Here is a 144,179-nt window from a genome sequence, read left to right on the forward strand (position 1 = left end):
TCATCGCCAGGCGTTTAAACATACGTACAGAGAAATGTTACTTAAGAATAAACTGTTTTAAATTAGATTAGCTGGCCGGTGTGGCCGAGCGGTTCTAGGCGCTTCAGTCTGGAACCGCGCGACCGCTGCGGTCGCAGGTTCGAATCCTGGCTCGAGCATGGATATGTGTGATGTCCTTAGGTCTAAGTAGTTGTAAGTTCTAGGGGACTGATGACCCCAGGTGTTAAGTCGCATATTGCTCAGAGCCATTTGAATCATTTTTGAACTAGATTAACCTAGAACTTTTTGTCCATTGTTTGTTACCGTAGTGGCTGGTGTGGCATTTGGGGGGAGGGGGGCAGTGGATGGGCAGAAATCGATGTCAGTGATGTCTTCTGTTGTTTTTTTCCTTGTGGTTGATTATGTATGATACCACAGCCTGCATAGGATCCAGACAGTTCGAAACGCGTTTATTATGTTAGGTTAAACATAAAACAAAAAATAAAAAAGTGTCTGGTAGCAGAAATTACAAATAAGTAACTATCCCACACAGCCACGCTTCACAAACGTAGCCATTATGGCCGAAAATAATAAAAATATATATTGTTTGAGATGGGACCCTCCAGCGACATCCTGTAGGCCAGTAGAAACGTACATCTGCATACATACTCCGGAAGCCACAGTACGGTGCGGAGTGGAGGATTCCTTGTACTCTTACTATCATTCCCTTTCCTGTTCCAACAGCAAATGCAGCGATGGAAAAAAAGCTGTGTATGTTCCCACGTACGAGCCATAATCTTGTCATCACAGTCATTACGTGAAACGCACGTTGGTAACAGTACCCCAGTACTGCAGCCATCTGCAAATACCGGTACTCTAAATTTTCTCAGCAGTCTTTCGTGAAAAGAACGTCGCGTTCCCTCCAGAGTTTCCCATTTGACTTCACGAAGCATCTCCGTAATGCTCGCCTGTTGATCGAACCTGCCGGTAACAAATTTAGCTGTTCGCATTCGCTGACTTCCTTTAACCTAACCTGCTGAGTGTGCTAACCTCGATCAGTACTCAGGAATGGTTCACACTAGTGTTGCATTCACAGTCTCCTTTGCAGAGTACCTACTACTCCTTATGTGCTCGTTCCAAAAATGGTTCAAATGGCTCTGAGCGCTATGGGACTTAACATCTATGGTCATCAGTCCCCTAGAACTTAGAACTACTTAAACCTAACTAACCTAAGGACAGCACACAACACCCAGCCATCACGAGGCAGAGAAAATCCCTGACCCCGCCGGGAATCGAACCCGGGAACCCGGGCGTGGGAAGCGAGAACGCTACCGCACGACCACGAGATGCGGGCATGCTCGTTCCATTTGTCACGTTAAGCCGTTGAACGTTGAGCGTTGAGCGTGCCGAGTTTCTGACGTCATAGCGTGGAATTGCACGCTCGGGAGTCTTTCCAAACGTGCAGAACAATTTCTAGCATGTCAGATATTATGAGCGTGCGTCTGAGCGTTGACCAATGAGATGGCACAGCCCCACCTACGTCACAAGCACCCCGTCTCCCTTCAGTACAGAGTTGTGAGGCGTCATATTAGCATTCATTTCAAGCCTTTTCTGAGCACCAGCAAATTGAGAATCACTGGAAAACCCGTTGTTAACTGTGTGATTCGTTCCAATAAAATGAGAAACTTCACATTCGTGGCAAAAGCATTATTTTAACTTGTGTATTTTGAGAGTAGGCTTTTTGAGGGCAGCGACACACTGAAGGTCGACCGAAAACGTATTGTTCTTGGTACAACTTATTATAATTAAATTTCAATTAGTAACATATCTACGATTAATGTTTTCAGCAAGTGCTAACATAATATGATTAGATGAAACGCGTGTGGTGTAGGTTTAGCGTAATGAGTAGAGGCGCTGACCTATGTAGAGTAGTTTGTTGGGGCAGTCGTTCGCGTCTTGACCTTACAAATTTTTTTTTTCCTAACATTCGCGTTTTTATTAGGTTGGTTGGTTGGTTGGTTGTTGTGGGGAAGGAGACCAGACAGCGTGGTCATCGGTCTCATCGGATTAGGGAAGGATGGGAAGGACGTCAGCCGTGCCCTTTCAGAGGAACCATCCCGGCATTTGCCTGGAGTGATTTAGGGAAATCACGGAAAACCTAAAGATATTTTGCTCCTTTTTGTTTTACGCCTCGTAATTTACATGTTACAAAGATTCTGCTACTGCGTAGGAACAGTGTTCAAGTAAGACTCACCTTCGGGTTTTACTAAAGTGTGGGAATGATGAAATAATGTTTATCTTACGCGGAGAAGTATTCCAAATTTGTGATGCAATGTTTGTAATGGAACTTTTATAAGCCTGTGTCCTATTGATTGGACTTTTCGTGGACGATGGAGGAAATGTGTGTTTTAATAGAGCTATCGTGGGAATTTTACGCGCACTTGTTGAGTATACACTGTGAGGACGAACTAGAAGCATCCCTCAACTGCCGCTGGAATGCGTTGCGATCGCGTATACCACATTGGGACCCACGTACCGTATGCACACGTCGCATCGTTTCTGAACGTTCAGCAGCACGTTGAACTTGGCACGCTCAACGTTAACGTTCGACAGCACGGTCCGTATGCCGACGGCTTTACGCGTGACTGTGTGAAGGAGCACACTACCTATGCTGCATCCGAACATTACGGGTTCGTTTTTCCTCGTCATCTGCATTAACTAACATTTTTTTACATTTAGAGATGTGCCATTCATCACACCAACTAGAAATTTGTATCCTCCAACGATTACTCAAGAAAGACGCCTTTCCGTATAGTAGTGCAGCGTCATCGCAGACTGCTGCTCACCTTATCCGGCAGACCTTTTATGCATTTAGAGAATCAGTGCTGCGCTGTCGCATCTCACTGGCGCAGTAGCTAGCGTGAACAGAAGAAGGCACTCACTTCCGGAGAAAGGAAAAATAAAGCTAAGGAAATGTCTGCATCTTGCATAGAAATTGCGACAGTCTAGCGTGGCATGAAGAGGCGGCCGGTTTGAGCTGAACGCTAATCTGTCGTCGTTACGAGATGAGGACATTTTTGGGAACCATCAGTCACGTTGGTGTCACCGTGTGGAAACAGCTGAAAGTATTCGTCATCGCGCGACCGTTCAGAGGTGCAGGCAAATCCGAGAGTAGGAGGCAGAGGGTAGTTGCCACGCGCGAAGGGAGGGGGAAGGAAAGGGGGCGGGGTGGGATGTTAAAAAAGGGACGCCGTCAAATCCATCAAGCAGCGGCTGCGGCTGCGGCGTCCCAGATGGATGGGCGCTCTGGAGGAGCACGCCACACCACACACACATTCAATTTACGGCATTAATAATTTCGGCCATCAAAGTGTGATGGCTGCAGCCGGCCCCTCGGCGCCATATTGCCGGAAATTACTGTCAGTCGCGACTCGAGTTATGGGCGCGCCGTATTCCTTGATAGAATTAAGCAGCCCACACTCGCGGGCGGCAGAATGGGCGGCGGTGAGGGGCGTCGGTTCCGAATTTTAGCTGAAATCAATAGCGGCGCCGCCAGCGACGTGTCCGATATCTCTAATGACGCCTGCGGAGGCGAGCGTTCGCGACGCGTCATCTCTGCGAGGCGGCGAGCCGGGCGTTAATATTTACGTGGCAGTTCCCGTGATTACGCTCAAATATTTCGGAGTATCGCCGCCAATTGACGGCGGGCCATTACTCCCAATCACGCAGCTCTTGCCCCCGCCGGGCCCCGCGGTGGACGCTCCGCCAGCCGAGCGCGCTTGACGGGCACCTCTCCGCAGCCGCGACAGCGATCCACTTCCCGTTAATAGCTTCGATTTATCCTGAGTGCTCTCTCTCTCTCTCTCTCTCTCTCTCTCTCTCTCTCTCTCTCTCTCTCTGTGTGTGTGTGTGTGTGTGTGTGTGTGTGTGTGTGTCTGTGCGGCCGCGCGCGCCCAGAAGAGGTGGAGATGCGTATGCCTTCGTTCAAGCGGCGAGAGGAAGAAAACAAGGACGACATGGAAAACAGAGAAACCAGAGATGGGCCATTTACGAGCATGGTTTGATAAGTCTGCCATAAAGAAATTACTATGTTTCGTTTCCTAAACATAGACCGAGCGAGGTGGCGCAGCGGCTAGCACACTGGACTCGCATTCGGCAGGACGACGGTTCAATCCCGCGTCCGGCCATCCTGATTTACGCTTTCCGTGATTTCCCTAAATCGCTCCAGGCAAATACCGGGATGGTTCCTGTGAAAGGGCACGACCGACTTCCTTCCCCGTCCTTCCCCAAACAACCCACCTTCCCTAAACATAATTTTATTTGGGTAGGACATTTGACTGTTATACATAAAAACGAAAAGGGTGAGCCGGCCACTGTAGCCGAGCGGTTCTAGGCGCTCCAGTCCGGAACCGCGCGACTGCTACGGTCGCAGGTTCGAATCCTGCCTCGCGCATTGTTGTGTGTGATGTCCTTAGGTTAGTTAGGTTTAAGTAGTTCTAAGGGACTGATGACCTCAGATGTTAAGTCCCATAGTGCTCAGAGCCATTTTTTTGAAAAGGGTGAGTAGAAGACAATGAAACAGACAAATAACCCGGATAAACATAGGTCCGGAAACCAATGCTTTTCCCGATAAGGCGCATGCTCAAGTGCATGCCGACGCTACAGCACTATTAATGTCTAAGAGGCACATAAGAGCAGATTTTTCGTTGACGTTTGCGCAAGTGTGGGTGGTGATAGGTTCATAGGTAAGCATCTTGAAACTGGTCGACTTACAGGTCATGTGTGCCTTCGTGTCCTGCAACACTGCGAATTCATTTATTTCTATGATCGTCCTTACCGTGAAAGGTAGAGTACGTGGTGCAAACATGACGATTCATTGGCACACCCTCCTGTGGCTGTTCGGGAATGCGGAGGACGAATTTTCGATAACAAGTGAAGCGTTCGAGGCTCACCAATGCCGTGCCGTCCAGGATCCATGACTTGAACACGTTTTTTTTGTTTCTTTTTTTTTCCTTGTGTCTGTAGATATTTCAAAGCTTTGACGTATTCCAGATTCGTCGCTAATGCCAAATTCCGGGAACACATTGTGGACGGTTGCCAATGCATTCGGGACACGCCAGGGATTTTTGAACGTGAATGGGCATCGAAGAGCAGACTTGCTGAAGCCTACCTTCAGATGAATGACGGCCATTTGGAACACTTGTCCTCATGTGCATATCAGCAGTCTGGATCTTCGGGAACTCTATTATCAAATGTGCAGGTACTCCTTCGTAACACGTCGTATCGGGGGGATCATTGGTTTCTGCGTCTATGTTTATAGGCATTGTTTGCTACTTTCATAGCCCTATATTCACTCTTATGGTCTGAATCTACGACGGCTGAAACTATAATAGTAGCAGCTACTTACTTACTACTTACACAAAGCAGATACATGTTTGCAGCTTAGAGAGAGAAGTTGCGACATTTTCTTCTACAGCCACCTATCATTTTGCAGGACAATACTCGAGCGCATATGGTACAAGTTGTGACTGATTTGTTCGATCGATGAAGTTGGAAAAGGCCGAACCACCCACAACACTCCCCCAGATTAAGGAAGCATTTCGTGGCATTCGCTTTGGAACTCTTCCGTCGGGCAGCAGACAGCTTCACTCGAACTGTCAACGCAACTGGCAACTGGTATACACAATACTGGTGGCTACTTAGGACAGTAAAACCTTGAAACATGTATTTATTTTCTGTAATCTGTAAATAAATAGTTGCAACTATTTAAGTTCCAATGCTCGTATAACAGTCGAACAGCCTGCATAAGCGTTCCGGTTTTGGTGGGTGTTGGCATTGAAGGTAAAATCTGGGTAATACATTTCTCCACAAATAACAGACTAGGCCGCCACTTGGCTCACGGAACCCCGCTCCCCTTTAAAACAAAACGTGCTGGCATGTTTGAACAAAAAATGGTTCAAATGGCTCTGAGCACTATGGTACTTAACTGCTGAGGTCATCAGTCCCCTAGAACTCAGAACTACTGAAACCTAACTAACCGAAGAACATCACACACATCCATTCCCGAGGCAGGATTTGAAACTGCGACCGCAGAGGTCGCGCGGTTCCAGACTGTGGCGCCTAGAACCGCTCGCCCACCTCGGCCGGCATGTGTAAACAACATTGTAACAGTTGCTCTGCTCTCTACATATGAAAAATAGGAAGAGCTTCCCTCATAGGCACAAAGAGCACATCGTTGCTTTTAGTCTTGACCACTGTGACAAATCCAGAATAATTAGCCATATGTAGCTGGACTGACACACACAGTGACGTTCGCAACAACGAAAAATAAGGCAGGAAAACTTTGTCTGTCAGAACAGCTAGAAATATTGTTGCACAGAGAAAAATTTTCTGAAGACATGTTGAATAAACAGACTGAGTCCAAGAGTCACATTAGAAAAAAAAAAAAAAAAAAAAAAAAACGAAAATTTATTTTTCCTGAAGAAATCATAATGTAACAAACAACCATTTTACAACATAGACTAATATGTTGTATTTCCAGGAAAAAATTCGTTTTGTAAACGATTTTGTATCGATAAAAATGTGACATCGTTGATCACCATGGGACCAGCAACATCTATAAATGTACAAAAATGCAGTATTTTTACATTAAGATACCCTTTGACTTGTTAAATTTTGGAGAACGTGCTGTAAAACTAAAGACGTTTGTGTACATTAAATATGTTTGCGCATACTGTACCTGAAGAAATTAGAAACTTAATACAAACAGTGGTAGCTCTCTTTTCTGTTTCAGTTTTGTTAAAAATTAGTAACTGGTAGTAATCAGCTTCTAATATGGCCATGTACATTTAACAGCTCCAGTGGTAACCTATTTAAAACAGTGATGTAAAACGTATATCAGTCACCAGAAGCTAATCGTGATTAGTGATTGAAGGCGGTTTGTTCTATTACCGCTTTTGCGAAAGTAATACAGTCGCAGTAACACAACAATGTAACCACTGGACAAAATAAGACAAAATTTTCTAGGAGATTAAACCGTGTCAATTGTCCTCTTCAATTTTCTTCTCAAAATCTTCATGGTCCGCTTTGAATAAAATGCATCAAGTAGTACGGAACAAAATCTCCCTTGCCGACTTCGCTATGCGGATGACACATTTGTTGTATGGCCACACGGCTACATAGATTCCACGTTCATTCGAAGTTCAACTTTACCTTGGAGAGCGGTGTTGACCAAGTGTTCCTTGATGTGTTCAAAAAAATGGTTCAAATGGCTCTGAGCACTATGGGACTTAACATCTGTGGTCATTAGTCCCCTAGAACTTAGAACTACTTAAACCTAACTAACCTAAGTGTGGTGTCACCGCCAGACATCACACTTGCTAGGTGGTAGCCTTTAAATCGGCCGCGGTCCGTTAGTATACGTCGGACCCGCGTGTCGCCACTATCAGTGATTGCAAACCGAGCGCCGCCACACGGCAGGTCTAGAGAGACTTCCTAGCACTCGCCCCAGTTGTACAGCCGACTTTGCTAGCGATGGTTCACTGACGAATTACGCTCTCATTTGCCGAGACGATAGTTAGCATAGCCTACAGCTACGTCATTTGCTACGACCTAGCAAGGCGCCATTATCAATTGCTATTTATCTTGTGATGCATGTACCGTCAGACCGATGTTCACCAATTATGGATTAAAGTTAAGTATTCCAGAAGCTACGTACCTTTTTTTGCTAGTCTCTATTCCTTTAACTGTTCCAGACCTCACGCCAGCCTGCGTGAGCTTAAACGCGTGCCTTTCGGCTTCCTCTCATAGTGGCTTCGCTGTCTTGCCAAGTCACAACACTAAGGACATCACACACATCCATGCCAGAGGCAGGATTCGAATCTGCGACCGTAGCGGTCTCGCGGTTCCAGACTGAAGCGCCTAGAACCGCACGGCCACACCGGCCGGCCCTTGATGTGTTGCTCAGTAGAAGTCCTGACACTACTGTGGACACACACTACACGGGAAGAGTACAACACAAACAGATATTTAGACGTCGTTTCCCACCACCACCACCACCACCACCACCACCTAGCCCAGAAGCAAGAAGCGCTGAACACATTGTCTTCTCGTTATAATAACATGTTGGAGACAGATTTCTTAACGAGAAACAATGATGGGCATCACCTTTCACACAGATATGGGCTGCAAATACTTCTGTATGATAACTAAAACAAGAAGAGGAAGGAACATCCTTTTGACTCTGTAATCGTATCTTTCGTTAGCAGAGAAACCAACAGCACATACAAATTTTTTCAGAACGCTTGTATAATGCTTACATTTTTCAGTTAGTAGAAAATGACACGTGGTCGTGGTGGTTTGGCGGATAGGCGACAGACTCGGGCCAGGGAGTACCGCGTCCAGTCTCGGGTTGGGGTGGGAGTTTTTCCTCGTTCCACTCCCGTCAGGGCGGCCACAGATCCGCTCAGCCTGCTGTCAACCTGAGTACGGGCGAGCCTTGCCCTGCGTTTGAAAGACGGCCGGCGGAACGGGCTCGCCAGCCATCCTCTCCCTCCTAGAGTTGAGGCGAGTGTCCCGTCTCACTCATTTACAAATGCTTTATACTTAACCCTGCTAGGAAAACTTCTAATTTTCAAAGGCGATTTTTTAAAGGATTACACTACATTGCTTTATGAAATTGATGCCTGTCCACTGAGCATGAAATACTATACAAGTATGAGGAAAATAAAAGAGAGAGACCCTGTATCGTCTGCTATAGAAATATGGCGTGCCCTTAAGTACAGCACTGCGATCGCAGACGTCAGTGGTACGTCAAGCTCATTTACTGAAAAGGCGTCAAACGAAGTCGAATCTTACGCCGCTTCGCTTCAAATGCCGCAGTACTAACACATGTCTGAGTTCCGACGCTCAAGCAGCATTACGCACTGGTTAAGGCGCTGGAATTAGATTCGCAGGGAGGAGAGTTCAAATTTCTCCCCAAGACTGCAGATCTAGGTTTCCTACGGTTCCTGTGAATCAATTAAGACGAATATTTGGATGGTACCTTTGAAACAGATACGATCGACTTCCTACCATATCGTCTTCCAAACAGATCACGTGCTCCTAATCTGAACACGCCGTTGACAACTCGTTTAACGCTAATGCTCCTTCACGAGGTCCAAGCGATCAGGGTAGTGAGTTTCCCAAGTCGTAACACTCTGCTCGTACAGGGGAAGCTGCCACGACTGGGATGTTTATCTCGTATCAGTTGTTTTTGTATTTATAATGTCTATTATAAGGAGCAGCTGCAGACAGAATAAGCCAGAAGCAGAATAGTCATCGTAGGCTACAGGGACAGTTTACCTTTATAGTAGCAGTGTCACCAGCAAACGTCCTCCCGCGTCGCCGGGCGGAATAGCCGGTCGGCCTGAGGCTCCCCCTGTCGGAGGTTGGAGCCATCCTTCGGGCCTGGGTGTGTGTGTGTTGTCCTTAGCGTAAGTTAGTTTAAGCTAGATTAAGTAGTGGGTAAGCCTAGGGACCGATGACCTGGGCAGTTTGGTCCCATGGGAACTTACCACAAATTTCCTGCCGTGTCCGCCAGAAGATACCGTGCACAGCCATACTACACCACCGAGCGAGATGGCGCAGTCGATGGCACACTGGATTCGCATTCGGGAGAGCGACGGTTCAAACCTACGTCCGGCCATACTGTTTAGGTTTCCCGTATTTTCCCTAAATCGCTTCAGGCAATTGCCGGGATGGTTCCTTCGGAAGGGCAGGGCCGCTTTCCTTTCCCATTTTTCCCCAATCCGATCGGACCGATGAACTCACTGTTTGGTCCCCTCCACCGATCCAACCAACATGCTACACCGAGAGGGCGTCGCACGACGAGGCAAGCCTCCAGGGAGGCTCAACATAGATAGACCTAAGCTCAGGCGCCGCAGAGGGCACACGCAACGCAGACCATGTCATCCTTCCACACAAATAGTTCCCAAGGAATATCTATTGTCTAAACACGGGTCTAACTGGACGCATGGTTCCACACTGTGAGACGGTTAGCTGGACAGGATCAGCACCTTGCCTCAAAACAGAATTAGGACTCCTCTACAATTGCCACCCACAAGAGCCCAACTTGACGTTCTAGTAGTGGTGTTAGTTATCCTTCATTGCATTCGTGAGGAGACCAGTGTTCACAGATTTATTAATGCAAGTGAACACTTATCATTTCCACGCCTCTTCCTTCACACTCGTGTTACGTGACTGTGTCACTGCCTTTAATAAATTGGAGTAAATTGTCGTTAATCTGTGTTACCATCATTTGTGTTGTAGATTGGCTGAACCCGTTTAGGCCTCTGACGAACAAGGATATATACACTCCTGGAAATGGAAAAAAGAACACATTGACACCGGTGTGTCAGACCCACCATACTTGCTCCGGACACTGCGAGAGGGCTGTACAAGCAATGATCACACGCACGGCACAGCGGACACACCAGGAACCGCGGTGTTGGCCGTCGAATGGCGCTAGCTGCGCAGCATTTGTGCACCGCCGCCGTCAGTGTCAGCCAGTTTGCCGTGGCATACGGAGCTCCATCGCAGTCTTTAACACTGGTAGCATGCCGCGACAGCGTGGACGTGAACCGTATGTGCAGTTGACGGACTTTGAGCGAGGGCGTATAGGGGGCATGCGGGAGGCCGAGTGGACGTACCGCCGAATTGCTCAACACGTGGGGCGTGAGGTCTCCACAGTACATCGATGTTGTCGCCAGTGGTCGGCGGAAGGTGCACGTGCCCGTCGACCTGGGACCGGACCGCAGCGACGCACGGATGCACGCCAAGACCGTAGGATCCTACGCAGTGCCGTAGGGGACCGCACCGCCACTTCCCAGCAAATTAGGGACACTGTTGCTCCTGGGGTATCGGCGAGGACCATTCGCAACCGTCTCCATGAAGCTGGGCTACGGTCCCGCACACCGTTAGGCCGTCTTCAGTTCACGCCCCAACATCGTGCAGCCCGCCTCCAGTGGTGTCGCGACAGGCGTGAATGGAGGGACGAATGGAGACGTGTCGTCTTCAGCGATGAGAGTCGCTTCTGCCTTGGTGCCAATGATGGTCGTATGCGTGTTTGGCGCCGTGCAGGTGAGCGCCACAATCAGGACTGCGTACGACCGAGGCACACAGGGCCAACACCCGGCATCATGGTGTGGGGAGCGATCTCCTACACTGGCCGTACACCACTGGTGATCGTCGAGGGGACACTGAATAGTGCACGGTACATCCAAACCGTCATCGAACCCATCGTTCTACCATTCCTAGACCGGCAAGGGAACTTGCTGTTCGTCCGCATGTATCCCGTGCCACCCAACGTGCTCTAGAAGGTGTAAGTCAACTACCCTGGCCAGCAAGATCTCCGGATCTGCCCCCATTGAGCATGTTTGGGACTGGATGAAGCGTCGTCTCACGCGGTCTGCACGTCCAGCACGAACGCTGGTCCAACTGAGGCGCCAGGTGGAAATGGCATGGCAAGCCGTTCCACAGGACTACATCCAGCATCTCTACGATCGTCTCCATGGGAGAATAGCAGCCTGCATTGCTGCGAAAGGTGGATATACACTGTACTAGTGCCGACATTGTGGATGCTCTGTTGCCTGTGTCTATGTGCCTGTGGTTCTGTCAGTGTGATCATGTGATGTATCTGACCCCAGGAATGTGTCAATAAAGTTTCCCCTTCCTGGGTCAATGAATTCATGGTGTTCTTATTTCAATTCCCAGGAGTGTAGATTGGCTAAACCCGTTTAGGCCTCTGACGAAGAAGTATGTATAGTTACCGCATACAAGCAGGCCACCTCAATATCAGCAACTGGTTTCGGTCGTACGGGATTCTCTTCCTGCCACCTATTTATATCTGGCGCTAGATAAATTTGGTGAATGCAACATATATGAAGAACAGACAACGAGAAAACAAAAGCTGTAATGATGATAGACTAATTGATGTAGCAAAAAGGTATAGAAGGCTTTCACAGAACTCACCAGCACTGGCTGTTCACCTGGGCAGAGCACACTGGCCTGTTGTAGAGTCAGGCAGTTGTCAGACAAACGCCAGCATGGTTGCCAGTGGGGCGGATGCAGTCCCAGTAGCAGTATCTGAGAAGCAATTTCCAGTTACGGCTATTGCCTTCACACCAAGGGGATCCTTAGGAAAACCAGTTGCATATATCCTCTTTTGTGTAGCGTCCAGAAATGGATAAAAAAGTTCCTTTCTGACATGAAATCAAAACTACTCACTCACTGGAATCAACTAACTCATTCTCATGACTCACCAACCTCCATTCAATTACTAAAATCAGTGAAAGATGCATGCCTTCCCTTTTTAATGCTACATCAATGTACCTGCACTTTCACGTATTTATAAAGAATCTAGGAAGAGGAAAATTAATTTTCCAATACTTTCCTGAAACGTGCCACATTTCTTCTTCAATAAAAAAAAAACAAAATTCTGGATAACTGTTCAGGATATTACAAAAATAACTCATATTTGTTAGTTTTTCATAATTTTATACAAAACAAAAGTAACATAAAAACCGAAATACTGTTGATATTAAGTTTGTACTTCCTCATAGTATCTGCAGTTCTCTTTCACAATCAATATAACAGTACACGTCTACTTTAACAATGCTGCAGGTCCTGCATCATGGCTTACTTAGAGCTGACTAATGGTATCATTGAACATCTTACAAGCTGAACAATTCCCACCCTTTGGGGCGGTAATCGATTGCTGATTGCTCTTTCTTTTAATTTCTTTGTGTTTCAGAAAGTTTTCTCAAGGCAAAAGGACTCATATTGAAAAGTGTAACTACTCTTTAGAGCTCATCAACAGTTTTCTATGATGTTGCTTAATGCAAGCTAAAGAATGTGCGAAACATGGGCTATATGCAAAATTCAAAAGCATAGCAGGTCACTTCACATTTGGTGTATTGCCTGTTGTTATAAAAGTGATTTCAAACTCTAAAATATATTTGGTTCCAACAGCCTTTACTCAATAGGAAAACTTTACTGCCATGTCTTCCTTCCGATTGAATTAACTCTGGAATGTAAGAGCCGATTCAGTGAAGAGCCAACAGCACTGCAAGTGGAATCAGTGGGTGAGCCAAGAATGTAAAGAGCAGAGTGAGTCATAAGTTGTGTCATCCCCTTTCCACCTGAAATAGGTAGCCGTCAAACAGTGGCGCAATAGCTCTCAGATATCAACAAAATAAAAGGCATTCTGGGCTCGACGAAGGATACAATTGACAGTTTCATGCCACCGCAGTTTCTGAAATCGGGTGCGAATATGGTTCAAAATGGTTCAAATGGCTCTGAGCACTAAGGTACTTAACACCTATGGTCATCAGTCCCCTAGAACTTAGAACTACTTAAACCTAACTAACCTAAGGACATCACACAACACCCAGACATCACGAGGCAGAGAAAATCCCTGACCCCGCCGGGAATCGAACCCGGGAACCCGGGCGTGGGAAGCGAGAACGCTACCGCACGACCACGAGCTGCGGACTGCGAATATGGACTGGTGTATGTAGGTGAGACAGGGAGTCCAATAAGCACGAGAGATATATCCGTCTCAAACAATACAACAAATCAGTGGTGGCAGAACATCAGGAACTGTGCAGGATGAAGATTGAATTTCGAGAGGCCCGATGCTGGCGAAACAGCCATTTAGTTTGAGGAGGAAGATTAGGGAGGCTGTAGAAATAGCCAAGCGACTCCCTGTGTATTGGCTGCCAGCAGTGACAGCTTTGCGAAAGGACAGCTCTCTCTGACAGGGGAACCTCCCCGTCGCACCCACCTCAGATTTAGTTATAAGTTGGCACAGAGCATAGGCCTTGAATAACTGAAATCAATCGAGAAAACAGGAAGAAGTTGTGTGGAACTATGAAAAAAATAAGCAAAATATACAAACTGAGTAGTCCATGCGCAAGATAGGCAACATCAAGGATAATATGTGCTCAGGAGCGCCGTGGTCCTGTGGTTTGCGTATCTGCGGATCGAGAGGTCCATGGTTCAAGTCTTCCCTAGAGTGAAAACTTTACTTTCTTTATTTTCGCAAAGTTATGATTTGTCCGTTTGTTCATTGACGTCTCTGTTCACTGTAATAAGTTTAGTGTCCGCGTTTTGCGACCGCACCGCAAAACCGTGCAATTAGTAGACGAAAGGACGTGCCTCTCCAATGGGAACCGAAAACATTTGATCGCAAGGTCATAGGTCAACCGATTCCTCCACAGGAAAACATGTCTGATATATTCTGTAGGACAATGGTGACAGCATGTTGGAGGCTGCAGTACCTATGGTTCCTTTGTATGCTAATGATTTTTGCATTTATTTTTATTTTACAATGGACGTTGCTGAAATAAACTGCAGGGAGCAATACACCAAGTGGAGTCTTGGGCGCTCACTCATGCCTTCCATTTTTCAGCTGTGAAGACCTGCGTTCTGCAGTTCTGTCGTTGCTGTAAAGTCTATCGTCGTCAGAATCTGTGGCTTGATGGCCAGTCCCTCAATATGGTGGTCTCTCCTCGCTTTTTTGGGACTTACCTTTGATGCCTGAATGACATGGCTTTCCCGTCCTAAACTAAAGTGGACATGAAACTTCCTGGCAGATTAAAACTGTGTGCCGGACCGAGAGTCGAACTCGGGACCTTTGCCTTTCGCGGGCAAGTGCTCTACGAACTGAGCTACCCAAGCACGACTCACGCCCCGTCCTCACATCTTTAATTCCGCCAGTACCTCGTCTCCTACCTTCCAAACTTCACAGGAGCTGTCTTGCGAACCAAAGTAGACATGTTGGTCGCACTTCAGTGCTCTTCAATGCCTCAGCAGCACCAGCTGTGGCGTGGACCACTCTACTCTGATGCAGCTCTACAAATCTTTGGTCCCGTTCCATCTAGATTACAGATGTCTTGCATACTGTGTTTCACCGTTGTGGTTTCAGTGCCAACAACAGTTGATCACTTACGTGACGTGCATCTGCTGCTCCCTGGAGCACCTGAACTACCGTCTCCTCTTTCCAGTTATGGATATCCCCTTTTTCTGCTGAAAAAACTGCGGGAGATAAAGGGGACCACGAATTTGTACTCACAAGGACTCCAACGTCCTTCACTGGCTCCATATCGACCGTACTGGACTGACTCACGGTCATATCCTCCGTCACAAGGATCTGGCCCTACAGCGGACTCTTAATCTTCCTGACTCACTACCCCTGGTGTTAGCAGACGATGCCTCTGTGGCTGACCTCATTTCACGGTACTCGTGCTGGGGATTTTTACCACTCCTTCGAAGGGGAGGTGCCTAAGCCTTGACGGCCCATTGAGGGTTGGTAGAACGACGTGCCGTCTCCCTTGCCCCGAATGTGCAGCGACCATCTAGGCTTGATGGCTTGCCTCAGCCCCCACCCTACCTATTTTTTGCTCTTCTTCCCGCTTCTCACAATTCCTATTTGACCTGATGTTCTTCCTCTGTCTTATTGTGTTTCTCTTACCCTTTCGGTGCTTCTAGTCTTTTCTGGATACTATTGGGTGGGGTGTCAGGTCCGTGGTGGTGATTGTGTCTCCCATCGCAATTTTTGCCTCTGGGAGCCTCTATCTTCAGTAGACCTTGGAGTTTTCATTCCTTGGGTTTCGAGCACTACGCCCTCCTTAGTTGTGTGCTTCTGTTGACTTGCCAGTTCCAGGTAGAAGTGACTGATAATCTCATAGTCTGGTCCCTTTAATCATTAACTCAACCAATCAATCGACCACTCTCTAAAGATAAAAATCGCTCGACTTAGTGTACTAGTGTGAGAGCGAATTATGTATTTAGACAGTGTCTTTGAAAATCGAGCGATTTTGTAAACAGCTGTTGAAAGACATTTCTTGTCTGTATACACGATTTTGGGAGAAAATCGCTGAACTTTCGACTCACGTTTGAAATGAGAGACATGAGACAACTCCCCGACCAAGTTGCCTGACATTTTTTAGTGTGGACGTGTTGGAGGACATGACCTCCAGGTATTCTCTTTGTGCCGTGGGAAACGCTATTTTTGTTATTGTTAAAAATCACTTACGTAGATGTGGCCAACGGAGAAATTGTTGCAACCGATTTAAGATTTCCACGTGGCATCACGTTTGTGAGAATTTAGTAACACCAAATATAAAAATTGGAACAAGAAGAAATCGGTTATCGCTGAGCTGGCCAGAAAATACGAAATGTAAGTTATATGACGTTGAAAAGATCCACACTCTGCAAACACGTTTCCGCAGGAGCATAAAAAAAATAATCAGGTGAAAAAGAGTGGGGCATCTGCAGTGAAAAATGTTCAGTTTGCGTACGCCCACGTGTTACGTCTACTGCAAGTTTCAGAATCAAGAGGCAAAAGAAAAACTGACTGTGACGGGGAAAGGAACAGAGCGCCTGTCAGAACCGTGAACACAACACTTACGCGTGAGCCTTACTAAAGCCTGAACTTGCGACCTCGCATTCAAGGGGCTCCTTGTGTGTGATTCGGTAAAAGTGTCACATTGCTGTGAGCGGGAAGATGTTTTTCTTTGATATTTTACACAGGAAAATAAGTTTGTTTATTGCTTTAATATCTCAGGTCTTGTCTGGGAATTATGAATTACATTGTATAATCCAGATGACTGGTGTTTATTGGTACACCGCTCTAAACGCAGTCTGAAGTGCGTCCTATTACGTAATGGAAATGTGTGCGCAGTTGCTCCACTTGCTGGTTGGTACTGTGTATTTATGAGAGAAGACTTGAAGACTGTGATTAACTCACTATAATACCGGGAGAACCACCGAAAAGTATGCGTCGACCTCAAAATGGTTAATTTTCTGTTATGCCAACATAGATCATGTACGAAGTATTCCTGCTTTCTTTACTTGTGGGACAGTCGTGCACGAGACATGCACTGGGGACACGAGGAACGGCCCGTACGTGAGACTGCAAGACGGCGCGGCGCTTGTCGTCAGTGCTGCAGTTGTCAACCGAGAATAAGTAATTTTCCCTTCACTTAGTATGCAACTGGGTTTGATTGAACAGCTAGACTGGAACTATTAGAAAAAAACCGACCTCAGATTTGAAATCAGCACCCTTACATTAGGTATGAATGATTGCGCATAGCAGTGCAACAAAGATGTTGTTGATCAGCGTAGTTTAGTAAACGACATATTGCTATGTATCCCCTCCATAAGGAGTAAGGAAATTTCGAATTTCATGCAAGTTTGTTGTGACTTTCGGGGTAGGTTTTAGAGATCGATAGAAGTACAGTTCTCATCCATTTCCTTCGTCCCGTACCACACAATCAAGTTTCCATCTGTATTATATGAATAAACATACCATCTGGAGTGTAATTACTTCTGGAGGTAAATTCCAGATTATACAATGGCTTCTGTTTTTTCTGGAGCTAGAGGTATCAGTTTTAGTAGTACTCTAAATTTTGATGAAATAATGCCAAGAACATTTCCAATTATCCGTCATGCTCTACACAGTCTGTAGCTGCAAACTCTTTCTGATAGCGATGATCCTGGCTTGTGACGTGGGTATTGTTTCTTTGTGTAAGTAGATAATGCGAACGTGGCATTTGCCACAAAAATGAAACCAACTGGACAAGTTTTTCCCGGTAACATTTTGCAAGCTGGCTTATCTAGAGACTGTTCTTCGAGCTTCTTGTAGAGTGGGGTGTGCTTGAATATATCACCACTCGAAATCCGCCCTTGGCATCAGATGTCAGCATATATCGAGTTGTAGTCACTGTCTGGAACTCCAAATAGCGCAATGCTGACTGTGCCATTGTAATTAAAAAAAACAAGCTCCCACCATGCTCAGGAGCCAATATTTGTGTGTGTTTACCATCGAAACGGCCCAAGCAATGAGGGAAACAGGTGAGCAACAGCTCTCTAAGCATTTTCTGTTTTTGGCAGCTGTAACTAAAACTAAATATCATTAGTTAGTGCATATAGACAATATTATGAAAGTAGTGTGAACTGTCTGTTCAGTGTGTATGTCTCTGACGATCGCCGGCCGGTGTGGCCGTGCGGTTAAAGGCGCTTCAGTCTGGAACCGCGTGACCGCTACGGTCGCAGGTTCGAATCCTGCCTCGGGCATGGATGGGTGTGATGTCCTTAGGTTAGTTAGGTTTAAGTAGTTCTACGTTCTAGGGGACTGGTGACCACAGCAGTTAAGTCCCATAGTGCTCAGAGCCATTTGAACCATTTTTTTCTCTGACGATCATGTTAGATTAGTGAACAATAGCCGTAGATAATGATAATTTCTATTTTCAGGATAGGTGTAACAAAGAGCATGAAAAAATCTTGAAGACGAGGAACCACAAGTAGTTGCGGGTGGCGCACCCCTGGTTAAAACGACAATTCTCTCCAAACGTTTGAAAAAAAAGGCTCTCCCCTGTCCAGGAAGCAGTATGCTCTATGAAATCACTTGCCTTATTCAGAGACTTGTAGGCATTGTTTGATGAATTAACAGCACATAAACTGGGGAAGAGCAAACGATCAAAACCGGAGGTATCTCTTGCTCAGCATAACTTACACAGCGCTGCAATTACTTTGGAAATGGGGCTGTGTGCTGGGCCAGTTCCAAGCATACTTTCCACAGCAACACCCTCTACCTCCACGATTAGCGATCACAAGAGCTCACTGCAGTTATGCTTCCTGAATGAAATCATCAGGACAGTATTTCCTCTGAGAATATTTGTATCTACCTAATGACCTGACTCAATACTCATAAAGATTTTGTAAGCCTTTTTTTTACACTTTATTAATTTATAATTAATTATGTATTTTTGGTGCCATAAATAAATTTCAGTTTTCTTTCCAGCGCGTTTCACGCTCCATTTATATGTTATTCGTAACTATAAATGTTTATCAGTAATTAGTTTATGATTATTAATATGTATCTTCAGGAATCCTTTCAGAAACCGTATCATGGCTTTGCACACTTCACGGACATTCTGTAATACACTTGCTTCGAGAGCCTAAATGTGTACGTTAGACTGTTGAAAGATTCTCTGCTTGCCAGATAACGCTGTGTCGGAGAAGGTGGAGCAATTCCTCTAAATTTATTTTATCGCCTCCAAGCTGTAGCAGTTCTTCAGAGTCTCTTGGTGTCAATCGGGTGGAGTTTTGGAAACACATACTGTCTTCTGCGTTCGAAGCCGAGAGTACATTACAGCCGAAACGAAGCCCCTCCGTGGACAGTTCACGTTTCCACCAAAGTGTGCCGGGCGCGGTGGCCGTGCGGTTCTGGCGCTGCAGTCCGGAACCGCGGGACTGCTACGGTCGCAGGTTCGAATCCTGCCCCGGGCATGGGTGTGTGTGATGTCCTTAGGTTAGTTAGGTTTAAGTAGTTCTAAGTTCTAGGGGACTTATGACCTAAGATGTTGAGTCCCATAGTGCTCAGAGCCATTTGAACCATTTGAACCCATAGTGCTCAGAGCCATTTGAATCATTTGAAGCACCAAAGTGTCGTCTTTCGATTTCTTTGACAACCCATTATTATCACTGCACAACCGCCATCCCAACACGGTAAGCCAAAACTAGCAAGAATCGAGAAGCAAGGCATTCAAAGGCGTTCGGTTGTGTACACGCGACAAAGTCTCTAGACTGTCTATATGTAGTGAGCAGTCACAACATTACCACGCATGTTCACCTTTCGCACAGATAACACCGGCGACATCTGCACACACAAGTCATATAAATCCCGGGGACAGAGTTGACGAGTTCTGACGGCACGTTGAGTCACATACCAGATGTGTTAAGATCTGGCGATTTTTTTTTTTGGGGGGGGGGGGGGGGGCAGCACATAAATTGTAACTCACCAGTGTGTTCCTCGAACCACTAAATCACACTCCTGGTCTTGTATCATGCCACATTATCTTGTTGAAAAATGCCGCTGCCTTCGGGAATCATGATGGTCATGAAGGGGTGTACGTTGTTTGCAGCCACGTACTATACTCCCGCTATGGCGCCATGCGCGATCTCCACTGGGCCTGTGTACGCCCACGTGACTGTTCCCCAGAGCGTAATGCAGCCGCACAGGTGCCAAGCAGCTGTTCCCCTGGAAGATGACGAATTCGCGCCGTCCCATCGGCACGGGGATTCATCAGACCATGCAACGCTCTGCCACTGCACCGAAGTCAAGTGCCGATGTTCACATGCCCATTCCAGTCCTAGTTGCCGATGTCGTGTAGCACATCCATGGGTCGTCGGCTGCGGCGGCCATTCGTTAGGAGTGTTCGGTGCACTCTGCGTTCAGACACGCTTGTTCCCTGCCCAGCATTAATGTCTGGTTTTGGTTCTGCCACGGTTCGCCACCTGTTCTGTTTTACCAGTCAGCTCAGCCTACGATGTCCGACATCCGTAATGAGGGGTAGCAGCCCAACCAGATTCGATTCATACTGCGCATAATAAAAGCTCATGGCCAGAGGTGTAATGTGGCAAAGCACCAAGATGCACTTCTCAGCCGTTGTCGAGAAAATCGACAGTTAAAAGAAACCGTTGCGGTGAAATAATCTCTACGGCTAATCCAGAATGAGATTTTCACTCTGCAGCTTTTCCACAGCGTCGTGGCGCAGCGGTAAGGGCTCGGCTTTGTAATCCGAAGGTCGCCGGATCGAATCTCGCACCATGCAGTTTTTTTTTAGTATTTGTTTTTTGTAATTCATATATATATATATATATATATATATATATATATATATATATATATATATATAATTTCCCGGCAATCAGTTGCAACAATTATACATATAATAAGTTGTTGAAAGTCGTTTGTCGTGGAAAAACTGGCGACTTCGAACATCATTATGTTTTCCGCAAACAAAGTTGTATTTCACAAATGTTATTGTCTTCATAATGTTAACCAGGTATAGTTAACGAACGACGTAGAAACGATATTCCGAAACGAGTACGTATAGTGTAAGTCAAACGGTCGAATTAGAATAGAGACCCCACGAACACAAATTCGCTGTGACAGGTATGAAATATAAACTCCGTTACTCGCTCGTTACACTTGAAGGACAGATGTTGAATGGGTCGAAACGAGCCGCCGCATAACAGCGTAGTTGCCTGCTAACTTCGAAAGAAGATAGATGCGGTCCCTAGCGCAACTTATAAGATCGTCGAAAATCAGTGCGGACGGGAAAGCTTTGGTACACCCTGTTAAAAAAACGGAAAAATGGAGGCGGTACAATTGGAGAGCGATCCGCCTTCACCAACATGCATAAGCAATTCATTAATAGTTTTATATATATATATATATATATATATATATATATACATATATGAATTACAAAACACTAATAATAAAAGAAATTGCATGGCGCGAGATTCGATCCGGCGACCTTCAGATTACAAACCCGAGCGCTTACCGCTGCGCCACGACGCTGTAGAAAACAATCAATCGTAGAGAGTATTTCACCGCAACGGTTTCTTTTAACTGTCGATTTTCTCGACAACGGCTGAGAAGTGCATCTTGGTGCTTTGCCACATTACACCTCTGGCCATGAGCTTTTATCATGCGCAGTATGAATCGAATATGAATTTCACAATTGGCGGCCTCCCCTTGTCAGATAGATATCACCCCTACCCCATTCTAAGCACTACGTGCACCGTGCGTGTGTCTGGCTAGCAGTCAGTTCGAGGCCGGGTGTCGCTGCTATCGCCTTGACTGGTTCATATCGATAGCAGGTCGCTGGTCATAGTGTTCTCGCTGATCAGTGTATATTGTCTCGCTACGTGTCTATAGAAGCGGACCTTCCTAAGTTAATTATGCGAACAGTACAGGCTGCGTCGCAGCGGGCTTCTGGTAACTGCCGCCTTGTGAGCTCGTGTTGATATTTGTAGGGAGTGGGAGAGTTCTTCCGCAGAGGAGGGGGGCGGCGACGAGAGGTGCGCCGCGACGGCTAATTACGTCGCGACGAGCGGCGGCGGCGTCGGGGGGCGGCCGCGGCGGGCAATTAGGCCGTGCTGCGCGGCCCGCCGTCCGCCGTCCGGCGCCGTCAAAGAGCGCGTCGCGACGCCGCCCCCGCCCCGGCTTCGTTACGGCGCCGCTAACGAGGCGCGCTGATCCCGCACCGCCTAATGAACCTGCCGCCGCCGCCGCCGCCGCCGCCGCCGCCCCCCGCGTGCCGCCCCCAGCGCCACCGTCAGCCTCCGCCCGAGACACCAGACAGCCACACGCGGCAGCCACCCAGACAGGACCAGCTTCCGGCCCCGGCCACTGGCTGCGCCGCGCCGCCTTCTGCCGGTCTCGCGATCGAGCGGAATCCTACGGCTGGACCCCAACTCCGGAGGTTCTTCGTGAATTACTTCTGAGCATTTCGGTGTACGGCACTCCTGGTGACCAAAGGCTCGGTACGGAGTAGTAAGAAATCACCTAATATTTGGTACGTAGTACATCCGCAGCTGAAAGGCGAGATAACTAACTTAGGAATATCAACTTCAATTAGACTAATATTTATTCGAACTACGACCGGTTTCGATATTTTAAAATCCCATCCGCAAGATGTACGAAACTGTAACGTACAAAAGAGGGGAGGAAGAAACATAATGCAAATAAAACCAAAAGAGCAGATTTCCGAATTAAGGGTATATAGAGTACAGAGTGAAAATGTCATTCTGGAAACATTCTCAAGGGTGTGGCTAAGCCATGTCTCCGCAATATCCTTTCTTTCAGGAGTGCTAGTTCTGCATGGTCCGCAGGAGAGCTTTTGTAAAGTTTGGAAGGTAGGAGACGAGATACTGGCAGAAGTAAAGCTGTGAGTACCGGGCGTGAGTCGTGCTTCGGTAGCTCAGATGGTAGAGCACTTGCCAGCGAAAGGCAAAGGTGCCGAGTTCGAGTCTCGGTCGGGCACACAGTTTTAATCTGCCAGGAAGTTTCATAAGGGTACATAGTTTTTGTGTTTGGTAGGAAACAATATGCGGTCCGACCGGTCAGTGCAAGAGCTCCAGTCATTCAATTTCGGCGGTCCTAGAACAGATAAAAAAGGGGAGGGGCCAATAAACAAACTGACGAAAAATGTAAGTTACAGGTGGGTGGGACAAAGTAACCGCAAGCCGCGAACGAACACAGTGCTCACACAGTCCGCCGCCGGGCAGCCGCACGGTAGCAACGCTAGCCAGTACTGTGCGGAGGGCCACGCCAGAGGTCTGGGTGCGCGGTTCATGTTCTGTTACGTCCTACAGCGCTCGGACCAGTCAGCCCAGATTTTCTGTATCATCGCTGATGACGTCAGTTTATTTCCTTGTACACCTTTGGCGCCAGCACCGCTCCGCACTTCCAGACCGCTTCCGTTTACTTTGTCCAATCCACCTGTATGTTAGAGTTTTCGTCAGTTTCTTTATTGGCCCCTCACCTTTTTTATTTTTTCTAGTTCCGCCAACATGCGGTGGTTGAAATTCTAGCACTGACTGGCCCGACTGCATGTCGTGTGTCACCAAATACAATAAGTAAGTCGTCCTACTTCGGAAGTTTGCTCTTTCGGTTTTAAACATATTTTACCCTGGCAGGAGTGGCCGTGCGGTTTAAGAAGTTCTACGTTCTAGGCGACTGATGACCTCAGAAGTTGAGTCGCGTAATGCTCAGAGCCATTTGAACCACATATTTTGCATTAAATTTCTTCCCTCGTCTCCTTCGTGTGTTACAGTTTCATGCACCTGAACACGGAATTTTAAAATCCCGAAACCGGTTGTGGTGTGAATAAATATTGGTACAACTGGAGCGGATCTCCCTGAATTAATTACAATTATATACTAGCTAACTACGAGAAGCGGCGAAATCCCTAAGCAGTAACGCTACAGTGCACGAAATTAGAATGTCTTTGTTATCCATTTTATACCATCTTCTATCATGCTTATTAAAACCTTCCGCGCTATTATCCTGTGGTCCACAAATTTCTTACTGAAACCCAACGTTTCGCCCACATTTGCGGTCTTCAAGGGTTTCTGGCTTCTTCGAAGGTCGATGGACACTCTGGGGATCGCTAATGAGTGAAGTAAAACTGAAGTAAAATTGCGTTACCGAGTTCTACCACGCAAGGGTGCGACGTCGTGTGTTTTGAAGCCTCGAGCTCAATTCGCCTTTGTCAGTTCCTGTCGTCCACTGCTGCTGCCACTTCAGGGTGGAAGACTGCTACAGGTATTCTTCGGCGCTGCAATCCAGGTCCCACTCAGGGCCGTTTACTAATTTGTGTCGCCTCTGCATAGCCTTTCACACCATCCGCTTGTGGCTGCCAGTACCTGAGTCTTTTGAAATCGAATCCGGTGGTCTCCTGGCTCCAAACCATATCCGCGACAGCTGATCTGTCTGCTGTCCTTGTGTTCTTCCAGTCATTTTTCGGCCATCTTTTGCTAGCACCGACGAACACATCTCTACAACTACACAGTATCCTGTAAATTACTGCTTCTTCCAGCACTCTGCGAGCATCCTTGACCCAATGAACGACAGGAAAACTCTGAACTTCGCAGACGCCTGCACGTCGTAATGATATTTTCGTGGCTATCTTACCGCTCTTTTTTTTACCTCAGCGGACAAATATTCATTCTTCAGCAGCACATGAGACATTTCAAATCCCGATCGAGTAGCTCAGGTTCACGGGTGTTTTTGGGTCTCTCCGCTAAAGTTATCTAATGAAGTCCCAGCTTCACACTTGCCACACGATTAAAGAAACGGGAAGAACATCGATCACGAACTAGAGTAACTTTTAGACGATATTGACTGCATTGTATATACACATATGGGTCCGAAACAGTAGAGGAAGTGGTATACGCCTTTTCATTCCCTCTAATGGCAACTGTCAAGTGGTTGCACTTCCACCTGAAAGCTCCATTTACTGGGTGTTAGGAAATTCCCGTTACAAACCTCTAGAAATTGTGGAGGGAAGTAAGTACATATTATTTTGAACAGGAAATCATGTCCGGAAACGTCACCCAACGACGCTATAGAGCGTCAGTGTTAAATGTGTGCGTATACAAGGTGACTCCGTGTTGAAGCTTTCACGGGAAGTGGAGCGGAATGACTGCATCAATTTGTGGTAACGATCCCTGCACTGGAAACGAACGAGTCAAAATTTATTAGCGAAAACCGTTATGACGCCTCTGACAGTGGAATACGTATACCAGTACTGTTGTTGCTAAGACTGTACGGTAGGCAACTTTCAGAGTTGGTAGTAAGGACCAAAACAAGAAGCTTGAATTCTGTTTGTCAGGGCAAATTATGTGGGTCAGAAATGACATAATAAAGACAAGCAAAGACATTGTGCGTTCAGTGTGACTCAGCAGTATAAGTAGGTTCAGTTGTATTAAAGAATTCAAGTAAAAACGTACAAGTTTCACGGCCTCAGTTATTTCAGTTTAAGTAAAAATTTATTTAATTGAAGAAGTTTCAAGGTCATTAGTCGGCCGAATCGTTAGGTACACCTCTCCAGGCTGTTCTGTGCGAGCTCTTCATCTCTGCATAACTACAGATATACACATCCATTTTAGGCTACTCAGCACAGTCGGGCCTCGACCCTTACAGTTCCCTATATTACCGAAAACCCGTTCCTTGATAGCTCGGGATGTGTTCTAGTAAGTGATCCCCCTTTTTACTCTGATTGTGCAGTAAAAGTGTGCTCTGCCCCACTCTGTTCACTACCTCTTCATTCGTTATCCTACCTTCTTGTAGTGTTGTACACTGAGGGCGTCCCGTACTGTAGGGCTTGGACACGTTTCCTGTCTGCTGGAATCGTTGCCATAATCCTGAGATCACACTTTGAGCACACGGAAGGCCCGTGCTACGACCTGCTGTGCTTGACCAGCCTCCAGTCGCCCTAGTATTCTACCCCTCATAAGGTCATAAATATATGTTCTTTGAGCCATTTTAAACACACAGTTACCATTAGCACGTCTGAAAACGTCTGCACACTTACTCGCTGCACCGTACTCTGACCTGCACCAACACACCTCTGCATATGTAGACTGCTGCCAGCGCCACCGTGCGACGACCACAGGTCAAATGGACCGGATGGTCATACCCCGGGGTTATTTAAACCCGCAAACTGCCCGCCAGAGCGTTGTTTCACCATGTATCAGCATTATCCTTAATTATATTAGAACAAATAAGCTCTCGGCCACAAATATTACGTCAAAATTGACCAGGTTTCGACGCTACTATGAGCGTCGTCTTCAGAATTAAACTAACTGTTCTAAAACATAATTGGTATATAAGACATTAATAAACTAAAGTGTGTACTGACTGGAAAGAGACGCAGTACTTACAAGTCACATTCTAAAAAAATCTAAGCCGGAAAGGCGACATCATGAAAAGTTGTAAATAAGATAAGATGGCGAGCCGGTAAGGGCTGCTCGTACCTGAGTGAACACGGGTTAATTTATAAGCATGAGTGTGTATTCGGCTTTAAAATTTTATCTTTTTGAGGAAAACTTTTGTTACTACAGCGAGTCTGCATTTTATATCCCATTTGCTTTCTATCATCGCTGGTGATTTTGCTACCCAAATAGTAAAACTGGTATACTACTGGAAGTGTGTCGTTTGCTCATTTAATTCCGTTTTCATCACGTCATTTAATTCCACTACTGCCCATCACCCGTATTTTACTTTTGTCGATATTCACCCTACACTGGTGTGCAAGACTTAAGGTCCAAAATAACTTTCGCATGCGCTGAGTGTCACAATAATATTGAGTGGCGAGTTTACCGTGTACAAAAATTTGGAGGTCAGTAGTCCGTTGTAACATTATGCCTCCTCACACCGTAGTACATGGACCACCAAAACGATCTACATCTACATGGATACTCTTAAAATCACATTTAAGTGCTTGTCACAGGGTTCATCGAACCACAGTTCTCTGTTATCTCGTATAGCGCGCGGAAAGAACGATCACACACATCTTTCCGTACGAGCTCTGCTTCCCCTTATTTTATCATGGTGATCGTTTCTCCCTATGTAGGTCGGTGTCAACAAAAGACTTTCGCATTCGGAGGAAAAAGATGGTGATTGGAATTTCGTGAGGGGATTCCTCTCCAACGAAAAATGCATTTTTTTTAATGATGTCCACCCCAAATCCAGTATCATTTCACTGACAATCTCTCCCCTATTTCGCGATAATACAAAACGTGCTGCCCTTCTTTGAACTTTTTCGATGTACTCCGTCAGTCGTATCTGGTAGGGATCGCACACTGCGCAGCAGTATTCTAAATGAAGACGGACAAGTGTAGGCGTTCTCCTTCGTAGATCTGTTACATTTCCTAAGTGTCCTGCCAGTAAAACGCAGTCTTTGGTTGGCCTTCCCCACAACATTTTCTATCAGTTCCTTCCAATTTAAGTTGTTCGTAATTGTAATACCTAGGTATTTAGCTGAATTTAAGGCTTTTAGATTAGACTGAATTATCGTGTAACCGAAGTTTGAGTTCTTTTTAGCACTCATATGGATGACCTCACACTTTTCGTTATTTAGGGTCAATTGGCAATTTTCGCACCATATATATATCTTTTCAAAATCGTTTTTCAATTTGTTTTGATCTTCTGATAGCTTTAGTAGTCGATATATGACAGCGTCATCTGCAAACAACCTAAGACGGCTGCTCAGATTGTCTCGCAAATCGTTTGTATAGATAAGGAACTTCCGTTTTACTTCATGACTTTCCGTCAGTTACTACGATCTGTGACCTCTCTGACAGAAAATCACAAATCCAGTCCCATAACTGAGACGATATTCCGTAGGCACGCAATTTCACTACAAGCCGCTTGTGCGGTACAGTGTCAAAAGTCTCCCGGAAATCCAGAAATACGCAATGAATTTGAAATCACTTGTCGATAGCACTCAACATTTCGCGCGTGTAAAGAGTTAGTTGTGCTTCACAACAACGGTGTTTTCTATTCGTTTTCTACAGTGTTGGACGTACCCTGTTATTCTGAGAGGTGAGAAAATGTAATGCACCCAGCAACATTGTCGGAAATTATCGGTTTGGTAGTCAAGGCATGGTGTGGGGAGGTATAATGTTGCACAGATGTACTGACCTCCAAACCACTGAACACGATAGACTCACTCAACGGTGTTACTGTGGCACTCTACTGTTTCTCCATGTGCGTCTTTCCAGTGGTGCATTCGGACCTGACTTCATTTTATGGATTCCACTGCGCGACCGGATCGAATAGCGTGGGTGGAGGAGGTCGTGGAACAATAGCATATTCCAGGAATGGAGTGGCCAGCCCGTTCTCCCGACTTCGGTGCCCTCGAGCACGCTTCGGGTGCACTGGGGAACGGTATTGCCAGGACGTCCAGATGCACTAACAGCCACCCAGAAGTTGTGGGTTTCGCTGGTGGAGTAATGGAACGCCCTACCGCAAGAACTGCTTACCAACCTTGTGACGAGCACTGAAGCACCTTGCAGAGCATGTACGCCGTCTGTGGTGATGACACGCCCTATTTTGAACCATATCGCGCCTTCCGTAATGAACAAGGCACTATCGTTAAGTCGCGGCGACTTCAGTTTAATTATTGTCTCAGAATAAAGAAACCACTTCTGTTGGTCTCGTTGCGTATTTGTTTAAGTTGCCTTTTGTAGTGCAGCGTAGTATAGTGTCCTGTACTGTACCGTAAGAGGGCTTTCTGTGTGTGGTCCTCCGCGAGTGTAGCCGTGCGGTCTTAGGCGTCTTGCCACGGTTCGCGCGGCTCCCCCCTCCGAGGTTCGAGTCCTCCATTGTGCATGGGTGAGTGTGTTGTACTTAGCGTAAGTTAGTTTAAGTTACATTAACTTACATTAAGTAGTGTGTAATAGGGACCGGTGATCTCAGCAGTTTGGTCCCATAGAACTTACCACAAATTCCCAGATATATGTGGTCCAAGTTTCATTGGCCTATGTTTCTTGGCAGTGGCTCATGATGCAAAAGTTACTTTGGTCCTTACGATTTGCACACCAATGTGTAACCTGTATTCAAGACTATATCGATTCCATCTCAATGCTCACGGAACTATAACCTCGACACAATTAGATTTTTGTATCTATTAACAACTGGAAAATCTTTTGTTTTTCTTTTCTTTTTGTTTTTTTTCGGCACTCTTTTTTGAGACTCCCGTAAAATGCGCAGCTAGTAGGCACACGAAGTGCAGTCACACACTTTTTATTACCATCTCAAGGGAAAAAAAGGTTATATGATTTATTATTTGTTTGTTGTGCAGGAGCATGTTTGCAGTCGTGGTGCACGCTAAAATCCCTCGTCACAGTACGGTAGCAAACCGCTAAACGAGCCAAAAAGACAGCGCAGTGTTCGAGAAGTGGAGTATCTCACGGTAGTCCACTTTGTGTATTTAACGGGAAGCACCGCCGCAAAGATTCCGTGCTGAGGTGGTGGAAGTGTACAGAAACAAAACACAGTGGTCAGGGGCCGTAAAAACATCCACTGTCGTCAGACAAGTGTGAATGACGAACAGAGAAGTGGCAGACCGCGTCTTTGTGTAGCAGGTAGAAGCGGGCCGGCTGGTGCCCCAGCACCGGTGTATCTCAGTCGGAACGGTAACGGAAGCCTGAGGAGTTGTACACACTGCTACACAAAGTCGAGAGATTTTTGTATCTAGACGTTCTCTATAGACAATTGAACGATTTTGTGTGTAGACAACTGAGAAACATTTCTTGTCTGTTAACACGCTGTTGCAACAAAATCGCAGAAGTTTTGAGCCCTGTTCGAAATGGGAGACATGAGAGAATTCGTAGACAGAGTTGAACAACACTTCGTAGGGTGGAGGTGTTGGTTGGTCTCCAGTTATTCTCTTTGCGCCGTGGAAAACGCTTCGTCGGATTTTTATTAGTTTCTTTTTTAACATGACGTATCAAGATTTAGGCAACGCACAAAGTGTTTCGGCTGACTGAAGCTTTTCACGCGGCATCATGTTTAAGTGAAATTTCTAATTCCGAATATAAAAACCGCAACAAGAAAAGGTTGGTTGTTAAAGAGCTGGTCAAGAAAGTACTGTCAGTGAGTGATGGGGAAAGCACGCTGTCTTCCATTGCCAAAGATGAAAGTAAATTACTTCCGAAACGATGCCCCTCCGCAAACTATTAAAATTACCATTATTGCCACTGCACAAGGCGCGATCCCACCAAGTTCAGCGATGTTTAGCAAGTGACAGGGAACAAGGCAGTCTGGTGTGTGAAATGCCTGGGCTAGCAGGACAGAGCGGATTAGGTAGTGGACAGGGGCCAAAATAGCTGCTCTCAGTTGCTCTCAACATACAAACTTTATTTATAATAATGGCTCTGAGCACTAAGGGACTTAACGTCTGAGGTCATCAGTCCCCTAGAACTTAGAACTACTTAAACCTAACTAACCTAAGGACATCACACACATCCATGCCCGAGGCAGGATTCGAACCTACGACCGTAGCAGCACCGCGGTTCCGGACTTAAGCACCTAGAACCGCTCGGCCACAGCGGCCGCCCTTTATTTATGAACGTACAACATTACAACAAGGATGCAAAACACCCAAAACTTTAATCGACCTCCTTTGCTAATACCGGCTGAAGGCCACACTCAAAATCCAAGACACAAGGCCTAAGCAAGAAATTGAAATACAAGGTTCTTCTGGACGTTTCACCCAAAAATATTTTCTAAATCTTCAATCTAAACAGGCTGTTGGCCTTAGCAATTTAATTTTAATGAAACTTGGCTGGAAGCCGCATATCAATCGATAAGAAGTGTTTCAGTCAAAAGGCAGGACCCCTTAAATTACAACATTTCATGCGAAATTCGGCTGAAGGCCCCATACAAAAGCATAAGAATCTCATGCCTTAAGGGCAAAACAAGAACAATTAAGAGATATTAATACTCGGATGAAGGCCACATATCAACAAAATATGTTTAACGGTTTAAGGCCTAGAAAAAGTGTTTCAATTTAAATCGTAAAAGGCTTTATCTTATAACGCCTCATGTAAAAATCGGCTGAAGGCCGCATATAAAAGAATAACAATGTTATGCCTTAAGGGCAACACAAGAACATTACTTTAAGAGATATTGATACTCGGCTGAAGGCCACACATCAACCAAATAACTAAAACCGAAACAGGGAAATTACTATTTAACACACATGGAACGGCGCTCAGAAGTTTCCAAGGGTCACATGGGGTTGTAACACTAACACCCGTGTAGGTGAGACAGACAGCCTGCCCAACGATTTCTTAATCTGACGACAACCCAACCAACAGACACCCGACCGAACAATCAACAAGATTAGTTCGGCTCCATCCAACCAGCAAAACGACGACAAGATTTCAATACAACGACACACAGAATATTGGCGCACACAACGACCAACAACACCTCAGCTGCGCTGGACAGCAAAAACACGACGAGGAAAACACTGCCGAAAATTACCTCAACGACCAGGGCAGGTAACCGGAACGTCGACGGCCACAAGGCATAAAATACCGCTGGTCAAATTCAATAACAGGGAACAAATTAAGTTAAGTTTAAACTCCACAGGAAGACAGCTGGAATCTCAGCCAAGTTGAATACACACACGTTGTTGCTCGCGGGAACGTGCCAAAAGCGACAACCAGGATCAAGCGAGGAAATGTAAACAGTTGAGGCTCGATATTAGGTTAAGTGAGGACTCAACTTTCATGTCCAAGATCGGTGGGCGACGAACTTCGTAGCACCCGCAAGCAGCACCTCACACTCCAACGCCGGCCGGTGTGGCCGTGCGGTTCTATGCGCTTCAGTCTGGAATCGCGAGACCGCTACGGTCGCAGGTTCGAATCCTGCCTCGCGCATGGATGTGTATGATGTCCTTAGGTTAGTTAGGTTTAAGTAGTTCTAAGTTCTAGGGGACTGATGACCTCAGCTGTTAAGCCCATAGTGCTCAGAGCCATTTGAACCATTTCACACTCCAACCGGGCGTGCACACCGCCAGCAGCCCCGGCCAGAGTACGCGCCACGGAGACTTCCTCGCTGCTCCACGCCAACCGACCGACTGCCCAGGCCCGGAAGCGGACGAAGGATCAAATACACGTCGGCCGATGAGACGACCGACCGAACGACCAACCAATGGTCGTTCCCACTCCAGTCTCCTTCCGCCGGACAGTTCAAGTGTGTCGCCAGCGGTCGGCGAGAACTGGCTGTCCGCGCCTCACCGGCGCTCCATCCCCAACCTCACTGCCGCTGCGTACCGACTGCACTGCTGGTCCGTCTCCAACAGACTGCCAGACACATGACGACCCGGAAATACTATCGGTCGCTCCAGAGGTGGTACGACAGTGCACTTATCGATACGCGCTGCTGCTGCCGCTCACGGGCAAGTAAGGCAGGAAGTTAGTGACGCCAGTAAATGGAATAAGAAAATTAGGTGACAGTAACGTAATAGAAGATGACAAACCATAAATGGCATGAACACGAGCCGTGCACGAGAGAAAGTACCTCGAGTGTATGTACCTTGTCTAGCTACAGGTCAGTAGACAGTAGTGTCTCTACAATGCGTACTGATAGTCGTCCGGTTTTGTACGCGAGTACCTTGAAGGAAGGAGTACATGACGCCAGCTGCCGGCTCCCCATTCTCTGACCAGCCTCGGTGCCTGCTGCCTGTCCTTCCCCCGGCGCTGGCCAGTTGCTCACCAGCCACCGGGGCCGGCGCCGCGCGCTCCTGCTTTCCAGACAGCCGGACAGTGCCTGGCAGCCAGCAGGTGCGGCCCCCCGCCTGTAGGCTGATCCGCCGCCTGCTCATTACGGAGCCGTGCTGCCGCGCCGCGCTCAAGAAGAAGAGCAGAGCCCCAGAAGCCGCGCCCGGCAGTGCTGTGCCGTGCAGGCAATTAGGGCGCGGCTGCAGGCGGCCTGGCGGCCGGGCAGCGCCGCTAACGAGGCGCCGATTGGGCGCGCGTAATGAGCCGGCCGCCAATTACACGCCGGCGCCGCTCGCCGGCCTCGCAGCCAGACTTAGTGGCCAGGCCAGACACTGTGCCGCCCGGTCCTCGCCCGCCACGTACACGCGCCCCAGGAGACGCTCCAGCCGCGAACCACCTCACGGCCGCGTCTTCACCTCCACACACACCAGCCAACAGCAAACGCCACTAGCATAAGCTTCGAGGTCGGCTCACACTGGATCGGTAACTTAGTCAAATGGCGACCGATCTACGAGGACCAGTATGAAAGTAATCCCTTAACCTTTCCTCCTTCATTGAGCCAGTATAGCAGTAATCACGAACTTGTCACACTTCTGCAAACCACGTTCCATACCCCATTCTAGTAACAGTGTACTGTATAAACAGATGACAGCACTGTACGAGGTTAGAAAATACTAGACGCGTACGTACGCGAAAGACAAGGTGTCATCATCTCGGACAATTTAAAAATTTAGTCAACAGTCAGATCAAAAATGGAATTATTTGACCATGGCAAGAGTCTCTTGGCCGAGCGGTCTAAGGCGCTGGAGTCCTGGACTGTGCGGCTGGTTAGCATAATTTAGGTTAAGTAGTGTGTAAGACTGATGACATTGGCAGTTAAGTCCCATAAGTTTTAAAAAAAAAAGTGTTGCTCCCCCGCCCCCCCCCCCCCCCCCCCCGAAGTACATGACAACTAACAGGGTATTTGGAGAAGGTAGCTCCAGTTTAAAGTGGCAGCCATTCGTCATTTAGGCCAGTGGTTCCCAACAGGTGTTCCGCGGACCCCCAGGGGTCCGCGAGCTATGCCAGAGGGGTCCGCAACATGCTTTTAGAATTAAAAAAAATATTAAATATATTTCGTATTACAGCAATTTTTTTTGTTTTGGCCGCTTCCTGCATGAGCAGAGCTTTAGCGAACGCTAACTTCTGACTCTTAATTTGGCTTTTTTAGGCACTTCATACTGTGATATGACAAGGTACCAATCATGAGGGGGGTCCTCGAGAAAATTTTGTTGGGAACCCCTGATTTAGGCTAACAGCCAGCACACAGAGAAGGCGCCGAGACACTGATGAGAGGGCAATATTCCCTAATGAACTACAACAGAATTAATCTAACGTTAAGGCAGTAACATGTAGATTGCATTCTCCCAAAGAGAGAGTCCTACCAGGCAATACAGCAGCGATGTTTGTTGTGGAAAACTTCTTAGTGGATTAAACCAGATAGCATAGAGTTCACACGGAAAGGTCGTGGGCAACCAAATCAGTTATGACGGATATAACAGAAGCCGTTATCCGCAGAGAGGGCGATCACTAATCAGCTGGAGTACGGAAGAGTCTCCGTACAGTGGCGGCGCCGCCGTAGCAGCAGATGTACAGATTCTTCAGCCACGAGGGGCCGGTGGAAGGACTCTGGAGCACATAACAACTGCGACATAAGTAGTTATTGTTCATTTCCTGGAAATGTATTCAACTGACACTGTCTGTCTCTGTCTCAAAGACTAATACCTCAGCATTTCAGTAAATGACAGTACCAGGTTATGACGACTCGTCTCCCGTACTCCAAAGCCTATAGTAATACTAAAACAGGCCCAGGGGCAGTAACTAGCCCAACGCGTGTGACTAACAGCACATGTCTCCATTCATTTCGATAGCTGCCTGACTGTATGGTAAGGGTAGTAGATCTGACCCCTCACCTACTCTAATTCATAATTTTACTTGTATCTATCAGCTCAATAAAAGTGTTGAAACTTCCTGGCAGATTAAAACAGTGTGCACACTGAGACTCGAACTCGGGACCTTTGCCTTTCGCGGACAAGTGCTCTACTATCTGAGCTACCCAAGCACGACTCACGTCCCGTTCAAAAATGGTTCAAATGGCTCTGACCACTATGGGACTCAACTTCTAAGGTCATCAGTCCCCTAGAACTTAGAACTACTTAAACCTAACTAACCTAAGGACATCACAAACATCCATGCCCGAGGCAGGAGTCGAACCTGCGACCGTAGCAGTCGCGCGGTTCCAGACTGTAGCGCCTAGAACCACTCGGCCATCACGTCCCGTCCTCACAGCTTTACTTCCCCCAGTATCTCGTCTCAATAAAAGTGTTACAGGAAAATAATGACTTACAACTTCTGCAGAATCTATCTGCAACATTACTTCTTTATAGTGGACAATATTGACATTAACAAAGTCCCACTCAACCAAAGAGAGTCTTTCTCACCCTTATCTCTGATCTCAAGGACGAAGCCTATTTCAGAAAAGCACCTCGATCTCACCAACGTCCTCATTGCTCCACGCTGATAATACCGACTCTATACTAGTGAAAGGCACCACCTGTGCCGGGACGACACTCTAGAAAGTCTCAGTAAGGTGTATGGACCTGGTACGGTAGACAATTGCTTCGTCGCTGAAGAGAAGCTGGAGGACGACCACAGTTGGCTGAGAGAACACCTAACCGTCAGCCAGCGGGTGCAGGACTTCACACCACATCCAGTGTCTCGACCAAATTACCCGTGACGACCTCCGGGTAACAACCGGTGAATTGTGTCCACAGTTATCCATTGGTAAAGGAGGTGTGATGCCCATTGTTGAAAAACTCGGCTGCTCCCAGATTTGTGCACTCTGGGTACCAAAAATGTTGACCGACCAGAGTATGGAACCAAACAAAACAATAGCATCGATTCTGTAGCAGGGGTAGGAGTTTTTGGTGAAAACTGTGGCTGGAGACGTCGTTTGTATTCAAGAGATAGGCGAGGGAATGGCATCATTAACATCGCCGACAAACAAATAATCCAGAACAGTGCGTTCTGCTTCCAAGGTTATGGCGAAAATCTTTTTGTGAGGCAGATGATATGATTCTGGTTTATCTTGTGGTAATCGGGTGCAAACTAAACTCCATAAAACAGTGAAATCCCTCGAAAAGTTCAAAGCATATCTTCAGTGAGTTCGGCCATTGAAAGTTAATGCGGCTGTTCTTTCGCATGACAATGCAAGACCACACATCAGTCAGTTCACCAATAAACTGGCAAGGAAGGCTGGCACCATCCACCACACAGCCCTGACCTTGCGCCATCAGACTCCTATCTGCTGGGCCACAGAAAGGAGTGCATCTGCTACGTAACTTTGAAGGTACGGAGACCTGAAAAACTTCTGGGCGCCAGTCGTCGAGGAAGCAGGTGTATGTCTTCTAACCAAAAGGATACACATGCTATTATTTCGAGGTGGAAAACAACTGTGGACAGTGATAGTTCAAAATGTTCAAATGTGTGTGAAATCTTATGGGACTTAACTGCTAAGGTCATCAGTCCCTAAGCTTGCACACTAGTTAACCTAAATTATCCTAAGGACACACACACCCATTCCCGAGGGAGGACTCTAACCTCCGCCGGGAACAGCCGCACAGTCCATGACTGCAGCGCCTAAGACCGCTCGGCTAATCCCGCGCGGCGACAGTGATAGTGACAATACTTAAAAGTGACGTGTCAATCATGAATGTTTCAGCTGTTACCTTTCTCGTAAAATAAAATGTTTAGCAATATGATGATTACTTTCTGATTGATCCTGCTAGCAATAAACGTCTTTGGACGACTTCGCTTGTACGAGGGCAGTTCAATAAGTAATGCAACACACTTTTTTTCTCGGCCAATTTTGGTTGAAAAAACCGGAAATTTCTTGTGGAATATTTTCAAACATTCCCGCTTCGTCTCGTATAGTTTCATTGACTTCCGACAGGTGGCAGCGCTGTACGGAGCTGTTAAAATGGCGTCTGTAACGGATGTGCGTTGCAAACAACGGGCAGTGATCGAGTTTCTTTTGGCGGAAAACCAGGGCATCTCAGATATTCATAGGCGCTTGCAGAATGTCGACGGTGATCTGGCAGTGGACAAAAGCACGGTGAGTCGTTGGGCAAAGCGTGTGTCATCATCGCCGCAAGGTCAAGCAAGGCTGTCTGATCTCCCGCGTGCGGGCCGGCCGTGCACAGCTGTGACTCCTGCAATGGCGGAGCGTGTTAACACACTCGTTCGAGATGATCGACGGATCACCATCAAACAACTCAGTGCTCAACTTGACATCTCTGTTGGTAGTGCTGTCACAATTGTTCACCAGTTGGGATATTCAAAGGTTTGTTCCCGCTGGGTCCCTCGTTGTCTAACCGAACACCACAAAGAGCAAAGGAGAACCATCTGTGCGGAATTGCTTGCTCGTCATGTGGCTGAGGGTGACAATTTCTTATCAAAGATTGTTACAGGCGATGAAACATGGGTTCATCACTTCGAACCTGAAACAAAACGGCAATCAATGGAGTGGCGCCAGCCGGGCGAAGTGGCCGTGCGGTTAAAGGCGCTGCAGTCTGAAACCGCAAGACCGCTACGGTCGCAGGTTCGAATCCCGCCTCGGGCATGGATGTTGGTGATGTCCTTAGGTTAGTTAGGTTTAACTAGTTCTAAGTTCTAGGGGACTAATGACCTCAGCAGTTGAGTTCCATAGTGCTCAGAGCCATTTAAACCATTTTTTTTTTTTGAGTGGCGCCACACCCACTCCCCTACCAAGAAAAAGTTTAAAGCCATACCCTCAGCAGGTAAAGTCATGGTTACAGTCTTCTGGGACGCTGAAGGGGTTATTCTGTTCGATGTCCTTCCCCATGGTCAAACGATCAACTCTGAAGTGTATTGTGCTACTCTTCATAAATTGAAGAAACGACTTCAGCGTGTTCGTAGGCACAAAAATCTGAACGAACTTCTCCTTCTTCATGACAACGCAAGACCTCACACAAGTTTTCGCACCCGAGAGGAGCTCACAAAACTTCAGTGGACTGTTCTTCCTCATGCACCCTACAGCCCCGATCTCGCACCGTCGGATTTCCATATGTTTGGCCCAATGAAGGACACAATCCGTGGGAGGCACTACGCGGATGATGAAGTTATTGATGCAGTACGACGTTGGCTCCGACATCGACCAGTGGAATGGTACCGTGCAGGCATACAGGCCCTCATTTCAAGGTGGCGTAAGGCCGTAGCATTGAATGGAGATTACGTTGAAAAATAGTGTTGTGTCGCTAAAAGATTGGGGAATAACCTGGTGTATTTCAATGCTGAATAAAACAACCCCTGTTTCAGAAAAAATGTGTTGCATTACTTATTGAACTGCCCTCGTAAAATAGTTTAGCGAGCACGAATTGGACACCAGCCGTGCGAATAGGTCTCCGCTCATCAACTCCACTGTGGACAGCGTCCCTTTAGCAGACCAATGTCTCTTCGTTTAGCTCTCTCTGTCTTGTGAATCGGCAACATTGTTGGATGGAGTGCTGATACGACGGTCCAGTTTCTTACTGCATGCACACAACAGGAGTCCTCACCGCATGTGAAATGCCAGCAGAACAAAAATAAAGCAGCAAAGGCAAACAGAATTGCTCAGCTGCGAAAGGCGATGAGAGTTGCGCGGTTATTAACATTGAGTTAAAACCACCAGGTTAAGAATAGTAGCAGTTTTCTTCCCTACATGAAGGAGGTGTCTCACCATTCTTAAATGTTTCATCTCATAATAACAACACAGTTACAGTTTTATACAGCTGTTTCATTTCACAGATGACCACAGGAAATGTTATGCCTGAATTCAAGCTCTTATCCCAAGAAAACAATGTTTTTTTTAATTGAAGACCAGCAAATGCCATACTGCATTAACGATTATAGTGCGCCTGGGAGAGGCACGCGATACAAGCCAGCCGGCCGCGGTGGTCTAGCGGCTCTAGGCGCTCAGTCCGGAACCGCGCGACTGCTACGGTCGCAGGTTCGAATCCTGCCTCGGGCATGGATGTGTGTGATGTCCTTAGGTCAGTTAGGTTTAAGTAGTTCTAAGTTCTAGGGGACTGATGACCACAGATGTTCAGTCCCATAGTGCTCAGAGCCATTTGAACCATTTTTTTTTTTTTTTTACAAGCCATCTCCGTAGGATACAAGTTAAGGACGATCCAGAGGGAACGTTACAAATAGTCGCTCCTATTCACATCGTTTTTGGCATGTTAAAAATACAGTAGAGAACTAGAAGACTTTAATATCTGTTATACTACATGGAAAAAATAACGACCGAACTTTAGTTTGCCTTTTGTCTCAGGCAAAGATTGTCTTATGAGGTAATAAACGATCTGACGCCATTGAAATATCGACCATTCTGAATATAAATGAAGTCCACTGATTGTCGTAGCTAACGTAAAATCAACTTTCGAGATATTTCCGTATTACTGTACTTCATGAAGCATATTACATTCACTCATTGTCGTGATTGATGTTTACTGCATCAGTAATTGTTCAAAGCCGGCCGCGGTGGCCGAGCGGTTCTAGGCGCTTCAGTCCGGAACCGCGCGACTGCTACGGTCGCCGGTTCGAATCCTGCCTCGGGCATGGATCTGTGTGATGTCCTTAAGTTAGTTAGGTTTAAGTAGTTCTAAGTTCTAGGGGACTGATGACCTCAGATGTTAAGTTCCATAATGCTCAAAAAAATAAATAAATAAATAAATAAATAAATAAATTGTTCAAATGGCTGGATGTATAGTTTCACTGACCGGAAGCAGTAAAACTGTCAACACAGACAGATGCACACGCTCATTTCGGTGTTCCAGCATCGAGTCAGCGCTGCGGACGAATCCGTATGACACGTTACGACGATATAGAGATGCTGTACTAGCTACATTGTTAGAAAGCGGTAGGTATTTTAAATGCTCCTTATGTTCAGTTATCAGTACCTTTTCCTGATGTAATCGATACACGCACAGTTGAATGAATCCGTTGAAATGAGGTCTCTCATGATGAAGCACTACGAGTGTAATTGAGAAAGGGAAAATCGAAGTACAGCATTCGAAATAAACTGGAATGTAGTACAAAATTTTTTTTATTTAATTATAATCGATAATTACGAAATATTGTAGCCAAACCATCGACATCAGTCCATAGTGTCCATCTTCAGGTCTGATTAAATCATAAGAGGCGTTGCATCACACCAATCTGATTAAGCCATAGTGGCATCGACAAAGGACAGTAGGAAATAAGTGATCTGACACCTTTCATATATCGAACCGTGTAAAAAGGAATATGTTTTGACGATGCCATTTTGTCTGAGTCATAGCAGAATGCTCCAAGACTTCTTATGTTTGAGTGTCCGCCTCGATAGCTGAGTGGTCAGTGCGGCCTTGTAAGGGGACCGGGTTCGATTGCCGCCTAAGCCGGAGATTTTCTCCGCTCGAAGACTGGGTGCTACATTGTCTTCATTATCACACCATTGTCATCGACACGGAAGTCGCCGAAGGGACGTCAACTAAAGATTTGAACGAGGCGACTTGTCTACCCGACGGGAGGCCCTAACCACACGACATTTCATGTTCCAATAAGATCTAAAGATGGTTATTATGACCTAAATCGGTCATTCTTGCAATTCGCAAGAAAATGGTTTACTTCCTAAATCACTGTATTTATTAGAAGATGTATCGCTCCTTGTAATACTACACTTTTGTTTTTTGAACCGTTACGTACCCCTCCCCTCTCTGTATGCAAGATTGCTAAGATACGGCTGATTGTTGGGGTAGTTCCTGGTTACCATATTTTGTGCCCATGTCGTGGGTTGAATTCCAGGCATCCCCGGGCTCCTTGGTACAGTGAGGGAAAGGGCGTTAACGTCGGCGGCCCCCTTGGTGCTATTCGAGGGGAGCAGGCTGCGTGACGCCTCTGCCTTTATCCATAACGACACAAACCCAACGCTGCACTGCACAAGCGCTCGTCAGAATCACCCGCACGACATGGATACCCGCGTGACATTTCATAACAGGTCGAAGTAAGAGGCTGTCCAGGACAGAGATGGGGAACTTTCACATCTGCCGACAACGTTCATTTCTTGAGTATCGGACTGACTGAAGAATTTACACTATTTATTCGGATTCATAATTACAAAGCAATATGTAGAGTACCACAACAGGTTTTTTCCGTCAGATGAGAAACATTGATTTTCAATTTCTTTTGATCTCGTACTTAAGAGATCACAGTTCCTTACTTGCCAAAACGTATGGCGTCGTGGTCAAAATGCTTGTTCCGAAGACGAGAATTGTCACTTAGCTTAACTCCTTGTCCGACTATCTAAACTTTGGTTTCCTGTACTTCACTAAGTCATATACTGCAAATATGGTAACGGTTCCCCTGAAAAGTCCACGGCAGATTCCGATCCCATTGTCCCACCCAAGATTGTGGTGAGCTCGCCGTGAGCTGGACGTTGACCTGTAACCTCGGTTGTAACTTTGCTATTATCTGTCATTTCCGACAATCGCTAGGGAATGCAGCCATACCTGTGTTATTTGTTCCTGTAAGTAGGAAGAACTTGTGCGTCTTCGAAGACGACACTCAGCACCATACATATTGTGGCATTCAGGTAACACAGGGAAACAGAAATTAACAACTGCAGAAGACATCGTGCCATCGTGTCACCGCCTCTAGTCTTGATGACGTTGTGAGTTCAGTGAAGAATAGACTTCACTAGTTCCTTTAGCTTTTTCATATCGCCTGGAAGCCATTCATCAACGATTAGGCCCCGAAGAGCCACGTATTCCGGGGATGCTGACTGCTGTGTTTCAACAGCTGTTCCACGTGGTCCCAGACATTACCTATGGGATTAATATCGGGTGACTTAGCGGAGCAGTGGAGGTCCGTAGGATGGTAGGGTGCCCAAGTGTTAGTCAAACCAGGAACGCATGGGTATCGCTCTGTGAACATACTGTTGTCGTCTTCAAAGACGATAGTGCCCACAGCATTCTCATCATGAAGATGTAGGAGAAAGGACAACACTTCGCACGGAAAATGTTGAAATAAACAGCCTGGTCGACGTTCACAGTAACCTAATTGATTGCGGCCCAACTCATGGTACGAAAAGTACCCCGAAATCGTCACAATACCGACATACGCTCTCCGTACATAACAGGTTAGATGCCTCTTTGGACAGTGGGCGCACTCGAAACCTTTCATCATTTGAAAAGAGGCAAAATGGCGACTCGCCGGACCACAGTGCACGGCTTCAGTCTGCCACAGTCCATTTTCTGTGTTGTTTTGCCTACTGAAGAGGTACAGCTGTAGGTGGCGCTGTGGGCAGAGGCGTGTTGCTAGGTACCCGACTCCAGATGTGGACTGAATGCAGCATCCTTCGGAATGACCACTCAGAAACTGGCTGAGATGGACCTTTGTTGACTGACGTTAGCGGTGCCTAATGGTTTTGATACTGGTTGACATAGACAAGGCGAGACCCTCGACTGTGGTCGCTGTCGGTTAGGATGTTGCCACGACCACTGCTCTTGCGCCATGTTGCGCGGTTGTGAGTGTTGCATTGTTCCTTGTAGACACGTAGGACCGTCCGTGTTGCTACAGCAGAAAATCGGGCAGCTTCATTCACGGAGTGGTTATGAGCATGGCCAAACGCGATAGCTACTTCCTGCCACTCACGCATCCACAATCAGCAAGCTTGCTGCGCCAGTATCATAAAACCGAATGCCGTATACGAACCACTTCACTATCAAACGTGACGTGATGGCCTAGTACCAACTCTACACCAGCTAAGAGGTGAAAACGATCTCTGTGTTCTGTTGAAGGGGACTGAGTTATACACTCCGTGATCTAAAGTATCGCCAAACACATAAGTTTTTCAAATTAGATGCATTGTGCTGCTACCTACTGCCAGTTTGTACCAGCGACCTCAGTAGTCATTAGAAATCGTGAGAGAACAGAATGGGGCGCTCTGCGGAACTCACGCACTTCGAACGTGGTCAGGTGATTGGGTATCACTTGTGTAATACGTCTTTCGCGAGATTTCCACACTCCTAAACATACATTCCTAGGTCCACTGTTTCCGATGTGATAGTGAAGTGGAAACGTGAAGGGACACGTACAGCACAAAAGTGTACAGGCTGACCTCGTCTGTTGAGTGACAGAAACCGCCGACAGTTGAAGAGGGTCGCAACGTGCAATAGGCAGACATCTATCCGGACGATCACCCAGGAAATCCAAACCGCACCAGGATCCACTGCAAATACTATGACAGCTAGGCGGGAAGTGAGAAAACTTGGATTTCATGGTCGAGCGGCTGTTCATAAGCCACACATCACGCCGATAAATGCCAAACGACGCCTCGCTTGGTGTAACGAGCGTAGGCATTGGACCATTGAACAGTGGAAAAAGGTTGTGTGGAGTGACGAATCACGGTACGCGGAGATCCGACGGCAAGGTTTGGGTATGGCGAATGCGCGGTGAACGTCATCTGCCAGCGTGTGTACTGCCAAGAGTGAAATTAGGAGGCGGTAGTGTTATGGTATGGTCGATGTTTTAAGCACCTTCATGCTTCCCACTGTTGAAGAGCAATTAGTGAGTGGCTACTGCATCTTTCAACACGTTGAGCACCTGTCCATAATGCACAGCCTGTGGCGGAGTGCTTACACGACAGTAACATCCCTGTAATGGACTAGCCTGCACAGAGTCCTTACCTGAATCCTGTAGAACACCTTTGGGATGTTTCGGAACGCCGACTTCGCGCCAGACCTTACCGACCGACATCGATACTTCTTCTCAGTGCAGCACTCCGTGAAGAATGTGCTGCCATTCCCCAGCACCTGACTGAACGTATGCCTGCGAGAGTGGAAGCTGCCATCAAGGCTACGGTTAGGCCAACACCATACTGAATTGGAGCATTACCGACGCAGGGCGTCAGGAACTTGTAAGTCATGTTCAGCCAGGTGTCCGGATACGTTTGATCACATAGCGTATCTTGCCCTCTGAGTTTGGACAAAATCGCAATGTAGCTTTTCCTGAGGAGGGCACGACCTCTGAATGGCTCATCTAGTTATTGCGCGTCCATTTGTCCTGGGTGGTCATAACACTGCGTGTGTGCAGTCGGCGTGTAGGTGCTAACTGTGGCGCCCGTTGCCGCGGCAGGCCGGCTGCCTGGGGTCTCACCTGCCGTGCCCTGCGCTCCGCCGCGCCGCGCCGCCCCATGCCGCCGTCTTTTGCGGCTCTGCAGCGAGTCGCGCAGCTCCCGGAAGCGGCGCTCGCCCCTGCCCGTGGCGCATTGTTGCTGCTCTGCCCTCGGCCAGTTCATTAGCGGCGCAGCCCTAATGACGCGGTGCCGACGACCCGCGGCTGGCAACCGGGCCCCGCCGTCTTACATCCGGCCTCCTTTTGTCTCACACTGTCTGAGAGTCAAATTCTCTCCGCTTGTCACATACTTTCCTTAGGGCTGAGGTGGGACATACCCTGACAGTAAGAAAACGCGGCTTTCACTGGAGGGAAAGATAACTGACTTATATGTCAAGCTAAAATACAGAGTCAGATTTGGTGGGAGCAGCAATTAGGCAAGGATGTTACCTTTCGCCTCTTTGACATCTACACGGAAGAGATCAGAGGAGAGTCCACGGATAAAATGAAAGCAATGTGTGTGCGAGACAAAAAGTTGAAGTATATTTAGCAGTCTTTTCGAAAACGTGGTGGAATTGGTGGGTTGCAAGAAGGCGCTGAATGAAGTAGTGTAAAATATAAACAGAAAATGCGAAAAATATTAATGAAAATAAGAAAAAGACAAAAATGTTATCCTGGGAGCAAATAGAGAGAGGAGAAGGCCAAAATCACAATTGACGGACAACTAGAGCAACTTGCAAAATGCAAATACTTGGTAAGTACAAGGGAGGGCATAAAATGTGACCCAAAAGTAAGATCCAGAGTAGTGATAGCTAAGGGAAGGTACAACAAAACTAATATATTGCTACGTGGGTCACTGAGTGAAATCTCTAAGAAAAAACTGGCCATGACCATAGTTTAATACGACGTGGCGACGTGGACACTGCGGGAAAGACGTGAAACGAAGGCTAGAGGCACTGCAAACGTGGGTTTTTTGGAAACTAGAAGCCGTGCGTGGGAAAGACAAAGTGATGAACCAGGAGGTGCTGGAAAGTGTTGGGGAGAAAAGAAACGTCTCAGACATCATAAGGAAAAGGAAAAAAATCGATTAGGGCACAAGCTGAGATGCAAGTTCTTACTGCAGCAGAGTATTGAAGGGACGGAAAAGTGAAAGGGAGGGATGGGAATAAAAAGACACGAACTAATGGACAATGCGAGGGAGGAAAGCGATAACTACGTGGAACTGGAGAGCAAAGTGCAATTTTGCTGGAGATGGCGACGTACCACGCCTGGACCAACCGCAGGTGATGATAAACGCTGGCGACGATGATATACACTACGGTTTCGACACAGGCCTGCTCTCTGAGTTGCAGATGAATGGAACTCGCTCCCCACACGCACTAATCAGCTGAAACCCAAGTTCATCCTTACGTACGGAGAGCTGCAGGTACCGCGCCCTGAGAGACGCCATGTCCCTTCACTCGCGGGAAGCCTTTCAGGTAGCCTCTCATCTTCCTGTATTACACAAAAGAGTGCTTATGGAACCAGTGGAAAAACGCTCCTATCGGAGCGCTAAGAAGCTAATACGTTCCTGTTTAAAAGATTCTGACTGGAAAGTGTGGCACCAGCTGCCTTAATCTGCCTTCCTCAGAACATTTAAAATTTGTCCTAAAAACTTTAATATGCCAATATATTCGTGCTCTATTTAACATGCAGCTCACAGCTTACTCCCACAAGCTCCTGTATCTGTAGATCGCTCACACACACACTGGTTCATCGCTGTAAGTCGCTCACACCCATACAATACCCACATGTCCATTCTCACTCACTCATTCAGCCCAACTTACTGTCATTACCTCTTCGTGTCTTTCTGTCACTGTCTCCTGTCTTCCACACGTAGTCTCCTTCGTTCTGTCCTACTACTACTGTCTCCTCTCATAGTCACTGTCTCCCTCCTACTCCCTTTTACTGCTACTATTGCCGGCAGGTGCGTCTGAGCGGTTCTAGGCGCTTCAGTCTGGAACCGCGCGACCGCTACGGTCGTAGGTTCGAATCCTGCCTCGGGCGTGGATGTGTGTGATGTCCTTGGGCTAGTTAGGTTTAAGTAGTTCTAAATTCTAGGGGACTGATGCCCTCACAAGTTAAGTCCCATAGTGCTCAGAGCCATTTGAACCATTTGAATTTCAACTGCTACTATTCATCCTTCCCGCTGCTGTTGCCTCTTCTCACTGTCACCATTTCTCTCTTCCTCGTTGTCGTTGTCATACATCCCATTATCACTGGCTCTTACTCCCTTCCGCTTTGTATTTATTGTCTCAGGATAAGAAAGCGTGAATATGTTCTCAAGCCAAAAGTCTTGGGAAAATTTTTAAAGGTGCTGAGGAAGGTAAAATGATGCGGCTCGTACCCCACTTTTCAGTCTGTCTTTAAATTTAAAACGGGAGCATATTAGCCTCTGTTGGTGCATTTTTCCACTGGTTCCCTTCTTTTCCCTGCTAGAGCACGGCATGTCGGTCATATGAAAAGAATTTAGGTGTCAGTAAAATTCTGATAGTTTACGTATGTGAAATTGACGTAACGCAAAACTAATTTTTCACCTCAGACTGGATTACATGTGCACAAAGATTCTGCATTGATTCAGTTCTGAAGCATGTGGTTCTCAGAACCTTTCTGATGATAACGCAGATACTTCACAGCATTTTTCTCCATGCTACGTCACTTTATAAAGTACGTTTCTACCTCACATCGGAATCTACGCTCGTAATGTACGTGTACAAGTAACTTTGAACCTCTGTAGTTCTGAAACGATTAAAGACGTAAAGAAAAGTTTGAAGTTTGTTTGAGATCAGGATCTTAGTCATATATCGTAAAAGTTTCAACTGTTTCCTGTTTGTAACCGTCTGTGAATCCGCGGCTCTGTTTTAGTAACAAAATGGTGCCTCCATAAGCTCCTTAAGGTGCACGATAGACCACGTATAATGCAAAAAATAACAAATCTATTTGCTCCAATTTCCTAAGATGGAGGAACAATGTAATCATACACCTTTGACGCTGTACTGTATGATAGTTACAGTAAGACGATCCTTCTGTTGAGTACAGAAATGGTCCCTAGTCCAAGGGCCATCCTATCTTTCTATCACCAATAGAACCTGAGGTATGAGACCCGGAAGAATACCCTCTTTATGCGAGGCGCTTTGGAACGTAATAGGTAGTATAGCGTCCCCAGTGCCATATTTTTATCATGTAGCCGTAAAATAATAATTTCTCTGTGTAGGTTTAGATTGCAAAGAAATAACTTATGACAAAATGATCTAAAGAGACGACAAGATATGCTCTTTTGTTAATTTTTTAGTCGACTTCACTTCTTCTCTTGTCTTTATGGTGTACAGACGGGCATCTTGCGAGTGCTGGCAAATGTAAGCATATTTGTATGAGTTAAGCATATAATACACTGATTTAATATTATTGTGCACTTTTAATTTGTAAGAGGTGATCGCGATTTCATGTCCGCCTTCCTTGAATTAACCTGCATTCAAGTAATTTACAGCTCAACAATCGCAGCGGCCGATGCAGCCAACGACGCCATTACGTGGCGATATTAACTTATGAAAAATTAGCGGAAGCGAAAAACTCGCCCGCTAGTGACATACGTAATATTAATTTTTCTCCACAGCCGCCCGACGTTGCAGAAATACTTTAAGATTCTTATTTTCAGTACCATAGCCGAGACCCAGAGCCAGGACTCTGACTACAATACAATGGTTAACGGAGGTAAGAAAAATACTCTCGCGCGTGTGTGGGCCGCAATTTTAATTAATAACTAAAGATTTCTTGCTTTAAAGTGAACTGACTAGCCGAGGAAATTAATATGAAAAGTTTATTACATTGTTCAACTTAAATATCATTTTTTATTAAGGCCCACCACGTAAGTCGGCAACAATCAAAAAATAATAATAACAATAATAATAATATATTAAATTACGACGGCCGACGGACGCGAGAGTAGCACAGCCTGTCGCACCCGTACCGATATCCTGAGAATGATTGGGCTCTCCGCTTCCTAGATAATTGGCACAGTAAGTCGTTCCTAATATTTCACTGTACCGAAACTCAAATGTTTTCTTATTTTGTTTGGACTTCCCATAAACTTCTTGATTCGCATAATTTCCTCAATATTTCTTAATGTTGATTTTCTCACTCCCTGCTTTTCGCTTCATGAAATGTCCTCGTACGTAAGGTTTTAGAAGCTTCGTATTCATTCTAGTCCAGATTTGCACATGTGCAGGCTAGTTTTGGTGCAAAACTTTCCTCAGCGTGGGTCCTTATATTGTCGCGCTCTACTCGAAGTGTTGCCCAACCCGTGTAGTCGTGTTAGAACACTTCAACGTCTTACACTGCACCTTCCCTGATTGTTGGCCATTACTGGTGCTGCTACTTTGAGTGTATAATTTCCTAATTTAATTCCCCTTGTTTTCACTTTACCGACGCTTACCTTATGACTTGTTTTGAAGACAATATTGGTTCCGCTCAAGTCATGTGCCGAGTGCTCTGACGCCTCTGAGAGAAATACTACGTCATCCGCAAACCTTTAAGTTTTTACTTGCTCCCTCTAATTTACTTCCGAAATTTGTCCCTCGTTTGCTTTAAGACTATCTGTAGGTATATATTCAATAAAATTGTGCATAGGCTGCACCCGGTCTCGCTCCCTTCTCAGTTAATACAGTCACTATCATGTCTGTCGACTCTTATGACTGCATTCTGGTTTTGATATAAGAGTGCTTTCCAGTGTCCGTTTTTGTACATCTACAAGTGATAGAAATGTTGGTTTTCTTCTTTTTAGATCCGTCCTCTAGTGTTAGCATTGCCTCGCGTGTTCCTACACATTTTTGGAACCAAATAGATCTTCCACCTCGTCGGCTTCTACCAATAGTACAATTTTCCTGCGGCCAATCAATTTGTAGCAGTAGTTTGTTGCCTTGGTTTGTTAAACTTGTTGAAATACTTAGATCGGTCAGTAGCTAACTTCTTGGTTTTGGTATTAGAAGGTTCTTCTTGGAGTCTGAGAGTATAGACGTTTTCACGTAGTTAATTCTTCCCAGAGTCTTAATAGTTTTGAAAGACTGTCGTCTACCCCAGATGACTTCGTTCGATGCCGGCCGCTGTGACCGAGCGGTTCTAGGCACTTCAGTCCGGAACCGCGCTGCTGCTACGGTCGCAGGTTCGAATCCTGCCTCGGGCATGAATGTGTGTGATGCCCTTAAGTTAGTTAGGTTTAAGTAGATCTAAGTCTAGGGGACTGATGACCTCAGATGTTAAGTCCCATAGTGCTTAGAGCCATTCTGAACTCCGTTCGATTTAGATCTTTCAGCGCTCTGTCAATTTCGTAATATTTTCAACAAGGTTTCTTCTTTATATGAGGATTCTACATAATCTTTCCATGTTTTATCTCTCCTTTCTTTAGTCATCAGTGCCACTCCACCTGAACTTCTGCTTATCGTTTCTCTATACGTTGAAAGTATAAGGACCTTATTATTATTATTATTATTATTATTATTTTCATAAGTGAGTCGTAATGAGACCGAGTACTGGAAATTCCAGGTAGGAATATCAACAATGTAGGATTGCTACTAACCGAAAGAAGAGAAGTTAAGTGGCAGACAGGCACAGTTCAAAGATACTTACACAATGCTTTCAGCCACAGCCTTCATCAGCGTATAAGTGAAACACAGACCACTCATACACTCAAGAAATCACATGTAAGGCACACGAGACCGCCAACTCAGGCATTTCAGGCCGGAATGATTTTGCCCCGAGCTGCCGGAGCTGGCGGTCACGTGTGCCTGAGGTGTGGCCGCTCGTCTGTGCGAGTGGTGCGTGTTTCTCTTACGCTGATGAAGGCTGGGGCCGAAAGCTTTGTGTAAGTGTCTTTTAACGGCGCCTGTCTACAACTTATCTTCTTTACGGTAAATAGCAATCTCTCTTTTCCTGCATGGCTCGTAACGAGACTGGAAACGTGAGTGCGCAATATTAACGCTGAATTTTCATTTCATTATGAAAATATTCCTTATACGGTATTCCTTCGCACTCACACGCTTCCTGTTCAACGCCAGAAGGTCAGTGCGCTCACTTATTTTTTCTTTCCTTTTTTAACTCCTTTAGAAATCTGAGTTGAAAGCTTTTTTAGCAGAGAACGGCGCGCGAAATGCCGTTCACTGAAAATTGTTTGTATGACTTTTAGTAAACAAAATACATGCCTCACAAAACATGTACGACAGATAAATATTTAATGTGAAATGACAGCCTCAGTCAGGGGCAAGCTGCTCCTGCAGAAAGTTCTCAAATACTCCATTATTGGTGCCACAGGTTCACATTTTGTAACGACACTCTTATGAAGTATTCACTAACACGAAGGATGTCCAGAAGACATTGTCTGAGATTTGGGAAGTCCCTTCCCTTCAAATGGTTCAAATGGCTCTGAGCACTATGGGACCTAACATCAGAGGTCATCAGTCCCCTAGTACTTACAACTACTTAAACCTAACTAACCTAAGGACATCACACACATCCATGCCCGGGGCAGGATTCGAACCTGCGACCGTAGCAGTCGCGCCGTTCCGGACTGAGGCGCCTAGAACCGCTCGGCCACCGTGGCTGGCGGTCATCAGTTCCCTAGAACGTAGAACTACTTAAACGTAACTAATCTAAGGACATCACATGCCCGAGGGAGGATTCGAAACTGCGACCGTAGTGGTCGCGGTGTTCCAGAACCACTCGGCCACACCGGCCGGCTTCTTTTCCTTCCCTTCGGCTTCAGTGTAGGTCTCCTCCCTGCCGCCGCTTTTACGTCACGGAGTGGAGGAGCTCTTTTCTGCAGACCACGGCAGGCACTGGTACGCTGTTGCACGGGATGGACGAGCGTCGAGAGACGCTCTTAAGACGCGAACACCAACGTTGCACCCTAAATTTTTCCTTTAGCACTGCTGAGGTCTAAATGGATGTCCCGAAATGAGCTATACAGTTTTGTTGTTACAGTGTCGCAGAAGTGGTAATAGTCGAGCAAACGCAAATGACAGTGTGTCGATAGTATGTGTCAGCTGCTGGTGAGTTCAGCCCTCTGTCAGCTGCGTCATACGTCCGAGCCGGCGTGCCGCAGTGTCTGTTTTACAGCAACACCGCGCAGGTGTCGGTCCGGCGTTCATTATGGTAAGCGGCCCACTTAGCTGGCCTCAGCTCCTCCTCTCCTGATACCGAGCCGGCGCACACTCGTTACATAAGACATTAGCTTGTGAGAGGTGTAGCCGTCACGTGGCTACCACGTCCCTCTTCATAAGCACACTTCAGATTCAATCCCTTTTTTCAGTCATTATGCACCCTTTGCAGGTGCGCATATCTTTCTTAAAATTACAGTCTCTTCTATTCGTTCCGGTTTCTACGCGTACATCTACATAGTACATACATTACTCACAAATCTGCTTCATAGCTTGTTTCAAATGGCTCTGAGCACTATGGGACTTAACTTCTGTGGTCATCAGTCCCCTAGAACTTAGAACTACTTAAACCTAACTAACGTAAGGACATCACACACATCCATGCCCGAGGCAGGATTCGAACCTGCGACCGGAGCGGTCACGCGGTTCCAGACTGAAGCGCCCAGACCGCACGGCCACACCGGCCGGCCATAGCTTGTTTGTTGGTCCACCTTTGGAATTGAATACAGTAGCAATTCTACGTGGAACGAATTTCACAAGTCCTTGCTAGGTTTCCAGAGGTACGTAGCACCACTTACCTCCGCAGAGATAACGCTATTCCCGTCAGTTACACGACGGTGGCATGTGGACGCGCACTAGCGCCATCGTTCAGATCAGGCGGGTTTGGTGGCCAAGCCATCAACGTTAGTTCATTGTCAAGCTCCTCAAACCACAGTAGCACGAGTTTCGCCTTGTGATGCAGACAATTTTCCTGCTGGAAGATGCCATCGTACTCGGGGAAGATTCGAAATGGCTCTGAGCACTATGGGACTTAACATCTGAGGTCAACAGTCCCCTAGAACTTAGAGCTACTTACACCTAACCAACCTAAGGACATCACACACATCCATGCCTGGGGCAGGATTCGAAACCTCGACCGTAGCGGTCGCGTGGTTCCAGACTGAAGCGCCGAGAACCGCTCGGTCACTGCGGCCGGCTCCTCAGGGAAGACCTCAAACATGAGGAAGTGCAGGTTATCCACCGCTGTCATGGTACCTCCGATTACTATCACAGATCGCTTGGAGACCGACGTGAATGTCTCCCATAGCATATGTCCATGGTGCAGCACGTGTTCGACCTGGCGTAATAAGAAACGTGATTCATCCAACCAAGTAACACATTTCCGCTGATCCACGAACCTGTATCGATGATATCGAGCTCGATGCAATAGAGGGTGTCTGTGTGCCACCGTGGGAAGGTCCGCCTCAATAGCTGAGTGGTCAGCGCTACGGAATGCCATGCAAAGGGGCACGGGTTCGATTGCCGGCTGGGTTGGAGATTTTCTCCGCTAAGGGACAGGTGTTGTCTTCATCATCATCATCGTATCATCGTATCATCCCCATCGACAAGGAAGTCGCCGAAGTGGCGTCAGCTCGAAAGACTTCCTAGCCACACGACATTACATTACCTTGGAAACACGTTGACGTCTGCTGCGGAGCCCCGTGTTGGACAGTGTCCACTGAACTGTGCGCTCCGTAACACTTGTGCACTTTACAGAGCACAGAAGCCTACTGCCTCCCTGTTCTGGTGTCCTAACACGCTTTGCCGCCTACTTGTGGTTTCACCGTCCTTCGACCACTTCCTGCAGATGTCCGCAAGAGCAGCGCATGATGAACAACCGACCAGCTTCAGCGTTTCCGAGCTGTTCGTTCCCAAGTGCAGTCACGTATCTCAGTTGTTCTTCCATTTGCTGCCAGCATCGTCGTCCTGGGATGATTCCCCTTTTATTGAGGTGCCATACCCCTCATCCCATTTGGATGCAAGCTGTGTTTTCTGTGGTCTCTTCAGCCGAGGCACACGTAACACACACAAAGACGAGAAACTGAAACGCGATACTCAAGTGGTGAATTGACAAGTTTCATATGTCACTCCTATTGGTTCACTTTATCGTAACCCATATCGCATTTCTATCGACTGATGGATATCTGATGCTGGTAATATGGGTGACTGCAAAGACCGAGCCGCTAACACGTCTTAATTTCCCTCTGTCCTGTAGTTAATTGCATGTCCTGTACTTCTTGTGCAGTGCGAATCGGACGAAGTCTTGGATAGAGCTCACGATAGGAGAGGGCAGGGGCTGCTGGCGGAATTATTTCAGGGTTCCCTAGGGAGAAACCCCGGGCCTGCTTGTAAGGACTAGGCCGTTTGGAGCAGGGGTAGTAACCAGATGACTGATAGTCAGCTAGGTATTTACGGCACTCTGTCTCGTCCGGTTCAGGGCTGGAGAATCACGAGCAGTCAACACTCCACAGACTCTGACAGCGCACTGCGCTGGGTCTTTCAGCTAAAAAAAATACGGCTCGGTGGAATATCAATTTTCGTCGGTAACACGTTTCACAGAAAACCTTAGAGGGCATTGCTGGGCGGGAGATTCTCATCTACGCTTTCTCATTGGAAGTTCGGCTACTGTTCGTGCTTAAAAGTTTTTTCTTCTTTCCTTGCGGAATAGAAAGTGCGATAACCGGACGCCGCTCCATGAGAATTACTCTTCTCGCAAGGCTGGAAGGTAGCTCTTCGTTTGATATAAAAGATATCTGTAAGCGAGAGTTCAGGACGGCGTTTTCTAGAAATTTTAGATTTGGAAAATGACCCATTGAGCTACATAGAAAGACATCTGAGAAATTCGACATAGGTTACTTATAAACTATTTCCTAGGTGCGATGTTGGATGGTCGTTTTAAGAAAAGGCCCTCGTTGGCCAGTGTTTAGCAGAGCCTTCGCATTTGTGGAGCATTCTTTTGCACAGGTTTTGTGCAGAGCAGAGAAGAAAGATAGAATTTTTTGGACACACTGGATGGAGACACGGAAATGGACGCTCGGACCTTGGAGACGCGGAAAAGCAGACATTTTGATTTCAGAAACCGGGACAATCACTGCACTCCCATGCTGTTTAGAGGCTGACCTGTTGAGATGAGGATCAGTCCCATCGCTGTTGTTCCTTGCGGGCTTTGCTAAACAAATCTAGATCTGATCAAAGTCCCTTTCATTGGCAGTTCCTTTCACTTTGTGATTTGTTTCTCGCGTTAATATGTAATTATTGCTTTCCATTTTATGCATGTGCATTGGAGGAATAATTGTAGCAGGTTGGGGTTAAATTTGACCAAGACTTTTTATTCAGTAGTTAGATAAACCCCATTTTAATTAAAATCGTAATGTTTTTTGTAAGAACCAACACCCGGAACGCTTTCACGAGCACTGCTCTATTCGTACCATTCAGTTAATTGCTTGAGAGCTTGGTTGTGAATGTAGTAACCAAATGATGCTGTTAATTCAGCTCAAACATCCACAGTAGCAGAATAATATTTCCCTGCCGTAGTTTCTTGAAGGTGGCCATTGAACACTATAGTTATTACGCATTTGTCTGACAGGGTGGCACTATAACAGGAATGTGCCAAAACAGTAAGAAATAACAAATAACATTTATTAAGAATGTATTGCGATTGGTACTTTGGGCCGGCCGAAGTGGCCGAGCGGTTCTAGGCGCTACAGTCTGGAACCGCACGACCACTACGGTCGCAGGTTCGAATCCTGCCTCGGGCATGGATGTGTGTGATGTCCTTAGGTTAGGTAGGTTTAAGTAGTTCTAAGTTCTAGGGGGCTGACGACCTCAGGAGTTAAGTCCCATAGTGCTCAGAGCCATTTGAACCATTTGGCACTTAGGTTCAGTCTTATACAAGGCACTCGATGTCCTAAAGGCAGTACAACGAAATCCAAGCAATTTTTGTCAATTTTATGGCATTCTATGCTATGCCAACCGTAACTGATAGTAATTACGCAGACAGTCTGTTACTGGTCCTTGCTCTCCGCAAGTAGTGACTACTAAGTCCTCAGAGTGCTGTGATGCAGTGACGCGCGGGCACCGTGCAGAACCGTCTGACTGCTGGAGTGGAGCTGTCTGACCGAGTGCCCGTGGCGCGTCCTTCTTGTGCCTGGGGGCGGAAGAATTCCTGTGTCCATCGGCACAAGCCAGAAGCGATGTAGTTAGCAGCTGACAGCGCTGCCTCACGGTGGCTGTCCACACACTGTCAGTTGACGTACACGACGCTCTGAATGAAGAGACGAGGAAGCGTGGAGAGGGCCTGTGTTTGTGAGCGCCATCTGGAGGCTGCTGCACGCAGCTGAGAGGAGCCAGGCGAGTGGGGGCGGCTGTGTGCTGGAGGCCTCTCGCCGTACTTGTCGTGTACCTCTCGCTTGCTGCACGAGACTCTATTTCGTATCTACGTCCATGAGGAGCGACCTGTCTCACGGTTGTCCCAATCGATGAAGATCGCTGCAGTAGCCAAAAAGGCTTGTTAGCTCACTTAGTGTTTTACAAGGCGATAAATTAAAAAGTGAGACTTTTATAAATGATTTTTAAAAATTGTAAAGGATAATTCAAGGAATTAGGTAAAAGAAACTCGATTTTCATCTTTTTAATTAAAAATAGGGAAACTTAAGGTTAGAATAAAAATAATAAGATTACTGGTACAACAATGTGTGGGGGACTGCTACGGTCGCAGGTTCGAATCCTGCCTCGGGCATGGGTGTGTGTGATGTCCTTAGGTTAGTTAGGTTTAAGTAGTTCTAAGTTCTAGGGGACTTATGACCTAAGATGTTGAGTCCCATAGTGCTCAGAGCCATTTGAACAACAATGTGTAAAAACATTAATATTGAAAGGTAAAAACTGCAATTTCAGCACTGCAATTTCATTAAAAGTCGAAGTACTTTCCCTGGGAAAAAATGGGGTTGTTGTTTGGGGGAGGGAGGGGGGGGGGCAAGGGGACGTGTTTAATTTAGGAGTGAAAGTTGAGAGGACTGATTGGAAGTTTGGTTGCTTTGGTTGTTTAGGCCCCTCAGCATTCGACATTGTGATGATCAGTGGGACAGGAGTGGAGTAGCAGCTTGGGGTGTGGGTGGAGCCGTAACGTGTAGGGAAGGAAGGGTTTGGAAAAGACGGGGAGGCAGAGGAAGAGGGAGTCCTGAAGAGGTGGGATGGGAGTTACTGCAGTTACTGTTGGTAGGCTGGGTAGACGTCGGCACCAGTTTTGTCTGATAGAATTCAGAACGGACACCGGATGTAGAACGAAATTTAAATGGTTCAAATGGCTCTAAGCACTGTGGGACTTAACATCTGAGGTCATCAGTCCCCTAGACTTAGAACTACTTAAACCTAACTATAGCCTAAGGACATCACACATCCATGCCCGAGGCAGGATTCGAACCTGCGACCGTACCAGCAGCGCGGTTCCGAACTGAAGCGCCTAGAACCGGACGACCACAGCGACCAGCACGAAATTTAAGTAACATTGAATGTGTCCGGAGCAAGCGTTATGGAATGTGTAATGTTCTCAATATACACAAACGCTTTAGCAGATAGCGTCAGTAGCACTGACTGGTTCTTCGTCTGTGATCCTGTTGTCCACAGCACAATATCGTCGTTGGTGAAATGTGGAAAGAGTTGGACAAAATTTCCATTTTGCTCAAAGAAAAGCACGCTCTCTTTAAATGTGACTGAATGCCGCATCGTACTAGCTACTTAGAGAAAGAAGTCGATATTAACCGATTACAAGATTAGTGGTGAAGATCTGGAGCACATCATTTCGTTTAGGTATATGTGATAAATCTGAGAAGCGATATGGGAAGCCTCGATTGGGTAAATTCAGTATTATAGAAGCGGAATGAAAGACTTAAATATATTACAAACAGGCATTATGAGAAGCGTGGCTTGAGTACAGTCACATGGTCTGCAATTCAAAACAGCAACTAGTTACAAGTATGGTTTAAAAAATTTAGTTTTAGTCTGATCATGTCTTCGCTATCCCTACGATACGTAGGGGACTGTAACATATTCGCACATTCCTCGTTTAACTGGCATTCTTAGAACTTGGTTAGTAGGCATTCGCGCAACATTAGGCGTGTGTCTTCAAACGCTTGCTAACTTAGTTTTTAGCTTTTCCGAGGCGCCCACCCGAGAGCAAAAGATAACTTTGACCATTACTGCTGTCCTTATTTGCATAAATTCAAAGTGTTCTGTAAGACCTGCTTGATACTGGTGCAACTCACTTGATGAATATTCTACGATGGTCAGGCTAGTGTTTCGCAGAACTCTCCTTTGCAGATTGATTTGAGTTTGCCGTATCCCAGCAGATGTGTTCTTTACTTACGACAGAGGCTCTGTGATCATTACAATTTCACGGATTGCAAATTGTTACAGACAGGCATTTGTGTGAATTGATTTCAGTTCTGGCTCACTGATATTGTAGTTATAGGATACTACGATTTTGCTTTCAATAACATGCACAATTTTACATTTCTGAAAATAAAAGCAATATGCCAATCTTTGCATGACTTTGAAATCCTATTAAGACTGAAAATTTGTTAGATAGTACTTCATTATAAATACGTACATCATCTGCAAAAAGTTTATACTTGCAAATAATATTGCCTAGCTGTTCATTAAAATACACTGTTAACAAGAAGGGTTTCTCAACACATTTACTTCAGCCACGGTTGTAGTAACTGCCCTATGTTGTGTCCACCTTACCAAGGAATCGTCCATGCAGTCACAAATTTCATTTGGTGCTCCTTATGATCTTACTTAAACTAATAACCGTTTGTGTTCTACGCAGTGAAATGCTTTTTCAAAGGCTGCATCTACCTGATGGCCTTGATCCATGTTTTTCATTATGTCATGTGGGACTTGGGCTGTGCATAACCAGTGTTCTAGTAAATCATGCTCACCGGCATGGAGGAGATCGGTCCGTCCGAAATATCGCATTTGCTTTCGAGGTGAGAGTACCTTCTAATATTGCAGAACGGTGGGACGTCAATTATTCTGGACGGGAGTTGTGGATCAGTTCTGCTAACAGGTGGAACGTATGCTTTCTTCACACAGTTTCAGGTCAGTGGATAACCCTGCACACATTAGAATTAGATTCTTGTTTCCATTCAACAGATCCTCAGGTCCTTCTACATTTTCACTCAGGATAACAATGTCAAGAGCGGATCTAATAAGTGTTCCAACCTGAAGAGTAATCCCTCTCTTCAAACTTTTATTTTATTTCTGTTATGATATACTACAGTGAGAGTGTCTGTATGTAATCTGATAGGGATGACAGGATGTGTGTTGCGACAGCTGGGAATAAGTTCCTTGGTACTAGAGGGAGCTGGATGGGGTAAAAATTGTGGGGGAAGACAAATTGGAATAGATCTATTGTATCCTACCTACTCGTCAAATACGTGGTGCCTAGGGAATCCTTTCTCGGATCGCTAGACAACAATTCAACCAAATCGTGTTAATGAAGTTTATTACAAAAGAAAATGATAGTAATAGCTAATTTTGTGGGATACAGACGTGTCGAGAGCAAAGGGTGACAGACAGACAAGAAGTCCCTTCGGTATATACAATTCGTAATACGAGAGAAGTAATACAGTTCCTAAATCACTGCTACTCAAGTGCATATTCTTGATGCCGCTGTGAAAGTCGTAGAACTGCAAGTGTTCTACTGGGCCGCGGCCTGGAGGCGCTGCGCTGCCTCCGGGTTGTCATCCTGGAGAACAGTCTGTCGGCGTGCAGTTGGCTGACGCCTCCTTCACAGCCCTCTCTGCTCAACTTTCCCGACCGGCGTGCGGCGCTTCACTTTAAGCCGAAACAGTCTCGAAGAAATAATTCAAGACGTAGAGAACAAGTGCTGCTCTGGGTGGAAGAGGTTGGCACAAGAGAGGGGTTCGTGGCGGGACGCATCACACCAGTCAGAACACTGGATGAATAAAAACCAAGTAAGTGAAGGGAAACCGAGATTTCATCAGGCCCTGGAGGCCTACTTCAGCGATTTTAACTGTACGCTGACGTCGCTGACAGGGATGTTACATACCTGTTCGGTATCAATAACGTGCCAAAAGGTGTAACGTGATTATTTTGTAATACTTACAAGGGAACCTCCCCATCGCATCCCTCCTCCCCCCCCCCCCCCCCCCCTCAGATTTAGTTATAAGTTGGCGCAGTGGATAGGCCTTGAAAAACTGAACACAGATCAATCCAGAAAACAGGAAGAAGTCGTATGGAACTATGAAAAAAATAAGCAAAATATACAATCTGAGTAGTCCATGAGAAGATAGGTAACATCAAGGGTCCTGTAAGCTCAGGAGCGCCGTGGTCCCGTAGTTAGCGTGAGCAGTTGCGGAACGTTAGGTCCTTGGTTCAAGTCTTCCCTCGAGTAAAAAGTTTTAATTTTTTTATTTTCAGACAATTATTATCTGTCCGTTCGATGCGATCACTTTTTTGGGAGTGATTATCACATTGACAAGAAAACCTAAATCGGGCAAGGTAGAAGAATCTTTTTACCCATTCGCCAAGTGTACAAGTTAGGTGGGTCGACAAAATATTCCTGTCATGTGACGCACATGCCGTCACCAGTGTCGTGTAGAATATATCAGACGTGTTTTCCTGTGGAGGAATCGGTTGACCTATGACCTTGCGATCAAATGTTTTCGGTTCCCATTGGAGAGGCACGTCCTTTCGTCTACTAATCGCACGGTTTTGCGTTGCGGTCGCAAAACACAGACACTAAACTTATTACAGTGAACAGAGACGTCAATGAACGAACGGACAGATCATAACTTTGCGAAAATAAAGAAAGTAAAATTTTCACTCGAGGGAAGACTTGAACCAAGGACCTCTTGTTTCGCAGTTGTTCACGCTAACCACGGGACCACAGCACTCCTGACCTAACATCATCCTTGTATTGTTTATGTTTGACATGGACTACTCAGTTTGCATATTTTGCTTTTTTTTCATAGTTCCACACAACTTCTTCCTGTTTTCTCGATTGATCTGTGTTCAGTTTTTCAAGGCCTATCCACTGCGCCAACTTATAACTAAATCTGAGGGGGGTGCGATGGGGAGGTTTTCTTGTGAGTGCCACTGACGAGGGGCTTTGCCCTTTCTTCTTATTCGACTTCGTTTGGTTCCTTTACTACGCAAGAACCGTGACACGGTGTACACATGAGTACAGAGGAGAGCGCCTGAGGAAAGCTCCAGGGCCACCAGTGGGCCAGGTCGGCCCCCGGCCGCCCGCGCCCCCCTAATTACCGGCGTCGTGTCGCGGTAATGCCCGCCACCCGCCACCCGCCACTCGCCGGCAGCCGGTAGCCACCTCCGTCCCACCAGCCGCACTCGAGCGCCTGCTGGCCGCCGCACCTCCAGCCAGCAGCTTCACCGCCGTTCCTGACTCGTCACCGTGTAGGCGGGCAGTGTATGCCGGGGTCATTTATGCGGGGTGAATCACCTAAAAACCTCGCGCCGCAAATTTTGAGGAGAATAAAGTGCTTTTGATGTGCAGTTTTGTCAGAATGGAGTGGTAGTCAGAGGCTCGTATTGTTAGCCAGTAAGCAGACTGTAGTATTACTTAGGCTGAGTATTACTGTTTTTCTATGTAACATTGCCTATTGACATTAACGAAGTAAAAGTAGGTTAAATCAGAATGTCATTGGTGTTTTTTCGAGGACTCTAGTGCGAGTCGTTTACGGTATACCATATTTTCACAAGTTTCCACACCGACACTTGGCTCTGAGCACTATGGGACTTAACATCTGAAGTCATCTGTCCCCTAGAACGTAGAACTACTTAAACCTAACTAACCTAAGGACATCACACATATCCATGCCCGAGGCAGGATTCGAACCTGCGACCGTAGCGGTCGCGCGGTTCCAGACTGAAGCGCCTAGAACCGCTCGGCCACTCTGGCCGGCTCATCGACACTTGTTTGTGCCATTCAACCCGCGTAGTTGCTAGGTACGATGTTGTCAGGCCTGCTTACAGTTTGCTTCTCTGTTTATTGAGTACACTGCGGCTTGCTAGTACGCGGTAGTCCAAGCAGGAAGTCTTAAGTACAGGATGGTATTTACCAATGCAGAAAAAACCGACATGTTCATAGTATGTGGATAGCGTAGGAAGAATGCATTTCTTCTTGTGCCGTAAAGCGGGAAGATATCCCAATAGACGTCAACCATGTCGGCAGTTACGAGGGTTGGAACTTAAATAGTGGCGACTATTTATTCACAACCGATACAAAAGAGTTACATGTTTGCGCTTGTTATTGTCCTTCAAAGTAGTCACCAGCGTTGTGTAGAACCCGTTGCCAGCGATATCGGAGGCGTAGTATACCGTTAGCAGAGGCTGTTCTGTTGATGGTGCAAAATGGAGCGGCCTACTGCCTGTCGAATCTCTGGAACAGTTCTGGACCGAATACCACGAAGTGGTTCCTTCATCCTCGGAATCAAATCAAAGTCACAACGACTTCTGTCCGAGGAGTATGGTGGATGGTACACTACTTCCCAGTCCCATCGACCGAACAAAGCAGCCACAGCTTGTCCTGCATGCGCCCGCGCATTGTCGTGCAAAATGATGGGTGGGTCGGGCAGAAAGCGTCGCCGCTTCTTTCACAAAGCTGGTCGCAGGTGATCTCCAAAAACGAACAGTAATACTGTGCATTGACTGCCTGCCGCGGAGGAACGTAATGCGTTAGGATGAAACCATCACAGTCGTACACGGCAATCACCATAACTTCACACCGCTCCATCCACACTATCAACAGAACAGGCTCTCCTAGCGGTATACTACGCCTCCCATATCGCTGGCAATGGGTTCTACACAACGCTGGTGACTACTTTGAAGGACAATAGCAGCTGCGAGGAGGTATACTTGAAAAAGGCCGGGAGATACGGGAAGATTTCAATTAGATTACATCATGGTCAGACAGAGATTCCGAAATCAGATACTGGATTGTAAGGCGTACCCAGGAGCAGATATAGACTCAGATGACAATATAGTAGTGATGAAGAGTAGACTGAAGTTCAAGACATTAGTCAGGAAGAATCAATACGCAAAGAAGTGGGATACGGAAGTACTAAGGAATGACGAGATACGTTTGAAGTTCTCTAACGCTATAGATACAGCAATAAGGAATAGCGCAGTAGGCAGTAAAGTTGAAGAGGAATGGACATCTCTAAAAAGGGCCATCACAGAAGTTGGGATGGAAAACATAGGTGCAAAGAAAGTACCTGCGAAGAAACCATGGGTAACAGAAGAAATACTTCAGTTGATTGATGAAAGGAGGAAGTACAAACATGTTCCGGGAAAATCAGGAATACAGAAATACAAGTCGCTGAGGAATGAAATAAACAGGAAGTGCAGGGAAGCTAAGACGAAATGGCTGCAGGAAAAATGTCAAGACATCGAAAAAGATATGATTGTCGGAAGGGCATACTCAGCATACAGGAAAGTCAAAACAACCTTTGGTGACATTAAAAGCAACGGTGGTAACATTAAGAGTGCAACGGGAATTCCACTGTTAAATGCAGAGGAGAGAGCAGATAGGTGGAAAGAATACATTGAAAGCCTCTATGAGGGTGAAGATTTGTCTGATGTGATAGAAGAAGAAACAGGAGTCGATTTAGAAGAGATTGGGGATCCATTATTAGAATCGGAATTTAAAAGAGCTTTGGAGGACTTACAGTCAAATAAGGCAGAAGGGATAGATAACATTCCAACCTAATTTCTAAAATCTTTGGGGAAAGTGGCAACAAAACGACTATTCACGTTGGTGTGTAGAATATATGAGTCTGGCGATATACCATCTGACTTTCGGAAAAGCATGATCCACACAATTCCGAAGACGGCAAGAGCTGACAAGTGCGAGAATTATCGCACAATCAGCTTAACAGCTCATGCATCGAAGCTGCTTACAAGAATAATATACAGAAGAATGGAAAAGAAAATTGAGAATGCGCTAGGTGACGATCAGTTTGGCTTTAGGAAAAGTAAAGGGACGAGAGAGGCAATTCTGACGTTACGGCTAATAATGGAAGCAAGGCTAAAGAAAAATCAAGACACTTTCATAGGATTTGTCGACCTGGAAAAAGCGTTCAACAATATAAAATGGTGCAAGCTGTTCGAGATTCTGAAAAAAGTAGGGGTAAGCTATAGGGAGAGGCGGGTCATATACAATATGTACAACACCCAAGCGGGAATAATAACAGTGGACGATCAAGAACGAAGTGCTCGTGTTAAGAAGGGTGTAAGACAAGGCAGTAGCAAAAAAATGGTTCAAATGGCTCTGAGCACTATGCGACTTAACTTCTGAGGTCATCAGTCGTCTAGAACTTAGAACTAATTAAACCTAACTAACCTAAGGACATCACACACATCCATGCCCGAGGCAGGAGTCGAATCTGCGACCGTAGCAGCCGCGTGGTTCCGGACTGTAGCGCCTAGAACCGCACGGCCACTCCGGCCGGCTAAGGCTGTAGCCTTTCGCCCCTACTCTTCAATCTGTACATCGAGGAAGCAATGATGGAAATAAAAGAAAGGTTCAGGAGTGGAATTAAAATACAAGGTGAAAGGATATCAATGATACGATTCGCTGATAACATTGCTATCCTGAGTGAAAGTGAAGAAGAATTAAATGATCTGCTGAATGGAATGAACAGTCTAATGAGTACACAGTATGGTTTGAGAGTAAATCGGAGAAATACGAAGGTAATGAGAAGTAGTAGAAATGAGAACAGCGAGAAATTTAACATCAGGATTGATGGTCACGATGTCAATGAAGTTAAGGAATTCTGCTACTTAGGCAGTAAAATAACCAGTGACGGACGGAGCAAGGAGGACATCAAAAGCAGACTCGCTATGACAAAAGAGGCATTTCTGGCCAAGAGAAGTCTACTAATATCTGAGGATGTACGTCTGGAGTACAGCATTGTATGGTAGTGAAACATGGACTGGGGGTAAACCGGAACACAAGAAAATCGAAGCATTTGAGATGTGATGCTATAGACGAATGTTTAGGTGGACTGATAAGGTAAGGAATGAGGAGGTTCTACGCAGAATCGGAGAGGAAAGGAATATGTGGAAAACACTGATAAGGAGAAGGGACAGGATGATAGGATATCTGCTAAGATATGAGGGAATGACTTCCATGGTACTAGAGGGAGCTGTAGAGGGCAAAAACTGTAGAGGAAGACAGAGATTGGAATACGTCAAGCAAATAATTGAGGACGTAGGCCGGCCGCTGGTGGCCGAGCGGTTCTGGCGCTACAGTCTGGAACCGCGCGATCGCTACGGTCGCAGATTCGAATCCTGCCTCGGGCATGGATGTGTGTTAGTCTTTAGGTTGGTTAAGTAGTTCTAAGTTCTAGGGGACTTATGACCTCAGCAGTTGAGTCCCATAGTGCTCAGAGCCATTTGAACCATTTTTTGAGGACGTAGGTTGCAAGTGCTACTCTGAGATGATGAGGTTAGCACAGGAAAGGAATTCGTGGCGGGCCGCATCAAACCAGTCAGTAGACTGATGACAAAAAAAAAAAAAAGATGCGAACATGTAACTCTTTTGTATCGATTGTGAATAAATAGTTGCCACTATTTAAGTTCCAACCCTCGTATTTATCAGCCTCATTAACCAGTTACGTGAAAGTGGTAGTGTAACACCTACACAGCTTAACAGAAGGAAACAAGTGACGACAGAAAAGGGAAAATTAATGTTCTTTCTGCTGCTGTAATTGATCCGCACGTTAGCTCCGTCGCAATAGCACCAGGAAATGGCACGAGTCAGGCAAGTGTCCTACGCATGCTACAATGACATAGGTTCCATCCCTACCACATCTCTCTCCATCAAGAACTGCACAGAAACTATTACGAGAATCGTATTAACTTCTGTACATGGGCATTGAGACACGATACGCCAGATGTTTTATCTATCTTGATTAGTTATGAAGCCACATTTACCAATCAAGGCAAGGTAAACTACAGAATCATGCACTACTGGTCTCTTGATAATCCTATTGGTCTTGTCAGGTGGAACGTTAGCGTCCACGGAGTGTAAACGTGTGGTGCGGCATAGTGATCCATCAACTTATAGCTCGTTCCTCATAGGAGGCTGCTATAACTGTGCGCCGGTCTGACAGACCGTGTTCCACAGATGCTGGAAGCCACTCCTCTGCAGACTAGGATCAACTTGACGTGCCAGCGCGATGTCTGTCCAACCCACAGTGCACGAAGTACTGAAGCATGCCTTCACGAATTGTGTCCAAGTTGCCGAATTGGAGGCAGAGGACCTGCACCGTGGCCGGCTTCCACGGTTTTGGCACCTGTAGACAATTTTCTGTGGATAAATCTGAAAGACGCTGCCTACAGGAACATACCAATTACACCCGATGATATGCAACGACGTATCACAGCAGCCTGCTCGGACATCTCCACTGCGTGTGTTGCCGCTGCCAGTGGTCATTGTGAACACAACTTGTGATGTCAGTCGTCTCGTTATTGGTCAGGAACAACATAACAAGTGCTTGCGATTGTGCTGTTGTTTAGTGTCTGCTACCGCACGTATTTTACAAGTGTCCGTGTGGGAACTTTTCAGAATACGATACTACGTAAACGACTCGCGCTAGAATCCTGCAACAAACACCACTCACATTCTAATTTACCCTACTATTAGTTTGTTAATGTCAATAGACATTGTTCCTTTTTAAAAAGTATATATGTGCACAAAAAATACACTTGCTAAGTATTTCTACAATCTGTTCACTGCCTAACGACACGAGCCCCTGACTACCAATCCGTTCCGTGAAAACCCGACATCAGTAGCACTTTCCACTTCCGCGATATTTGCGGTACAAGACTTGGGTGATGCATCCTGTATATTTGGAAAACGTCATGTTACCTCCTTTAGATGCTGGTAAACAACTTCATTTATACAACTAGTTTCAGTAGTTTGACTATCATCAGGTTCCTATACACCAAATAAAGTAATACGTAACCAACATTACACCTTCCTCTGCTCCACATGTGAATCAAATGGAAACAGTCCTAATACCTGTTAGTATGGGAAATATCCTCTGCCATGCGCAGCCATTCTAGCAAGATTCATCGTTACCGATTTTGACTTTTGAGACGGAACAGTTAACGTTTACTGTGCTCTGATGTTATATATGCGAAATATATCAACAACGTTAAATACGCAATATACGGATATGGTTCAAATGGATCTGAGCACTATGTGAGTTAACATCTGAGGTCATCACTCCCCTAGAACTTAGAACAACTAAAACCTAGCTAACCTAAGGACATCACACACATCCATGCCCGAGGCAGGATTCGAACCTGCGACTGTAGCGGTCGCGCGGTTCCAGACTGAAGCGCCTAGAACCGCTCGGCCACTCCGGCCTACGGATATGATAATGATGTATATACAGCTCAGAGATTTTCAGACCTTTGACATGTGATGGACAAAATTTTGTTCGCACTCAACTTCAAGACGCTTCTACGGCTCAAACAGCAATAGCGAATTTTACAAATAAATAACTTTAATAGTGAAAATCAACGGCTACGTATTTAGAAAAATGTTCGGAATGAGACTGCTGTCAAATACGTAATGATTTATTTATGGACTTCCGTCGTTCTGAATTTGAGGAATATAGACCATCCTAGTAGAACTGATGATTTTTTAATTAAAAGACCAATAATTAAACTGAATTTAAATGGAAACAGTGTACTAAGCCAAGGGCCACAACTTTCCCACATATGACTGTACATAATCTCTATCCTTCAGACAAACAGATAACGTTTGACTGAACCAAATTTGCTACCAATGTCGTTGAAATTCAGAATGAACTCTAATTCCGTCAACAAAATTTCGTAAGATACTCAGGAATATTTTCTTAGTATTTTGGTGTCACGGACCCGTGGTCTCTGGTGATTCGTTACAGTACTTGCATAAATCGCATTCGAATCCATTGTTTTAGTACTGTAAAAGAGATGTGAAAACTGTATAATGAAACCTCTGCACAAGCTCATCTTTCTCTGGTGAAAAAATACCATTAAATGCTGAATACAATCTTCTACCGTGACACAGGGAGAGTACTAACGCTTCTGGCGCATCTAGCGTTGGACGACATGCACAGTTTCCGTTGAGCCATCGTCGAAGCCAGCAACTTGAAACGATTGTGTGAAGGAATCAGTAAAAACTGCCTTGGATGGAGGATTATGGAGGCAAGCAGACAGTAGTATAGTTCATCCCGACATCTGCTGTTGAAAGGCCGAGTTCAACTCAATGATGCTTCGAGTTACAAACCACCGAATAATCGTGTTGAACTGGCTTGTCGTTTGCTTTGTTTGGTTTTAGGGGAAAGATCATACACCGTCACTTTTAGTTTGGTAAAGGAAGATGAGCTTTGTTTCTTTTCTTCTATAGTGTTTGAAACAGGTAATACTGGTGTTTGTTATAATTTTATAAGCGAGTTTGTAACTTTATAGAACTGACTATCCGATATAACCTTTCCCTTGTTCATACCGAGAGTGTTCTTTCTAACAAACACATATTTTCTTCTTTTACCAATCCGGAATTAGACTCCATGGCCTCCTCCAGCCTCGGCATGTCATCCTCGGCTTTCCTACACTCCTTCATCCAATAGAGTTGTATTTCATCGCTTGTCGAGGGATTCTCTTAGGTGACATACGCAATACGTGCCCTTTCCAAATCTGGTATCGTGCGAATACTTTTTCAGTTAATGGATGTACATCCAATTATCTTCTTATGCCTTCATTTCTTATTCTGTTTTCACTTGTGCAGCCTTCCACTGATCAACGGAATTTAATTTCCGATGTTTCGAGTTGTCTTGGGTCTTCTGATCTTAAATCCCAAGTTTCTGCTCCATATAGAACTTCGGGCGTACGAGTTTATAACATTTCATTTGAGTTTCTCTTCTCATTTTGTCTTTTAATGTTCTTCTTATCGTGCCACATTCATGTTGATTGGTATTAATTTTCTTATTTACACCTTCTCTTCTTCAAATGTTAAGACACATCGTAGATAATGGAAACAGGACAGCCGTTCTATTAGACACATCAAGAAAAGTTTTGCATCACTCCGGTTCCCAGAACTCCTGAAGATAGACTTTGACTGTGGATATTGTATCACAGACACATTCCCTTTCCCAGTTCAGAGATCTCACTAAACCCGCCCAAAGGTGTAAACAACCATGCACAAACAGTGCCTATCAGACGGTGGGGTCCGACAGCTGATCAGTTCCAGTCATTCCACCAGGAAGGAGGTACACGGCTCGTGTTGTCTGTAGTTCAACCATGCCTAGACGGTCAATACCGCAGTTCGATCGCGTCCGCATTGTTACTTTGTGCTAGGAACGCCTCTCAACAAGGGAACTCTCCAGGCGTCTCGGAGTGAACGAAAGAGATGTTGTTCGGACATGGAGGAGATACAGGAACTGTCGATGACATGCCTCGCTCAGGCCGCCCAAGGTGTACTACTGCAGAGGATGACCGCTACCTACAGACTATGGCACGAAGGAACTCTGGCAGCAACGCTACCATGTTGAATAATGCTTTTCATGCAGCCACAGGGCGTCGTGTTAAGACTCAATCTGTACGCACTAGGCTGCATGATGCGCAACTTCACTTCCGACGTCCATGGCGAGGTCCATCTTTGCAACCACGACAAGATGCAACGCGGTACAGATGGGCCCAAAAACATGCCGAATAGACCGTTCAGGATTGGCATCGCGTTCTCTTCACCGATGAGTGTCGGATATGCCTTCAACCAGACAATCGTCGGAGACAAACTGTCCAGCGAGTGCAGCAAGGTGGAGGTTCCCTGCTGTTTTGGGGTATCATTGTGTGGGGCCGACGTACGCCGCTGGTGGTCATGGCGCCATAACTGCTGTACAATACGTGAATGCTATCCTCCGACCGATAGTGCAAGGATACCGGCTGCGTATTGGCGAGCCATTCTTCATAGCCGGCCGCGGTGGTCTAGCGGTTCTGGCGCTGCAGTCCGGAACCGCGGGACTGCTACGGTCGCAGGTTCGAATCCTGCCTCGGGCATGGGTGTGTGTGATGTCCTTAGGTTAGTTAGGTTTAAGTAGTTCTAAGTTCTAGGGGACTTATGACCTAAGATGTTGGGTCCCATAGTGCTCAGAGCCATTTGAACCATTAGAACCATTCTTCATAGACGACAGATCGCGCCCCCATCGTGCATATCTTGTGAATGACTCCCTTCAGGATAACGACGTCACTTGACTGGCATGTTCTCCAGACATGAACCCTATCGAACATGCCTGGGATAGATTGAAAAGGGCTGTTTATAGACGACGTGACCCACCAACCACTCTGAGGGATCTACGCCGAATCGCCATTCAGCAGTGGGAGAGTTTGGACAACCAGTGCTTTGATGAACTTGTGGATAGGATGTCACGACGAATACAGGAATGCATCAGTGCAAGAGACGTGCTACTGGGTGTTAGAGGTACCGGTGTGTACAGCAGTCTGGACCACCACCTCTGAAGGTCTCGCTGTATCGCCGTATGGTGGTACAACATGCAATGTGTGGTTTTTCATGAGCAATAAAAATAGCGGAAATGATGTTTATGTTGATCTCTATTCCAATTTTCTGTACAGTTTCCGGAACTCTCGGAACCGCGGTGATGCAAAACTTTTTTTGATGTATGTATTTTTTTTATCTTAGTCCTAAAGGGATCTTTTCCTAAAAAGGCCATGGTTTTTGCTTTTATTATCGATACCTTCAGATTGTAATTTAGGATTAACATGTTTAATCTATACATAGCTCTTTCTAATTTGTCTTGCTTGTGGTGTAAGGTTACCTGGTCGACTTCAAAATGCATCGTACACCACAGATTTTTTTGTGAGGGATAATTATGATATCTTTGCTGGTGTGTTAGTGTTGGTCTAATACTTGACGTAATTTTAATGTGGTAGCTAAAGTATAAATCAGCTTCGCTATCACATAGTTACGATTAAACCACGAGAACCACAGAATGCAGCAGTACTGTCATTAGTGAATCACTAAAACATTCCCCTATCTGTTACCAAAGATCTGTGTGGAAACTTTGAACTGATTCAGTAATTCGTGTAGTATAGAAAAATTTGACCAAGTTTTCTAACGACGAAGTACAGTATGTCTACTGACGTTATGAGCTAGAGCTTGCGTCACAATGTAAGTCTTTAGTAAAGCAGGAAAGATGTTCAACAGCAAACATCGGTAACGAAATGGTTAGAGCATAAAGTAAATAATTGTGGTCTTGAGACTGGCTACCGATTTTAACCATAACAGATTTACTGCTGGAATTCCTAATGGTGAGTCAGGCCATGCAGCGGAGTCTTTCTCCGTCTGTCTCAGTTTCAGATACTGCCTCCGCAGTTCTCAGAAGCACTACACAGGTAAACAATGGAAATATCAATGCTAATGTGCTACAGATACGATCAAATAATTGTCCGTTAGGTTCTTAGGCATTCCGATTGTTGGTAAGTGGCAAACATGCAGTTTTCAGGCACGGTTAGTTAATTTAAGTATATTACTTAAAAAAAGTATTAATTGTAAATTTCATGTGAAATATCACATGCCGATGTTATTTTATTTCGTCGCTGTCCTATGATATTTTACAGTTAATTTCATAGTTAGAGTTTGTTGTATTGAAGAGAACGATAGGTTGAACTAGATCATTAATATCTGGCATCAAATATTTCGCAAGTATTGTGATTACATTATCTGCTGTTAGAATTTCTGATTAAAGCGTAACACAGCATAAGGAAAGCAGAAATATTAAAATAATGAAATAGCAATAACCCCTGGGCCATTGTAAGCTGAAACGAAGCTCGCCAACCAGCACTAGAACAACTGCCTTGAGCGTGCCTTCCTGTCTGCCGTTTCCAAATACCTGTTGCGAACGAAGTTCACTACTTGCCTAGTAGCTACACGCGTCCTCATTCAAGTAGTTAGAATCTACAGTAAAAGAAGGGCCGCAACAACGATACGCAGAATTATAAATTTAATTCATCAGTCTGTGATACGATTATGGAACGTATTTTGTACTCGCGTATGATGACTTTTCTGGCCACCGAGCAACTACAATTACGTAGGAACCAACATGATTTCTACGAGCACAGTTCATTTGGAACCTGGTTTTTTTCTGTTTCTGCAGTAGATGGTGAGGGCCGTACACATCGAAAGTCTGGATGATATTCTTGACTTCTACAAAGCTTTCGATACGGTTTAGCACCGTCGCCTAACGTGCAGGATATGGGGGCGTGGAATATCCTAAGAGATATGCGCTTGGACTGAAAGTTTTCGCGAACAGATCTCAGTACAGGTCACACCCGTCTACAAGAAGGTCCTGATAGAGACAACTGCCGTCCTATCTCTTAACGTCCATCTGTTCCAGAATTCTAGAATATTCTGAGCTCAAGCATAATCAAGTAAAGCAAACCGAGCTGGATTCCGAAAACATCGATCATACGAAATGTAACTTGCACTTTTCCAGGACTAGACAAACTTCAGTGCCTCTTGTTAAGAACTTCATCTTGCCCAGCACCAAAGTCATTACAGATGGATGGAAATCGTACAACACTTTGAAGGAAGAAGGATTACACCAGGAGTTTGTAAACCATTCTGTCGAATTCGTGTCTCCTCATGATCCGTCTGTGCGCACACAGAACTTCGAGCGATTATGGAAATCCCTGAAATCATCCATCAAAAGACGACCGGGAGACCGAGATGAACTGTATGTTTTTCAATACATCTGCCACAATTTTCGCTTACGTGGTATAAAACTTCCCTGTGAGACATTGCCAATTTCCTTAAGAGATATTGCTAGAGTGTATCGTGGCTATGGAAAAAAATTACTTCTACCGGCAGCATACACATCATGCGGAATTGTCCACGGCGTGAATATGGATGACTAGTAAGGTAAGAGAAATTAGATGTAATTTCGGTGTTGAACAATTCTGATGTACTGTTTTTGTCGTTTCCAGCGTTATAACCGAAATCCACATCGCTCGTTTTCTGTCGCAGTAGTTCCGATATCTGTAAACAAAACCAATATCTTGCTCCGCGACAGTCGCGCGTTCGATATACATCGCTTGCAAGCGTTCTTGGAAATTACCGATTTTGCAGACCAAGTATCGGCACCGTATCGCGGATTCGTCTATATAAAATGGTTTCGCTGCCATAAATAATAGCTGATACTTCACTGAATGCTACGTTTTATCATATCCAAAGTATGTGCATATCAAAGCGTAGTGCAATGTCAAAGAGTTATATACTAATCACATATGTTATCGGACACTCCGAGAGAAATCATTTTACTACGTGAGCCCAAGAAGGTAAAGTGAAATGGAGTTTCCGTGACATTAAAAACTTGAAGCCGACGTCCACCATCTCAGTTGCACCAAAATAATACCTTCAGGTGTTTTTATTCTGCCCAGAAAAGGAACCACAGAATGCACTGAGTTCACGCACACTCAGGCAAAACTTCCGAAAAGAAATGCCACAACATCAAACACACTTCTTCAGGTCCTGAGTTGAAAAGTGTTTCGTCACACGTATAAAATACAAAGCAAACGAATATTGAATGAACAAAGCTATAGCTTTCTGCTGTAATATTTTCTGTTGGTTGAAACGGTAGGAAGCAGAAGATTCTTCTGGTAACCCGTACAGATTTACTTTCTTTTAACGCTCGGAACGTTTAATCTCGTAAAACTCAGCTGTTTTCCTCTTCTGTAGCCCATCTTAAGTCGTTAGACGTTGTTTCTGCTTATTCAAAGTTTGCATCTGAGTTACGTCCTTCTTGTTGTTTAGTTGTAACTCAAATTTAGAACAGTAGGCTCGAAATTTGTCACACACTGAACATGCTTGTTGGTTTGGAGGATTGTTCTCTGAATGTGACAGATGTAACTTTATAATGAGAGACATCCGATACCTTCAAACTGATCACTTTTCCTGCGTCACTCTCGCGTATTTCAGATGTAACTTTCTGGTAAATACAATCGTTTACTGTCACAAATGCTATTCTAAAATTTGCTGCCTCTCAGGGGCAGTATATGTTGATGCACTTTAGATACTGTTTCTCCTTTAATTTTGTTTGGCCTACTGTTAAGTTTTTCTCTGGTCTTCACATGTCCTTTCCCTGCAGTAGCCAATGTCTTTTTAAGAGTAATAAGACGTCTGTTGGTAATGGCGTGCATTGCCAAGAATGTTGGTTCACTTACCAGAACGTGCTATATTTGTCCATCTCTGGTGATACTTACCTGATAGAAATAGGAAAAATCGTGACATGGAGCTTCTTCTGGACTTTTCTTTGCTTTTCTTGGCATCACAGGATTTTCACTGATAAAACCAGTCAGGTGAGTTTTGTATAACAGCAAGCTAGTCTATTGAATTTCTTTTTGATCTGTTCCTTTCAATAAACTGAGCATTCTGAGAACATCTCAGTCCTAAGTACCTACAATCGTTACTTGCAACGTGACTCATAGCACTTAATCTTCTTGAAGAATCAGTAAAACGCCCCAACATTTTTCTGTTCCTTGTACCTGCGCCGCCCGAAGTGGCCGTGCGGTTAAAGGCGCTGCAGTCTGGAACCGCGTGACCGCTACGGTCGCGGGTTCGAATCCTGCCTCGGGCGTGGATGTTTGTGATGTCCTTAGGTTAGTTAGGTTTAACTAGTTCTAAGTTCTAGGTGACTAATGACCTCAGCAGTTGAGTCCCATAGTGCTCAGAGCCATTTGAACCATTTGAGCCTTGTACCTGCATTCTGCACAGGATTGGAATGTTCATCAGCTTTCTCCGATATTTCTCATGCCTTCGTTTTACTTAAGAAAAATTTTTATGCACAATCTCGGTAACATTAGCAAATGAGTGTTTTCTGTTAAACTTACCGAGAAAAACTCTTTTTCCACCGTCCCTTGGATGCACAATGTAGCACAATTCTGTATCAGTCTTTGCTTTAGTGTTAAACAACGTAACATTTCCAGATTCGTTTAGGATGTGTGACTTGCAAGTATCGTTGGAAAACCAGAAACGTGAAGCTACATCGTTTTAAGATGAATCATAAAAGGAGAAGAAAAAAGTTCCAAGTAGGAAATGGATCTTGATCGTTCCTGCTCAGCACCGAGCGGATCTTGGACGTTTTTCTTAAGAGCATCAAAACTTGAGCACAGAATTTCGAGCATCTTGATCATTTTTACAAAGGGCAAACCTTGCCACATTATAGTACTTCCATTCCCTGTAAGATGGCATTACGAACTAAATTTTAAATTTTGAAGGACTTTTATCGCTATTCCCGTGTACCTTTTTATATACACGTAATATTTCTTATTATGCACACACATATTTATGATTGTATTTGACAAGTACATTGTACCAATTTTGATCTGCTGTGTGATGGGTGAATGAATAAATAAAAGCATTAGTTGAATGGAATCCTACTATTATCATTGTTTTATCACAGGTGCAGAATTATATACTCTGAAAATCTGAAAATGAAATTCAAAAGTAAAATCATGCAGGCTACTCCAGAAAAACTGACAGGGAGAGCTCCTGGCGAGAAATATTTTGGGAAAAGAAGCAAATAGGCTACTGTTAAAAACATACCATAAATTAGTGTGAAAACTGTCTGAAACTACATGCTGTTAATTAACTCTGTATTAAAATATACGTGATCTCCTGTACATTTCACAGAGGTTACTTACTTATTAAAGCACAAAATCTATTTTGCAGGGTCTAGGATACTGAGACCAAACCTTTATTCACATTGCGACCTTTTGTGTTAACTATAGTTTAAATGCTCTTTAATACTATGTGAGCTAACAAAGAAAAGGTAGGTCAGTTTTTTCCAAACGTGAGCGTTAAAATGTCTTCTGCATATAAATTGAAAGTTAAAAATGGATAAGTAAGAGTCAACACCGGTAAGCAAACAAGCATTGTTTTCGGAGTTCTAATCTCATCTGCTATCGACGCAAATACAAAGACGGTGATTCAAATGGATTATGAATGCATCGTTTTCACATAAACTATTTCTCTGCTGGGTTTTTTAAATTTATAAATAAAAACAAAGTTACATTTACGAGGGTACATGCGTTATATTACTGGATCAAATGTGCATTTAAGAGTAGAAAAACTTTTGAAATTGACTTTCTGACACTGTTACTAGCGTAAGCATTGTAATATTTACTATATGAAATCCCCGTTACTTGCATAAATCTGTAACGTCATCTCCTTTTATTTTTACGTCTGTGTGTCACTCGCATTGATTTCCAACCAGTCACAACTTTCAAGCGTGTAAGAAAACGTCCCTGGAGTAATTTAGGGTGAGAACGATCACATAAATCTAGTCGTGGGAAAGGCAGATGACGCACCCAGATCTATTCGTAGAAAATTGAGGGAGCCCCAAGGGTAGTCCCTTACAAATCAGTCGATCGATTCTAAAGTACCCTTATTGAGATCAGTTAACTCAAGTGGCGGAAAGGTTTCGAAGAAGACAGGGTGATTCGTCACATGTCGGTTCAGACGCCGTGAGAGTGTCGCGAAAATTCTGTCCGGTGTAAACGTTTGACGGACATGAGGTAACGGCATTCGCTTGTGTTCGTTCATGTTCCTCTGACTCTAGGTCTTTCGGCGAATCATAGAAAAAAATTCACGTCCTCTCTCCTTCGGCACTAGCAATACAGAAAGTTTCCACTTGCTATCTTATTTACTTTTGTTGTTGTTGACATGAGTTGGGTTAGCGATGGAGTGGACCGATAAAAATTTTATGTAGCTAGTAGAAGATTATAGATATCATACGCACTTTTGCGATGCAAATCATCCACAGCACACGTGCCCAAGGGGAAAAAAATAAGATTAGCAGAAAACTGCTGAAGCACTTGAAGGTTCCACTGGCGACGCACGAAGGATGAAAAATTCATTGTATGCTTGCATCTGGTGGGAATATAGTGAGTAAGTACAAGATTTATAGGCTAATACTTTTTATTAGAAAGAAAAACCACAGAAAATTTCATTGGAAGTAAACAAATTCGAATATGTATCTATTGCGGTGATTAAAATTAAAAATATGCGAATGACATGATCATTGTAGTGCTTACGTTCATGGTATCTGTGATCACATGGCTTATCTATCAGTGTTACATTAGAGATTTCTGACGATAAATAAATGTGATTTACCAGCGACCACGCTATCTGTCCTCTAACAAGCCTAGCGGAGCTTGTCAAGTTGCCTATGTGACAGGTCGTATGTGTATTTCTCATTTGATTAGTCGTATTTCATTGACATTATTTTTCTTGTGCGTAGTTGAATAAAATCCTTGAAGTGCCTCACTCTGTCATTGGAGACGTCACAAACTGTGAGAGATATGGCAGCTAACTAAATGTCTTTGGTTGCTAGCCTTTCTTCGGGTTATGTTGGTCGTCGGTGCTGCCTTTAAATCTCCTTCCGAATTATAACGAGGAGCCAGCGAAAAGGTTCAACCGACATACGTGGGAAGTTTTGGAGTAATCCTAAGGGAAGTTGGAGCTGCAAGACGATGTTCAGTGCATTACCTTCTAGCGTTTCACATTCAAGCACAGATTGAGACACGTATAATATTCCTCCTCTAAATCATTTTTCTTACTTTATCAAAAACAGTGTGGTAACCATGCAATATAATCCCCTCTGAATATGAAAGTTTCGTGTCGTGGTTCTAACTGTAGCGCAAAAGAAAGAAAAAACTGCTCCTTTACTTATGTTAGCTTGCATTCGCTTCGGTGTAAACGGCAGTTTACACTTACACTTCTAAGGGTCCGTATTTCGTATTGATTTGGAAGTTTGACTACGGATGTGAGAGAATAGTGTGGTGAGAACAGGACTGCCTGAAATCGGTGTATGAGCTGTAAAGCATGCAGACCTCTGGGACACAGTAACACCGTTTGCCGTTGTGTTGCAGGAGGAAGCCTCCGCCGTGACGGGGTCCCGGCCGCTGCTGGCGCTGCCGCATGCGTCGCCCGCTCTGGGTGAGTACACCGACACCAACGTATACTGTGTGGCTGGTGTAATATCAGTGTCTAGCGTATGTCTGGGTGAATATACTAACATTTCCACCAAGAGATGGTGTAACTAAGATATGGAAACTGGGCGCGTGACATGAGAGCCGTTTTGTGAGTGCATTATCATGACAGGTGACAAAAGATGAAGAAAGACAAAAGAAAAGATCAAGAAGGAAGTCGAAACAGGAGTGAGGAGGAGGAGGAAGAGGAGCAGAAGAAGAAGAAGAAGAAGAAGAAGAAGAAGAGGAAGAAAAATATAAGAAGGAGAAGGTCTGGATGACATTAAAATGGGAAGAGAGTGGAGATGTACAAAAGGAAATCGTGTGGAGATTCAGGCTGGATGGAGTTAAGCAATATTTCGTTAACACCTATTTCCTTGCTATGTATAAGGGGTCGTCAAAACGTTTTCGTTCAGAGGCCGTGCAGACCAGATTTGGTATGCTGGAGAGCACGGAGGCAATCTTTACACTCATACGGCAGGTTGAAGTGACCCATTTGGTAGAACACTGTATCCTGCTGCGTGAAGAAGTCCGTAACGCCAGCTGCACATCGACGTCCGACGGGAATCATCGACCCTTTATTATTTTTTCTTTAGGAACCGAAGGAGTGACAATCACATGGAGGGAGGTCAGTAGTATAGGGCTATCGCTCGAGTGTCTCCCACTCCAGTTGGCATAACTTCTGCGTTACAGCATTTGCGATATGTGGGGGAGCGGCATCTTATGCCGAATCCCGACCAGCACGGAACTTCGCTCCCCATCCCACAACGATGATATTCGACAGACACGCCTTCCCATACACATTCTTCATTCTCCAATAGATACTTACCATTGCTTGACCTTCGGCATCCAAGAAAAGAACAACAGCCCGTTGGTCCTGTTTGAAGCATTTGGTAAAAACGTCACTACAGTTCAGGTTTCCGCATCTACAGTACGCGCATCAGTAAAACACGAATGTCACACTAATCCCTTGCCTTTATATCGGGGCTTGTATACCCGCACAGGAGTCCCGCTATGTTAGTTATACGCTGCAGCAATGCCCTAAAACTGAAACGTTTGATCGCCCTTGATAGAACGTTGCCTCTTTCTTTGGTTGCTGGATAACAAGGTATGCAATGCGACTAAAGCACAAGGAGAAACATTTTGCGTCTATTGTTTTTACGGATTTGCATTGATCGGTAGTGAAACAATGAAAAGCAAATCATTTACAGTCATAAGCAATACAACTCTGGATTGTGCAGTTTCTATATTTTACATCGTATCACAAAACAAGTTTCCACAGAACATAATTTAATCATCGCCAACACTTTGCTTAAGAATCATCAAAGAAGGATGCATATGTGGAATAGAGTTTTCGAATCCAGAATTGAAATCGTAAGACATTTCCAGCTGTAGATGCAGATTGACGATAATTTATTGCTTATGAACCGCAGTTTATAACTAAAGAGATAGAAAATGGTAGTAAATTAAGGAAATGGAAACTGAATAAAACCAAGATTTTGGCGATGATGCTAATAGAATCATTAAACAACGACTGACTGAGACAGAGGGAGAGGTATCTTTAATAGTAGAAGTAGCGTAAGCAGCAGAGGATGTAAATGAGAGAAAGGCACAGTAGAAATCCTTGGATAACACGTGATATATTGAATTTAGTTGCCAACGGGGAAAATATAAAAATGTAGCAAATCAAGTAGGCTGCAACGAATACAGTTGTCTAAAAAATGACATTGATAGAAAGCAAAAAATCACAAATCAAGAATGTCTAGGAAGAAAGTTCTAGGTTGATTCATGATTTGTGATTTTGTACTTGGAAAATATAGAGGCCAAAATTAAATTTTTAAAAATCGAGCAAAAAGAAACTACTGTATGATTATTAATAACTGAGATGGCGAGCCATAACTAAGCTAGTAAAAGGCTAGAAGGTGGAAGGAATATGTACAGGTAGGTGATAGGAGGGGAGGGGCTGTACAAACTAACATGAGCAGAATGTTAGGTTCCTGTGAAATGACTGAACACGTGTGACAATACTGATACTACCATTTATATTAGTAGTTAGACTGACGAAAGGCAAACTTGTGTTTGTAGCATTTGTAGATTTAGAGAAAGCTTTTGACAATGTTCATTGAAACACCTTCCTTCAAGGTCTGGAGGTATTGGGGATAGAACACAGGACACAAGATTATTTACAACTTGTACAGGAACTTTGCTGCAGTTGTGGGACTTTAAGGACTTGAAAGGGAAGCAGTAGTTGAGAACATAGAAGAAGAGAGGATATAAAATGCAGACAGCCAATAGCAAGAAAAGCGTTTCTGAAAAAGGAAAATTTTGTGACATCGAATGTAAATTTTGGGAAATATTTTACGAAGGTATTTGTGTGGAATGTAGCCGCGTATGTAAGTGAAAAGTGGACGATAAACAGTTCTGTCAAGAAAACAACGGATGCTTTCGAAATGTATGGGTAAAGAACAGTGCTAGAAATGTGTATATTGTATAAATAATGAAGAAGTACTGAATGAAACTGAGGACAAAAAGGAAACTATGAACAACTTCTCTAACGGAAGAAATTAGTCAACAGGGCATATTCCGAGGCCTCAAGGAATCGTCTGTTTGGTAATGGAGGAAAAATTGTAGAGGGGAAGATCAAGGCTTAGCAACGCTAAGCAGATTCGAATGGGTGTAGGATGCAGTAGTTATGTAGAGATGAAGAGCCTTTCACAATATACACTTTGTATGTGGAGCGCTGCATCAACACAGTCTTCACGCTAAAGACCGAAACAAACGAATAGTGAGACGAACTACATTTCTTCTTAAGGCAACCCAGCACCAACTAGCAACACTTTTGATTTGCTAAATCAGTTGCGTATTTATTTCCATAATATTTTTTTAATATAGGCTTTAGTACATATCACTTGTGATGTATTTGTATGGACGCCTATGTTACTCAATGGAAACAGTCTTATATTAGAAAAAAGCAGCAATTTGAATGAAATTTTCCTGTGGCGACTGTCAGCAAATTATAAGTTTGAATTACAGTTTCGTGGTATTTTTCGTTACGACATGTATTCCTTCATGAATCTATAACCAGCGATTCGTCATGTACTTTCCATAACTTCCAAACGCAGTGGCAGTTCTCAAACTGTCCAGAAGTCATCGATGGTAAATGTATCGCAGTGCAGTTCTGCAAATGTTACCATACGTTTCTTGCGCACGGGAGGCTTTTCCTCTTATTTCAAATATCGCGTAACCGTTCTCAGGCCTACTAAAAGACGCATTAGCGTCGTATGAAACTATTTATAATTGCATTTTGTGTCAGGGAAGCAAATGTCGAATTGACTGTTGTATCATAACATCTAAAGTGATGACTGTGACGCTAATTGTTATGACTGGTCCTCCGTAACTGCCTGCAACAGTGGCTTCAGCCAGAATGCTCCTCTTAGCGTGATATATTGTCCTCCAGAGCTTATGGATACTGAAGACGAAGCACAGAATACTTTACTTGGTACCTTATGCCAAGATGTTTGACACAAAGACACGATCGGGGATATACAATCTTTTGTTAAAAGAAACTGACTTATCTGAGTCTATATATCCTGTAAAGCCTATTTTAGCGATGCTGGAAAGAGTAACTGGCAAGCTGATGTTGTTACACGTAGTTGTAAAGTATTCTGAACGTTGCTAATAAACAAAATGTTTATGGTATCTGAATTGCACAGTTTTGTTCTTATATGCGATAATTGTAGATTATAAAACAATTTCCGTCTTATTTTTTACCTAAATAAGTGATTACTACAGTGATTTGTGTTTTTGGCTTTCATCTATTGATATGCTGGAGATCGCGCAATAACTACACTCACGAAATATATGCACATTTTCACATTATGTTTTTCTTCACAATTTTCATGTTCTTTGCGCTAACAGTTGTGAGACACTATTATTCTCTTGTTACTAGTTGTAGATATTTTATCGAAAACTGTGATTTAAAGTCGTAACAACTGTTGTGCACTTGATGTCTCCTACTATGTGGTTTGTTTATGTACATGTTCTGAATCTGAGGAAGTATATGATGAAAGCTAACGTCTCTTCATTTTTATTCTCTTTATATCTGTGAGTGATTAGTCAGTTCCAAAAAGCTGAATGTAAAAGCTGCCAGACAGTGGTTGAAAGTTTTGGTGTTTATCTGATCTGAGTTTTGCTTTAAATTTTTTGTGGAGGGGTTCTTGTGATAGTGAGGAGAAAGAGTATAGAATATTACAAATCTGGGTCAACTGGTACTGACGAATCACAAAAAGATTGAAACAAATTCATATTAACATCTCAGACAAGTGACTTAACTACACACATGCCAATAAAAATAATAAAATTTACATGGCTATGAACTGCGCTGTACCACCAACAGAGTACAACTGCACTGTAGCAGCGAGAGACTGCAACAACTGCAAGACTGCTCTGACCTGCTTGCTGCAAAAATATTTACTGTCGCAGGCAGCGCGTGAGCAATACATTGAAATTACATTTGCTCCAGACAGGGTGGTGAACCCCTTACATAACCCTCTACGGGGGGTAAAAATTTTGCAGCGATGGTGAGTCAATTGGACTTGCCATGAGCTACAAATTTTTCTATTGCAAATAGATATGAAATATTTACTTTACTAAATCTACAAAATGAGTTTTGGTAATTAATATACATATGTTTACATAGTTACAGAGTATATATGAAATCATTGACAAATTATATAAATACTGAACAAACAATGGTAGTTATGAATATTAAGAATCAGATAAAGTGCACATGCAGTGTCAGTTCAAATTATTCTTTAGTATAAGTCTTTAGTATCTTCTATAAGAAGAAGGTGAGAAATGGAAAGGATAGCATCATGGTTGTAGCACAGTGGGTTGCACAAAGCTGCATTGAAAAGTCTGTATCTTTTCACAGAAGCACAACACCAGGTGTGACAATCTGAAGGTCTCTTTTCCGATGCATTTATCAGTGTAGCCAAGACACTGAAATGGAGCAATACTATTGTATGTTGACCTTTCGGTAGTACATTAGGTAAACCAAGCAGTAGGCCCCTAATAACATCTCTGTTGGTCAGTGTGGTGAACAACTTGATATTTCAACACCACATACTTGTAGAATCCATGATCTGTACATCAACGCAGAATTAGTGCAAAAAATCCAAATAGAGTGCTCCATCACCATGAGGATGGGCAGGATACAGGAAACTCTCATTAATTGGTGATAATTGGGTCATAGATTGAATGATACATTTAGTCATATAACATTTTGTGAAAATTACATTAGTGACATCAATCCAAAGTTACAAAGTATAAGCCGAGTTTCTGTCCGATAACATATGTAAGGTAAGCTTACATGAGCGTTCCATTGGCGGTTTTTACATAGATATACACTCCTGGAAATTGAAATAGGAACACCGTGAATTCATTGTCCCAGGAAGGGGAAACTTTATTGACACATTCCTGGGGTCAGATACATCACATGATCACACTGACAGAACCACAGGCACATAGACACAGGCAACAGAGCATGCACAATGTCGGCACTAGTACAGTATATATCCACCTTTCGCAGCAATGCAGGCTGCTATTCTCCCATGGAGACGATCGTAGAGATGCTGGATGTAGTCCTGTGGAACGGCTTGCCATGCCATTTCCACCTGGCGCCTCAGTTGGACCAGCGTTCGTGCTGGACGTGCAGACCGCGTGAGACGACGCTTCATCCAGTCCGAAACATGCTCAATGGGGGACAGATCCGGAGATCTTACTGGCCAGGGTAGTTGACTTACACCTTCTAGAGCACGTTGGGTGGCACGGGATACATGCGGACGTGCATTGTCCTGTTGGAACAGCAAGTTCCCTTGCCGGTCTAGGAATGGTAGAACGATGGGTTCGATGACGGTTTGGATGTACCGTGCACTATTCAGTGTCCCCTCGACGATCACCAGTGGTGTACGGCCAGTGTAGGAGATCGCTCCCCACACCATGATGCCGGGTGTTGGCCCTGTGTGCCTCGGTCGTATGCAGTCCTGATTGTGGCGCTCACCTGCACGGCGCCAAACACGCATACGACCATCATTGGCACCAAGGCAGAAGCGACTCTCATCGCTGAAGACGACACGTCTCCATTCGTCCCTCCATTCACGCCTGTCGCGACACCACTGGAGGCGGGCTGCACGATGTTGGGGTGTGAGCGGAAGACGGCTTAACGGTGTGCGGGACCGTAGCCCAGCTTCATGGAGACGGTTGCGAATGGTCCTCGCCGATACCCCAGGAGCAACAGTGTCCCTAATTTGCTGGGAAGTGGCGGTGCGGTCCCCTACGGCACTGCGTAGGATCCTACGGTCTTGGCGTGCATCCGTGCGTCGCTGCGGTCCGGTCCCAGGTCGACGGGCACGTGCACCTTCCGCCGACCACTGGCGACAGCATCGATGTACTGTGGAGACCTCACGCCCCACGTGTTGAGCAATTCGGCGGTACGTCCACCCGGCCTCCCGCATGCCCACTATACGCCCTCGCTCAAAGTCCGTCAGCTGCACATACGGTTCACGTCCACGCTGTCGCGGCATGCTACCAGTGTTAAAGACTGCGATGGAGCTCCGTATGCCACGGCAAACTGGCTGACACTGACGGCGGCGGTGCACAAATGCTGCGCAGCTAGCGCCATTCGACGGCCAACACCGCGGTTCCTGGTGTGTCCGCTGTGCCGTGCGTGTGATCATTGCTTGTACAGCCCTCTCGCAGTGTCCGGAGCAAGTATGGTGGGTCTGACACACCGGTGTCAGTGTGTTCTTTTTCCATTTCCAGGAGTGTATATTTGATTTGACATAATAACTAGATAAAGAAAAAAATTTGTTACTCATTTATGTGGCTTTTAGGAAGCTCTACATTACAATAATTGTAATTATTTTACAAAAATGTTGGGGCGTTCAAAGGCCAAACAATAAAATTAAAACATTAAATACGTGTAACATAGAAATCATCAGTAGTAATCTTACATATTCTTAGCTGGAGAAGTGATGGCACTCAGTGCCATGTCAAAATTTCATTAACTGATACAGATGATATGCAAATTATTATCCAGAATAGGTATTATTACACGTAGCATTTAGCTACTAGTAAGTACATATAATATTGTGCAAGTGACATAAGAGATACCTAAAATGTATGACATTTAATCAAATTAATTTGTTAACCAGCTCTTCAGGAATGCAGAGTAGCCAATTGTTGCTGTCAGGGCGAGAGCGGCGAAACAGAATGTTATTGCATACAGCTAATGAATCCTAGAAAAGTACGGAGTTGTTTCATAGTCGTTGGAAAATTAATGTTACATAAAGCTTGAAGGTTTTCAGGGTCAGGCACAATGCCTTCTGCTGAGATTACATGTCCAAGAAATTTTATGGAGGTTTTGCCAACGTGCGATTTGCTAAGTTTAACTGTGAGTCCTTGACCACGAAAAGTTTGTAACAGTTGTTCAAGAATGAAATTATGTTCAGACCAGTTAGCTTCTGCTATAAGGATGACGTCTACGTGTCTTGTGATTCTATCTTTAAGTTCTTTCGGAAGTATTGTTTTCATACCACGAATAAATGCTGCTGAAGAAATTGTTAAACCAAACGGTAATTTGCAAAATTGATAACAGTCACCAAAACAGAGAAAAGCTGTGTACTTTCTGCAGTTCGAATGGAGCTGAATCTGCCAAAACCCGGATTTTAAATCTAAGCTGGAATAGATAGCAGTACCATGGAATTGCTGAAGAAGTTCTTCTAGTGTCTGTGGGCGATCTGTTTCATTAATGATAATGTCATTAATGTGACGAGAATCAATTACAAGGCGAAGTGAGCCGCCGTTTTTCTTGACAATGTGAAGCGGGTTTATATACGGACTATCTGCCGGTTCGATAATGCCTTGGTCTAGCATAGCTTATAGTTCTTGTTCCCTATGGATTTAAGGAATAGGATCGTGTTGGCTTTAAGTGTGTCGTGCCGTTTAACTTGAAATTCATACATAAAACCGGACATGATACCAGGGATGTTCTCGAAAACTGGGGGCTTGCTGTAAAAGAATATCACGTAGCTGACTACGTCCGTCACCTGTATTTGCGTTGCTCCGTTTCACTTCCTCAGAAATCGTTTGTATCACGTCTTAATCAAATTCGTCTGGTGTATCGTAGTTGTGTACATGCGTACCTGTGAAAAAGCTGGAATGCCAGTCTGTGTTACGGGATGTAGAAATGACTTCTGTTCGATTAATTGCCTGTTCTTCTGCTGATAATGTGTGGTGAAATTTCAGTGCAAGCTGTTATTTTCCATCTTTAAACATCAAATAAGACTTTTTGAAATCGATAATTGCGTCGTGTTGTGCCAAAAAATTCGTGCCTAAAATAACGTCTGTTGTCAATAAAGGAGCAACCCAAAAGTTTGTGTGAAACGTATGACTTGCAATAAAAAATGATGAGTGTGTCTGTAGTTTTACATATACTCCTTTACCGGATACTGTATGTTGTGGACTGGCAAGAGAGCCAACTCACTATGAGAGGAAGCCGAAAGGCACGCGTTTTAGCTCACGCAGGCTGGCGTGAGGTCTGGAACAGGACAAGGAAGTTAGACTTTAGCAAAAAAGGATGTAGCTGTTGGAATACGTAACTTTAATCCGTAAATGGTGAACATCGCTCTTGACGGTACATGTTTTACAGCATCAATAGTAACTGGTAATGGCGCTTTGCTAGGTCGTAGCAAATGGCGTAGCTGAAGGCTATGCTAACTATCGTCTTGCAAATGAGAGCGTAATTTGTCAGTTAACCTTCGCTAGCAAAGTCGGCTGTACGACTGGGGCGAGTGCTAGGAAGTCTCGCTAGACCTGCCGTGTGGCGGCGCTCGGTCTGCAATCACTGATAGTGGCGACACGCGGGTCCGACGTATACCACCGGACCGCGGCCGATTTAAAGGCTACCACCTAGCAAGTGCGGTGTCTGGCGGTGACACCACACTGTACCTCTTACTTTAGTTTTGCCTAATGGTAACGTAGGATAATAGCTTTCCTTGTTTGTTACATTTGTTGAAATTCTCTTCATTTATTACCGAAATAGGTGATCCAGAATCGATTACTGCTGAAAATGTGAATAACCCAATTTCTACTGCAATAACAGGGTGGGAAATAGTTTTTTGTATAACCGGTTTTGTCATGTAAAAGCGTATCTCGGATATCATTAAAAGTAATGACCTTTTTGGTGAACAAAATCTTGTTTATCAAAGCTGTTGCTCACGTTGCTGGTAGATGCAATCGGTACTGTATCTAGTCAAATTCTTTCTGGCGTACTGTTATTTGCGGGAGGATGCTGTGGCATTTCAACTATCTGTACTGTTTTGTTACTTCGTCCTGACGTACTAGGTTGAGAATGATATCGACTGTCTGCTTCATTCATGATAATCTGTGGTTGTGGATGATTCTGCTGCTGTTAAAACCTACTGTTATTAAATGTGCATTGAAAACTGTGCTCATTGCATTTACGTTCGTCATGATAGTTACTATTATACGGCACGTTACGATGAGAGTTTAAATAATGGTTTTTCTGTGCGTATTGGTTTCCTTGTTGCTGAGCGTTACTGCTCGGCGGAGCCGATGCTACATGTGCAGGCGGCGAAACATAACATTGTTGGTTAGGTATGCCAACCGGCTGGTTCTGTTGTGGGGAAAAGCCTCGATTGTTGCCAAAATATGTTTGCGGTTGCTGTCAATTTTGTGCATACTGCTGAATAAAATTCTGTCTCTTATTAAAGTTGTGCTGGTAGCTCTTGTCATTTCCGGAACGTCTATCTCCCTTGCTATTAAAATAGCGTAGCTGGTCGTAGTTGCCGTATACCTGTTTTCCTTGGTTATGTTGTGGAAAATTTTTATTTATGAATGAATAACGTAACTGCTTGGCTTCCAAAAGCTGTAATAAATCTTTAAATGCCGAAATGTTTTCTTTCTGTTGTCCATTAAAGAGCGATACTCTTAACGATCGTGGTAATTTCGAAATACATAGCTGGATTAGTGCTGGCTCGCTGTATGGTTCGCATAAATATTGGTTTGCTGTACCATGTGTTCAAAGAACTGCGTGATAGTGGAGAAATTTGAGTTTTCATAATTCGGTAGGCTGATTAACTGATCCTTGATACCGCGCTGTGTCGCTTTCGACCAATATGCTAACAGAAAAGCATTTTGAAATTCTTCTACTGAGTAACATTGTCTCGCGATCGATCTCATTCGAGTTGCCGGTTCGCCTTCTAAAAAGCTGCAAATAAAATCTACCTTGTGCATTACAGGCCAAGTTGATGGAAATGCAAAAGTAAATTTTCGTATCTAATCCAGGGGGTGAATTCGTTTTCTGTCATTCTTAAATTCTTAAATTTCCTAACTGATAAAAAGTGCTTGTAGTCAAAATTATCATCTCTAAATGTTTGAGCAAGATCAGGGATATATAAGAATGTGTGTCTGCGTCTGTTCGGAATCTAAGTCACGTACTCTCTGTAATCTACCTAAGTTGTGTTGGCTGTGGGAGCGTGACGGATGTTCAGAATGTGGCGTATGCTGTGAGATGTTATAGGCTGAAACATTTTTCATTTTTGTCACTTCATGCTGTAAAGATGACATTTTTCGACGTAGCATATTATTGGATGTACCTAAATCACTGATTGTTTGCTGCATATTTTGAAATTCGGGTGTCTGATTGAAGGAAACTGGTGACTTATCATCTGATTTAATGTCATTATTGTTCTCGAAAACGTCAACTCTACTGGCTAATTCATCAAATTTTTCTGTTAGTACTTTTACCTGATTGTCATTTTTGGCGTTACAAGCATCAGTCTGTTTTTGCATTTTACGCGTGGTTTTGTTTAATTTTTTAACGTCTGCTGTAGTAGCATCGGGTTCCTGTACTAATTCCAGTTGTCCAAGTCTGCTAGTAAGAATCTGAAAGTCTTCCGTGTATTTGTTTTCCAACGTCTGAATACTAGAGTCTATTTCTGTTTTCAGATCGGTAAGTTCATGTTTTTCCTTTCACGAACAACTTACGCTTATTTTCCTGTCTTTGTGTAGTAATTGTTTGCATGACTTATTTCTTTACTTTGTTCTGTTCTTGTATGAATTTGCAGTAACGCGGTTCGCTGTTTTGTATGTGGTAATTAAAACGTTCGTCAATTTGGGTGTTCTGTTGTTCAAATTTCTCGTCAATTTTCGCATGCAAAGCGCGTGAAAGTTCTGCTGATACTGCTTTAATCTCGTCGTGTAACTGTGTTGTGTTTTCTGAACACTGTTTAGCGACTGCGTTGATTTAATCTCTTCAGTAATTTTGTTGTAGCTTTGTATGTGTTGCGTATCTCTTGTGCAACTGATCTGATTTCTTCACTAATATTCCTGGCACGGGCCTTAATTTTCTCATGTAATTGTTTTTTAGTTTCATTGCATTGCACGGCAACGGCTGTAATCTGTTCAGCGAGCTGTTCAATAGAGATGTCAAGTTTTTCATTAATCTGTTTGAAAGTTTCTTTGGTTGGTTTGATCAACCTGTCATGTTTTCATCCGACTGTTTGAAATTTTCATTAAGTTGTAGCAATACTGTCATAACTTGATCAACATCAAAATTAGCGACTCTGTTTTTTATGCAGTGTGATAGTGTATCTGCATTTGATACTTGTTCTGTAACCATTTGGTCATTGTCTGATTCATGAAAAGGTCTGCTGATTGGATGTGCACTGTTGGTCACTACATCGGAACCAAATAAATCTGACGTATTTTGAGTAAATTGCTCGTTTTCATTAGTAAAATTTAGCTGCTCACTGTGTAAATTCTGCACTTCCGATGTGTGAAACTGGGCAGCGTTCGTTGTAGTGAAACGCGCTGCGTCACCAATTATTGTTACATTTACTGTGGACATAATTAAATCTGTTTGCTCATCATTTAGGTTTGAAATGTTGCTGGTTGTTGACATGCACTGATTGTCTGAGGTTGAAGAATTAGAACTGTAAGACTGAATATCTCTAGTATTATCAATTAAACCCTAAATCGTCGTGAAAATTCATTGAACTTCGCGATATTCTGTTTGCAGTTTTCGTGGCATTTTCATAAGTCAAAGGTGGACACAAAATCAAACAAAGACAAAGCGGACACAAAGTGGAACAAGTACAATAACAACAAAGAGCAATAAAATGCCAATGAGCTGTGAAAAAAAAAGACAAATTAGCAAATGCACTGCGCCAAATTTAAACTAAACACTGGATAAGTAAGAGCAGACATATAGCTACTTCCCAGAAAATTCTCAAAATGTCGATCCTGGCCGGATATCGCCAAGTGTATAACCTTCCCCTATAAAAATAAAAATGATAATTTTTTTGTTAATATTTTAATTCATGAAAACTCATAAATTTTGACGTAAGCAGCGCTACGCCATGACCCTGTGAAATCATTCTGAATCTGTCTATGAGAAGTAAACTGAAAAATTCTTACCTCATGATGCTGATAACGCTGTCTATATACCTGCTCGTAAATGGCACAGCTTAGTGCAATGCTGGCCTACCTACTAATACTGGATAACATTTGTATGAGATATGAATTATTAGAGAAACTGACTTTGATTACTGACATAACTGCACAGCTGGTCGTCTGATTATTAAAGAAAACATGACTGTGACCTTTCTGAAATATTTAAATTTAAATAAATACGTGAATGGAGCGGGAAAAAGCTCTAAAAGACGACACATTGGGACGTACACTCTGCCACGTATTTTACAGTGGTTCTCAGAGTATAGATGTAGCCGTAGATATATGTAGCTAAATGGAAGTGGCCTGCTTGCAAGCTATGTCTCTCCACAGGGGAACAACTCTAAAAAGGAACCAATAACACCAACACATTGATACGATAATAATCATTTATTAAATAATATACATTACAAATTATATACACAAGTTTTGCTTTGTTATAAGGTGTCACACTCATGTACCTCATCAAACACAACTCCCGATTTATTTTCGTGTGTGTTTAGTTACTGTTGGGTACCGTTAAGGTCTTCGTGCTAGTGTTTGTCAGGTTGTGTGTGTAGTTGTCCATATTTCTACTGACGACTATTTTAGATGTTGTCGGCATTCTGCGGCTAGTCGGTCGGTTGCTGCGGCGTTTTCCTGTGAGCAACAACGAGTGTTTGAAGCGGTCGAAACAGCCGCCGTCAGGTGGAATTAATCAAATTAGTTTACTATTGTTCAGGTGCATCAGCGGAATTTTTTCTGCCTTGTGGCCGTTAGTGTTCTGGTTACCTGCCCTGGCCGCTAACGTAATTTTAGGCAGTGTCCTTTCCTCGCCTGTTGCTGCTGTCCAACATGGTGCGTAGTTTTGGCAGCTTAGTACACACATGTATTTGATTGTGAATAGTCACGCTCGTAACTTTTGGTATGAATTCTCATGTACTATTTCGTGGCAAGCAAGCGGTTTCTCGGTCGGTCCGTGACTGTCCCCTCGTTGGGTTCCGACGGATCAAGTGTAGCTAGGCTCACCACCTGTCTCGCCTAAGTGAACGAGGGCAGACCGACCTCCCTGGAGGCTTTGGAGTGCCACCTCCGTTTAATATCTGTTTTTAGCTGCTTAAAATTTAAGGCTTATTGTTATTTTTTCTTTTTTCTTAATAATTTTGCAAAATTAATTCTTTAATTAACTTTCAAGCTTAAACATTGCGGCCTTCTTCCATTAAAAGATTGTAGTAATATATTCTAAAATTTTGAAATTTAATTATCACCCTCATCCATTTATCAGGTTGTGTGTGTAATTGTCCTTGTTTCTACTGACGACTATTTTGCATGTGTTTGCTGTTTTTTAATTATTTTATTGCTATCTAAATAGGATTTTTATCTTGTTGATTTGTTAAGACTTCTTGTATGGAGGCCTTAAGCCATGAAAGAGTTGCATTCGGTAAAGGTCCGGCTATGTGCCGCTTTGGCGGTAATGGTTATTAAATTACAATAAATGACAATTAGAAGGAGAAACTTACCTCAACCTTTGACCCTTTCCGCAATCCTATGACCTTCTGCCCAGCGGGTTTAGCGGACGTTTCAGACAGCATTAGTAAAAGCACAAAATATGAACTTATAAAAATAAGGTCCCAAATAAATACTTGTGTCGAGAACGGTCGGTCGTCAGCGTTGTGTGTGTGTGTGTGTGTGTGTGTGTGTGTGTGTGTGTGTGTGTGTGTCCCTGTTTGATGTTCATTGGTTATTTCTTACTTGTTGTTTCAGTGCTTAGTCGCCAGCCTATGACGTTTTCGTCAGATGTAGTCCTGAGAACAGTCTCCTATGATGTGGCATCACCCCATTTTCTCTGCCCTGTGAGACAGTACCTATTCGTTGATTGGTTTGGGGGAGGCGACCAAACAGCGAGGTCACCGGTCCCATCGGGTTAGGGAAGGATGGGGAAGGAAGTCGGCCGTGCCCTTTCAAAGGTACCATCCCGGCATTTACGCGAAGCTATTTACTTGAATCACGGGAAACCTAAATCAGGATGGCTGGACGCGGTTTTGAACCGTCGTCCTCCCGAATGCGAGTCCAGTGTGCTAACCACTGTGTCACTTCGTTCGATCACAGTACCTATCATCAGTGTTCAATGAACTATAGATTGGTCGAGGATAGAAACAAGCATAGCCTCCGCATTCACTTGACCTCAATCCCTTACATTCATGGATGTGAATACATTTAAAAGCATTGGTATATTCCACAGATACGGATAACGTCCGCAAGCCAGGGTGCGTGTCTCCGTTGTATATGGTCAGTCTGAGGGCAGCCAACGGTATTCGCACTAGTTGGTGACACTGTGAAGGGGGCTGAAGGACGTGTAAGAATCACACTAAACATCTCCTGCAGCCCCAAGCGACAGACGCTTATCAAAAGACGAATGGTCCATACCGCAACTCGTATTTGAATCTGGATGTGCGGTTAAACGTCATTTTGTCGGTCCTCTGTAGGTCCGCCTCCGAGGCCGAGTGCTTAGTGTGGCCGACTGCCATGCAGAGGTCTGGGTTCGATTCCCGGTAGCACCAGGGTTTTTCCGTAGCGGGAGGACTGATGCGGGATGCACTCAACCTCGCGACGGCAACTGTGGAGCTGCTCCACCGACTAGTGGTAGTTACAAAGTCAAGAAACCGGACAACGATAGGGAGAGCCGCGTGCTGATCACGTGTCCCTACACACCGCATCCGATGACGCCATTGCTAGAGGATGGCACGGCGGTCGGTCGGGCCCGAATGGTCCGCCTAGGGCCAGGACGCGGAACCTATCTCCTGTAAGAATATTGTCGCCACAGCCTCTATGTAGGAATTGACATTGCTACACTTGAACAAATACTGCGTATCAACTGTCAAGTCAAACTGGACCGCATCCAGACGTCTACGGGCAGTTTTTCCCATGGCACATTTGCTTCTACAAGAGGTATGGAAGTAACCACACTAGCAGCTTTCGCGCCTTGCGATACTAATGCCATATATTTTCTGGACTGCAGATGTGGGTGCAGCAATCTATAACGATGTCGGTAGGGTCGGACAGGGAGCAATTATATACACCTTGACACTCCTAGAATTCACATCGAACGTAGTAGTCCGTGTATTGGCACTAAAATAAATTTTGAAATAGGGCAATTCAGGGGTATCGGATAAAGTGTCTGTCAGCCAGGCGGAAGGAAAATCACTATCCGAGGGCTCGGCTTCAATTCTGTAACGAATCACCGCAGTAGAGAGCTAAGCGGGCTATCAGAGTGGTGCTAAACGCGCGTTGCAAACAGATGGCGGTGCATGCTCCAGCGTTGAGAGATCGCCACAATGCGGGAAAGCGTATATAAGACCATTCCACACGGCGGCAAGCCGACTGCGACCCTGCGATGCGGAACAGTTAGCCGTGGCGAAGTTTGACGTGACGTGGCAGCGTCCTTTCTTGAAAACCGCTCACCTGTGGCGTCTGCTTCGTTTGCAGCTTCCCGAAACAAGTGCCGCGTTGGAGGCTTAGGTACCCGAGGTTCTCACTAGCAGAGTAGGCTATTTTCCTATATTAAAAATATGGTTCGGATTGTGGTTATTCTGATTGATTATAACATTTAAATAGCCTTTACGGTCAATGTTCTCACAAAATATCTGTTATTTTTATGTAAAACATGGTTCAAATGGCTCTGAGCACTATGGGACTTGACCTCAGAAGTTATCAGTCCCCTAGAACTTAGAACTACTTAAACCTAACTAACCTAAGGACATCACACACATCCATGCCCGAGGCAGGATTCGAACCTGCCACCGTAGCGGTCACGCGGTTCCAGACTGTAGAGCCTAGAACCGCTCGTCCACCCCGGCCGGCTATATTTTTATGTAATTAAAGCTTAAAAATCACTAAATATAAAGATCTGGTCTGGTGATCAAAAACTCTCTTATTAGCTAATGCTCTGGCTACGTCACAGGCTAGGAGCAAGATGAAGTTATACGTGTGTTACAGCAGCGTTAGGTTTATACGTACTTTTTTATGCAAACATTTTAGGTATTTAGTGTTGGAAAACGCAATTACAACTATTTAAGTAATAACAGAAAGGAATTTTGTCAACTCTGGTAGTGAAAGACTTGCGGAAGTTGATGCGTTTATGCCTCACTCATTTAGAGTGCCGATTTGAGCAGCGACGGACATTCTTAAGCTCTCTCAGAACTAAGGAACTGTTGAACTTTCGCAAATAGGTCCGTATATTAGAACTAGATTGTCGACTATCAGTGATGAACTGCGACCCAAAGCACAGTAAAATTATTCTTCACAAAATTTAGTGCTGATTTTTCTCTGTAGAAGACACTCAGCAGAGAACTTATTTCCATCAGCCGTTCGGTGGTGCAACAGATAACGCAACCGACTGCAGGGCAAGAGGTCGCTTGTTTGAATCCCGAGGGGATTTACACAAAATGCGAAAATAGTCAGCAACAACTGATTGAAGAAGATGTTTCGATTGTTGGATGTACCATACATACCTTCACATCAGTCTTAGTCTGAGAAACGGAGAACGGAGGATTTACTTTGCGAACAAACAATTCACTGTTTTGGAAAGCATTGCTAATAGTGAAGGTATCAGCACACTCCCACAGTACAACGCGGTTTAGGGCGACGAGGTTACACGGAGAGATATAAAACGTGTACAACATGCAGGTGACACAAAGATAAGCGTTGTGATGTTTGTGAGTGTAAACTAATGCCAGTGTTTGAAGCAAACCTACTTCATCTTTGTGTAAGATGATGAAACTGCTACACAATACAGAGATAAAAACATTGTTTTTCATGAAGTGAGAAGTGTGTTGTCACATTAGCTAGAAAATATCTTTTCGAACGTAACATGTCAACAGCGATTGCAAATGGAAGCGCATGTAAACAGCAACGAAAACCCAATGACATTCTGTATGGTGGTGAAGTTTTGTAATTGTGATATGGGTCGAGTCGCTTTACAAATAAGTTGAACTGTACTTTCGGGTTAGATTCGAACTAGCGATTTATGGACATCAACTCGTAAAATTCGACGGTCTACCACTCTAACGACTAAGCTACCGAACAATTGAGGTGCAGTTGAGTAAAACGATAAATTTCACTAGGAGTTTAATTTCGTTGAATGACGCTTTCCTTCGTTGTAACAGTGGGAAAGCATATCCCGCAGGTAAGTTGTTGTTAACTTCACAGTGACACACATATTTAGTTAAGTTAGTGAACTTGTGCGTCGACGTGGTTCAGTTTGCAAATAAAGTGCAACCACATTTTAAGCTCCTTCTCATTTTCTGGAATACTCGAAAACAACTTTCCAGGAGTTTTTAAAGAAGTGTTTGTACAGTACGGTACTGCACACAATTTGTAACCCATTTCCGAAACCTAAGTTCCAAAACAAGACATCACTGTGAATTAGCATTACGAAAGTAGGGGCAGCGCTCTAGCCAGTGATGCAAAGGCATCATGTGACGCAAATGGAGCGTTTTAGCGGGTTTTCAAATTATTTGAATTTCATTTCCGTTTTTATATAAGAATACTGAAATTCAAGAGGGAAAAAGCACATTAGGAGCACAAAATGACATAATTAATCATTTAAGACGGTTTCCAGAAAAAGGTTAAATACCCAATTATGTGTAGCACCTGCTGCAACGCAATACTCCAATCATTTATCAACATTCTGATGAGCGGAAATACTTCATAAACTTCTCAAAGAAAAAAAAAAAAGGTTGAGCTTGCAGCCGTCTCTAGTGTATCCACGATCCATCGCACAAGCGCTCCTCGGCCGTTGCCAAGTGGTGACTGTCGTTTGGTCACGTGTGTAGCCGCGCTACCGCCTGTGACGTCACTGATGCCCATGCCAGCGCCACATAAGTCTTAGACCATAGATACACACAGACCCTGCACTTCCCTCTCCATGTGCCGTGTCAGAGTTTAACCAACATCCAAGTCACGAGACGGAGGGAAAAAATTTTGATTTTCTGACATTACGGCCTGTGGAAAGTGGAACCGACAGTTACACTATTCTCATTTATGGGTGAAATCAAGCACTGGTTTTAACAATTGAACTTCATGCTCTGTTAGTAGCGCAATCAACACAATTTCGGCAAAACTCCCGGCATTAATGAAACAATTATCGCCTTTACATTTGGCCACATGAAACAGTAACAAAAAGTTTGAAACACTATGTTGACAGTTCTTCCTTTTTACCAGGAACACAATTACATTTTTCAGCGAATTCCTTTACTTCTTGTCCATTGATCATTTACTTCACTGCTTCCGTAGGGATATTTTAGACAAATAAGCGTTTATATTTTACGGGTTTTTCTTGATCCAATACAGATACCGAAACAGTATGTAGATAGGAAACATGAAGTATTATAAATGTCGTATATTGAGAAAATTCATGTAGGAAGTTAGATATTAACTGTTTGTCGCCTGAAAATCTTGGTTATTCATAGCGACTTATATTTATACGACATATACGGGGTGTAGAAAACTTCATCTGAAGAACGAGATTTTAGAGGGCATAAAAAGAAACACTTTATCATGTGACCAAAATGTCACAGGTCCACCATTTCGGCGCTAGATCTGCATGAAGGGTGTTCAGAGACGGTGTTCAAACTCCCGCCTGATGAATATTGTCTTACTGGTGTTACTGGGTTCTCGTGGGTTTCTTTTCGTGGAGAGAGATGCAGTGTTTGGTGTACGAGACGTGGATAGCCACTCCAGAAGAACTGCTTTCTCGTTTGGCTGAAGCTACAGAGGTTATTCGTTAAAAACCCGGTTGCCTTGAGCGTGTTAGACAATCATTAGCACGCAGATGCTAGGTATGGATTAGCGTAAACGCACGACATTTTGCCACACCATTTCTAAAACAACGTTCGTCACACGGCAGTTTGAACACAGTCTCTAAATATCACTAAACTTAAAATCTTCCTTAGTCCCTAGCCGGAAAACTCTACACCTGTGACATTTTTGCCACATAGAAACACGTTTCTTTTTATTTCCTCTAAACACTCTTATGGGTCGTATAAGTAGTTCCTTTCACAGCCCGTATAATGATCTTTATAATTAAATGCCTAATGCTTAGACGCAAATTCTCTTAAGCAGAAGGCCATTCACGTCCACTTGGTAACAATACGAGTAGTACCCCTAATCTTCAGCCTGTAAGTTCGATGACTTCCTCTCGAAAAGTTTTTCGAACTTTTTCGTGCTTTTAAAAACCTGTTGAACTAAATGTTACTTCCTTTCACGTATTTTTCGTTGCAACTAAACGCTGCGCAATATTTTACCAACATAATGAAGATCCTGTTACTGAATATAGTACAGTTAAGATAACATGAACAGTAATCGCGCTGGACTAGGCACCAGTGACGTTAAAGGCGGTAGCACAGCTTATAAGGACCGCTGCAACAACTACACGACAGTTGCCACTTGATAACGGGAGAGCTCGTGGATATTTAGTGACCTGACACAGCAGGAAGCACGAGAGAATGTTATTAGTATGCTAAAAAAAAAGTTTGAAGCATCCTGATAAATCCACAGTTCATGTATTTTATTCGGTAACCTCTTTCTCAATACCCGTTCGACTACAGGAAATCGCTTAGTACAGTCACCTGTGTAATACAAGTAAACAAGCGTTCTTATTGTACTATACACAATGTCGTCAAAAGTATCCCGACACCTACTTGTGGACATTAGCTTGGGTTTTTTTCCACCCTTACTCTTTATGGCTACTTGAACTCCCCTTTATATCTCTTTACGACGACTGGTCTTACGTCATGTTACATTGCTGCGATTGATGCATCATTCCTTGTAGACACAGGGACAGTCCACGTTCATACACAAAGAAATTGGGCAAGTGGATTCACGGTACGGTCATGGACAAATCCAAAGACGATAGCCCATTTCTGCCATTGTGTCATGTCTCCACACCGACCCACCGTACTGTTCAAATTCCGTACAGTCGCGTGGTACATATACGACTCTTCACTGGCATCAATTACGACATCGGTGGAGCGATACGTGGCTGCCTGATACCACCGTAAAAAGTACTGCAAAGCAACTAGTCTGCTCTTTTATGGGTGGGTGTCCAATACACAGTTATTCGAGAGTACCTCCGGGATTTCAGGAAAACTGCAAGACATACAGCAGCATGGCACGTACCAGTGGATAGAGTATCTCTCCAGGTTTTGCTTCATAATACGGGCTGTGTCACAACTACAGAGTACACCACTGTGGAGGAGGCATGCAGGCATCCGTATTGTCATATCGAATAAGCTGACGCCTGCATACCAGTGAACAAATCTGCAAAGCAGTTTGATGCAGTTTCTCCTTTCCAAGCCGCGACAATAGTGACGTCAATGAACTGTGCGCCCCGCATTGACGTCTGCCACGTCACAAACTGTGGTCGTACTGAGCACCTGTGATGTGAGTTACGAACTTGAAGAAATTATCTATTCACTGATGTGCGTCTCTTTTGTGTGTGTCGGGTGGTTTCCGTGCAGTGCTACTCTGAAATCCCGGACGTAGTTATGGATAGTTGTGTCTTGTGAGCTGGTGTTATCGTCTTCCACCTGTGCACAGAGGTTTGCACGATACTGGCTCCCTGCACGTGCTGCGGTATGCACGTTCTGACGTCACAGAGAACGTGCAGACTACCTGTGGTTGGTCACAGCGCCCCCTGCAGCCGCGTGCGCCCGCAGACAGTGGGGCCTCGGCTGTCTTGGCAGCTACCAGCTACCGGCTCCACCCCGCGGCCGCTGCCTCATAACGGCCGGCCGCCAGCTATTGGATGCCCGGGACCAATATTAGCACTCGAACGTTACTCATGCGCCGGGATATTGCGTGTAGCTGAGGGCCCGGCCGCGCCCGCGCGCTGCCAAACGACGCTTATTACTGGCCTCGCCTTCTTCCGTCAGCCCGACAACCTGCACCGTTGTCTGCGCTCCCCCGGCGATCTGCGTTTCGATAAAATTTCCTCGAGCTCCCCGTTCCACGGTGATAACGCCGTAATACAATTCAACGGATATGAAACGAAAACAACACGAGCTTTGTGCTGTGCGTACGCTTCACCCGAAACAACGCGCGCAAATCTGGTAATTTTTGTGTGCAATCCGAAGCTGGTGTGAGATCACTGTGCAATTTCATCAGTGACTCCACTAAAGGATGACTGTGGTCACTTTGGAGCGGCCTGCGGTATACAACTGGTGTCAGACTGACATCTCACCCTCCACTGCTGGAGCACGTAGTGGCAGTGAGGTAGTGTGTTTTGGCGCGGTGTCACGTGCGGAAGTCGAGTGCCCCCTGTAGCTATCCAGGAGAACTTGAGGTGAGCGCAGCCAACATTCCAGGGACGGGCTCGGCCTTGAAGTCGATAACAAAGCATCAGCACAAAATGCTACCTGGCGAACTTCTTCCTCCCGGAGACAGCAACACTTTGTCTACCATGTATGTACTACACAAGCCACAATTCGGCATGTGGCGAAGGGTACTTCTGGCACTACTATCTTCCCCGCTCTCCCTCCTGCTGTTCCAATCGCGAATCGCGTGTGGGAACAATTATTTTCGGTAAACCTTGAAATCCTTCTACTACTGTGTACTTCAACCAGCGAGTTTCTAGGAGACTATAGTCCCAGTTTTTATGCCCTGAAATATTAATCCTTTGTGTAAAATATGGCTCGCGCAGTCTGACGAACTTTATCTTTTTTTACCATTCACAGCAGCAAGAATATTCTCAAAGCGCAACGGAATAATTAACGTGGGGTTTAACTGGAGTTGATCAAAACAAAACTGATACGGTAATCCTTATAACACACTTGTTCTGCTACTCACCATATTCGTAGATCCGTAAGAACATCTTGTAGTTATTCGTACTATGCAGATGTTTTTGCTCTCTGTATCCTAAAACACCTAGGAAATGTAAAAGACCTGAACTAGAGTGGTGCAGAGAAATTTGGATGTCTCTGTCTTTCCCTGTCTCGAAATTTAACAGTATCACAAACTACCGGTATAGTTGAAAAGATTATTTAAGACACTCCCATCTCTGCTTAAGGCAGCTTATTTCTTCTCGGCTTTTAATCCAACTGATGTGAATGAAGTACGTTTGAGAACGTATTTCTTAGGGAAACATATCTGGAGGTGTGCAAGATTGAAGGATGAAAATAAGTTCGTAAGTGTCATAAATTATGTTCACACTTAATGTAATGTTCGATAATTGAATAAAAGACATCATATTTTACACACAAATCCAATCCAACGGCCAATGTGTCTTTACATTACCATCCGAATACTGTAAACAAAAGAAGAGTCACCACAGATTAGCATGAATGCAAGAAATGTTACCTGATGAGTGGAAGAGCAATGATCTAAGCAGCTGGAAGTCTTGGATGACAGAAATAGAGATGAATATTGATCCCACGTGCCCTAAAAAGCTGCGTGTGCGAACTAATACCTTGCATTTCCCATACTAAACTCGACTACAAAATGTATTGCGAAAACAAATTTATTACTGTACAATGTGGAAACCATGCAGCTTATAATCAAGTAAATTCAGCACAAATGTGAGAACCAGCAACCATCTCAGCTTAACCCAGAACGAAGTTGGTTGAATATGCTCAGTTCAATATCACAAGACAAAGCGTCTGTAACACGAGGTGGAATCGGCATTTCGACATCAGGGCAGCAAGCAGCTGGGAAGAGTGTCTTTCTGAGCCGGTCACTGGGCCACGCGAACTGATGATACTGCCAGATTTCCCTATTCGTTGGATCCCGTCAAAACTCGCACTACTTGGTAAGACATAATTTACAGTTTCCACCATGAATAGTGGACGAAGCAGACTTTTGTCAATATCCCTGTGTCTAGCTTCTGCGTTTTCCTAGTCATGGCCATTTAGCGAGGCGTGTATGGGAGGAAGCAATACGGCCTCAGAATTTCAGCAGTAAACCTCTGCGCGGCGCACAGCGCTTCTCTTGTAACGTCTGCCACTGTAGCTCATCTGGCACGCGCTTCCTAGACGAAACCAGGGTGAAACGCGCGCCCTTCGCTGGATCTTCTCCATCTGTTATATTAAACCAGCCTGGTTAGGATCTCAGACTAATTAGCAACACTCAACAAGCAGTCTTACAAGTCACTTCTTTCGTGAATGAATTACATTTCCTTTAAATTCTCCCAATGTCTCCAAACCTAGCGTCCTCAGTATTTGGTCATTTCACTTTATGTCGCTCCGGGTAGCTATCATAGGTATTTGTATAATTCATGACACACAGCTGTTTAATAGTCTTTTGTTATAACTACCGCGGTCTGGACTTACGCCTTATATACGTAGTTACACTGTCCAACAAAAAAATTTTTTTAAATGTTTCCTACATTTCATGAGTCAATCTGGAGCGTTTTTACTTAACACCTATTCAAACGTCCCCTTAGAAAAATTAATGAATTACTGTGCTGGTAAACTCCTTACGCTATTTGATTTTCAAACAGCTGAGCAGAACTGAACGTACTCAGACATTTCGCTCTTTACCTATTCTGATCAACACTAAACTGACACACAATATTTTTAGTGCAACGCAATGTGACTTTCAACAATCCCTACAAAAGAATGGCCCTGACTAACATTAACCTATACCTTTCACAAATCACTTACCTCACAAAAATCTTCGTTACTCCAGCTACTGCAATACAGCGAGCGCCACTACTGCCAGCTAAATAAGATTCAAACTACTGAAGGTACTAACTACTGATAGGCATAGTTAGCAAATGAAAGATTTTGATAGAGAACAAACAAATTTACCTTAATAGTGACAAACTGCCTATTGGCTTCTGTCTCGGGTTCTTCGGCCGACGTTCATCTAATAATTTTTTCTGACGTTTCGCCAACACGAGTGTCTGGCATTGTTAAAGCTTCACCCTCCATTGCCGGTGGTGAACTGGAGCCTAGCTCGCGGGCGCAGACTATATGTACCTGGCGCGCCAACGTCCGAGGGCTTCTCCGCGGTCATTTCTGGTGCGGTTCTCCTCTTGCTACCTGCGACGGTCTTTCTCTGCAGTACGGGAAGCCAGGATCCGTTTACCTTAAGGCTTTCCTCTTTCTTGTTCAAACTGTTAGCGTGTTTTTGTATTTCTACAGCTTCTCTGAACAAGCGCGTGTGATAGTGGTTCTCTACAGCCAGAACTTCCGTGTCGTCGAATTTTATTACGTGGTCGGTCTCATTCAGTGCGTGCTCTGCCACGGCCGATTTCTCCACCTGCCCCAACCTGCAATGTCGCTTCTGCTCTTTGATCCTGGTGTTAATGGATCGTCCAGTCATTCCGACATAAACTTTTCCGCATGTGCATAGTATTGCCCAGCCTCAGGCACGCCGTCTTCGCCGTCTCTCGTCTGCATGGTTTGTAGGCTCCCCACAAACCATTTATTTTTCAACCATTCTCGCAGTGTAATAAAACGTCTTGCAGCATATTTGTGGAGTCCAAGGCTTATCCTGGTAACCTACTTCCACACCGACCTAATGCTGAGAGGCAGTCATCCGTGGGTAAAATGTTATTTCACTACTAGTGTGATTTACACATTTTCTTGCCGTTTCTACCAATTTTACACTACAAAAGCAAACAAGAAATTATTCTTTAATTAGAGCAAAACCTATACGAAACTCACAGCAGCCGTATATATGTTTATGACTTGTTGTTGTGGTCTTCAGTCCTAAGACTGGTTTGATGCAGCTCTCCATGCTACTCTATCCTGTGCAAGCTCCTACATTTTTTTTACGTCCTTCTGAATCTTCTTAGTGTATTCATCTCTTGGTCTCCCTCTACGATTTTTACCCTCCACGCTGCCCTCCAGTGCTAAATTTGTGATCCCTTGATGTCTCAGAAAATGTCCTACCAACCGATCCCTTCTTCTAGTCAAGTTGTGCCACAATCTTCTCTTCTCCCCAATCCTATTCAATACCTCCTCATTAGTTACGTCATCTACCCACCTAATCTTCAACATTCATCTGTAGCACCACATTTCGAAAGCTTCTATTCTCTTCTTGTCCAAACTATTTATAGTCCATGTTTCACTTCCATACATGGCTACACTCCATACAAATACTTTCAGAAACGACTTCCTGACACTCAAATCTATACTCGATGTTAACAAATTCCTCTTCTTCAGAAACGCTTTCCTTGCCATTGCCAGTCTACATTTTATATCCTCTCTACTTCGACCCCAAATAGCAAAACTACTTTAAGTGTCTCATTTCCCAATCTAACTCCCTCAGCATCACCCGATTTAATTCGACTACATTCCATTATCCTCGTTTTCCTTTTGTTGATGTTCATCTTATATCCTCCTTTCAAGACACTGTCTATTCCGTTCAACTGCTCTTCCAAGTCCTTTGCTGTCTCTGACAGAATTACAATGTCATCGGCGAACCTCAAAGTTTTTATTTCTTCTCCCTGGATTTTAATACGTACTCCGAATTTTTCTTTTGTTTCCTTTACTGCTAGCTCAATATACAGATTGAATAACATCGGGGAGAGGCTACAACCCTGTCTCACTCCCTTCCCAACCACAGCTTCCCTTTCATGCCCCTCGACTCTTATAACTGCCATCTGGTTTCTGTACAAATTGTAAATAACCTTTCGCTCCCTGTATTTTACCCCTGCCACCTTCAGAATTTGAAAGAGAGTATTCCAGTCAACATTGTCAAAAGCTAGAAACGTAGGTTTGCCTTTCCTTAATCTTTCTCCTAAGATAAGTCGTAAGGTCAGTATTGCCTCACGTGTTCCAATATTTCTACGGAATCCACGCTGATCTTCCCCTAGGTCAGCTTCTACTAGTTTTTCCATTTGTCTGTAAAAAATTCGCGTTAGTATTTTGCAGCTGTGACTTATTAAACTGATAGTTCAGTAATTTTCACATCTGTCAACACCTGCTTTCTTTGGGATTGGAATTATTATATTCTTCTTGAAGTCTGAGGCCATTTCGCCTATCTCGTACATCTTGCTCACCAGATGGTAGAGTTTTGTCAGGACTGGCTCTCCCAAGGCCGTCAGTAGCTCTAATGGAATGTTGTCTACTCCCGGGGCCTTGTTTCGACTCAGGTCTTTCAGTACTCTGTCGAACTCTTCACGTAGTATCGTATCTCCCATTTCATCTTCATCTACATCCTCTTCCATTTCTATAATATTGTCCTCAAGTACATCGCCCTTGTATAGACCCTCTATATACTCCTTCCACCTTTCTGCTTTCCCTTCTTTGCTTAGAATTGGGTTTCCATCTGAGCTCTTGATATTCACACAAGTGGTTCTCTTTTCTCCAAAGGTCTCTTTAATTTTCCTGTAGGCAGTATCTATCTTACCCCTAGTGAGATAAGCCTCTACATCCTTACATTTGTCCTCTAGCCATGCCTGCTTAGCCATTTTGTACTTCCTGTCAATCTCATTTTTGGGACATTTGTATTCCTTTTTGCCTGCTTCATTTACTACATTTTTACATTTTCACCTTTCATCAATTAAATTCAATATTTCTTCTGTTACCCAAGGATTTCTACTAGCCCTCGTCTTTTTACCTACTTGATCCTCTGCTGCCTTCACTATTTCATCCCTCAGATCTACCCATTCTTCTTCTACTGCATTTCTTTCCCCCATTCCTGTCAATTGTTCCCTTATGCTCTCTCTGAAACTCTGTAAAACCTCTGCTTTAGTCAGTTTATCAAGGTCCCATCTCATTAAATTCCCACCTTTTTGCAATTTCTTCAGTTTTAATCTAAGTTCATAACCAATAGATTGTGGTCAGAGTTCACATCTGCCGCTGGAAATGTCTTACAATTTAAAACCTGGTTCCTAAATCTTTGTCTTATCATTATATAATCTATCTCATAACTTTTAGTATCTCCAGGATTCTTCCATGTATACAACCATCTTTTATGATTCTTGAACCAAGTGTTAGCTATGATTAAGTTATGCTCTGTGCAAAATTCTGCCAGACGGCTTCCTCTTTCATTCCTTACCCCCATTCCATATTCACCTACTGCGTTTCCTTCTCTTCCTTTTCCTACAATTCCAGTCATCCATGACTATTAAATTTTCGTCTCCCTCCACTACCTGAATAATTTCTTTTATCTCATTTTACATTTCTTCAATTTCTTCGTCATCTGCAGAGCTAGTTGGCGTATAAACTTGTACTGGTGTGGTAGGCGTGGGCTTCGTGTCTATCTTGGCCACAATAATACGTTCACTATGCTGTTTGTAGTAGCTTACCCGCACTCCTATTTTTTATTCATTATTAAACCTTCTCCTGCATTACTCCTATTTGATTTTGTATTTATAACCCTGTATTCACCTGACCAGAAGTCTTGTTCCTCCTGCCACCGAACTTCACTAATTCCCACTATATCTAACTTTAACCTATCCATTTCCGTTTTTAAATTTTCTAACCTACCTGCCCGATTAAGGGATCTGTCATTCCACGCTCCGATCCGTAGAACGCCAGTTTTCTTTCTCCTGATAACGACGTCCTCTTGAGTAATCCCTGCCCGGAGATCCGAATGGGGGACTATTTTACCTCCGGAATATTTTACCCAAGAGGACGCCATCATCATTTAACCATACAGTAAAGATGGATGCCCTCGGGAAAAATTATGGCTGTAGTTTCCCCTTGCTTTCAGCCGTTCGCAGTACCAGCACAGCAAGGCCGTTTTGGTTAATGTTACAAGGTCAGATCAGTCAATCATCCAGAATGTTGCCCCTGCAACTACTGAAAATGCTGCTGCCCCTCTTCAGGAACCACACGTTTGTCTTGCCTCTCAACAGATACCCCTCCGTTGTCGTTGCACCTACGGTGCTGGTATCTGTATCGTTGAGGCACGCAAGCCTCCCCACCAACGGCAAGGTCCATGGTTCATGATTTACAGACAGCTTAAGAGCATTTGTGTTATATTATTGGACAGGTGTGCCAACTCCGAAAACAAAATTTCACCCAAACTGAAAATTTTGACTGTAAAAGTGAAATGTCTCTTTATCTCCAAATCAATAGCTAATCTGTCATTTTATAGTGATTTTGTAATACACCAGATGGGAATACGTAAGATCTAACTATTTTTGAGCCCGAAACATTTTCATTGTTGACCAGTGTTATATGCCGACACCATCATCGTCAGTTTCTTGTAGAATTATGAAACATGTTTTATGCTCATGAATTGTGCCCTTATTGTGCCCTTTCTTCGGAACGAAAGTCTCATTTGTAAAAATTACATGAATTCTACAAACAGTGTTCTTGCGAAACAACTCACTTCATGAGATGTACAGCGCTCTAGACATCGGGGCTTAGGTTGGTGTATCTTCGACGTCAGCGAGGCATTCGGCACCGTCCCGCACTGGCTTTCGGTGAAATAAATACTATCTTACCGAGTATCGGACCAGTTTTGCTACTGGATTCAAGACCTCCTTGCAGATGGAACTCAACGCGTCGCTCTTAACGGATCAAAATAGGCAGATGTAAAGGTAATTTCGGGGGTACCCCGAGGAAAATGGAAATGATCGTACAGCGTCAGTGGTCGGTTGATCCCAGGCGGGAAGTTCGGCCGCCAAACGCAGGTCTTATTGAGTGCGGCGCCACAGTGGGCGACTTGCGCGTCGAGAATGGGAATGAAATGATGATCAGGACAGCACAACACCCAGTCCCTGAGGGGAAATAATCTCCCACCCCAGCCGGGAATCGAACCCGGGCCCTCGTGCGTGGCATTCCAACGTGCCGACCGTTTTCTTTAATTTTTAATCTCATTTTATTCTGTATTTATCGTTGCATTTGTTCGGGGCGGACGTCCAATGACACCCGTTCATGTTGAGCGTTGATCAGTTCACTCAGTTTTTTATTACTGAAGGTAGCTAACCCTCTGACCGAACACTCTGAGCTGCCGTGCTGTCTTACCGTTCAACTATTGGGGCGGACTACCCCGAGGAAATGTGATAGGACCGTTGTGTATAAACGATCTCTCAGAATGTGTCGAAAGCTCGTTAAGACTGCTCGCAGATGATGCGGTTGTCTGTAAGAAGACAGCAAGAACAGAGGAAAGTAACGATTTGCTGAAGGACCTGCAGAGGATTGATGAATTGTGTAGCTACTGGCGGTTGATACTGGACCTAAATAATTGTGACATATTGCGCATACACAGGAAAAAGTAACCTACACTCTATTGATGACAAACGGCAGGAAACATTGTCTGCCATAAAGTATCCAGGAGTAGCTATCCAAAGCGACCTTACATTGGATGACAACATGAGACAAATAGTAGAAAAAGCAAATGCTAGACTGGGTTCATAGGAAGAATCTTAATGAAATGCAACGCATAAACTGAAGCAGTGTCAAATAAGGCGATAGTTCGATAGATTAATGAGTATTGTTCACCAATCTGCGACCCTTAGGAGGTATGACTGATAGAGGAGATACAGAAGATCCAAAGAAGAGAGGCGCGCTTCGTCACAGTATCGTTAGTCGGCGCGAGAGCGTTACATTGATGTTCAACAAACTCCTGTAGCAGACACATCACGGAGAGGTTTATTATTGATATTTCGAGTCGGTACTTTATGGTAATAGTCTGCCTACATATCACTTCCTCCCATGTATGTCTCGCAAAATGACCACATCGAGACAGTTCGAGGAAGCAGAGCTAATACATAGGCTTACGGACAAACAGTCTTCCCACGCACCATTCGCGAATGAAATAGGGAAGGGGGCGATCAGTTAGTGAAACCAGAAGGACCCACGGCCACGCACCGCACGTGGCTTGTGGAGTAATGATGTAGATGTAGTTTATCACGTATCTATGAACAACAAACACAGCATGTAACAACTAGAAATGCATAGGGGCTGATGAACACCACATATGTACAGCTGACTGGATTTTCTTTTTTTGTCGTTACTAGATATTTGTGAACAGTAAACATTTTCACACTTCCTTGTGGTAATCCTAAAATCACTTTACATTCGTGAGATTTGTTCCCTTATTAACGATGAGTCGAGTTCCATCCAAAGAAGTTCTTAAGTCAGCCATAACTCTGGTCGGATACCCGCACGCTGTTCTTTTGTTCAGCAAACGCCAATCCCTGAAGTCAAGCAAGACGATATCATTCTAAGCGCCTTTTCCGCTTCCCTGACGATCTCACGGAAGTACGTAGAAGGGTTGAGTTTCGCAATATGTCTGTTTGCGGAGCTCATCTTAATTTTTGTAGGGCGATTTTTGATCCGCAAAAACGTCATAATGCGTGAGCATAAAATATGTTCCACAATTCTACAACACATCGATAACAGCGATACAGGCTTATAACTATGCCCATTCGTTAGAGACCCTTCTTAAAAACAAGAATGACATGCGCTATTTTCCAGTCGCTACGAATACTCTTTTGCTCCACCGACCTTCGAAAAACTACTTTTAGAAACGGAACGAGTTCTTTCGCATAATCTCTGTAGAATCTCTCACGTATCTCATCTGGTCCACATGCCTTTGCAATTGATTTTATATTCCAGGTCCACTTACCTGAATGTTGCCCAATTTGGGCATCTATTCATTGATCAAGGAGAGCTCGTCACTGCACAGTGTCGGCATTTCTTCACGGAACGCCTTTGTTGTGGAACACTGGCAGACGACACCTGAGTAAATGCATTCTCTACCTCGCTGCGTCTTCCTGGTGCTGTGTTCAAAATGGTTCAGAGCACTATGGGTTTTAACATCTGAGGTCATCAGTCCCCTAGTCGAGAAGACACCGTCATGCCATCTGCTGCCAAATATAGCAAACACTAGACTGTATTGGTTCGTCGCAACAAGTTTATGCAAAGATACTGAGGAATTACCTAGCGTTCCCCGACTCCTTGCAAGCAGCAGCTGATATCAGACAGCACATGTTAACAGATGGTGTGACAGCATTCACATCACGCAGCCGACGGATTTGGTAATAAAGACGTGCTTATGATCAGCTTCGTGGAATAATGTAGCGCTGCCTTCGACCAGGGTACTTGGCTCAAAGCTCAACGGCACGGTACGCTGTTCTCTGTCACACTACAGACATCCGTTAAACGTAGCTCTCCAATCTCAAAAGGATATAGAAGTCACCTAATATTGCGTGAAATGTTTGCATGGGGGCTTAATTAAATAAATTTGAAAATACTTATTATTTTTCGTAGCTGTGTGTCCGATTACGCAATCTCGTAATCGGTTGGCCCTGACTAGTATTACTACGCTATCTGACTGCAAAGAACAACAACAAGAATGAAATGAAATTTTTCGTTAACACAATTAATTAATTAAGTCCCCAGCAACTATAAAACCTACAAAACCCAAGCACAAGTATAACTGTTCTGTATGTGGAAGTATGACTCAACGCACATCTGGCACGGTTCTTCTTCAACAAGACAAGAATTTTTAAATACCAATTACACTGACGTGATAAAAGAAAATTAGAAATACGATAATTGCGTAAGGAAAGCAGAATTACACTCTAATACAAGAACACACGCCAGATGCTTTGTTGACTGAACCTGTAATGACGCATTATTTAGGATACTGAAATTAAAAACAAACGGAGTTAGTTACCTCATTTATATTGATGAAAATCACTCTAATCCTTACATTATATCTCAACCAGAACTCTCCAATATCACATCTCAGCAAGCACTGCCTAATAGCACATCTCAACAAACATTCTCTGCTACAACATCTCAGCACAGACTACCACGAGACCTCGACAGGCACTGACTACTACGAGCTCTCTCCAAGCACTGACTTCTACGAGTTCTTAACAGGCACTGACTACTACGAGCTCTCCCCAAGCACTGTGGAGGCGGCTTAATAATACTCTTTGGCGCAATCTCTGGCGCAGTGGCTCAGTGTAGCCACCTTTCATATGCCCCTCCTCCACAGGCCAGAATTTGATGGTATTTTTGCCAGCATTGGTGGTGAAAATACCACCAAATTCGTCCAAAAAAATACAGACAAAAATAAAAGATAATATTAATACCTAAATATCACATAATTAGTTAAAATTTTGGCTTTGCACTGACCTTTCAATAACCTAATATATAAAATACAGTAGGCAATACAAATTCTTTTCATACATGTGGCTTTACATAATAGTTTACACAATACATAAAAAATCAGTTTATACAAATGTTCACATAAAATACTTTTAATTATTAAAAAAAAAACAAATAGTTGATAATTCCAGCCCAGCAATGGTCAACAGGTGCAAACACCAACAAGTGACATCATTTCAGCAGAAGCAGTCCATCAGTTGCACCCAGCAATGTTGAGAGCAGGTGCAGACACCAACAAGTGACATCATTTCAGTAGAAGCAGTCCATCAGTTGCACCCAGCAATGTTGAGCAGGTGCAGGCACCAACAAGTGACATCATTTCAGTAGAAGCAGTTCCATCTGTGGCACCCAGTAATGTTGAGCAGGTGCAGACACCGGCAAGTGACATCATTTCAGTAGAAGCAGTCCATCAGTTGCACCCAGCAATGTTGAGCAGGTGCAGACACCAACACGTGACATCATTTCAGTAGAAGCAGTCCATCAGTTGCACCCAGCAATGTTGAGTAGGTGCAGACAGCAACAAGTGACTTCATTTCCATACAAGTAGTCCATCAGTTACACCTAGCAATGATGAGCAGGTCCAGAGAGCAGTCCATGATATTCACTATCACCGATCACACTGTTCATCAGCAGAAATTAAACATGTCCTAGTGGCACCAATCATGTAGAAAAAGTACAAGTAACAGTCCATAATATTCACTATCACTGATCACACAGTTCATCAGCAGAAATTAATCATTCCTAAGTGTCACACATTATGTTGAAAAAGTGCGGGTAACAGTTCATAATATTTACCCTCACTAATCAGACAGTTCAGGCATGAACAATAGTTTGAATGCACATACAAATGCTTTTACACTAAACATACAAATCATAACAAACACACAAATGATGTCAGATAATTTTCATATTAACTATTACAAATACTCAAATATCAGTAAACCTATAATATTTATGGGTGTCAGTGCAAGCCACTACAAACAAATAAAATAATATTTATGAGATAGGTGGGTAGGATTAGGAAAGGAAAACACACAAAACACACTCATTCATCTTTCATCCACATTAAGTACTACTGTGTAATTGAATGGTGTTAACTGTGTAAATGTAATTCTGTCAAAATCTGATGTTCATCATGTGTATCAAGTAGTAGTGGCAGCAATGTATAACAGTCAATAATAGTTAGGTCAACGTCATAGTCATCATGTCAAGACCAATGTTTGCCAAGCCAGATCAAATGTACTGTTGCTGAACAACTGTCAGTGAGCCAAGAAATGCAAATACTTCCTCTCTTCAAAAAAAAAAAAGTATATACTGCTTAGTGATTTAACAAAGTGTGTGTATAGACTATCTTCCTTCTACTTTAGTGTTCTAGTCTGCTATCTTCATCCTCCTTCTTCCATAAGACCAACAAAAAAAATATGCATCTCACTTACTTTACCTCTTATCCACCAAAACTCCAATAATCATCAACTTGACACAATCTCAATAATACCTCTTCAATGCGTCGATACATATAAACCTTATTACCAATCTCATTTCACTTCCATAACAACTCTTTCCTCTAGTCAGTCTCCTCGAACAAGTACAGATAAAATCCTAATACAAACATCATCATCCCATACAATCCGAAGACACACTGTCAACACACAACCTCTGTGTAATCCATCTGACCCAAATCTTCTACTCATTATGAATTATAAACAAAAGAAATGCATACATGACCTCTAACAGACTTAGTTCGAATAACTCTCAGTAATTAAGTACGATTACGGAATGTGAATGATCATAATATTTCACAGTGTGTACACCACTTCAAGAATTATGGCAGAAGCAAACATGTGGAGTATTTTTTTGTGTCAAGTGTCACTTCCTATTTCAATTGCTCACGAAGAATGCAGTGTAATAATTGTTAATGGTCCAAACCTAGTTTTGGTATGTCATGTCGTTAGCTTCCTTCCTATTAGCATACATTTATACAGCTTCCATAAAACCTCCAGCTCATGTGACTTCAACGAAGTTCTTTGTACCAATGTCGTTCGTCGAATTATAGCAGTTCATTTTCTTATCTTAAAAATGTAAGGCACTGAATGTAAGCAAAACAAGCACTAGCGAGTAAATATACCAGTAGAGAACAGAATGTCAACAAGTGGATGCAGCACAATTCCTACAACGAGGCTCTGCCAAGCGAACAATCTATAATTAATCCAATAGTATGACCTAAACTCTCTGTTTGTACACAGTATATCAGCATTTCTATACACCAAATTAAAGAGTAGTTATGACAACAAACAGAAATGTATAAATATGCAATCCATACGCATAGCAGTAAACATATATCTTACGTAATAAACAGGTCATTAGCATCATATCAGCATAAGCAAATAAATGTTCATATGTAATCTTAATAAGTAAACATGATGGCGTAAGCAGATAAATCACAAAGTATAACTTACATACATATCAGCACAACTAATCAGGTTACAATTATAATTTAAATAAATAAGCACAGCAGGCACATAATTAAAAAATATGACATCAGTGAAAAGCAGTGCAGCCAAGCGATGCATAATATATACAAATAACAATCCTGTTCATTAATAAAACATTGACAAAAATCAGAAAATGTACACAAGCACGTCGCTTCACACGTAAATTCATAGAACATGAAATTAGCACAAAGTATGAATCACGTAATCGCGAGCAGCAAATTACGTCTAAAGTACGTACCTAAGTGGAAATATGTTACCTGAAAAATAAACTCAATTAATAGTTACCCTTTTTAGTTTATTAGTTTCTTCTTCGAAATCACATTCTTCCTGAAAATTTCTCGGTAGCAAGTCCTCTTAACGTCGGAGACACACAGAATTTACCTGAAGTTCTTAAATATTTTATAGAACCGTATCCTGAAAAATACTGAATGTTAATAACATAATTCATCAAGTCACTATAGCTTTATACTGAATTTAGTCGGAGAAATTAAACTGTGTATTTGTTTACGGCTGTCAGTGCATTCGCACTGAGCGCTCGATCAGCTGTAGGCGCGTGACGTAGGAAGCAATTGTTCGCGGTCAACGACTGCTTTGTGTGGCGCGCAGACTTGACTGTTGCTTTGAGTATGTGCCGCCGCCAAAACACAGCGCGGTATCCTTGTACTCTCCGCATGTTTACATCTAGCTGTTGGTTTCTCAAAAGTATGTCATTCCACAAAAATTTTTACGTTAGATATATGATGTATTCCTTTAGAGCGTCGAAATTTAAGAGTTTCTACTTCGACAGTGTTATCATGAATAATTTTACGAATTCTATATGGGCCGTTATAAAGCAGAAAAAATTTGCGACACAAGCCTTTTCCTTTGTGAGACAAACGATGAGACTTAATTAACACCTTCTGACCAACTGACAAGATTTTTGAACGACCAGGACGCTTAGCTGATTTCTCTCTTCTAGCAGCCACAGATGCAATATTTTGCAGAGCCATGTTCACAACTTCAGAATGCCGCAGTTTCCGTGAAGGCGGAAAAGGAACGATTTCAGATATGCGATTTGTCGGTGCTTTATTTTTTAATACCAGTATAGGCGGTAAAGAAGTTGAATCATTCGAGAGTTCATTCAGAATGTTTTGAAAAATATGAAGATACTGATCCCACGTTCTGTGATTCTGATGACAATAAAGTCGACACAATTTATTGATTTCCTTCATCCATCTCTCTGAAGCGTTAGATTGAGGGTGAAAAAGTGAAATGAAAATTGGTTTAATTTTACGACCCTGTAGAGTACGAAGCCAAATTTTAGAACGAAACTGTGATCCATTATCTGATATAACCTTATCAACATGACCAACTTCTTTAAGAAAATGTTTGATGAAAGCGTTAGATACTGAACGAGCTGTTGCTTTGCGTAAAGGTGTAAAACATACATATTTTGACGTCAACTCCACTGCTACGAAAATGTACGCAAAACCATTAGTAGAACGAACCACTGGACCGAACAAATCGACTGCAGCCATCTCCTTTAATTTCGCTGGAATGATAGGAAACAACGGTGCTCTGTGAGAAACTGTTGGCGGCTTAGCCTTTTGACATAATTTGCATTTGGCCAGAACAGATCGAATACGTTTTTCCATATTACTGAAGTAGCAATTTTCCCGTAATTTATGAAAGCATTTTCTGAGACCAAAGTGTGCATAACTGAAATGCGTATACCAAATCAGCTTATTAATCCACTCATCAGGAATACAAACTAACCAAACAGAGTTGTCGACCGATTTTCGTTTAAAAAGAATGTCATTGCGGACTAAATAATGCTGTCTAATCGCTACGCTTTCCTTTTTCCTCCACTTCTCCTTAATGTCCTTCCAGATTGGATCCTTATTTTGCTCCTTAGCGATGTCCTGGAGCGAAGACGAAATAAAGTTCTCAAACGCAACACCTTGAATATACATCAAACAATAATTGTTTTCCTTGCAGTCCTCTTCAGCACTTTGTTTCAAACCCATAGGTGCACGTGATAAAGCATCAGCAACAATATTTGAAGAACCCTGTATGTAAACAATACTAAAATCAAATTCCTGTAGATACAACGCCCATCGTGACAATCTGCCATGAGTTAATTTTGTTGACATAAGAAATTCCAGAGCTCGATGATCGGTGTAAACCTTAGTATGTCTGCCAAACAAAAATGTGCGAAATTTTGTGAAAGCCCAAACAGCCAAAGCTTCAAGTTCCGTAATCGAATAATTCTTTTCTGATTTAGAAAGAACACGACTTCCAAATGCAATAGTTTTCTGGACTACAACGCCGTCTTCTTCTATCTCTTGAAATAAATGTGCATCTAGGCCTTTGTATGATGAGTCCGTCGCCAAACAAAAATCTTTAGATAAATCCGGATGTGAAAGAAGTGTAGCAGCAACTAAAGCATCACGAAGCTGTTCAAATTCTGACTGAGCTTCCTCATCCCAACACCAATTAGATTTCTTTCCAGATAGTTCACATAAACGAGGTGTGGCCAAATCGTCCAATTTAACAAAGCGTCGAAGAAAATTACAGACACCAAGGAAACTACGAACATCACGTTTTATGGTAGGAACAGCATAGTTACGAATAGCGTCTAATTTCTCTGGATCAGGAAGAATACCTTCTGTAGAAATAATGTGACCGAGAAATTTCACCTGAGAACGACCAAATTCAGATTTTTCTAAGTTCACTGTAATGCCAACTCTTGCAAAAATACGTAATAATGAATCCAAAATTTTGTTATGCTCACTCCAAGAATGTTTAGCAATAAGAATATCGTCAACATATGAAGTAATATTGTCACGAAGATAAACAGGTAAAATTTCATTTAAGCTACGAATGAATGCTGCTGAAGGTACAGTAACTCCACATGGTAATTTCCGAAATCACTTTTGGGTAAATTAGTCAAATCCGGTTATTGTTTACTTACTCACTAGATAGATTGATAGTCGAAGAGTTGTTTTGACAGATGCAAAGAATAGTGAAAGAGTAGGCAGCGGTACAGAAAACTAAAAGAGAAATAGCACCACTACAGCTCGGGGCCCTATGCTCGCTACGGCACATATTCACTTAGAGTAGTGAATCCCCTGAGGACTTTGATAGCCGCACATAATTTCCAGTATGTGACTTTGTGGCACATCTGGCGGAAGTGCGTACATAAATTGATCTAACCATGCACATGGATGTATGTCATTCTTAGAGTTGCGGAAGATCTTAAATTTCCGAACAGTCAAAAAGTGTTTATAGTCAAAGTTTTCGCCTCGTGGCGACAAAGACCTACCGCGTCTGTCCCAGTCCGAATGTCGATTATTGTCAAGTTCGCGCGCCTGGCGCCCTCTTGTTGCTTCTCGTAAATGAAATAAATTACTTTCTCCATACCCCTCTGCTATCTGTGATTCTAAGTTTCTTCTACTGTCCTTTCCTACTATTTCACCTTCAATTTGTTTGACTTGCTTTCGTAATGCCTCAAATTCCCTTTTCACGCGTTCATTAAATTTTCCCTGATTTTCAACATGCTTATTTATATTCTGGTACTCTTCGGTTTCTGAAAATGGCAATGGAGCTGTATCATCCGAATCTCTGTCCCCATTTAAACTAAGATTTGTCAATTTATCTGAAATCTCCTCAACTCTTTCCGATAAGTCACCTAATTGTTCTTTCTGTTTATTTACGTCTTCCGTAAGTGTCGCGACTCGAGTTTCAGTGTTGACACATTTGGTAGTTAGCTGTTCATATTGTTGTGTTAGGTTATTTAATCTGTCATTTGGTACGCATTCCTCGATTCTCTCAAATATTTCTTTCTTATCGTGTGCACGTTGTAAATTTAACTCTGAAAATTTCTGTACTATCACGCGATCTCTTTCTTCCTGTTCTCTATCCTGTTCCCTTTGTCTGATTTCTACTGCAATTAATCTATTATTGTGAGCATTCAAAATTGGTTGTACTTCTTCTCTGATTTCTTTCTTTAATTCATCTTTCATATGTTTGAAACATGTCCCTGTTCGTGAGCCTAACTGTGTTTCCATTGTTCCCATATCAGTTTCTAATTCAGATCGTAACTGTGATCCCACTGCTTTCATCTCGGTTTTAATTGTTCCTATTTCTGTTTCAATTGTTCCTATTTTTGAGCATAACCGTGTTGTCATTGCTTTCATTTCTTTTTTTAATTCAAATCCCAAAGTTCCCATCCGTGTTTCCATTGTTCCTATTCGTGAGTCTAACCGTGTTCCCAAATTTAATATTGCACTCATCAACTGCTCCGTACTAACTTGTTCTAAATTCTTTTCGCCCTTAACGTTTCCCGCGAAATCGACTTCTTTCGTCATAGCTGTAAAGCTATCTTTGTTCGACACTATTACAGAATCTTCTGTCATTAATCTCGTATTCTGTGAATTTTCTGATTGAGAAAAATTTTGAACTGTTTCCGGACTATTTTCCCTGCTTATTAAATTCTTTTCAACACCATTATTCATCATACTGTTATCCTGTGTTGGCGAGTTCGCCATGTCAACAATTTCGTTATTCTGACTATTCATCATTTTTTCCTGTTTCATTGACCGCGTAATCATTTGCAAAACATAAAAAATTCGTCACTGTACGAAAATTACACACAATGACTCTTTATCTCCAACAATACCATTTACATGAAATGTTTCCCTCAAACACGATTAACAAACAATTGACATAATTGCACTAGATTGTCAAACGCGTATACAAGACAACAAATCAAATTCTGAGAAAAAATACCATTAGAAGAATGACAATTACCAAATCTACACATGCAAAATAGACTACAATTACTAACTACAAATTACTACAACAATACTACCGTCTACTATTTTTTACAATCAGAAGAATCCAAGGGACGATCCTGGCAGGGTCGCCACGTGCATGGGGGCTTAATTAAATAAATTTGAAAATACTTTTTATTTTTCGTAGCTGCGTGTCCGATTACGCAATCTCGTAATCGGTTGGCCCTGACTAGTATTATTACGCTATCTGACTGCAAAGAACAACAAGAAGAATGAAATGAAATTTTTCGTTAACACAATTAATTAATTAAGTCCCCAGCAACTATAAAACCTACAAAACCCAAGCACAAGTATAACTGTTATGTCTGTGGAAGTATGATTCAACGCACATCTGGCACGGTTCTTCTTCAACAAGACAAGAATTTTTAAATACCAATTATACTGACGTAATAAAAGAAAATTAGAAATACGATAATTGCGTAAGGAAAGCAGAATTACACTCTAATACAAGAACACACGCCAGATGCTTTGTTGACTGAACCTGTAATGACGCATTATTTAGGATACTGAAATTAAAAACAAACGGAGTTAGTTACCTCATTTATATTGATGAAAATCACTCTAATCCTTACATTATATCTCAACCAGAACTCTCCAATATCACATCTCAGCAAGCACTGCCTAATAGCACATCTCAACAAACATTCTCTGCTACAACATCTCAGCACAGACTACCACGAGACCTCGACAGGCACTGACTACTACGAGCTCTCTCCAAGCACTGACTTCTACGAGTTCTTAACAGGCACTGACTATTACGAGTCCTCGACAGGCACTGACTACTACGAGATCTCTCCAAGCACTGACTTCTACGAGTTCTTAACAGGCACTGACTACTACGAGCTCTCCCCAAGCACTGTGGAGGCGGCTTAATAATACTCTTTGGCGCAATCTCTGGCGCAGTGGCTCAGTGTAGCCACCTTTCATGTTTCGTTAATATCAGCATTCCTATTCTCATCAAGCAAGCTTAAAGACCCGAGTACAGACCAATAGTAGAGTCTCAAGCTACCATACTTACGTCATTTCCCACAAGAGACTCATGTAAATACGTCACAATAGGCATGTGGCAGTACAGCACACAACACACTGTTGCTCTTCAAATCATGAAACCTCCTTCCATAGCTCCAGGGACCACTGTGAAAGTCGACATCAAATGACATGGCTTTCACACGGCGAAGGCAGCAGTAGCAGTATCAGTCGATGACAGATATAAGTGGTGAGAAATTGCCCTCGCTGTCACCACAGCTGGTGGGGCGTTTGGCTCGGAAGCCTCCTAGTGCCTCGGCGAAGGAAGGCTGCACCTGCACTTAGGTCAATAGCCCAGTCACGCAAAGATTTTACTTCTTTTTTTTTAAACTGAGGCCATACTGTCTTGCCGCACTGGTAACACCGGTTCCCGTCAGATCACCGAAATTAAGAGCTGTCGGGCTGGGCTAGCACTTGGATGGGTGACCATCAGGTCTGCCGAGCGCTGCTGGCGAGCGGGGTGCACTCAGTCCTTGTGAGGCAAACTGAGGATCGACGTGATTAAGAAGTAACTCCTCCGGCCTTGTAAATTAACATACGGCTGGGAGAGCGGTGTGCTGATCACATGCCCCTCCATATCCGCGTCTAGTGACGCCTGTGGGTTGTGGATGTCATGGCGGCCGGTCAGTAGTGTTGGGCCTTTATGGCCTGTTCGGGTGGATTTTAGATTTATACTCTAATTTAGTTCAAAATCACGAGCAGTAAATGAAGGACTACGCTTATAAGCGAAAACGTTGTGAAAACAATCATAATAGCGTGATCTCCCACCTATTGAACGCAGTACGACTCTCCTTGGCATGGATTCAACAAGTCCTTGGTAGGTTTCTGCAGCTATGTGGTATCAGATGTCTAAGCACTGGTCACGTAATCCTCGCCGCGCGGAGTGGCCGCGCGTTTCGAGGGGCCATGTCACGCCGGAGGCTCGAGTCCTCCCTCGGGCATAGGTGTGTGTATTGCTCTTAGTTTAAGTTAGTTTAAGTAGTGTGTAAGTATAGCGACCGATGACCTCAGCGGTTTGGTCCCTTAGGAATTCACACACATGTGAACATTTGAACGTAATCCCCATAAACTACGGGGTGGTTGTTAGTGGGAGCAGAACTGGCGCCCAATAGCGTCCCAGGTTCAGTTCAGATGAATTTGGTGGTCGAGGCAGCAACGTAAGTTCACTATCGTGCTCCACAAAACACTGTAGCACGACTGTGGCGTTGTGACATGGACAATTATCTGGCTGGAAGATCCCAACGCTGTCGGGGAATACATCAATCATGAAGGGATCCATGTGGTCCGAATAATGTTCACGTACCCCACAACTGTCATGGTGCCTTCCATTACTACCACAGGTTCCACGGAGACACAAATGAATATCCTCTGTAGTACAACACTGTCCCGGTCGGCCTGCGTCCTTGGGTTTGTACAGGTTTGTAGCGCCCATCGTCATGATGACCGTTTTTCTGGATACGATCATCAACTTCGGGTGCCAAGAAAAGTGATTCATCCGATCAGAGGACCCATTTCCTTTGAACCACGGTCCGGTCTCGACGATTCCGTGCCCACTGCAGTCTTAGTTGGCGGTTTCGTTGGGTTGGCATGCGCACACGTAGTGGTCGTCTGCTGCGTTCAACGATGTGCGCTGGAACGGCGTGCTTCGAAACTCTTGTGCCTCCACCAGCGTTGTGAGACGCTACCCTGCCGTCAGGTGTGCCACAGGTCGCAGCCGCCTTTGCTGCTTTTCAGGGTGCGTCAAGCAGCGTCGTCCAAGTTCTGTGGACGTCAACCGCGTTGTTGCCTGCTCGTCGTTTCACCGGCTTCCATCCACTTCCCGTAGACGCTCATGACAGTAGCTCATGGACAGCCCGACAACTCCGCCGTTTCCGAGGTGCGCGTTGAAGAGCGCCGAGCCATAATAATGTACCCTTTGTCAGATTCGTTTGTATCACACTGACTGTTCATTTTAGGCATGAAATCTAGTAGTTTTGTTAATTCTATATGTTTCAAGTGTAATGCAGTCGATTAGTTAAGTCTCTGTGTTTCAAGGGTCATATTTGGATTCCACCTAAGTATTTAGGCACTAGATTTTGCAAGTCATCTACAGTTTCCCTTGGCGTGACCTGAAGAAAATGGTGGCCTCGCAGGACTCCAATGAAGAATATGTTACTTTAAACAACAATTTAATCAACTTGTTGAAAAATTCACCTTTGTAAAATTTTTGGAATCTACATTGTTAGCACGAACATAAGCTTTTGGTTTGGTAGTGGCGTCAGTAACACTCTTAAAGGTTTTGAAATCTTCAGCGTCCATTTTACAACTGGAATGCTGAAACTACGGAAAGTGCGATCATGATGGGGCATTCCTTCAAGAGCTTCCAGTTTTTATGAAGAAATGGACGTCAGTGTAGCCACTGAGCGTTCCTACAGCAATGAAAATTTGTGCTTTGTGCCCTTATGGAAGCGAATACCGCAGAAATCGGCGAGACAGCTTTTCGCAAATATTCATACACAGGGTATCCAAAAAAAAAATACAGGAAAACTTTAGGGACAGGTTGCTTACACGAAAGGCAGAAATAATATCTAGTAAACATGGGCTCTAAAATGCTAACATAAGAGCTATGAACACTCGTTCAGTAGAAATGCTTCACACTAGCAAAGATGAACAAGTTCTCATAGCTCTTACGGTATGCATTTTTGAGCCCATATTTACCAGACATATTTTTCTTGTTTTGGTGTAAGGAACCTGCTCCTAAGGCTTGTCGCTGTTTTTTGGGACACCCTGTACAGAGTGTAGGAGTACAGCACTCACAAAGCTGATTCACCACAATATCAATATATGGATAGTACAATGAAGCGCCAAAGAAACTGATATAGGCATGTGTATTCAAATACAGTGGTATGTAAACAGGCAAAATACGGTGCTGCGGTCGGCAACGCCTGTATAAGACAACAAGTGCCTGGCGCAGTTGTTAGATCGGTTACTGCTGCTACAATGGCAGGTTATCAAGATTTAAGTGAGTTAGAAAGTGGTGTCACAGTCGGCTCACGAGCGATAGGACACGGCATATCCGGGGTAGCGATGAAGTGGCGATTTTCCCATACGACCATTTCACGAGTGTACCGTGAATATCAGGAATCCGGTAAAACATCAAAAGCCGCGCGGTATTAGCCGAGCGGTCTAAGGCGCTGCAGTCATGGACTGCGCTGCTGATTCCGGCGGAGCTTCGAGCCCTCCCTCGGGCATGGGTGTGTGTGTTTGTCCTTAGGATAATTTGGGTTAAGTAGTGTGTAAGCTTAGGGACTGAAGACCTTAGCAGTTAAGTCCCATAAGATTTCACACACACAAAACATCAAAACTCAGACATCACTGCGGTCGGAAAAATATCCTGCAAGAACGGTACCAACGACGACTGAAGAGAATCATTCAACGTGATAGAAGTGCAACTGTTCCTCAAATTGCAGCAGATTTCAGTGCTGGGCCATCAACAAGTGTCAGCGTGCATACCAGTCGACGAAACATCATCGATATGGACTTTCGGAGCCCCTCGATGACTGCTCGACACAAAGCTTTACGCCTCGCCTGGGTCCGTCAATACCGACATTGGACTGTTGATGACTGGAAACATGTTGCCTGGTCGGACGAGTCTCGTTTCAAATTGTATCGAGCGGACGAACGTGTACGTCATGAATCCACGGACGCTGCGTGTCAGCAGGGGGCTGTTCAAGCTGGTGGGCCTCTTTAATGGTGTGGGACGTGTGCAGTTGGAGTGAAGTCGGACTCCTGATACGTCTAGATACGACTCTGACAGGTGACACGTACATAAGTATCCTGTCTGATCGCCTGCATCTATTCATGTCCATTGTGCATTCCGACGGACTTGGGCAATTCCAGCAGGGGAATGCGACACCCCACGCGTCCAGAATTGCTACAGAGTGGCTCCATGATTATTCTTCTGAGTTTAAATACTTCCACTGGGCATCCAACTCTCCAGACATGGACATTATTGAGGATATCTGGGATGCCTTGTAGCATGCTGTTCAGAAGAGATCTCCTCCATTCGTACTCTTATGGATTTATGGACAGCCCTGCAGGTTTCATGGTGTCAATTCGCTCCAGCACTAATTCAGACATCAGTCGTGTCCACGCCACGTCGTATTGCGGCACTTCTGCGTGCTAGCGAGGGCCCTACACGATATTAGGCGGGTGTGCATGTTTCTTTGGCTCTTCAGTGCATATCGGACAACAGTGTGCTTTAGGTCCTTATGGTTCTCAGCACTTTATGAATGTTTCAAACCCGTAACTATACACCAGTCAGCCAAAACAGTAAACTACTTCCACTGCTAGACAGAATGCCACCAAGTGGCGTAAAGGCCATGTGAGGAGGTAAGGAAAGTGTGCAAGCAGATGAGATACGAATGAGGAATCGTGCTAGCGACGATACGGCTGCAAATGGAATCTCAAGCCAGAGAATATGTCTCATGAAAATGAGGGTAACGAGGACCATCTGTAGGTCGCAACTGTGTGTGTGGTGCATTTAGTATCTGTTCTTTATGTTCTCATTCTTGTTTTAGCCTTAAATACAAGTTACACTACAGTCAAAAAGACACTATTGCCACTAACCTGTGTATGAAAATTTTGTGGATTAATATTGATGATAAAATAATAATAATAATCCGAAATGTTAACTGAAATGTCATAATATAAAACAAGTACATGATTTTTATAGTAAGTATAGGATGTTGACATTTGGTTAAAAAAACGTTAAACCTATGAGACTGTCAGTTTGCCTATAAGTTAGGTTTTCAGAAGTATCTATTTTTCTCAAAACTTTATTCCTATTCTTTGAGCCCTTATGGTTCTCAGTGCCTCATTTGATTTATCCTTTTTATATCGTGTAATTTTTTGCTAACAAATAATGAAACGGAATTAAAACCTTTACTGTAACTTTACAATTTCTGAAAATGATGTCAGTTGACGTGAATGTCGTAACCAGCAGGTCCGAGCTGTGACTTTTGAGTAACACTGTTATGACGTCGCAGCTTAACATAGTGTACAAAAACACCAAACTGGTTGATTCAACATGGAATCCATTCAATTGCAAGCTGGCTTTCAGACTGATTACCAAGCCATGTTTAATTGACCAATTAACGACCGAAAGTAACTGTCAACTAAATAAATACTGAAGGAGTTGGCTAATGTGTATTTTTACAATGTCGCTCGTTTACCTCCATTATTTGACGTTTTAAATGAAGCTAACATCGGTTGGCACAGCGGAACAAGTAGCTACAGAACGGTAACCGAGGGACCGTGGGGTAGAGTCACTACACGGAATTTTTTTATTTTCAGCATTATACTGCAAATAAATTGAAATAATGCTCAATATATTGTATTTCTTAATATTTTGATAAACAGCGTGAAAAGCAAAGGCAAAGGAAAACTGGGAATTGGAAATAAATTCCCAGGATGGGATTCTAAGACATGCACGAGAAAGTAGACACTTTCATTGTTTTACAACTGATAATTTAAACGTGCTGCCGTGATATTCATCGTATAAATAACGGAAGAAATAATTTTCACGACATCTAGCACACGTTATACACCTTTTACACTACTTTAAATTTTCTATAAAAAAACAAACTTTGTTTTCATCCATAAAAGCTTCTCTCTCATCGCAAAGTTTGGCACCAAACCACGCGTAACGTATCATTTCGCCAAATATAGCAGAGTATAGGTGGTGATGTACAATGACGCAATCTTCTCTGGATATGATTTATGTTTCTATCCCTATCAGATAACAACAATGTTGAATCTTTTTCATCAATTCTTTACCTGACGATGAGAACAGACAGTGGAGGGTTGTACTAACGGAGCGCAGTTGGGACGACTCAGTTTAATATTGCAACATGGCAATCCTTAGTCTTAAAAATGTCATTGTATAACTATGGATTTATTTCTCTTCGTACGAGTCAGTTAACAGCCAAATTTGTTCTCGTGCATGTAGGACTTCATCGCATCAATGAAAACATTCATACACAGGACTCTAGTAAGTTTCCCAGATTTCGATGAAGTAATGATGACATCCTACTATTTTCCCAAGTACTCATCCACCGTCTTTCGAATGCTCGGTCCATAATTTTCCTCTCAGGACTCTAGTAAGTTTCCCAGATTTCGATGAAGTAATGATGACATCCTACTATTTTTCCAAGTACTCATCCACCGTCTTTCGAATGCTCGGTCCACAATTTTCCTCTGCCTTTCCTATTCATACATTTTATGAAAATGCAAATAAATACAATATTTTGTGCATTATTTCCGTTTACTTGCAGTGTAGGTAACGTGAAAATTAAAAAAAAAATCCGCAAGTGGAATCAACCTCATGACCCTCGGATTATCGTTCTGTACTTCTTCCGGCCACTGCCGAGAAGCTACGGCAGCATAAGTGGTTCATCCCGCGGTAAAACTGCTATGTTCTTCTAAACACTTGGCCAACTGAAGCTCCCCCTTCAGTCACTTTTATTTCTGGTCACGTCCTTCACATATTCTGCATATATTATAAATTTTGAGGAAATTGCTGATAACGACTAGGCACGTATGTGGAAGACTTGAATTGCTGACTCGCTTAATGAGGCATTCCAGCATTCACTTGAAGTGATTTATAGAACAGATACAAAGTCCAAATTAGAAACTTTGTTGTATACTCGACGTTGTTCCTGAAGTGACTTTTGCTGATTATCTATACATGATATATCGTTTGCATCATACAACAGTATGGAAGTATGCATTAAAAACAGTGAAGAATGTGCATGCATTGTGTACATTACTTTTAATTGACCACCCAGGGGCGGGCTCAGCATTCGTTTGCTGAGAACGGGTTTGGCGACCCCGGGGTTCCTGAGCTGGGGAGTGGTAAGCGCTTCCAGCCCTCTGTCACTGTAAGCTCTGGGCATGCTTCAGCGACCACGTTGCGGCGCGGCGGTGGACCGTTGTGTGTGTCCCAGGGGACGGGGATCTCGGCTTGACCGCGCCGATTGAGAGCATCGTAAAACCTCCGCAATAAACTCCTCAGTGTCAAGGTGTGCTGTGCGCTGACGAGATGCATTGCTGTTGAGGTGAAACAGTTGTTGGCGGGCAACCTCTGGGGCACCTGGCGCCCCTCAGTCGTAAAAGGCACACCGAGCGAGGTGGCGCAGTGGCTAGCACACTGGACTCGCATTCAGGAGGACGACCATCCTGATTTAGGTTTTCCGTGATTTCCCTAAATCACTGCAGGCAAATGCCGGGATGGTTCCTTTGAAAGGGCACGGCTGACGTCCTTCCACGTCCTTCCCTAATCCGATGAGACCGATGACCTCGCTGTCTGGTCTCCTCCCCCAAACAATCCAACCCGTACAAGGCTCTTCCTGGGTCCGAATGTTAGCCTGTGATCCATTTTGACCTGTTTCATCAAACTACCACTTGACGGTAGCTCGGTTGGTCAGGCCTCCCGAGAAGAAGACTCAGAATCATAGTAACAGGGCATTAGTGTGCCATAACACTTTCATTGTAATCAAGAGAACAGGGGGGGGGGGGGGGACCTTTGAGAAGGTCTCCCCTTCCTATATTCACAAGGCGTTGGAGGGTATTGCTGGGTCCCTAAGAAGTTTTAAACGGCTTCGTAGTGGAACACTTCTAGTTGAAGCTGTTAATTGAAATCAAGTATCGAAGCTTCTGGGATGGAAGGCCTTAGGTGACTACCCAGTCTATGCTGAATTGTATAAAACCAGTAACTTTAGTATAGGCGTGGTTACTTTCCCCAGTATAATGGAGGCGGACCCTGCGGAGTTACGTGAAGAATGGAAAAATATGGGCGTCATGAAAGTGCAGAATTATATGAAGAGAGTCAATGGCACTTTGGAAAAATCTGAAACATTTATTCCAACCTTTAGTACTCCAGAATTACCTGAAAACATCCTTGCAGGCTCTGTCCATCTTAAGGTTCTCCCGTCTGTTCCTAGCCCAACGTGATGCTTCAAATGTCAAAGATTTGGCCATACCACTACGGGATGTAATGGGAGCGCTACGTGTGTAAATTGGTACGCTTAACTCACAAATCAGGCAATTCTTGTACATTTCCTCCGAAATGTATAAACTGCTATGGGAATCACTCATTGTGGAGCACATAGTGTGAGGCTGACAAGAAGGAAAGAAAAATTCAGGAGTTGAAAGTCAAGAGACGCATACCTTGCGGTGATGCTAAAAAAGGTTTCGAAGCTACGAGTATGCAACCTCCGGATTTTGCTACTTCATTTGCATCGGCCCTTAAGAAGCCAATCGCCAAGCGTGATGCCTCCACACAAACTCAGACCAGAGACTCAAATACGTAGCACAAGCACTTGTTGGTGTAGCTGTGGAGGAAATTCTACACTTGAACCAGGAATCATTCGGGAGCCGTCAGCGATGTGATTACCACCTAAGCCACATACCGTTGCCCATCGTCAGAATCCTACTAAGCCGTCCCTCAACCTAAGCAACCAACTCCTCCCACAAGTAAGGAAATACATCCTTCAAAACGTAGTTCAAAGTCGAAGAAAGTGGCAGTTAAACCTTCGGATCGGCGGGCTTTCTCCTTCTCAGATGGGGACCATGCTCTTGAGCATGACATTCCTGGTAAATCACCGCCTCCGAAGGAGAAAGACAAAACCAACCATCGCTAATCAATGGCTCCCACAGGGACTTAAGTATTATACTGGAATTTAAATGGATACCGATCACATTTGGAAGAATTGCAGTTCCAGGAGAATCCGCTCTGGATCTGCTTACAAGATACTCTCTTTGAAGTCACCGACACACCTGCATTACGGGGCTACTAACCCTGTAGAAAGGAGGATATTACTGGAGGCGGGGCTAAAGGTGGAGTGGCTGTTTTCATTGATGACAGATGCCACTCCTCTCCTGTCTCTCTTACCACCGCCATACAAGCAGCTGCCATGAAAGTTCTAGCACCAGATAATATGACAGTGTGTTGTTTATATCTTCCAACTCATGAGGGTTTGGATGCAGAGGCACTGACAGAACTCTTCCAGGCACTCCCACACCCATTCCTCCTTGTGCACAGTGAGCTGTGTGGCTCGGCTATCACCTCCTCCAGGGGTCGAATGCTCGGGCTACTCGTCCATTCTGAGAGATCTGCCTTCTGAACTCTGGTCAGATGACACGCGTTTCCACAGCCACAGGGTCCATTTTTGCTCTCCACCTATTGCAGATTCAGTTCAGTAGGAAGGGGCTACACATTTACATTCTAGTGACCTTCTCATCAGAGAAGATTACATTTGTCAATTTTAACCGTGCTCGTCGAGGTTTTAACGAACCAGTGCTCACACTGGGGGACAATATTTTACGTTTTCGAGAAACTGCGCGGTTTTGGGGTTTACTAGTTGACTCGAAGTCAACTTGGCTCACACACCTGAAAGACCTACGAAGAAAGGGTTCCCAGTCATTGAATATTTTGAAATGCCTTAGCAGAAAAGCATGGGAAGCTGACACATCCCGTCTCCTGCACTTTTATAGGGCATTTGTTTGACCACGTTTAGATTGTGGCAGCGTGGTCTATGGATAGATACATATTTCCTGTCTTAAGATTGTTAGACGCTCTCCACCATGAGGACATTCGGATATCAGACCAGCCCAGTGCAGAGTATGTACACAGAGGCTGGTAACCACCTTTCTGGATTCAGCGATGTATCCTTTTGGTTCGACAGGCACTGAAAATCTCAGCTTCATCTTAGTCACTGGCATTTAGTACAGTGGTCCAACCCAACTTCGAATGGCTGTTCAGGAATCGGCCACATGCGACCAAGCCACTCGGGAGATGTGCTATTGACCGTCTCGAGAATCTGGATCTATCAAGGACGGAATACTTATCCACCTTGGTGACTTCAGAGGCCTAAGCTGATTTTAAGCTTGACCCAGTGCAAGGAAACTTCTACTCCAGATTACCTTTTTACATCTTTGTTTTCTTCTATTTTAAGTAAGACTTCAAGACCACAGATTTATCGTTGTTCGTACAGATCGATCCCAGCAAGAGAATGTCCTCGGTTGTTCCGCTGTTTTCTCTGATAGTGTTTTCAAAGTGCATCTTCTGGAACAATTTACAAATTATGATGCTGAGTTTCATGGCATCATGATGGCACTGGAGAGGATTCAGAGACATCACTGTGCAAAGTTTCTTGTCTGTTTCGACTCGCTTAGTGCACTGCAAGCACTTCACCAAATGCACCCAGTAGACCAGCTGATTCAGCTCATCCATGACTCCCTACAGCGGCTCCAAAACCGTGGCAAGGGGGTGCCCTTTTGGTGGGTACATGGCCACGTCGGGATACAGGGAAATCACATGGCCAACAAAGCAGCCAAGGAAGAGTGTAGGGACGGTGTTGTCCATCAATGTCCCGTCCCGTTGCACGCAATCATCTCATTCTCTGATAGACAAAAAGGTTGAAAGGTGTGTGAAATCTTATGGGACTTAACTGCTTAGGTCATCAGTCCCTAAGCTTACACACTACTTAACCTAAATTATCCTAAGGACAAACACACACACACACACACACACACACACACACCCATGTCCGAGGGAGGACTCGAACCTCCCCCGGGACCAGCCGCATAGTCCATGACTGCAGCGCGGTAGACCGCTCGGCTAATCCCGCGCGGCTCCTGATAGAAACATCATGCATCAGTGGGAGACTGAAAGGTTGCAGGGGACAGAAAACAAGCTCCGGTCGCTCAAATCGAACACACAGGCATGGCGGACTTCGTGTCAGACTTACTTCTGGAAGGAGGTTCTGCTTACCAGGCTGCGCATCGGACATAACCCTTTAACACGTGGCGCCAGCACTTTGTGAGGCATGTGGTGTGCCACTTTCAGTTCAGCATATTTTGGAAACGTGTGTTCTATATACCGAAATTAGTTCAGCCGTCAGTCTCGATGGAGATCTGCCCACCATCCTTTCAGATAACGATACCAGTGTAACTCAGGTGGTGAAATTTTGTGAACTGTCAGAGTTCATCCCTAAATTTGCGTGGAAGGGAGGCAGATTTTAATGCATTATAAACTGATCCGCATGTGGGTGACAACCATTGCCCGCACCCACGAGTGTGGCACGCTGACTTTTCGTCAGGGAGCTGATGACCATGATGTTGAGCGCCCCTCCCTCAAATCATCATTATTTTAATCGAATCAAGGAACACGTCTCAACCAATTAAAGCACTTTTACAAACAGGACAAGAGTAAATAGCTTTTTCAAAGAGTAATTATTGTTCCGTAATACGCGTAATAATAATAAAATCAATATGTATATTGCGCTACTCACTTTCTAAGGTAGCCTACGTTCTTACTCTGGCTGCTACCATTTCCATCCAAATTTCATCGAACTCGGTTCAACGAGCTAGACGTAAAAATGTAACATATTTTCTTTCGCATTTGTGATTTTAATATGGACGAAACTATCAATTGCGATATCTTTTCTTCCGTCATCTTGTTCTCATGAAGTGAAACGTATACGGTGCTCCAAGTTATGCTCCATTAAAATTCGTGTGATAGTTGTGGAGAAGGGTGTTCCAACAGACAGGCGTGACTGTTTTACTTACTATTATTAGTACTGATGTACATCAAATAATTAAAAGTGTATGTGTTCCTACATTAAAGTTAATGGAGTAATATCACAGGTAAGTGCTGTTAGGAATGCAAGAACAACAATTGGCAAGTTTCCCAATTAAATAATGTAACTTGAATGTAGAACTAGTATCCAAGTCGCGACTATGCGTTAGTGTTAAAGTTGATCAATGATGCTGCTTCACAATCCATCGAAGTTTGGAACCAAATGTAGCTATCACTCACGAAAAGTCTTTCAGTCGCGGAAACATATACCTGCAAACATCGTGCAGATGTCCAACTCCAGGCACGCTGTTCAGAATTCCATCACCTGTAAAATTAATAAGTATTGGAACGAACGGTGCGGCTGGCCTCCTGCGCAGAATCTAAGTTCAACTCCTGCCGAAAGCTGCAACGACGCAGCACCAGCTGCTCCAAACAACCGCCCACCAGACGAAGCGCAGACGTGAAGACCTCGAGCTAACGGAGTGAGAAACCGTTACCACGCTAGTCATGTTCACAGCTTCTTACAAATTTACATTAAATACCATCATTTAAACTACACTGCTTTTCTTAAGTGTACATATTGAGTTGAGCACCTCCCCACGCCGGTCACTTTCCAACCCTGTATAACATTCTCACATCTAGACTACGCTAAATATGAACAGAATCATGACACAGTGCCATCATACAGAACTGTTAATATAAGAAAACACACACAAATATTTGTATGTAGATAAGTGTGGTGTATGAAATTAGAACGTATATCACTAGTCGCTTCATGGTGTTCTTCGATTTTTATTTGAGACCTGTTTCAATTAGACTGAATAATGCTTAATGTGGCATAGAAAAAGCCAATACCAAAGGACATACCAAAAGAATAGAAGATCTCACTTACAAAACCAATATTTAAAAAAGGGGACAGATCAATAGGCCGAAAATTATAGAGCATGTCAGTATTAAATACAGAGTATAAGATCTATGCTAGAATAATAACCGAAAGACTAAAACCCATAATGGAGTGCCTGCTGTCGGAAGAACAAAATGGATCCAGAAAGGGGAGAAGCTGTACAGACAACATCTTTATGTTACAGCAAATTATAGAAAAACATAAGGAATTCAATAAAGAAACACACATCCTTTTCGTCGATTATGTAAGGGCTATTGATAAAGTAAATAGACAGCTATTGCTGGAAATTTTAATAAGAAGAGGTATACCAATACACATTGCACAGGTAGTTCAAAAGATCTATGCTAATACAAGGATCCAAATAATTGGGGATAATCAATAAACAACAAAGGTTATTAATTTATGTGTTCGACAAGGTTGCAGCCTCTCTCCACTGCTATTTAATATATACATTGACGACATTATACGGAAATGGAGAATGAAACTGAAGAAGTATACATATAACTTCAACCAATAAGATTACGTTATGACTTTGTTACTCGCAGATAACCAAGTGTTAATATCGAATAATGAAGATGGACTGCAGGCAGCTGCCTACGAACTATGCCAAACATGCCACACGTATAATATGCCAATATCAATACAAAAAACAAAAGCCATGGCTTTCTGTGGAAAAATCTAGTAAGAACAAAAATAATTATAGTCAACAACATTGTAGAGCAAGTACATTGATTCAAATTTCTAGGAACCATGTTGTCGTACAGGGGAGACCTAGATCAAAAACATAAAACTGAGAAATTTAATTAATTAAATGGCTCTATCAGAAGAGCCTTCCAACGTAAAATAAGAACAGAAACATATCTAAAATTTTATAAAGTTATGTCATTACCAACAGTACTATATGGAAGTGAATCTTGGGTAAAGAAAAAGAAAGACAAAATAAGATTACAAGACAATGAAATGAAATTCCTCTGGTAGAAAGCAGGGTACACCAAGCTAGACCACAAAAGAAATACAGATATCAGGAAGGAATTAAATATTTTCGATATAAACAGTAAGGTTCACGAATACCGGCAAAAATTGATATTTCATCTGTTAGGGAATGGACAAATCAAAATTACCTCTACATTTTTGCGATATACTGCGCCAGGTAAAAGGTGCATTGGAAGACCTGCAAAACTATGGAAGGACCAGGTGTAGCTGCAACACGTTGAGGAAAAGCCTAATGCATAACGGAAGAAGAAGAAGAAGAAGAAGAAGGAAAAGCGTACACATCCAAGCATAAATACTTTTAGGAAGAGGGTAATGGTATAGGTCAGCACAAACTGATACCATGACTCTGTAATTGTAGAGTACATTTAGTCCTGGTTAATTTGATAGAGTGCTTTTTAATCCAAGTGTCGGTACGTCTGAATCAGAAATTATGATCTATTTAAGTTACAACGATATGTGTCAGTATGTGTTCACTGTATAGTTCAGTGTCAACAGATGTGAACGGATGGCGGATAGCAGCAATGGACAGAATACAGTGGAGGAGGAAAATTGTAGATGCGTGCGGTCCACTGGGCCTGATCACGTAGTAGTAGTAGTAGTAGTATATTTCAGCTGCTGTTTTACATGTAGTTTATGATTGAAGCAATTCCCCTTCACTGGAAGCGATTTTAAAATGCACCTGTAATAACTGATTATTAAAAACTAGAGTTTGTACGGCGTACAACAATATTGCATTAAGCACGTGACCTCTAGATGCACAATTTGATGCCCTCATTTATTATGTTTGTCCACTGAATTCCATTTTCGTACTTTTCAGTGTAATATACGCAAGTAATATTTCGTCGCTGGAAAGAGACATCTTTTGTGAGTCGATCAAGTGATCGGTCGGCAGAACTCTTCCAGGAGGTCCGCAGCCCTTTTACTCGTGGTATACCAGTTTTATATTCAGCACGATCCTTTGGTAAAACTTATAAAACTCCACCTTGCCGCCACCTCAGCCTACTTGACCATCCAGGCTCTTAAACTCACAGTGCTTCCAATTATAAGGTATGATTACGACCACAGCTACAGTATGTCTGTGATGATTTATCGAAATGCATCAGTAAATTAATTTACGTGTAAGACCCTCCACAGCACCTTTTATACCAATTCTGAATGGTCGCCAGCTCGGTAGATGAAGGCATTTCTTTGTCAGCTGAAGAAATCTAAGTAAATTGCTTCTACTTAAATAAGTGACTACTACTGCGAATACTGCTTTCTCGAATAGTTTGTAAAAATATCTCGGTAAGGAAATTCGAAGCAAATTATTTAAGTCCTTCTTGTTAACTTCTTACAAAGGGATTTAAAGGTAGAATATTGTAATCAGTCTGGAAAAATTCCCTTTTCTAGGGAGGCATTATATTAAGTGAACAACTTATTAAAATTGTGTTTAAAATTTCGTCAACACCACATAAGCTTTTGTTTCTTCAGTATTTTTTTGTTTTTTGTCTTTTTTTATTAATTTCAGTGAAGGATGTCGGTCTGGTAGCTTAAAGTTTTGTGGATTGACGTTTTTAATATATTCTTTTAATTTTTCAACTCAACCATTTAATCCTAATTTTGCTGCTGCATTTAGAAACTGATTGTTAAAAATACTCATATTTTCTGATTTAGTTGTCTAAACATTGTCATGTAGGTTAATTGTTATAGTATCTTCTACACTGAGTGTCCTATCTCCCACTTCAAAGTATCCCATTTAATTTTTAACAATTACTCCAGACATAACGATAAAGGTTTGCAAAGAACTCACCTATCGACTCGATGTGTGTCAAATGGTGCTTCCATTGAACGCTTGTAAGAAAAACTTTCCAGTTGCGTTTTCATTGGACGTTTTGTTTGTAATTGTAAGCTGAATGTAATAAATGCTACAAAACCTTGAAACACGTTTATACATTTTCAAATGCACTATATATTGCAGAGTCATGGGCCTGAAATAAAGAACCACCAGACAGAAAGGGCAGATTTCAATCTGTACGGTGTGTGCCACGGAGTCATCAGTGGTAAGGATGCTCTAATGAGAGGCCGTAGTCATGGACCAATTAGCAGTTAAGACCTTATACAATGAATATAAGTCCACAATGACCCCCTATTAATTAAATTTCCTTAAATGTACTATATTCAAATAAAACATTTTCTTTGAAATAAACTAGTTAAGGATCTACGAAAATAAAAATGTTTTCTCCCCTCGAAAGCAGCCAGTGAAAGACTTAAAAAATGTAAAATTGAAATTATATTTCAGTTATATTTTCATATCTGTCTATGCTGTTAGTTTTCTTAAAAAAGGAAAACCAATCCTGCTACTGACTTACTCAAGTTAAGTAGTCAGTACCTTCTTACTACATCCGCATTATATAATCCTTTGTCCATATAGTGTATATGATTTGTCTATTACTTCTTATAGTCATTCATAGCAGTGAAAACAACTTGTAAGTTCTTTCTCCTTATTTTTATAGCTGTTTTCTTAAGACAGATACTGGTAGTGAAAGAAAATACAGACTATAGGTAATAATAAGAGTGTAGGATTGTTGCACAGAAAGCGAAATATAAAAAAAATACAGCTGCTGATTCGAGATCTTGCAGACATCAGCTACAAATTCATAAGGAATGTAAACTCCCTGGGGTTACAGTGCAACTTTTCGGTACGAGGATTTACTTAATACTCTCTTTTTCCGCAGCGAATCACCATGGGCTCATTTCAAATTGCTGAACCAGGTAGTGTTATATTTAGATGGGACAGCTGTATGCTTATGTCATGCAGCTGTCCTTCTGCCCTTTAAACTCATTGCACAATGGAGATAATTTTTATAATCTTTTGTTTTAGATCTATCAGTTTCGCGTTGTTTTTCTTTTAACAATTCTGTCTCATTTTTCCCTAACTCAATCCTTTCTATTATGTCTATAAACGTTCTTTATGTTTTTTGTGCAAGTTTAACTTTACTTTATTGATTATTTGTATAAAGCCATTTCAAGCTATCTCGATATTGCCACACACTTCTTTCTTTAAATCCTTAGTCATTTACCAATATATTTATTTACGTGCAATTTTAAATCATTTAACTCCTTATGGAGCTTATTTATACATTGTTCCATAACGGTTTATTCTCTCAAGATTTTCGAATGTGATTCTCGAGATTCTTTCATTAGTTCATTATTAGCTTCTGATACTGGCGGAAGTACAGCTGTGACAAGGGGTCGTGAGTCGCGCTTGGTAGCTTAGTTAGTGGAGCACTTGCCCCAAGTCGAGTCTGACTTAGAAAATCTTCAACATATTCGGCTACAATATGTACTAACATTTCAGTATTTCCCTAAGTTTCCCTAATATCAGTCTTTAGTTCTTTTCTTAGCTCTCCTATCATTACTTCGCTATCAGCATTTAGTTCTTTTATTATCCCGTTACTGTAGTTTAGAGCCTTCTGCAACATTTCTTTAAACAAGTGTGTTTCTTACAGCTTAATGTCTCTGTTTCAAAAGTTTGAATTTTAACAGCTTAATTTTAACTGTTTCCGCAACAAGTACAGGGTAATAATTATTAACTACTATTAACTAAATCCTTTCTCTTCCATTCTGAGGCTGTACAGTACTTTCGCAATCAACACGGGAGCTATTCGGAAAATAAGAATACGACGATGAAAATCCGATGCAACTTCGCACTGATATGTTGGACAATGTCTCTAGTATGCCCGTTGTTCGCGTCACGTCGGTCTTTTCAGTTTTGATCACACAGTGAGCACGTGGAGACACTAGAACAATAGTATCTCCTGCCAAGTATGGGTGCCCGCTGCAAGATTTCGCCTGACTTACTGTGAAGTACCTGTCATGCATTTCCATCTCAATTACAGTTCTCAGGCGCACACTGTAGCGGCATTGAGGACGTCCCAGCAACGTTTTCGGTAGGAAGTGTTTGATCACTCACCATACATCCCGCATTTGGCTCCCTCTCATGTAAATCTGCTTACAAAATCAGTTGAGTATCCCATTGTTTGTATGGTCCCAGCGGCTACCTGTGTAATGGCTCAGCCGAAGTCTCGACTCTGCCTATTTCAACCCAAGCCCCAGAGTCGCGAAAGCATCATTGAAGTTACCCCACAGACTGCGAAATACGCTGCTGATGGCTGTAGAATCGCTCCAACGCTGTCCCAGATCCCACCAGCAATCTCCGTCTGTCGAAATTAATCAAATCATCTTCTGCTCGGATATGGCTTTGTTGTATATGACATCGTACACAAAGGTAAGGAGAGGTTGGCTACAATGGGCTGTGGCAATTGCCGTCATAGGAGAGTTGGGCAGGAGAAGAAATGATTAGAAGCATGTTAACACAACAAACATGGAGATTCTTTTTTGAGTCATCAGACTTCTAATTCATGCAACCTGCCACGAATTCCGTGCGGTTAAAGGCGCTTCAGTCTGGAACCGCGTGACCGCTACGGTCGCAGGTTCGAATCCTGCCTCGGGCATGGATGTGTGTGATGTCCTTAGGTTTAATTAGTTCTAAGTTCTAGGCGACTGATGACCTCAGAAGTTAAGTCGCATAGTGCTCAGAGCCATTTGAACCATTTTTGCCACGAGTTCCTCTCCTGTGCCAACCTCTTCGTTTCAGAGTAGCAGTTGCAACCTACGCCCTCTCTCTTCCTCCACACCAAGCGAGGTGGCGCAGTGGTTAGCACACTGGACTCGCATTCGGGAGGACGACGGTTCAATCCCGCGTCTGGCCATCCTGAGTTAGGTTTTCCGTGATTTCCCTAAATCGCTCCAGGCAAATGCCGGGATGCTACCTTTGAAAGGGCACGGCCGTCTTCCTTTCGCATCCTTCCTTAATCCGATGAGACCGATGACCTCGCTGTTTGGTCTCTTCCCCGAAACAACTCAACTCTCTTCCTCCACAGTTTTTGCCCTCTACAGCTCCCGCTAGTACCATCGAAGTCTTTCCCTGATGTCTTAACAGATGTCCTATCACCCTGTCCCTTCTCCTTGTCAGTGTTTTCCACATATTCCTTTCCTCTCTGCGGAGGACCATCACATTCATTACCTTATCAGTACATCTAATTTTTAACATTCGTCTGTAGCACCACATATCAAATGCTTTAATTCTCCTCTTTACAGTTTTTCGACAGGCCATGTTTCACCACCATGCTGTGCTCCAAATGAACATTCTCAGAAATTTCTTCCTCAAATTAAGGCCTGTGTTTGTTACTAGTAGACTTCTCTTGGCTGTGAGTGCCCTTTTGGCGATGCTAGTCTGCTTTTGCTGTACTCCTTGCTCGGCTTGTCATTGATTATTTTGCTGCCAAAGAAGTAAAATTGCTTAACTTCATCTACTTCGTGACCATTAATCCTGATATTAAGTTTCTTGCTGGTCTCATTTCTCCTACTTCTCATTACTTTCATCTTTCTTTGATTTACCCTCAATCCCTATACTGTTCTCATTACACTGTTCACTCCATACAACAGATACTGTAATTCTTCTTCACGTTCATTCAGGGTAGCAATGTCATCAGCGAATCGTATCATTGATATCCTTTTACCTTGAATGTTAATTCTACTCTGAAAACATTATTTTATTTCCAACTTTGCTTCTTCCATGTACAGATTTAACAGTAGCGACGAAAGACGACGTCACTGTCTTACCCCCGTTTAAACTGAGCGCTTCGTTCTTAGTCGTTCCGCTCTTGGCTCTTGTATATATTGTACATTACCCGTCCCTCCCTATAGCTTTCTCGGAGTTCCGAACATCTTGCACGTTTTACGTTATCGAACGCTTTTTCCAGAACGACAGATCATATTCTTTAGTCTTGCATCCATTATCAACCTCAACGTCAGAGTTGCCTTTCTGGTTCCTTTACCTTTCCTAAAGCCAAACTAATCGTCATATAACATATCCTCAAATTTCTTTTCCGTTCTTCTGTACATTATTCTCGTAATCAACTTGGATTCATTAGCTGTTAAGCTGATTGTGCCGATAATACTCGCACTTGTGAGCTCTTGCAGTCTTCGGAATTGTGTGGATGATATTTTTCCGAAAGTCAGATCGTATGTCTCCAGAGGCATATATTCTACACATCAACGTGAATAGTTGTTTTGTTGACACTTCCCCAAATGATTTTAAACATTCCGATGGAATGTTGACTATCCCTGCTGTCTTGTTTAATCTTAAGTCCTCCACGGTTCTTCTTCTATCACATCAGACAAATCATCCGCTCATAGAGGCTTTCAGTGTACGCTTTCCACCTATCCGCTCTCTACTTTGTATTTAACAGTGGAATTCCCGTTGCACTCTTAATGTTACCACCCTTGCTTTTAATTTCACCGAAGATTGTTCTGACTTTCCTATACTGAGTCAGTCCTTCAATCATTTCATTTTCGAGTTTTCACATTTTTCATGCACCCATTTCGTCTTAGCTTCCCCGCCCTTCCTATTTATTTCATTTCACAGAAACTTGTATTTCTGTGTTCCTGAATTCTTCTGAGCATTTTCGTGCTTCCTTGGTTGATCGATCAACTGAAATATTTCTTCTGTTACCCATGGTTTCTTTGCAGTTACCTTCTTTGTCCCGGTCTAACACGCTGCTTCCCGAGCGGGAAGGAGTGCCGGTCCTCGGCACAAATCCGCCCAGCGGATTTAATGTCGACGTCCGGTGTGCCGGCAAGCCTGTGGATGGTTTTTAAGGCGGTTTTCCATCTACCCCTTACTAAGCCTCAGTTACACTATGTCGGTCGTTGCTGCTCAAACACCGTTTCCACATACATGTACGCCATAATTACTCTACCACGCAAACATTTGGGGTTACACTCGTCTGGTATGAGACGTTCCCAGTGTGTGTGTGTGTGTGTGGGGGGGGGGGGGGGTGTCCACTGGGGGCCGAACCGCACAATAAACCCGGGTTCGGTGTGGGGCGGCGGTGGGGTGGGTGGACTGCTATGGCCTGTTGTGGAGTTGTGAACCATTGAGGGCTACGGCGGGGACGAAGCCTCTCCGTCGTTTCTAGGTCCCCGGTTCAGTACATAAATACATACATATGTACACACATACCTTCTTTGTATGTATTTTTTTCTATCCAACTTCTATGATAGCCGTTTTTAGAGATGTCCATTCCTCTTCAATTGCACTGCCTACTGAACTATTCCTTATCGCCCTATCTAAAGCCACAGAGAACTTCAAGCTTTAGTACTTCGGTATCCCACTTCGTTGCATATTGTTTCTTCATGACTAATTTCTTAAACTTCAGCCTATTCTTCATCATTACTACATTGTGATATGAGTCTATATCTGCTCCCGGATACGTCTTACAATCCAGAATCTGATTTCGGAATCTCTGTCTGACCATGATGTAACCTAACTCAAATCTTCCCTAATCAACCGGCCTTTTCCAGGTATATCTCGTCCTCTTTAGATTCTTGAACAGAGTATTCGCCGCTACTAGCAGAAATATATTACAGAACCCAATTAATCTTTTTCCTCTCTTATTCCTTGTCCCAAGCCCATATTACCCTGTAACCTTTCTTCTACTCTTTCCCCTAGAACGGCTTTCCAGTCCCCCATGACTATTAGATTTTCATCTCTCTTTGCGTGTTCCATTGCCCTTTCAATGTCGTAATAGACTTTCTCTAACTCTTCATCTTCAGCTTGCGATGTCAGCATGTATACCTCTATTATCCTAGTCTGTGTTGGTTTGCTGTCGATTCTGACAAGAATAACCTTATCACTGAACTGTTCACAGCACCACTCTCTCTTCTCTACCTTCCTATCCATAATGAATCCTACTCCCGTTACACCACTTTCTACTTCTGTTGAAATAACTCTTTACTCATTTGACCAGAAATCCTTCCCTTGTTTCCGTTTCATTTGACTGGCCGCTCCTGTATCTGGATTGAGCCTCTGAATTTCCCTTTCCAGATTTCCTAGCTTTCCTACCACATTCAAGCACCTGACATTTCACACCCCGACCCATAGAACGTTATCCTTAGGTTGATTATTCAATATTTTCCATGAAGATTTATTTAACTTCTGTTTCTCCAAATGTATGAAGACTCATTACAAATGATGCAATAAGAAATAGAGTCCAGCTCATATAACAGCATCAATGGTGAGGCCAGAGCCGCGACCAGGTGGCGTCTGCGTGGCGTCCTATAGCGAGGCGGCGGCAGAGGGCGCTCGTGATGCAGAGCAGCTGGAGGCGTGGCGCAGCGGGCGCGCGCCATTGGGTCCTCCACAGCTCGTGCGACCACTGTCAGCATCATTTGGGAACTTGTAATTCCTCTGCTACGATGCCCGAGTGGTAGTATAAATATAAGATACCACAGCCTTCACCACCTTCTTCTTGTTCTTCTTCTTCTTCTTCTTCTTCTACTACTACTACTACTACTTCTGGGTTATGCCATCTTTTTGTCATGGACTAGGTTTCATATTTTATTGTTTATTACTTCCTGTCGTCCAGTATCGGGTACTATCCCAGTGGTGTCACAGCCTCCTCAAATGCTCTGAAATGAGTCGCTTTATGTGACGGTGTGCTGGTGTACTGTGAACATCATATTTCTTTTTAGTTAGTTAGCTATGTACAGTGAGTAACGGGTACAAGTGCTGATATTTCCGTTGGTGGCTGAGGACGGTGTACTGAACAACATTAGATCAGTATTTACGTCGTTTTTAGACGTATTGGTACTATTTTAGTCACTACAAGTTGTATGTTTTTATGTTGGTTAGTACCTCCAAGTACACATGGCATGAGCAAACCATTAATGGTTATTTTCCACAGGGCAACAGATCAGGTGTTGATGTGTGGACACGTGGATGCAAAACAGTTAGCCTATACTCACAGGCATTGTCCACTTAGTGGTGCAGTACCATGCAGAAACATCAGATCGTAAAGGTTGTGGCGCATTTTTGGGGAGACCGTTTGAAGAAAAAAAAAACACACTGGTTTGTGTACATGTTAAGGTGTCACACATAATAATACAAGCTGAAGTCAAAAAGCAAAGGACTTTTGCAGTTTCTCACAGTAAGACTTGGTAACACTGCTAGCATCCAGGGCTGAAGTTTTGCCCTCTGCAACAGTTCTATACAACGTGTCTCACTAATTCCCGCATTAGTCGTTGTATTATAGCAGACCATGAAACATGGCAGCTCCATCTTCACCAAGGAGGAAATGAGGGTAGTGATTAACTTTTTCGTTGTGGAAGGTGTTAAACCTGCGGAATTATTCGTCGAATGCAAGCACACTATGGTGGCAGCTGTTTATCGCGAAACGAGATTGTCGAATGGATACAGCGCTTCAGACAGGGAAGAATTCTGTATGTAACGAGGAAAGATTGGGCAGAGAATCGATGTCAACAACTGATGACAATTTGGAAGTCGTTGATAATTGTTGATGTTGTGGTCTTCAGTCCAAAGTCTGGTTTGACGCAGCTCTTCATCATACTCTATGCTGTGCAAGCTTCTTCATCTCCGAGTAACTAGTGCAACCTACATCCTTCTGGATCTGCTTACTTAGTGTATTCGTCTCTAGGTCTCCCTCTGCGATTTTTGCCCTCCACGGTTCCCTCCGATACTAAATCGGTGATCCCTTGATGTCTCAGAACGTGTCCTACCAACTGATCCCTTCTACTAGTCAAGTTGTGCCAGACATTTCTGTTCTCCCCAATTATATTCAGCACTTCCTCGTTGATAGTAGGTGATGGAAGACACACGAATCGCAGTGGACGAAATCGCCAATGCTTTACGTGTCATTCATGGTGTAGGTATTCCATCTTACACGATAGGCTAAATTTTCGGAAACTGTGTGCCAGGTGGGTACCGAAAGAATTGTCAGCGCAGCGTAAGCCGAAAGGATGGACGTCCCTCGTAAACAACTGTTCCAATCTCATCGCGAGGAGATGGATTTCCGCAGCAAATCGTTACTTTAGACGGAACGTTGGTGCATCATGACGAAACGAAAAGTAAGGGTGCGAACATGGTTTGGAACCACCCACCATCACCAGAAGTTAAGAAATTTAAACGTCAACCATCACCAGGTAAGATCATGCTAATACCACTCTAGGACATGGAAGGTGTGCTACCGTTCGTTTCACACCAAGAGGCGGAACTGTGACCAGTGAGAACTATTGTGATGTGTTGTAATCTAAACTGAAACCTGCAATCAGATTTGAACGTCGCGGAAAACTGTGAAAAGGTGTCATTCTGCAGAAAAATAACGCTCGGGCGCGTTCTGACAAACGGACGGCGGTACCAATAAAGGAAATGGGATTCGAATTGCTGGAACACCCACCGTACAGTCCAGACATGGCTCCAAGCGATTTCAGCATGTTACAACAATTGAAGGAAGCGCCCAGGGAAAGATGATTTGAAACCGATGCAGAAGTCATTCACGCAGTGGAAAATTTATTACAGATGCAACCAAAAAGCTTTTTTTCTGGCGGAATCAAAGAGCTTGTGAGACGTTGGAAAAGGTGCATTGAATTGCAGGGAGATTATATAGAATTATATAGAAAGATCATGTGTGTCTCAGTTTCCTCTCATTAGAATAAATTTTCTCAAAAGTCCATTTACTTTTTGACATTTCTCGTATATGCACACATACCCGTTCCACCCTGTACATGTGTGATCTCTCACACTTTGCATGGTTCTCCTGGGAATATTTGTTATTAGCATCTACATTGTTTGGCACTTTGGACAACGATGTAAGTTAACGAGCTCAGTATGTTATTAGTTATTTGTTGCTATGGCTGCCTATCACAGATTTTTTTATTCTCTTCCCGTTCGTTTCTTGCTTGTCAGCCAGAGATGAGAACAGTACAAAGGATAAAATCATACATCTTTTTGATATTTTTCTTTTTCCAGCAACAATAATATTCGTTGCCGGGGAATTGAACAAAAGGGCTCTGTCTTCTCGCTGTCGGCAGCTGTCGGCTAGGGAAGCCGCACTGGTCAGCGAGCTGACGGTCCGCTCCCAGCCAAGTACACGCTGCCGTGTAGCTCCAGTCTTCGTTCATTGAACATGATACGTAAGAATTAACATTTTGTAATTCTTTCCTAAAACCATAATGTAAAAAAATTGCTTTATTTAAATTTCAAAAGCAGTCTCTACGTTACATCGCTAAGGTGGAAAAGATAGCAATGTGATCGAAAATTCTCTCACACTACATTTCTCAATCCTTCTTTCAAACTGTCTCTATGAACTGCTTTGACTCGTTATCCACCTAAACAGTAAAACGTACCAGTGACACTATTATTCCCTTGTCTCCCAGTTTAAGAATAACAAAGACTCATCGAGAGTCTTGTGGGATCTTCTTCGCTGATTCCCCTTTCGATTCTCTATTTTTCATTATACGCCTCGAATCTGTTGGAAGTCTTGGCGTATTTATTCTTCAGTATACGAACATAGTTTTTATCATTGCCTCGTTATTCATAGGCTGTCAGAACTTTTAAGTCCATAAATCCCACACGATTTGGTAGTTCGTACTCACTGCTCTTTTCTGTATTTTCTTGCCTGTCTTGCAAATCGTCCATTGTGCTGTAACCTCTGTAATGGAACCGAACCGTTATCCAAGGAGGCAACAATTTTGCTATTCAGGCCCGGTGGTTATGCTCAAAGACGACGTGAAGGCTGAAGTAGAAATAGAAAATTTTGTCCACGCGCGCTGGCCGAGGATTTCAAGAGCAACGAAAGCTTTCTGTGAATGAGCAGGTGAATTGCGGCCCGAGAGAGGATACAAAAGGGTGGGCGGCAGACCCAGACGTTGATTCCACGGGGATGGGAAGCGTCCTGTAAGCTTAAAAAATGCTAGAGTCCACCAGAGGCTGAGCCAACGAATCATAGCCTGGCGTTTAAATTGTGTACGTGTTAGTTAAAAAACTCCAGATATACAGACGCAGAGAAGAGGTCTCAAGCCGTGTCGTCTGGAAAGACTTTTTCAGAGCTGCCTCTAATATTGCGTTACGTTGCAGATGAAGTATCGTGGAGGGAGCTGCCAGCCTCTGCCCGGAGGGCAGAAACATTCGTTGTGTGAGCTGGGCAGGAGACGATGGCACTCGCTAAAGCAGGTCGTCCTGGGCGCTTGAGAGCGGCGGACAAACAAGGCATCTTCTTCGGCTGTTGCGAGTTGCGGACAGGTTTCGCTGTAGTATTGGGGAGATGATGTACATAAATTACCTTGCTCTACTGGCGTTGTTTTTCCTTATCCAGAAACAATTCCCGACCTACCTCTTTCAGTGTAAATGATGGAAGTGCAAGATGTTAATAGTACTCACCGCAAAGCTAACCAAAATGTTTTGGGAGCGGAATGTGACAGTTATACAATTTTCTTCTTAAAATTCATTCACGAAGTTGGTAATAACTTCAGGGTACACAGAAAACAAATGAGGAAGCCTAAACGCTGTGGGGTGAGTGCAGAAGACGCAAAAACTACGGCACTGTTGCTCTTGTTGAGTTTAAAAAGTTACGTGAAATGAAAAATCACAAATGCAACGTAAGAAAAAGAGGATTCATCAAAGGCGAAACATTGGGAGAAGTGAATGTGCAACCAGTTTTTCTCCGATTTCTGCCTACGCCAACAACGCAGCAAAAAAAAAAAAATAAATAAATAAATAAATAAAAAATAAAAAAAGGGGCAGTACATCAGTAACAAGAGACAAAAGAAGTATTATATTAATTTGTATTATATTAATTTATAATTAAGAACATGTAGAGATGCTTTATATAGTACCAAATTTCCGGAATGACTACAGAAAGTGCATTAAAAATAAAAGAGAAACGTTTGTAGTGAAAAATATTCCTTCACCGCAGTAAGG

The sequence above is a fragment of the Schistocerca americana genome, chromosome 7 (genome assembly GCF_021461395.2).
Source record: "Schistocerca americana isolate TAMUIC-IGC-003095 chromosome 7, iqSchAmer2.1, whole genome shotgun sequence".
NCBI lineage: Eukaryota > Metazoa > Arthropoda > Insecta > Orthoptera > Acrididae > Schistocerca > Schistocerca americana.